The sequence below is a fragment of the Prunus avium genome, chromosome 5 (assembly GCF_965620075.1).
Source record: "Prunus avium chromosome 5, drPruAviu1.hap1.1, whole genome shotgun sequence".
NCBI lineage: Eukaryota > Viridiplantae > Streptophyta > Magnoliopsida > Rosales > Rosaceae > Prunus > Prunus avium.
The window spans coordinates 16447436-16579621 of NC_142288.1; the positions used below are offsets into that span (position 1 = coordinate 16447436).

General features: G+C 39.2%; 12 protein-coding genes, 1 long non-coding RNA gene, 1 other non-coding gene and 2 pseudogenes across 21 annotated transcripts in view; 7 read left to right on the forward strand and 9 right to left on the reverse strand.

Annotated features, from left to right (window-relative positions):
• Positions 1 to 674, forward strand: part of LOC110768023 (uncharacterized) — a 3375-nt gene extending 2701 nt beyond the window's left edge. The window contains exon 2 of the mRNA XM_021971709.2: positions 169 to 674. Coding sequence (XP_021827401.1) covers positions 169 to 402 — 234 coding nt within the window. The 3' untranslated portion in view covers positions 403 to 674. The remainder of the gene's footprint in view (positions 1 to 168) is intronic.
• Positions 675 to 6815: 6141 nt separating this feature from the next.
• On the reverse strand, positions 6816 to 9884 carry LOC110768001 (putative disease resistance protein At1g50180; annotated as a pseudogene).
• Positions 9885 to 33048: 23164 nt separating this feature from the next.
• FDC2 (2Fe-2S ferredoxin-like superfamily protein) lies at positions 33049 to 35374 on the forward strand. 2 transcript variants are annotated; one of them, XM_088253026.1, is made up of 6 exons: positions 33049 to 33420; positions 33522 to 33585; positions 33847 to 33935; positions 34522 to 34590; positions 34836 to 34880; positions 35070 to 35212. In XM_088253026.1, exons 1-6 carry the CDS (start codon positions 33154 to 33156, stop codon positions 35112 to 35114), a joined length of 579 nt encoding a protein of 192 aa, XP_088109152.1. In that variant the 5' UTR covers positions 33049 to 33153; the 3' UTR covers positions 35115 to 35212. The 2 variants fall into 2 exon arrangements, with proteins under 2 accessions (XP_088109152.1, XP_021827368.2); XM_021971676.2 differs by having other exon boundaries at positions 33119 to 33408; positions 35070 to 35374.
• A 6420-nt stretch (positions 35375 to 41794) lies between these two features.
• LOL1 (lsd one like 1) lies at positions 41795 to 44064 on the reverse strand. Of its 3 annotated transcripts, none has more exons than XM_021971693.2 (6): positions 43920 to 44064; positions 43424 to 43579; positions 42936 to 43049; positions 42675 to 42788; positions 42440 to 42549; positions 41795 to 42115 (listed from the first exon to the last, which is right to left on the reverse strand). In XM_021971693.2, the coding sequence occupies exons 2-6, from the start codon at positions 43482 to 43484 to the stop codon at positions 42077 to 42079; spliced, it is 438 nt and encodes a 145-aa protein (XP_021827385.1). In that variant the 5' UTR covers positions 43485 to 43579; positions 43920 to 44064; the 3' UTR covers positions 41795 to 42076. The 3 variants fall into 3 exon arrangements, with proteins under 3 accessions (XP_021827385.1, XP_021827383.1, XP_088109142.1); XM_021971691.2 differs by having other exon boundaries at positions 43835 to 44064; XM_088253016.1 differs by lacking the exon at positions 43920 to 44064 and adding an exon at positions 43667 to 43690.
• Positions 44065 to 52511: 8447 nt separating this feature from the next.
• On the reverse strand, positions 52512 to 55175 carry LOC110747279 (uncharacterized). Of its 2 annotated transcripts, XR_015836011.1 has the most exons (4): positions 54626 to 55175; positions 54413 to 54532; positions 53521 to 53614; positions 52512 to 52883 (listed from the first exon to the last, which is right to left on the reverse strand). It is a non-coding gene; the product is annotated as an uncharacterized LOC110747279 (long non-coding RNA). The 2 variants fall into 2 exon arrangements; XR_015836010.1 differs by having other exon boundaries at positions 52512 to 53614; positions 54626 to 55174.
• A 2405-nt stretch (positions 55176 to 57580) lies between these two features.
• LOC148294405 (TMV resistance protein N-like) lies at positions 57581 to 62127 on the reverse strand. The gene is made up of 5 exons (XM_088253536.1): positions 61347 to 62127; positions 59965 to 61069; positions 59441 to 59875; positions 58418 to 59305; positions 57581 to 58279 (listed from the first exon to the last, which is right to left on the reverse strand). The coding sequence occupies exons 1-5, from the start codon at positions 61823 to 61825 to the stop codon at positions 57656 to 57658; spliced, it is 3531 nt and encodes a 1176-aa protein (XP_088109662.1). The 5' UTR covers positions 61826 to 62127; the 3' UTR covers positions 57581 to 57655.
• A 470-nt stretch (positions 62128 to 62597) lies between these two features.
• On the forward strand, positions 62598 to 64237 carry LOC110747014 (reticulon-like protein B22; annotated as a pseudogene). The gene is made up of 4 exons (XR_015836071.1): positions 62598 to 62617; positions 62713 to 62856; positions 63620 to 63728; positions 63967 to 64237. The product of XR_015836071.1 is annotated as a reticulon-like protein B22 (transcript).
• A 4126-nt stretch (positions 64238 to 68363) lies between these two features.
• LOC110747012 (protein phosphatase EYA) lies at positions 68364 to 72920 on the reverse strand. 2 transcript variants are annotated; one of them, XM_088253538.1, is made up of 6 exons: positions 72813 to 72920; positions 72221 to 72458; positions 71938 to 72105; positions 70870 to 70963; positions 69175 to 69360; positions 68364 to 68849 (listed from the first exon to the last, which is right to left on the reverse strand). In XM_088253538.1, the coding sequence occupies exons 2-6, from the start codon at positions 72407 to 72409 to the stop codon at positions 68590 to 68592; spliced, it is 897 nt and encodes a 298-aa protein (XP_088109664.1). In that variant the 5' UTR covers positions 72410 to 72458; positions 72813 to 72920; the 3' UTR covers positions 68364 to 68589. The 2 variants fall into 2 exon arrangements, with proteins under 2 accessions (XP_088109664.1, XP_088109663.1); XM_088253537.1 differs by lacking the exon at positions 72813 to 72920 and having other exon boundaries at positions 72221 to 72753.
• Positions 72921 to 76330: 3410 nt separating this feature from the next.
• On the reverse strand, positions 76331 to 80870 carry LOC110747013 (disease resistance protein RPV1-like). The gene is made up of 5 exons (XM_088253535.1): positions 80198 to 80870; positions 78819 to 79920; positions 78295 to 78729; positions 77250 to 78137; positions 76331 to 77141 (listed from the first exon to the last, which is right to left on the reverse strand). The coding sequence occupies exons 1-5, from the start codon at positions 80674 to 80676 to the stop codon at positions 76476 to 76478; spliced, it is 3570 nt and encodes a 1189-aa protein (XP_088109661.1). The 5' UTR covers positions 80677 to 80870; the 3' UTR covers positions 76331 to 76475.
• Positions 80871 to 82424: 1554 nt separating this feature from the next.
• On the reverse strand, positions 82425 to 87444 carry LOC110767995 (protein phosphatase EYA). The gene is made up of 6 exons (XM_088252858.1): positions 87284 to 87444; positions 86660 to 86946; positions 86377 to 86544; positions 84935 to 85028; positions 83206 to 83391; positions 82425 to 82925 (listed from the first exon to the last, which is right to left on the reverse strand). The coding sequence occupies exons 2-6, from the start codon at positions 86891 to 86893 to the stop codon at positions 82666 to 82668; spliced, it is 942 nt and encodes a 313-aa protein (XP_088108984.1). The 5' UTR covers positions 86894 to 86946; positions 87284 to 87444; the 3' UTR covers positions 82425 to 82665.
• Positions 87445 to 89377: 1933 nt separating this feature from the next.
• On the forward strand, positions 89378 to 91927 carry LOC110748260 (plant intracellular Ras-group-related LRR protein 5). The gene is made up of 3 exons (XM_088252837.1): positions 89378 to 89999; positions 90573 to 91483; positions 91581 to 91927. The coding sequence occupies exons 1-3, from the start codon at positions 89471 to 89473 to the stop codon at positions 91734 to 91736; spliced, it is 1596 nt and encodes a 531-aa protein (XP_088108963.1). The 5' UTR covers positions 89378 to 89470; the 3' UTR covers positions 91737 to 91927.
• A 9630-nt stretch (positions 91928 to 101557) lies between these two features.
• Positions 101558 to 107099, forward strand: LOC110768795 (MND1-interacting protein 1). Of its 2 annotated transcripts, none has more exons than XM_021972650.2 (3): positions 101558 to 101716; positions 101829 to 103518; positions 106287 to 107099. In XM_021972650.2, exons 2-3 carry the CDS (start codon positions 101872 to 101874, stop codon positions 106803 to 106805), a joined length of 2166 nt encoding a protein of 721 aa, XP_021828342.2. In that variant the 5' UTR covers positions 101558 to 101716; positions 101829 to 101871; the 3' UTR covers positions 106806 to 107099. The 2 variants fall into 2 exon arrangements, with proteins under 2 accessions (XP_021828342.2, XP_021828343.2); XM_021972651.2 differs by having other exon boundaries at positions 101836 to 103518.
• Positions 107100 to 116504: 9405 nt separating this feature from the next.
• On the forward strand, positions 116505 to 119582 carry LOC110768793 (aluminum-activated malate transporter 12-like). Its single transcript, XM_021972648.2, has 6 exons — positions 116505 to 117137; positions 117286 to 117426; positions 117672 to 117944; positions 118060 to 118181; positions 118294 to 118437; positions 118782 to 119582. Exons 1-6 carry the CDS (start codon positions 116834 to 116836, stop codon positions 119391 to 119393), a joined length of 1596 nt encoding a protein of 531 aa, XP_021828340.1. The 5' UTR covers positions 116505 to 116833; the 3' UTR covers positions 119394 to 119582.
• A 134-nt stretch (positions 119583 to 119716) lies between these two features.
• TRNAC-GCA (transfer RNA cysteine (anticodon GCA)) lies at positions 119717 to 119788 on the reverse strand. Its single transcript has one exon. It is a non-coding gene; the product is annotated as a tRNA-Cys (tRNA).
• Positions 119789 to 120148: 360 nt separating this feature from the next.
• Positions 120149 to 121175, forward strand: LOC110768797 (TLDc domain protein). The gene is made up of 2 exons (XM_021972653.2): positions 120149 to 120409; positions 120544 to 121175. Exons 1-2 carry the CDS (start codon positions 120229 to 120231, stop codon positions 121062 to 121064), a joined length of 702 nt encoding a protein of 233 aa, XP_021828345.1. The 5' UTR covers positions 120149 to 120228; the 3' UTR covers positions 121065 to 121175.
• A 1721-nt stretch (positions 121176 to 122896) lies between these two features.
• On the reverse strand, positions 122897 to 125819 carry LOC110768802 (NAC domain-containing protein 71-like). Its single transcript, XM_021972658.2, has 5 exons — positions 124997 to 125819; positions 124310 to 124587; positions 123850 to 124176; positions 123525 to 123753; positions 122897 to 123433 (listed from the first exon to the last, which is right to left on the reverse strand). The coding sequence occupies exons 1-5, from the start codon at positions 125151 to 125153 to the stop codon at positions 123327 to 123329; spliced, it is 1098 nt and encodes a 365-aa protein (XP_021828350.1). The 5' UTR covers positions 125154 to 125819; the 3' UTR covers positions 122897 to 123326.
• Between the last annotated feature and the right edge of the window lie 6367 nt (positions 125820 to 132186).

The following is a 132186-nucleotide window of genomic DNA, read 5'->3' on the forward strand; positions in this document are numbered from 1 at the left end:
GTTTGCTGTTTTCCAAGTTCGAAAATGTTCTCCCTCTTTGTAACAATAACACTTTAGCGTTTTGTTGTTGTTGTTTTTGGTACGAGCACTTACTTTGGATCATATTTATCTCCATGGCTAGAGCAAAGCAGGTAAAATTTTTTAATCTCCTATTTGTTCTGCATCCAGGGTCTAAGATGGCATGCAAAGCGACTCAGGATAGATGAGGATGGAGATGTAGCAGATGAGTTCCTTGATGAGGTTTTTCCACAGATGTCAGTTAGTACAGAAAATAATATGGCATTGGCAAGGTTTGAAGTGAAATACAGTACCAAGCCAGCTAAAGTGAGGAGTCAGTTCTTATCGCCGGACGGGAAAATCCAACAGCGTGTGGAATACCGGGGTAGATCACAGTGGATATGAAGACACCTAGAAGAATTTAGGTTTACGTCTTGGGGTTTTTGATTTCCTTTTTGTGGTCGGTTTAACTTTTTGAGTGTTTCTCTTGTGCGAATCAGAACTGTGGAACACTAGATCCCATTGTATTAATACTTACGGTCTAGGGGTTGTCTAAATATATCAGTTCCTTCAAGGATTTGAACTGTGCTTGTGGATTTACAACTAGGAGTCGAATTTAAACGGTTTCATATAATTCAGTAATATACACAGGTAGTGGAAACACTAATTCTATGTTTTCCTGAGTTTTCTGTGATCAGATTCGATATCTTGTTTGATTGCCTCCACAGCTCATCATTCTCATTCTTTAAAACATTCTTGCTCGACATTTTTCCACATGTTCCTTGTGATTTCCACCATTATGTGCATGGGTGCGCTTTACCGGAGATGTACCGGAGATGGGTGCATTTTATCTCATCAACCGGTAAAAGCACCGCACCGGTAATGATACTTTTACTGTGCTGGAAGATTTCAGCTAGTGGGTAGTGAAACAAATATAACCCATCACTCTTTGATCTCATCCTACAAACAAAAACACAGTTTTTTTAAGTAAACATGCATGCAAAGTGTACCTTTTCTTCTACTTTGGCTTTGTAAATATTTACGTGCTCCTTGGCCGAACTGGCCATGTTGCTCAACTTCTCCTTTGCGTACAGCATTTCTCTCTTGATTTGTCCTGCACAAAGAAACCATAAAAGCAATTTCCGTTGTTTGTTATGAAACTTAAAACTTTAACAAGCCTAATTGAATCTTGATTTCCAAGAAGACAAGGACTGGTATGTAGGGAGTGAAAAGCTGAAGAAGAAGAAAAAAACTAAGGATTTGAGTTTGACGTGGATAAGAAGCTCAGAACTCTCCAACAAGGCAAATGAATTTTATACATCGGAATCCCTGGGATACGCCCAGATGACCGACATGTGGCGAGCATGCAGGTTCTTCCCTTCATATGCTGCCACGTTGGAAACAAACACATAGATCCTTAATAACTTTTTAAAGTACATATGAGCATCTTCAAATCCTCTTGGCCAAGACTGAAACGCGTGAGACGATTTGCAACTCCATTAGCAGTGCGGCGAACAAAACGAACAGAGAGGGACGACGATGAAGCAAGGAGCCGTCAGACGTCATCAACAAGAACTCATTTTGTTGCGTAGCAGGCCTCCTCTTTAAGAAGCAATTGGATAACACTCAAGGAATCAGACTCAACTAGGAGTGAAGAAAAGGAAGCATCCACCGCAAAGGATATTCCAATTTTTAGAGCATAAAATTCAGTAGCCAGTACCGATATCAGGCTGGGAGCACGCATTGCCACCGCGCCGTAGAGACGACCATAGGAGTCCCTTATCACTGCTCCAACGCTTGCATGCCATAATTCAAACTAAATGCACCGTCAACATTGAGTTTAAAAGAAACCGAAGGAGTAGGTTGCCACCGTTTCTCAGGCACTGGCAAAGAAGACCTTCAATGATGAAGAATGAAGTAGAATCTTTTGAAACTCGTCATCATAGTTCTTTGCACAAAAAACAATTTGTTCAGGGGCAAAACAATAGAATCAAATAAGACAGCATTACGAGCATTTCAGAGAGACTAAAGAACCAACGCAAACAGAGAATGTTGGGTACTAGGGAGAACATCCCAGGCCGCCAATAGCCAGCTTGAGGCATCGTGACCAGGTAATGTAGCAAGAGAGGAGGACCAACCCAAATTTTCCCATACCAAAGAACTAGCCGTGCACTCATGGAGAGCGTGGAGAGCTGTTTCAACCGACCCATGGCAGCGAAAACAAAAAGCATCTTGAGTAATCTTGTGTCGATCAAGTACATCTTGGGTAGGGATAATATTCTGGGCCAAAGGCCATAAGAAATGCTGAACTTTTGGTGGGACTTTTAATTTCCAAAGGTGCTTCCACAGTTTCTAAAAGGGAGAAGATAAAGACCCAGAGATAGCCAAAGAGGCCTCCTGTTTTTGGAATTCCAAAGCAGTCTAATAACCTCTCTTTACCGTATAGCGATCATTGCAAGTAAAATGCCAAATATGGCAATCGCCAGTCAATGGGATAGAGAGAATGAGCTCCGCTTAGGGAAAAGTAAAGAGACGATAAATTTCAGAAACATTCCAGCGTCCGCTGGCAGTAATAAGATCACTAACTCTAGAATCTATAGAGAAGTGGGGGACAGATTGAACCGTGAAATTAAGATGGTGGGGGACCCAGAGATCTCCATAAATTTTAACTAATCGTCCATCCCCAATGCACCAGTAGAGTCCACGAGAGAGTAGGTCTCGACCCCATAAAATCGATTGCCAGGTGAAGGATGGTGCCACACCAGCCTGAGCATGTAGAAAATCAGTGTCAGAGAAATAATGGGCCTTAAATCACATCGTCAGACAAAATTTAGAGAGGAATTGAACAAATATAACCCCAATCATGCTCCCTATCCACCTCTTAAAATAGGGAGACATTTAGGAGCTTCTAAATATGAGGAGAGTGTTGTGAATTAATGACTAACTCACTGCCCTTTTAAGATCTTGTTGTTGATGGACTTTAGACAAAGAACTCAATGATGGATGAGTCTTACACACACACACACAGAAATTAACCAAGCACAAATAACACAAGTGTTTATAGAGGTTCAGCAAATTGCCTACATCCTCTTTGGTGATCACCTTGAGAAATTTCACTAATGAAGATAGGTTACAATTTTGGTTTACAAAGGAAACCCCCTTAGAACACTACCCTCACAATCTGTTTCTCTCACACCCTAGCTCAACACCTTGATACACTTAGAGAACTCTCTTGCTCGCCCCTTGGCTATCTTAACAAACTGAAAAACTCTAACTCTCTCAACTCAGAATTACAGCTTCTTCCACTTACAATTATTCAACTTGTTTTCTCCTCTTGTGTTATCTTACTTCACCCCATTTCCTACACAAGCCAATAGACAAGAGATAAGATATCAGCTTGTCCTCCACGTTCTTCCTTTTAGTCACCACTTAGACTAAATGTCAGATCAAGTAGGTAAATAGAATCCAACTCAGCCACCTCCCACTTACACCAGAAAATGGAGAGTGATCTCTTTGAAATAAGATAACCAATTAGCCATGAGTGCTCTCCCAACTATCCAGTAGGTAGTCAACGTTCATTTAACTCAGAAGTGACCCACTAAGCCTCTGAAATCTTGTGGAAAGCGATAGCCATCGAAAACACAGTTGAAAACACGTAAGAAATCGTCACAGCTCGACTGGGACGACCGGTCGCCAGTTCCTGGCGACCGGTCGCTTTTGGTTTTTCCTCCAGACCTTGAATCTGCTTCTAAACGACCGGTCGCAAATGCTACGCGACCGGTCGCTTGGGCTTCCTGCGACCGGTCGCAAAGAACTAGCGACCGGTCGCTCTTCAGTTTCGCTCCAGACTTCGAATCTGCTTCAAAACGACCGGTCGCAAATGTCCAGCGACCGGTCGCTTTTAGACAGATTCAAAATCATCCTTTCAGCGCCAAAACACACTTGTATCCTTAGGTGAGCCATTTTTCCAATAGAGAGAAAAAAGAGTCCTAGTGACTCTCTATAATTAAATGATGCTTTCCTTTAATAAATATTTTAACATTTGTTTAATGAGCAAGGGGTTTGTAGCTCAAGTAGTTAAGATCATTTACCCCTGTACTTCTGATTCCCCGCTCCCCCAATATTTATAATTCCTAAACTAGGAGCTTTCTAGTGTTCTTAACTAAATTTTAACTAAAAAATAAGGAGCATGATTGTAGTACAAAGTGTAGACACATGCCCTTTGCTGGCCAAACACATATATGTCTCCAGTCAGTTTTATTTCCAAGTACAAAATATATTACTATACCTTCCTTTACGAGCTAATTGGCTTCAACTTGGAGATAAAAATACTAAATATTTCCGTACTCAAGCTCTTATACGTAGGAAAAGAAACCAAATTTTGAGAATTAGGGATTCTGGTGGTGTGTCGGTGGAAGGAGATGACATTCCTCCTACCTTCATTTGTGCTTTTAAACATAGGTTCACTGTCGAGTCCACTCCCAATCAAAGTCTTGTTGTGGACCTTGTTAAAATTATTAAGCCTTGTGTCTCTGTGGAGGATAATACTAACCTCTTAGCTCCAGTCTTTGATGTGGAGCTTGATCTAGTTATTAGGGGCATTGGAGCTCTGAAAGCTCCTGGCCCAAATGGTTTATGCATGCTATCTTTTACCATAAATTATGGGATAAAACCAAGCTGTTCCTGAAGACTTTAGTTAATGATTTCTTGGTCAATAATGTCTCTCTGCAAGATGTGAACCATACTAATTTAGCTTTGATTCCTAAGGTTAATGTTCCTGAGTCTGTTGATCAGTTTCTTCCTATTAGTTTATGTAATGTTTCTTACAAACTAATTACAAAAATCCTAATCAATAGGTTGAGACCTTTTCTCTCACAAGCATTTCTAAGAATCAAGGACCCTTTGCTCCACATAGATCAATATCTTTGACAATATTCTCATTGCTCATGAGTTTTTTCATGACTCTAAGAGGAAGAAGGGCTCTCGAGGAGCTATGGCTATTAAGCTTGATTTAGAAAAGGATTGGGGTTATAATAGATGTTGCCTTACTCATTATGATTTCAATAATGCTTGGTGTAATAGAATTATGAATTGCGTTACTAGGACTTCTTGTTGACGCACGCTGTCCTAATTAATCAAGGATTTACTTCCTTATTTTATATAGTTGACATATCCTTGTATAATTGGGAGATATTCTCCTAATTAATTAATATATCTATTTCCTTGTAAAGCACCCTTGTAAACTCCTATATATACCTTCTTATGGAGAAGAATACGATTAACCTAAAGTATTCAAACCATATTCATATTTTAGCACTTCTTTCTCGATTATGATTAATGGCACTTCTCATGGTCATTTTAAAGCTTCTCATGGTATAAGGCAAGGGGATCCTTTATTAGACACTTTAATCTCATGTCTATGTCTTCCAAGACCCATGTGGGTCTTCTTTCTTTTCCTGGTGGATTTCCAATTTCTAACCTTGTTTTTGCAGATGACTGTCTTCTGTTTGTGCGAGCTACTTCGAAGGCTTCTAATAGCATTAGCAAGCTTCTTGAAAATTTCTCTAAAGTCTCAGAGCAAAAAATCAATTTGCACAATGGAAAGTTTACTATTAAAAGTGCTTACTATGTCCAATTGCAGGATGAAATTATCCATCATAAGGCAGATCTCCTGAAGAAAATGTGGAGGATCACCATGCCTCCTAAGGTGAAGCTTTTTTACTGGTTATTTATCAGAAAGAGACTCCAAGTGAGAAGTCATTTGCACAGGTTCCTTCCTCATGTTAACCCTGAGTGTCCTTTGTACAAAAATCAAAGTGAAACTATCAATCATCTAGTTTTCAAGTGCCCTTTTGCTACAAGCATTTGGAGATGTGCCTCACTCCTCCCAATTTCTATTCCGCCTGATTTTGATGGTGTTTCTTGGTTATCTACCCTTTCTAGTCAATCCACTAATGATGGCTCGGACACTCTTACTAAAGCCTTACTAATTTGCTGGAAAATTTGGGATGCTCATAATAAATGTGTTTTCTAAGACAAACATCTCGCAAGGGTCCTAAATGTTGCTGGTCAAATTGGTATGGACTATTGGAAATTTAATTTCAGGTCCTCCTATAGTGTGCAGAATGTGAAAAATATTAAATGGGACCTGCCTCCCATGGATTGGGTCAAAATGAATTTTGATGGTTCTGTTTGCAATAATAAGGTTGCTACTGGTTTTATTATTCGGGATTGGAATGGGCATGTGTTACTGGCAGGTGCTAGAAATGTTGGTCAAGTTTCGATAACAGTTGCGGAGTGTCTTGCCTTGCTTGACAGCCTTGCCCATGCAATTCATAATGGGTGGCGAAAAATTTGTGTGGAAGGGGACTCTAAACTGGTTACTGATTGCATTAACAAGAAGGTCTGTATTCCTTGGAGTATTTTATTGGTAGTACAAGATATTTGGCTGTTGGCTTCGTCTTGCAAAGAAACTTTGTTTATTCATGTCTTTCGAGAAACCAATTTTACGGCAAATGCTATCGCTGACTTAGGCCATGACCTATTCACTTCCCGTGTGTGGGAGCATGGTCTGCCGCTGAACTGCTCTTTTCCTTTTTATTTTGATTTATTTGGGCATGCGTGCCCTCGTGGTTTCCGCTTGTGATTGTTTTTTTTTCTCCATAAAAAATAAAAAACGTATGTCTTCGATTTGACTTACAAGTAAAGCTCAAAATTACATAAGAAATTAAAAGAAGTAAAACGGGCAATACAAATAAATACTCAATCAATTAAGTTATGAAAATATAACTTTGACCAAAAAAAAGAGAGAGAGAAAGCTATGTAAATTTAACAGTAGGCACATGTTGGACTTTGTAGAAATCCACTCCTCCTTCACGAAGCCTACTACAAAATGTATCAGGCATCCATCCAATGGCTAATTCCTTAAGTGCAGTAACATATTGAAGCCCTTCTGGAATTGCCTCCAACAATGAGCAATCATCAATGTACAATCTGCATAGGCTAGGCAAGGCTCCATTCTCCACCCTCCACTCCTTCAAACCAGACAACCCACAAAGGGAAAGAAATTCGAGATAACCAAAGCCTCCTGCTGAGCAAACAAGTTTGTCTGGGAAAGTTCCCAAAGTACCAAAGTTATCAAGGAAAAGCATTCTTAAGCTTCGCAACTTCTCTAGTATTACGATATCGTCTTGCTTGAGATGAGCTCCGCGCAGCGTTATCTTGGTGAGGTTTGGATAGTTATGGAGCTTTTCTGGTAACTCAACGATTGGAGCATGCAGTTGTAGCTTGTAAATATCGCAACAACTTAACAGTATCGTTAGTGGAACCTTTGTGTCATCGTTAGAGTACACAGATAGAGACTGAAGACGGTTAAGTATGATGCTTGTGCATGTCAAGATTTCCTCCAGATTTTCTGAGTCCCGTCGTACTTTAACAAACAGTTTTCTCAGAGACGTTAAATGAGCAAGACCATTCAGATCACAATCGCCACTTGATATATTGACTAACGTCTGCAAATTTAGAAGAGTTGCCAAAGACAGTTTCACACTTAGTCTGTGTTTAGAGGGCAAATACAGATGTCTCAGTTGTCCCATATTTCGAAACACATTCGGGATTTCAACCTCTGCCCAGTGATCCCAACGCAAATCCAGAGTTTGCAAATATATCAACTTAGATACAGACGACGGCAACCTTTTCATATTGCTATTTTTTAGACTTAAAAACCTTAAGTGGAGTAGATTCCCTATAGTACTCGGTAACTCTACACCAAGTATGTCTTCCAACTTCAAAACCCTAAGCAATTTGAAGTCCTTGAACATTGATCGTATTAATTCCTTATTGCAGTGGAAAAAGTATCTTGGGACAAAGTATAAGAGAGACCTTAGGTGGTCACCTCTTTCATGCCTTCTGGGAGCTGATTCAGAAGATCCTCTGTCAACATGGATGGCGAGTCTTCTGAGGTTACCGGTTGGTGTTGTGCTGGTTGCAATGGATGTAGAAAAAGGAACGATAATAAGAAAGTTTTCCTCTTTTGCCTTTAACACACACAAGTCTCGCATAAGATCATGAAGGCGACAAGTTTTAGCCTTTTTATTAGTTGAGCCAGTTTTTCCAACTTGGACCATACACCTTTCCACCAACTCACTGAAGCAGTTATATGCTAGATCTTCCATCGTTTCCGATAAGGCTGATGATATGAAGCCTTCTGCTATCCATAACTGAGTCAATCTCTTCACTGGAATCTCGTAATCTTCAGGAAATTGGCTTAAATAGAGAAAACATGGTTTTATGCGATATGGTAAGTTATCATAACTTAATGCCAAAACCCATAATGTACCTTCGTATTTTTCACCTCTATATTCTTGGTCTGTGCCTCTCCTTATAATTACATTAACCTTATTATACACAGTCTCCCACTCACCAACTGTGCCTTTTCTAGCAAGAAGTCCTGCAAGCACAGAGATGGCTAATGGCAAACCTGCACAATGTTGAAGCATATTCCTTCCTAGTTCCTTCTTTGCATTGGTTTCAGAGTCTGTGAAACAATAGGATTAAAAAAACCTAATTAACTTCGTTTCTCATATTAGCAATTGTGCATTATAAAAACAATGCTATCGATGTCCCTTGATTGAATGATGTTTAATCCAGAACTTGAGTTTCTCATGCCTCTTATCCATGTAATTAACATTGCAAGAATCGTCACCTGTCTGCCAAATGTGATGTGATATTTCTATCATATTTAATTGAAAAGTAAGAGAAGCAAAATAGTAGAGTTGAGTGAAAATTACTTGTATGATCACTTCCAGAGATTGCTATCTTCTCAAATAGTTCCCAGCTTTCATCACTATTTAGTGGACGAGGTTGGTAGAGTAAACCATTTTCATCTGCATGTGAAGCTACTACTTTGTTGCGAGTGGTGAGTAGCATTCGACTCTTTGTTTCTTCTTTTATTGGAAATCCAACTTTTAAAGAGTTCCATGCCTCACAGGTCCAAATATCATCAAGCACCACCATACACTTCCTTTCTCGAAAGATAGTACAAAGCTTCTCTGCTATTTCATCCTTGTTCATTTGTCTAATTTCTTTCCTTTGCTCTTTGGTAGCAGAAGTTAGCTTTATTAAAATTTGTTCCAAAATATCTCTTCCTTGACATCGTTGGGATATACACACCCAAGCAAAACAATCAAAGTGACGCCTGACTTCATCATGATGATAAACTTGTTTTGCAATAGTTGTCTTCCCCGAACCGGCCATGCCCCAAATAGAGACAACTTCAAAGCATTTTTCTTCTTTCAGCAACTGCATGGCCAACATCTTTACGTCGTCCTCCAATCCAACAACATTGCGTTCAACAACATGAGGACAACAACATGAGGATAAGTTAGCCTCTGATCTTGTTGCCTTTCAAAAGAAGAAGAAGAAGTGGCACCTCCATTCCAAGTTATTGGCTGAATCTTATAATTATGCAAAGTATCCCTCAATTCAGAAATTCGTCCGGTAATCTTATCAATTTCCGAACCGATCTTGTAAAGAAAAACTCCTTCTTTCATGATGCGCCCAGAGATCCGTTTTAGAACAATCTTCATGCTTCCTCTCCTCTGGGAAGCCACCTTCAAGGCAAAAGTTTCAACGACATCCTCCAAATCATAGGCAGCATCTCTTATATTTGCGATACAAAAACGTATGACTTCGTTGTCTCCTTGTCTTTCATCTGCATCTTTCAAGTAGCACTGCATCAATTGCAGCTTAGTTTGTGCATGTTTGACTTGATCACCGACTCCCTTCAAGAAGCTTACTTGCTGAACGATGAAGTCTGCAAGCCTTTCGCTGACAAAGGCAACAACAGCTTCAGCCATAGTTTGCTTCTCCAGAAGTAAACAATTCAACCAGCTTTTTTGTCTCGTGTCTTTTTGATTGATGAGAACTTACCTGTGGAGAAGTCTCTTCCCTTTATATATATGAAGTGCCGTTTATATCAACCAAGTCTCTTGTGATTTATCTAAATCATTTGGCTTTAACCAAGAGTATATTAAATATTATAATCACAAGCTGACAATATCCCCCCTTGTTCTTCACGTTGCATCACTTTGAAATTGGTGCAATCAATTTTACCGGCTTGATTTAAATTCAATTTAAAAATTGCATGTGTAGCACTTCTCTCCTTGCCCCATACAGACAACCAAAGTGCATAGCAATTGTGTTGTCAACCCCTTATTTTATTTTTATTGCATTATCAACCCTTACAACTGGTTTTGAGTAAGTTACGCATACAACCACTGGTTTTAGATCGTTTTTCAATTGTATTTTACTTTTTTTTTATTTCTCAAAATAGGCCTTTCTTTTCAAAAGTTACAACACATGTCTACCATATTATTATTAGGATAGCTTCATTTACCGAATGTGTCCCTTATACTCTTAATTATTGATCTAATAAACTTCTATTGCCTTTTTATATTAAAAAAAATTGAACTAAGGTTTAAATGGGTTTGTTGGTGCTGCTACTCCAGTTCCTATATATAGTGGTGATAACCTATAATAATTCCTAATTATTAAATTAATTATTAATAGATTTTTATATATACTAGATTCTCATAATCGTAGATACTAAAAATGAACCCCTAAAGAGCAAAGAATTCACTAATGTAGTGATTTAGAACAATTGCTCTCCCAATAAAGATCCTGGGTTCGATTTTTAGCTACCGTGTAATGTGTAAGTTTAATATATTATCACTCCTCTCCTATTGAGGTCTTTAAAAAAATGAAACCCGAAAGAAAACTTTATTACTTGGCAATTTGATGGATATGTGGCATGTGAAGAATTGGAATTCAAATTAGAATATGAATCGTAAATATTTGCTGCATGCCTTACTTAGTGTAATTTTATAAAAAAAAAAAAAAGAAAAAAAAAAGAAAAAGAAAGGATGCAAAATAATAAATTTGAAGACCTTTTCTTCAGCTTTGGCTTTGTAAATGTTTACGTGCTCTTTGGCAGCGCAGGCCATATTGCTCAGCTTCTCCTTTGCAGATTGCATATCTACCTATCTGATTAATTCTCCTCTGTTTATCTTATGAATTATGAGTTCAATATATTTTGCAAATCATAAGATCCAGTTTTATTTATATGCCAGAGAAAGTTGAGGATTGAAACGCACCGTGCCACCGCCGACTCACCGTTGCGCCAACGATGACGTGGTGAACATGCAGGGACTTGGGCATGATAGATAGATACGCTGCCACAATTAAATCGATCGGGTGTTGTAAAGCATGCGACAAAAGTCATTTGTCCTTTTTCTTTTTTGGGGGGGGGGGGGGGGGGTAAAGTTTGTTTGATTACTTTTTTTCTTTGATAACAAACGATATTTGGGGACTAGTAACTGAATTTAGGACCTTGAGTGCATGAGCAAATGATCTTAACTATTTAAGCTACAAGTCCTTTATATTATATTAGTTCTCAGTAAAAAGAAAATTGTTTACCCTAATATATCCAAGCTTCTGAAATAAGCTTGAGATTAAATGAAATTGCGAGCGTGCCACTAGTAGCAGTTTAAAACGTTACTTGAATGAAAATAAAATAACTTGCGCTCCAAGAGACCAATGGCGTAACTACATTTGGGGTAAAGGTGAGCTGTAGCCCAGGGATTTTTTTGCATAAGAAATTAATTTATGGGCAGTATGTAGTCTAGGAAAGTTGTTGTTGTTGTTTTTTTTTTTTTTTTTCCAAATGTAGTTAAGGAAAGTTGACTGCTTTGTTTTAAATATATCATTTGGAAAAAAAAATTGATATATTATTTTCTAGGCTTATTTACACCAATGCCTCCTGAAACTATGGTCAAATCTCACATTGCCCTCCCAAACTCAAAGTGGCCCACTTACCCCTCTTGACCGTGTTTTGGTGACCCACTTTACCCCCTGATGTCAACTCCGTCCCAAGTTTCGTTATTTTTTATGACGTGGCATGGGCATAATGAGAATTTCATCCACGTGCCCTTGTTTAGCCACCGGATTTCACTCAAAACTCACCAAAGGACTCCTCCCACCCTATTATGACGTTGGTCAAGTTTTGGGCTTGACCTTATAATGACGTGGCATGGGCATACAACCGTTGCTACCTAGCAACGCGCCAGAGCACTACCTAAAAACCCACCATTAACACCATCATTTAACGGCCTTGTAGCTCAGGCCGTGAACCTGACGGCCGAGATCAGTTCCTCTCTCAGTCACAATCGCTCTGATTAGAAAGTCAAACTCAAACAGGCGCACAACTCATCTATCCACCCAATCGCATCATCCTCAAACGCACAGTAGACCGTGCTGGCACGCCCGCGCACAACCGCATCGCACCAAAGAAGGATGACCTGTGTTGACGCAGATCCCCTCGGCCCGAAGCAACAGGCTGTGAGATTTGCGGAGATCAACATCTTTGGCAAGCCCAGTGGGACTCCACTATCAAAACCTCATGGTGGAAACTAGGTCACAAGCAAAGCTCAAGAACAAGAGAATCAAAATGACTTCTGAGACTCCTGAGTCAACCTCACCAATAATGGCCGCCGAGACCGAGCAAACAGTCAGCATCTCGGCCAGCATTCCAATGACGACGGCCCGGACGACCGAATCTGTACAAGAGCGATCTCAGATGGAAGATCTGATGGCTAGGCATGCCTACAGGATAGAGACATCCTTTATGGCCGCAATGGATAAAATTTCGTCAGATCTATGAATGTTTTTTCAAGAGAGGATGCCGATTACCTCACCCACGACGCCCCCCCAGAGCTGGACAGAGAGGCCGAGATCGCGAGAGGTTTGAGCCCTACGGTAAAGGCAGCAGCCTCGGCACTGCTAGCCGCACACTAGCGTCAAGCTATGGTCAGCATTCCCAGCCACCGATGAATAGCTGGGGGCAGCCCCAGCATACATGGGCAAATCCCGGCCCGACCTATCCAGCGGAAACGCTGCACGGCCAATTCCAAAAAACTGTACTATTAGGGAAGAATAGCCCCACGCACTCCACTGTCCAGCAACTCGGCCCTATCCATACTCTGGCCGTCCAAACGCAAGCCGGCGGTGTCATCACAGCAATACGGTCAGAATGGTTTGACCGTCACGCAACCGTTACAGGCGCCGATCTTCCCGTTGGGCTCCCAGTTTTGGAGCGGTTCGATCGTCCCGACGGCGACCCAAACGCATTCAGCTTCTCAATTTCAGAGTGGTCCAACCCGACCAAATCAGATGGCCACACCACTACGACAGGTGGACCGAACACACCCTGGCCAAGCCCACAACGCTTACCAAGTGCAATTCGGCTCAGTTACCACGGCCGAACCCCTTGCTCCAATAGCCCAGCAGTTGAGACCACAAAACGATGCGCAACAGGTCCAGTAGCAGTTTGCGGCTTAGCTGGAACTGCCCCCTCAGGGGCTTCGGGTCGAAGACGTTCGGTGAATGATCAAGGACGGCCTGGCCACCCATTCGTAGGTTGCCGTTCGGCCTGAAGAACGCCGGCGCAACGTACAAACGGGCTATGAACTTTATCTTCCACGACCTCATTGGCCGAACCGTTGAAGTCTGTATCGACGATGTGGTCGTCAAATCCCCATCCAAGGCTGACCACGTAGGACATCTCCGTCAGGCATTCGACCGAATGAGAATGCACGGCTTGAAGATGAACCCTAAGAAGTGCACTTTCGGTGTCACAGCCGGGAACTTCCTCAGTTTCTTGGTCCATCAACGAGGAAGGCCACTGTCTGCCGCGCAAATCTCACGACCTGGAGTTCCGGGCAGAGGGGATGTGCGTTAACATGCCGTTTCCTGCTTTTGGGTGCTGTGCGGTTGTGCGCGGGCGTGCCAGCACGGTCTACCGTGCGTCGATGTGTTGATGAGTGTTGGATGGATAAGTGGTGCGCCTGTTTGAACTGTCTTCCTAATCAAACGATTGTAGCCGAGAGAGGAACTGGTCTCGGCTGTTAGGTTCACGGCCTGAACTACAAGGCCGTTGAGTGATGGTGTTGGTGGTGGGTTTTGGGCGGTGCTCCGGCACGCTGCTCAGGGAGCGACGGTTGTGTGATATATGGGGTGAGTGAACGAACAACAAGGATGGTGCTCCGGCGCCTTGAAAATCAAGGGTCGTATGATATATTGATGAATGGATTTTCCTTACAATCTAACACTACTCCTAGGAAAGCAAGTAAAGATATTGAAAGTGCATTACAGGAAAAAATAAGTTGCTCCGTGGGAGGCTTTGTTTTTTGTGTTGAACCCTTTGAATGTAGCTCGAGTCTTGTATTTATAGGAAGAGTCCCTGGATGAGTAATCAAGGCTGAATTTACGCATAGTGGAGTCTGATTAACGCAAGTGGGTGTCCAATCGACATTTGGGATCGTGAAGTATGGTGGTGTGACCCCAGAAATCCCGGTGAATTTCGGCCGCCGCTCCTGATCGTGGGTTCTGAGCTTCTGGCCGTGGAGACGCATTTATGGCCTGGATAGCTGGTGAACCAATATCTCAGGCTATTAGAATTCTTGTGAGAATGTCCACGTCTAATCACTCTGATCCTTATCACCAAATCCTGACTTCAGTCACTTCCCACCTTCCCTCATGCATTAAATGCTTCTTTGTGGCCAATGAGTTTGCTGCATTAAACAGGCACTACTTCATTAAATGAAGCCTGGGTCCCTGCTATCACATGATGATCTGACTTTAATATTTCCGACCGCGATTTTTTTCGGCCTCGGCCTGCGCTTGAGGCCGAGATGATCATGCCTTAGCATTTCTTCTTTTGTCTTTAGGAAGGCGAAGCACCCTGGCGAAACGCTGCGTTTCAGTTTTTACGAACAAGTGCAAGGGTCGAGAGAAGGGGCTCCTTCGGCCAGCCTATGGCCGTGATTTATCAGGCACAAACATTGCCCCCACATCCCTGGATTCTTCGGCCTCGGCATGGGTAGGGGCCGAATGGATTCCAAGGGATGGACCCTTTGCATTCCTTTCTGAAGTGATTGACAACTGGGGCATTAAATGCGCAGGCCAGTCGGCGCATTTAATGCCTCAAGCACGTCTTGTAGGCCATCATTGCCCAGGGCGTCGCTTCGTTTTGTCAGAGGAAGCGACGGCCTCTGGGCTTTTGACACGTCGTTGCGCCTGTTGAGCGTGCTGACAGAACGTTACGTCTCTCGAGAGAGACACATCCTTTCGTTTCGAATTCTAGCGCCAATATAAAAACCCAGACTTCCTTGCTTTCTCCTTACGCTTTCAGAATCCTCAGACGCCCAAGCTTTGTCAAAAACCCATTTCTTCAACCTTCAAAACCCATCAAACTTTCGCACCTCCAAGGTTACCAGAGAATCCCTCGTGAGCTCGCGATTTTCCAGAACCTATAGACCTTATTCCCCCTTTTAAACACTCATCTTAAGCCTGCTCTAATGGCCTCCAATACCCCCACATCTGTTGAAGTTCGGTCCCAAACCTTCCAAACTGAATTCGAGGCTATTTGCCGAGATATTCAGGGCTCGATCCTCCCTGACATCATCACGCCCTGGGCTGATGACGATGGTGCCCTCACTGATTCCTGCGTTCTCGGCCCCTCCATTAATGGCGGAATGCCAGAGAGGCTTGTGGCCCATCTGAAGAACAACCTAGTGGATCTTTCGGCTTTAGACGGGGGAGACTTCCAGGACTGGAATGTCCTCAGGCCGCAGCAACAGTGGCCAACCGTGACCCCAGACTGGGAAAAATGGCTGCCGAGGATGGAGCATTTCTTCGGTCAGCAATGGAAAGATCAAGGCATCTACCACTTGATCAAGTTATTCGATCGGTCGCTCGTTATAGATCGGTCGCTCTTGGCCGCAACCCTGTGCTTCTGGTCGTCGGCCACCAACACCATGAACTTTCGGTTCGGCATGATGACGCCGACCGTTCTAGACATGGCCGCCCTTTTCGGCCTGTCCCCCCTCGGCGTGGAAGTAAACGCTGCCCTTGTTGCTCCCGAGGTGGAAGGGAACTTCAAGGCTACGTGGCCTACTCTTGCGAGAGTTGCTGGGAGCAAGGTGAAGAACATGCTCAACTACTCCAGTTTCTACAGCAACTTCGACGTAGAAGACAGTGCTGAAGACGACGCCATTGCCCCTCTCGACGAGGTTGAACACGCTGATCGGTTCATAATTGTATATCATTTTGTACCCTTCTAGCTTATGATTTGGTTATGTTTTTGAGTTAAACTTGTGCTTTTAATCCTTTTTGTGTTTATCTTTCAGTTCATTGAGCTTTAGGTAATAATGATGGCTTTAGAGAGCATAATTCATGCAATTCAAGCATGTTAAGGCCTAATTTGGATGAATGGATGAAGAGCTTAAAGACAAACTCATTTTGGCTACAGCCCCCTGCCAGTCCAGTTCCGTAGGTCATATTGCAAGCTTTGTTTCAACAACCTACATAGCTCGAATGAGGCCACATTCTTCATGAAAGTTGTTCCAATTGGTGTGTACTATAACATATCCAAAATTCAGCCCCATTGGATAAATCTGGAGTCCGTTACCTAGCAAACACAGAACCATGCTCAGGATGGATCTTATCAGCGCGCAAAATGAGTTAGCAATTTGTTTTGGCCTTAACTTCCTCCTCCGACCTTGGATTGGCCCAAATGATATATGGCTGGAAAGAAGACATTCTGAACTTCAAGTTTGAGTGCTTAAAGTCTTAATTTGATTAAGATAAGCCCAAGTTGTAAGCCCTTGAAGTTGCTGGTCATGCTGACCTCAGCATGTGCTGGTTGGATGCTTGGTCATGGTGAGCTAGGTATGAGCTATCATTTCTGGTTGGAAGCTTGGTCATGGTGACATGAAGATGAGCTAGGGCTGCTGGTGGGATCTATTGGTGAAGTGCATCAACCAATTCAAGATTTTCTAATACAAGTGCATCACCCAATTTAGATTTTCTAATACAAGTGCATCAACCATTTCAGATTTTATAAAACAAGTGTTGTATGCATTAGCCATATTGAATTCAGATTTTCACTTCCCCTAGGCCTATAAATAGGGAAGTTCTCTAAGCTTGTAAACACACCCCAAGGGGGGGAGCTCTCAAACACTTCTCTAGAGCTCCCTTCCCTTCTCTCCCTCAAATTCTCTTAGTTTTGCTTTCTAGTTCTCAATTCTAGCTTTCTTTAATGTTTTCTTAGTTGTAATTTATTTTTCTTGTAATGTACATTCTTTCTTAAGTATTCAAGTTTGATTAGTTTCCAAGTTTCAATTATGGTTTTTGTTCTTATTCATTATGCTTATAAGTTAATATGCTAGTTTGAATGATTGATCACCATTTAGGCTTGCATGTTAGCTATCTTGGTTTGAATTAAGAGTAGACACCATGCTTTAATTCGAATTGAACTATGAATAGGAAGAGTATGTATGGACATTCGACAACAGGGATTAGATACATGCTTGGTTGTTTAAATTGTTCTTCTATGCTTAATGGGTTCCTAATGCTTAATTTTAGGTTAGACAACAAATGATCAAATTAGGGAATTAGGAACACAAGGTTATGACCAAACACCATGGCTTAATCATACTTTAGCTAGAATCAATCCGTTAATCTAATTGAACTTGGGAACTTATTTGCTTGAGTTATTTCTTCCTTGTTTTATTTATTTCCTTTCTTTTTCATTTCTGTTTTGTGTAGGGAAAATGAATTGAATCATTCAATCACCAATCCTCGTGGGATCGACCTCGCACTTACATATGCTATACTACCGAACGGCTCGTGCACTTGCGAGTATCACAAGTTGAGGATGCAGCTTAATCCATTTTGGTGCAGCTGAAATCTACACAACAAGTTTTTGGCGCCGTTGCCGGGGATCGGTAACATTGTTTGATTCTATTTGGCTTTCCTACTTTATTTTTTTTCTTAACTGGACAATTTCAAGTTTTAAAGTTAATGACGTTAATGGACAAGTTGTGTTTGTAGTCCAACAGAAAAGGACAATTGCCCAACAAGCAAGAGAACTGGGTTTAAGTCCCAGCTTACACAACCCATTGGTGCTTGTTGCTTTGAAGCATGGAATTGGACGTGTGTTGATTTTTCCTTTTCATTTTTAGTTTTTTTATATATTTCATAATCCTTTAATTCCGTTTCAAGTTTTTGTGTGTGTTTGTTTTAGCAATGTAAATAGCTCAATAAAAATGGAGAGAGATGGCAACTTCAAAGATAGGAAGTGTGGAGTAGTGGGAGAAGTCGCGACCTCCAAATGCATCACGCTCGACCTAATCGCTTCAAGGGGGAGCATTTCAATCCTTTCTCTTTACTTGTTATTATTTTAAATTTCTGTTTCTTTTTTTATAAAAAATTAAAAAAATGAAAAATTTAAAAATTTAAAAAGATTTTTCATATGAGCTGACTTATGGTAACTCCAGTGAGCACTTCCGTCAATACAGTGTCTAGGAGTTCTTTAGGCGACACCTTCGGTGTCTAAGAAGTTTGGGTTTTAAGCGGGACCATTGTGACCCCTCCAACCTTCCCGGATCCCCTGGCTGTGTTTTCTGAGGCCCTTAACTGGTCATCCGTGAGTTGCTTATATATTCATTTTTTTTTTCTTGCTAAACCTTCTTCTTAACTTTTCCCCTTATCATTTACATGTTCTCAATCATCTTTACTTTGCTTTAACATTGAGGACAATGCTTTATTTAAGTTTGGGGGTGCTGGAAAGTTTTTAGCTTTTGTGTTTGTGTCTGAAAACGTAGGCTTCTTCATTGCTACAATTTTTTTTTCTGCTACTGTTTTGAAAGTTTGGTCCACGTTGTGTTCTTCATTTTTTTCATGCTGAATCCAACGACGTAAAGAACGTTAAATTTGACCAAGTGGTTTGAAAGTTACATGTCAAAACAGATTATATGTTGAAATTGAGCAGAACAGCAATTTGAAACCTCACGTTTTTCTTTTATGTTTCTTTTCTTTGAGTCATTTTCAGTTTTCCTTCCCACACCAATGATAAATCTTGAGTCTAACTTCTAATATGGCTCTCAGGAATTTGATAAGCATTATGTTAGGTCTGAATCTTATTCTTTTGCTAGCTAAGTCTCACATAATTATTCTTGAGCTTTCTATGCACCTAAGCCATGACTATACACCTCTTGCATGTCTTACCCAATTGTATGCATTTTTTTTGCTTGTGTGATTCACTGGAATGTTAAGTTATAACTAAGATATGATTTAGGCCATCTTTGTTAAGCCTCTTTCTTTTTCCTCCATCAACCCATACAATACATATTCCATTGTAAACCCTTTTGTGCCCAAACACTTAGCCATTTCTTTCTATCACCTTATCATCCATTAAACATCCTATCATCTAGGGGACATGTAGGGTATGATTGTATTTGAGATTGTAATGTATTCAAGGCAATAAATGAGCTATAAAAATCAAAAGAAAAAGAGAAAAGAAGTGTGGCCAATGTAGTCACGACCCTAGGGTGATATAAGGAGAAATCAAGGTGATCTAGGGTAAAGAGCCGCAAAATTGGGCCAAATATTATACAAAGTGTGTAAATGTCAAAATCAAATTGTGAAGTGATTCAATTGCAAAATCTGGTGTTGTGAGCTTTTCAATTTATGTGCCTTACATTTCAAATGTCAATGGTCTTGTTTATATGACATGCTCTACTTTGTTCCTTAGACTTTGTATTTCAATATCCATTCCTTTTCTAACCATTACATTACATCCATGAGTAAAGTCCTATTGATTTTGGTTTAGCTTGGCAAACTTGTGTTCATTCTTGCAGGAATTCATATCGTTGTTTGAGAAGCATGAGTTGTATCTTCATGGCTATTTCACACACACACCTTGAGCATGATTTTTTGTGAGATTGTGGTAGCACTTGAATAATGTTTGGAACTTCCTTAGTGCTTGTTTTGTTCCTTGTTGAGCCATGTCTATGAAGTTTAAAATTTCTGTTCGGTTGGAAAGTTAACGTTTTTGTTTTTGTTTTGTTTTTGTTTTTTGTTTTTCTTAAGGACTAACAAATCTATTAAGTTTTCTAACCACTTTGTTTTGTAGAGTCAGTAAAACGTTTGTGGGTATCGTATCTGTTAAACCCTCAGGAGACACAACTCCTCCTACTAGGGATGCCTAGAGGTTTAAAGGCTTATTGCATACGCTCAATGCAATCGAGTTACCTACGAAAGTGGTCTAGTTAACTTCTTATTTTGTTTTATTTTTCTTCGTTTTCCTTTTGTTTTGCTTGAGGACTAGCAAAATCTAGGTTTGGGGGTATTTGATCGGTTCATAATTGTATATCATTTTGTACCCTTCTAGCTTATGATTTGGTTATGTTTTTGAGTTAAACTTGTGCTTTTAATCCTTTTTGTGTTTATCTTTCAGTTCATTGAGCTTTAGGTAATAATGATGGCTTTAGAGAGCATAATTCATGCAATTCAAGCATGTTAAGGCCTAATTTGGATGAATGGATGAAGAGCTTAAAGACAAACTCATTTTGGCTACAGCCCCCTGCCAGTCCAGTTCCGTAGGTCATATTGCAAGCTTTGTTTCAACAACCTACATAGCTCGAATGAGGCCACATTCTTCATGAAAGTTGTTCCAATTGGTGTGTACTATAACATATCCAAAATTCAGCCCCATTGGATAAATCTGGAGTCCGTTACCTAGCAAACACAGAACCATGCTCAGGATGGATCTTATCAGCGCGCAAAATGAGTTAGCAATTTGTTTTGGCCTTAACTTCCTCCTCCGACCTTGGATTGGCCCAAATGATATATGGCTGGAAAGAAGACATTCTGAACTTCAAGTTTGAGTGCTTAAAGTCTTAATTTGATTAAGATAAGCCCAAGTTGTAAGCCCTTGAAGTTGCTGGTCATGCTGACCTCAGCATGTGCTGGTTGGATGCTTGGTCATGGTGAGCTAGGTATGAGCTATCATTTCTGGTTGGAAGCTTGGTCATGGTGACATGAAGATGAGCTAGGGCTGCTGGTGGGATCTATTGGTGAAGTGCATCAACCAATTCAAGATTTTCTAATACAAGTGCATCACCCAATTTAGATTTTCTAATACAAGTGCATCAACCATTTCAGATTTTATAAAACAAGTGTTGTATGCATTAGCCATATTGAATTCAGATTTTCACTTCCCCTAGGCCTATAAATAGGGAAGTTCTCTAAGCTTGTAAACACACCCCAAGGGGGGGAGCTCTCAAACACTTCTCTAGAGCTCCCTTCCCTTCTCTCCCTCAAATTCTCTTAGTTTTGCTTTCTAGTTCTCAATTCTAGCTTTCTTTAATGTTTTCTTAGTTGTAATTTATTTTTCTTGTAATGTACATTCTTTCTTAAGTATTCAAGTTTGATTAGTTTCCAAGTTTCAATTATGGTTTTTGTTCTTATTCATTATGCTTATAAGTTAATATGCTAGTTTGAATGATTGATCACCATTTAGGCTTGCATGTTAGCTATCTTGGTTTGAATTAAGAGTAGACACCATGCTTTAATTCGAATTGAACTATGAATAGGAAGAGTATGTATGGACATTCGACAACAGGGATTAGATACATGCTTGGTTGTTTAAATTGTTCTTCTATGCTTAATGGGTTCCTAATGCTTAATTTTAGGTTAGACAACAAATGATCAAATTAGGGAATTAGCAACACAAGGTTATGACCAAACACCATGGCTTAATCATACTTTAGCTAGAATCAATCCGTTAATCTAATTGAACTTGGGAACTTATTTGCTTGAGTTATTTCTTCCTTGTTTTATTTATTTCCTTTCTTTTTCATTTCTGTTTTGTGTAGGGAAAATGAATTGAATCATTCAATCACCAATCCTCGTGGGATCGACCTCGCACTTACATATGCTATACTACCGAACGGCTCGTGCACTTGCGAGTATCACAAGTTGAGGATGCAGCTTAATCCATTTTGGTGCAGCTGAAATCTACACAACACACGCCGCGTTCTTGCTGTACTGGTTGTGCAAGTTCGTGTTTTGCACCCAGGCGAACAAGGTTACCCTGGAGTTCGCCCACTTGGCCGATTACCTAGCGCAGGGCGGTAGGTTAGCACACGGTCCGTTCTTACTCGGCCACATCTACCGCACGCTTCATGACATCGTTACTGATGGGATGAAGCCGAAGCACGGTGGTCCACTGTGGGCCTTCCAGTTCTGGCTGCAGGCCTACTTCCCAGAGCTGAGGGGGTGGCCGCTCCCCGAGACAACGAGCCGCTGGCCAACGCATTTGCTCGAGCCCCCAAGAAGCATAACGCCACTGCCTTCTGCTACAAATTCTTCTACGGCTTGGCCGAGAGAACTGGTACGCAGTTCCGAGTCTGCCTTGCTTGGCCGTTCCCTCTGTTCCTAACTCACGACCTCTCCGTCGTTCCTGATGTTGAGACGGAGAACGATCTGAAGGAGATCTGGGGCTCCTTCCTGGTTTCGCGCGACCTCCATTACGGCCTGTCCAAGGCCGGGGCCGAGGTGTATCTGCCGAACTTCGTGGCACGGCAGTTCGGCCTAATCCAAACGGCCCCACTCCTCCCCTGTCAACCAACCGGCTATCGTCCTGGAGGGCCGACGTCTCCCAGCAGCACAGTGTGGCTGAGATCACCTTCCAGCTCCAAAAGGGAATGACCTTCCTGACTCTGACGCCTTGGTTGCGCCGTAATGCGTATGACGAGGATGGAAGGGTCTGGTATGAAGAGTGCATCTCGGCCAGATTTATTCGGCCTGTTGAAGAGGCTGTGAGGGCGGCCCTGACGAATGCAGATTGGGACCCTCTCACCCCCAAGGGCAGTAAAGTGAAGAAGGTATCAGCTGGGCCGCCTCGACCAAGTGCCCCGGCCGTGGCCGCCCCCAGGGTGACGGCCCCTCCCCTGGCTAGATCAGCGGCCGTGGCCTCCACCGCGGCCCCATCTTCAACCGCGGCCCTAGCTCTCAAGGCGACGCCTGTGGTGGGGGCACGAAAGACGCTGGCGCACAGGACCGTGTCGTCCTCTCTGCCAGCTCGACCGACCACTACTGCAGGTAAGCCTCGCCTAATTTTTTTTTTTCTATTTATCATTTATTCTTCACCGGCCTTTTTAAACCAGTTCTGTCTCTGGTCATCTCACTCTTGTCTCTTTTCCTTGTATACGCAGCCTCGGGTCGCAAGAGGAGTCGAGAGACGTCGGGTACTGAGGCCGCACCGGCCCAGAGTGCCGCGGCCTAAATGGCGGCCCCGCAGCGGCCGAGGAAGAGGACCCTTTTTATCTCCTCGGAGGGCAGAGGTGAGGAGGAGACTCCGCCTGTGATCGTTAGTGAGGCCCCCCCCTGCGACCGTAAGTACCACTCCCTGGCATCCCTTTTCCGTTTTTGTGCATTCTGGTAATCTGGTTCTTTCCTCAGGACGTGGCAAGAGTTGAGGAGGAGGCTACGGTCGAGGTGCCATTTGTAAAGGAAGCGGTCGCTGCCCACATGGTGGTCGAAGGAGGTGGGAGCCACAAAGGCGATGGTTGAGGAGGCGGCCACCGCCGAAGAAGTGGCTGAGGCACTGGATGCTGAGATTGCTCCCGCAGACGTGCCACCTGCCGAGGAGACTGCAGAAGGGGCGACCGGAGAGATTGCCGAGGAAGTCGCCGAAGGGGCCACCGAGGGAGCTACCGAAGAGGTCGGCGATGAGGGCGGCGAGGAGGCCGATGAAGAGGCCGCTGAGGAAGCAACCGACGAGGCCGCCGAAGAGCCTGCTGTGGACGTGCCAAGTGGGCCTTTGCCGTCCACCCCTCGTGGCCCAAGCGGCATCTCCTTTCGCTCGGTAAGAATCCGCCTTCAATATACTTGGCTTTATTGTTCTCTTTTGATATGTTCTACACTTCTGACCGAACTTTTGTCTCTAGCCTCCCCAATCGTCGCCGCCGCTGGCCATGGTTGCCGCGACCATGCCTCCTATGCCGTCGTTCCAGGACTCAATGGTCGTGGCTGAGCCAGTGATGACTAGAGCCACGGTCATGAGTGTGCCGAGTCTCGTGCGGACTACTTCGGCGGTGATGACCGACCTTTCGCTCCCTGTGAGTATTCGACCTCCTTTTTTTGTTTATCCCTTTATGTCCTAGTTAAGTATCTCTTACCCCCTCTCCCTCTTATGTTTAGGAGGCCACCTCCTCCGATGATCTTGAGGAGCTATACGCCAGCCTCCATGAGAAAGGGGGAAGCTCGGCCTCGGCTCCCTTGGACGAGGATTCTAAAACCGTTATTGAACGGCTCTGGGAGTTCCTTCTCCTTGATGTTTGGCAAATGACCGCTGCTGGGGCGATTACAGAGTTTAGGTCCTGCTTGGATACGGCTATGGAGCTCGGTCTGCTCGACTCGGCTCAACTGGATGAACTGCAAGCCCGTCTGGCCGAAGGCGAGGAGATGATCGGTCGGTGTGCTGAAGCTGTCACGCGGATGGCCGAGGGGAGCTCACTTGAGCAGGATCTGGAGGTGATTAAACCCGACTGAAAGAAAATGACCTCGTCGTCCAACGAGAGAATGAAGAGCTTGCGCAGCTTGAGGCCCAGATTACCGAGCTCCAGGCTCACCGAGATCTCATCCTCCAACGCCGAGATGGCGCGGCCGCAGCCGGGAGCGAGCTGAAATCCTCGGCCAAGCGAATCCTCAAAGCAGCGACTAAGACGAAGAAGGCCCTGGCCGAGCGGAAGCTGATTCGAGCGAGATGGCAGGCGGACATCAACGGTGGGGACATTGCTTGGAGAAGGATCACCTGCCTGATCTGGGGAATGTTCAGCGAAGGGGTCTAGGCGGACGAAGAGCGGCCATCTCAACTATTTTTCTTTTTCTCTTTTCTGGGATGTAATAAAAATTCACATACATTATTTTATTTACACATATATATCTATATTATTTCGGCTGTGACTGGCCGTTCTTTTTCGTAAGTAATGCCCCTTTTTAACTAAATGTAAGGCAAGGGCCTTCTTTTCTGAAGAACGAAATGTATACTTTCCTTTTCTATAAGACGGCCGAGCCTTTCGCTTTAGCCCCTCCACCGACCTTCCTTTTTTCTTCTTCTTGACTTTCTTGTCGTAGGTCCTCGGCGCCATTTTCTTTTGAACTTGCGCCGAGTTATAGACGTCAAGTCTCGACTCTTTCGGATCTTCTAAATTCCCGGGCGTCATCCGCTTTAGTGGTTCATCAATGTCGTGGCCGTCGGCCAAGATATAAGGAGATGTACCCACGGCCGAGTTTTTTGAGGCGCGGCGTTCCCAAAAAACTTTGGGAAATAAATTGCGCCAAACCATGGGCTTGCTTAATAGGCACGGCTTTGTGCACCCTGGTGCCCCCGATTCCCCCCGTATTGAAACGTCTTTCAAGACAGCTCGGATGTCTTCGATCTGAGACCCTTGACATGGCTTGCTTCGCTGCGCATTGTTTCGTGGCCAATCCTGCCAGGCCGTTTGAGCAACGGGCTCGGTCGTTATGACCGAGCCGGGTAGTTTCAGTGGAACGCCGTGGGTTTGGCCGAGATAATCTCGGTCGGCTGGCCATCGAGGTATGGTCACCTGGTCCTACTGATCTGTATCATAAAGGGAACCTAGGCGCGTTTGCATTGTCGTCTGAATGGCCGAATCGTCTGAATGATAGTGCAACAGTCATGCCTTTTTGCTCGCACTGTTGTGGTAACGCTTCGGTCATACTGCTTTGGCCGGACTGTGCTTGATCGGCCAAAGTATGGGTTGGGCCGAATTTCTCGGCCGTAGACACCGTAGGACTCCTCCTGAATGCTTTGGCTAGAGCGTGGAGCGGGCTACATGCTTTCTTTGCCGGTTGGTTTGGTCCGGGACTCGCCCTTGTGGGCTGGGACTGCCCCCAGCTGTTGGTCGGCGGCAAAGAATGCTGGCCGTAGCCTAACGCTTGGGTACGAGAAAAGACGCCAAGGTTGCTGCTTTCGCCGTATGGCTCAATCCTTTCACGTTCCTGGCTTCTATGTCCGGCTCCAGGGGGTGTTGCGGGCGAAGTCACCGGCATTCTCTCCTGGAAAAGCGTTCGTAGCTCTGAAGAGAATCTGTCCATCGTGGCCATGAAGGATGTTTCCATCCTGCAAGCCTGCCTGGACATCAAATCCTTCATTATTGCTTGTTCCTGTATGGACTCGGCCGTATGATCCGTCATTACTGGAACGCTGGCCGAGATTCCGACCGTCTGTTCGGTCACGGTAATTGGTGCGCCTGTTTGAACTGTCTTCCTAATCAAACGGTTGTGCGCGGGCGTGCCAGCACGGTCTACCGTGCGTCGATGTGTTGATAAGTGTTGGATGGATAAGTGGTGCGCTTTGAACTGTCTTCCTAATCAAACGATTGTAGCCGAGAGAGGAACTGGTCTCGGCTGTTAGGTTCACGGCCTGAACTACAAGGCCGTTGAGTGATGGTGTTGGTGGTGGGTTTTGGGCGGTGCTCCGGCGCGCTGCTCAGGGAGCGACGGTCGTGTGATATATGGGGTGAGTGAACGAACAACAAGGATGGTGCTCCGGCGCCTTGAAAATCAAGGGTCGTATGATATATTGATGAATGGATTTTCCTTACAATCTAACACTACTCCTAGGAAAGCAAGTAAAGATATTGAAAGTGCATTACAGGAAAAAATAAGTTGCTCCGTGGAAGGCTTTGTTTTTTGTGTTGAACCCTTTGAATGTAGCTCGAGTCTTGTATTTATAGGAAGAGTCCCTGGATGAGTAATCGAGGCTGAATTTACGCATAGTGGAGTCTGATTAGTGCAAGTGGGTGTCCAATCGACATTTGGGATTGTGAAGTATGGTGGTGTGACCCCAGAAATCCCGGTGAATCTCGGTCACCACTCCTGATCGTGGGTTCTGAGCTTCTGGCCATGGAGACGCATTTATGGCCTGGATAGCTGGTGAACCAATATCTCAGGCTGTCAGAATTCTTGTGAGAATGTCCACGTCTAATCACTCTGATCCTTATCACCAAATCCTGACTTCAGTTACTTCCCACCTTCCCTCATGCATTAAATGCTTCTTTGTGGCCAATGGGTTTGCTGCATTAAACAGGCACTACTTCATTAAATGAAGCCTGGGTCCCTGCTATCACATGATGATCTGACTTTAATATTTCCGGCCGCGATTTTGTTCGGCCTCGGCCTCGGCCTGCGCAGGCCGAGATGATCATGCCTTAGCATTTCTTCTTTTGTCTTTAGGAAGGCGAAGCACCCTGGCGAAACGCTGCGTTTCAGTTTTTACGAACAAGTGCAAGGGCTGAGAGAAGGGGCTCCTTCGGCCAGCCTATGGCCGTGATTTATCAGGCACAAACAGCCACGGCCAACAACTCCTCCTTCGTCTTCGGTCTCTGATCAAGCTGCTCTTCAAACACATCATTGTCCAGGCCGTTGCTCTGTCCCTTGGGGCTGAAAACTCGGCAGGTAAAACCAAGTCCATGTTTATACTCATTTCACCTGGCCCTCGCAGGTTTCCTTTGCCAGCTCCCTCTTCAGCCCTTCCGCACTCTTCATCTGACGATCTCAACGCGAGTTCGTTGTCAGCCTCATTCTCAAGAAAGGGTTCACCGAAGCCGTCGATCGCAGGGTCCGTGGGCTTATCGATTTCATCCGTGCCCCCAAACGATAAAAAAACGGCCTTGTTAGTTGGACGGTGACCGTATTGGTCGGTGAACTTTTTCACGGTCGATCGAGAGGACTCGACGGCCTTCCTCTTGTTCTCCTGTGGCCTAGGTTGGTCGATCTTGTTCTGGCATCGGTCGCAAAACACCAACTTTGGCTCGGGCAACGTCTCCTTTCCTCTTGCCGGATTTGGTGTTGACGCCGAGCTTCCTACCGTGGTCTTAATAGGCTGATGAACTTCCCTATATTTGGCCCGAAACTGGGCATTGACCATGTTGATGAGGGGTGGAGGGAACGGCTCGGTGTCAACCTTCGTGGAAATCTTCTCTGAGAACTGGAGTTTCTTCTCGTCTATCAACTTCTGAATAACGTCCCGCAGGACGATACAATTGTTGGTACTGTGAGACCAAGAGCTGTGGTATTTGCAAAATGTCTTCCCTTTGCTCTCCTCAGCCTTTAGAATTTTATGACCGAAAGACAATTTGACCTTCTTTTTGGTCAATAATAGATCAAAAATAGCCTCGGCCCTTGTTAAATCAAAGGTGTAGGCCTTCATTTCTCGGGCCGCGAACTTGGCGTCAGGAATCTTTGTTCGGCTGTTGTCGGCCTTGACAAGTTCTTTGCAGACAAACGGTTTGTCTATGTTGACTTCGGCCGAGCTCACCTCGATTTCAACATTCTCGGCCTTGGCGGGGCTATCTGCTTTGGCGTAGCCGACGACAGAATTCTTGTAATAAGTCCCCTTTGTAGCCGTTTTCTTCTGCATTTCTTCTTTCAACAGGGAGACGTACCTGTCCACCTTGTTGGTTAGGTCGTGCATGTCCCGGAATTCGATCCCTTGGAACTTCTTCCGGTACTCGAATTCCAGCCCTTCTTCGGCCATTTTAACGAACTCCCTCTCCGGTAGGTTAGTCTGGCACCAATTCCTGCATGTCTAAAACCACCGCAGGTAATCGCGGGGTGTCTCGTCTGATGCCTGGCTCATCCTTGCCAACTCGGCGACTGTTACCTCTCGATTGGTTTGGTAGAAGTGTTCATGTAAAATTCTCTCCATGTCAGACCAGTCTCTTACTGAATTCGGTAAAAGGTTTATAAACCATGAGAACGCCACACCGGTCAGGGAATGAACAAACAATCGGAGTTTCTGGGCATCCGAGTTGGCCTCCTCGGATTGGGCCGTGAAACGGCCTATGTGTTCGATGGAGGAGGTATGCCCATCCCCGAAAAACAGCACGAATTCTGGCAACCGATAGTTCCGGGGAAGAGGGGTACGGTCAATCTCTGGTGGGTACGACTTGGTATACCTCGGCGCCTTCGGCCGCCTTTAAGCCAGGCCGTCCTCAATCATTTGCCGAACGTCTTCGACTCGAAGCCACTGAGGGGGCGATTCCAGCTGGGCCGCAAACGGCTGCTGGACCTGTTGCGCATCATTTTGTGGTCTCAACTGCTGGGCTATTGGAGCAAGGGGTTCGGCCGTGGTAACTGAGCCGAATTGCACTTGGTAAGCATTGTGGGCTTGGCCAGGGTGCGTTCGGTCCACCTGCCGTAGTGGTGCGGCCATCTGATTTGGTCGGGTTGGACCATTCTGAAATTGAGAAGCTGAATGCGTTAGGGTCGCCGTCGGGACGATCGAATTGCTCTGAAACTGGGAGCCCAATGGGAAGATCGGCGCCTGTAACGGTTGTGTGACGGTCAAACCATTCTAACCGTACTGCTGTGATGACACCGCGGTCGTGTTGCTTGGGCCGACCTGCGTTTGGACGACCAGAGTATAGATAGGGCCGAGTTGCTGGACAGTGGAGTGCGTGAGGTTATTCTTCCCTAATTGTATAGTTGTTTGGAGTTGGCCTTGCAGCGTTTCCGCTGGATACGTTGGGCCGGGATTTGCCCATGTTCGCTGGGGCTGCCTCAAGCTATTCGTCGGTGGCTGGGAATGTTGACCATAGCTTGACGCTAGTGTGCGGCTAGCAGCACCGAGGCTGCTGCCTTCACCATAGGGCTCAAACCTCTCGCGATCTTGGCCTCTCTGTCCAGCTCTGGGGGGCGTCGTGGATGAGGTAATCGGCATCCACTCTTGAAAGAACGTTCATAGATCTGACGAAATTTTATCCATTGCGGCCATAAAGGATGTCTCTATCCTGTAGGCCTGCCTAGCCATCAGATCTTCCATCTGAGATCGCTCTTGTACAGATTCGGCCATCCGGGCCGTCGTCATTGGAACGCTGGCCGAGATGCTGTTTGCTCGGTCTCGGCGGCCATTATTGGTGAGGTTGACTCAGGAGTCTCATAAGTCATTTTGATTCTCTAGTTCTTGAGCTTTGCTTGTGACCTAGTTTCCACCATGAGGTTTTGACAGTGAAGTCCCACTGGGCTTGCCAAAGATGTTGATCTCCGCAAATCTCTCGGCCTGTTGCTCCGGGCCGAGGGGATCTGCGTCAACACGGGTCGTCCTTCTTTGGTGCGATGCGGTTGTGCGCGGGCGTGCCAGCATGGTCTACTATGCGTTTGAGGATGATGCGATTAGGTGGATAGATGAGTTGTGCGCCTGTTTGAGTTTGACTTTCTAATCAGAGCGACTGTGACCGAGAGAGGAACTGATCTCGGCCGTCAGGTTCATGGCCTAAGCTACAAGGCCGTTAAATGATGGTGTTAATGGTGGGTTTTTAAGTGGTGCTCCGTCACGTTGCTAGGTAACAACGGTAGTATGATATATGAGATGAACGAAATAGTAACGAAGATGGTGCTCCGGCGCCTTAAGAATCAAGGGTCGTATGATATATTGATGAATGGATTTTCCTACAAGCTGTCACTACTCATAAGAAAGCAATTAAAGGTATTGAAAGTGCATTACAGGAAGATAAATGACAGAAGGTAAATGATAGGAAAATATAATCTGCTCTGTCGGAGGCTTGTGTTTGGTGTTGAACCCTTTAAACGTAGTTGGAACCTGGTATTTATAGGAGAGGTCCTGAGAGGAAAGTAAGGCTAAAAATCTGCATGATGAGGTTGATTCAGAGATAGTGGGTGGTCGAGACAACATTTGGGAACGTGAAGTATGGTGGTGTGGCCCCCATAAATCCCGGCCGCCGCCTTGATCGTGGGTTCTGCGTCTTAGGCCTTGGAGGAGCATTTAATTCTCTGATATGATGGTTGGTGACCTGGTCTTTTAAGTCAAAAGATTTTGCGCCTAATCATCCTGATTTTACTCACCATACACTGACTATTCTGACTTCAATCACTTCCTTACACATTAAATGCTCCTGCATGGGCCGTGGGCCCTCTGCTGCAATCAGGGGCGTTACTTCATTAAATGAAGCGTGGGACCTCGATGCCAGGTGGCAATGCCACTTGACTTTCCCATCTAGGCCGTGTATTTGAGGGGTTATCATTTCCTTCGTCCAAGATTACCGAGGCCGTGATGGTTTCGCCTTCACATCTCACCTCTGTCTTGTGAGAAAAATCGAGTAACAACTTGCCGCGTTCGTCTTTTGGGCAGGCGCCATGGCCGAGAAGAAGCTCCTTCGGTCGGCCTTATCGGCCGAGATTTATTAGGCACAAACACTATCTAGTTTAATTGGGTTGTGCGTCAGTTGGATGTTCAGAACGCTTTTCTCCATGGGTATCTTTCCGAAGATGTGTACATGAAGCAGCCCAATGGTTTTGTGGACCCCCAGTTTCCTACTCATGTTTGCCAGTTAAAACGTTCTCCCTATGAGCTCAAGCAAGCTCCCCGAGCCTAGTTCCACTGTTTTTCTACTCATTTGGAGCATTTGGGCTTTACACCTTCAGTTGCGGACTCCTCTTTATTCATTTTTATTGATGGCCCATTTCGTCTTTATTTATTAATCTATGTTGATGATATTTTTATTACAGGCAATGACCTGGCCGTATTACTAGGCTTATTACGGACTTGGGCCGCTTATTCTCCATGAAGGACTTAGGCGTTGTTCATTATTTTTTGGGAATGGAGGTCTCTCGCACACTTGCGGGCTTATCTCTCACCCAAATTAGGTACATCTTGGATTTGCTTTGTCGCACCAATACGCATGAGTCCAAGCCTGTTTCCACCCTAGCTGTGAGTGGTCACCGTCTAAGTTACATGAAGGAGAACCTTTGGCTGATTACACAGAATACTGTAGCATCGTTCATGCCCTCCAATACCCATTTCAATCAAAATATCGTAGCATCGTTGGTGCCCTCCAATACCAGTTTCAATAAGGTTTGTCAGTTCATGCATAAGCCCACTTCGACTCATTGGCTAGCTGTGAAGCGTATTTTGTTCTATCTCCAAGGAACCTCTACTCATGACATGTTCCATAAGTCGAGTGCTCTCACTCTTACTGCGTACGCTGACGCTAATTATACTAGGGATCCTGATGACCGTCGCTCCACTGGCAGTTATTGTCTCTATCTTGGTTCCAACTTAGTTTCTTGGAGTTCTAAGAAACAAGATGGTGTTTCCCGTTCTAGTACAGAGGCCAAATACTGTCAATTGGCCTACACCGCTGCTGCCCTCTCTTTTTCGTGATCTTCAGCTCACTTTGGCTCGTCATAAGCTCTAGTGTGACAACATTAGCACCATCTCTTTGGCATCTAATCTTGTCTTCCACACTCGAACTCGTCATGTCGAGGTGGACTATCACTACGTTTGGGAAAAGGATGTTTGTCAATAGTTGGAGGTCGGCTACCTTTCCACCCATGATCAAATTGCCGACATTTTTACCAAAGGTCTCTCCTCTCATTGTTTTCGACTGCGGGTTGACAAGCTGCATGTCCGTTACCATCGTGTCAGCTTGCGGGGGTGTGAAGGACAAACCCAATCCAAATCAAGCACTTGATTATTTGATGTAATTATCACATGTTTATTCATTGTAAATCTCTTTCACTTATTTAGATAGAGTTATACTTCTATCTAGTCTCTTTATACTGATCACAACTTGTAGTCTATTCATATAAGCAACATGCCAGCCACTGTTAAAGTGTGACTTTAGAGCATATCTTTCATGTGGCCTTATAAGATTTACAGAGATGTCTGGGATATCATCAATTGAATCCAATAATTGCCTGAATTAAGCGGTATGGTTTATTACAGTTTGTGTATGAGTTTATAAATAGTGTATAAATAATGTTTGAACTTGAAAAAAATGATTAATAGTTTTGGGTGTTTTATGTCATAACCCAAAAAATTAAAGCCTAACCAAGGTGGTTTGTATGAGTGGTTCGGCACTCTCATTTCTTAAGAGAGGTCGGGGGTTCGATCCCTGCTCTCGTACGGAGTCACCACTTTGGCAAACACTTTACCCCTTACGAACCGACCCGGTGTGAGTGGGGATTAGTCTGGATTGTGGTTAAGGCTTAAAGGTGCCACCCATAGTTGGGGTCCATCCAGGACCACCTCATGGTTCAGACCAAAAATAAAATAAAATTAAAGCCTATGAATAATTCAACGATTGGAAGCTCGTCTGCACGGTTACTTCGTACTAACGAGTGCAGTGAATAGCTACCCATTTTCATTATCCTCTTCACTGCGCATGGCGTACCCGGCAACCAGAATTACAAGGAGATAATCCGATGGACTACGCCATTCCCTGCAATCCCTGCACTTCTATCTACCGGAAACCCACACTCAACCGGCAAACCACTTGCCCAAGGAGCATCGCTCGCCGCTCTAATGTAACCAAATGGCGTATTAAAACGACGTCGGAGCTCCAAACGCCGGTGGGTGTCACCGACCGAGCCGGTAGCTACTCTCCTTCAATTCCAACTCACAAAGTCACCGTTCACGACAGGCAACGAGGTGTCGTCCACCAGTTCCTTGTCCCAGAGGTAACTGTCCAGGTCCTGACCCTCTGTTTCTTTGTTTGATTGCTGAGAAAATCACATAGAAAAGAAAATTCTACCCATTTTCCCTAGAAAATTAACGGGTGTTGAAATTTCAGGACCAGTACATTTTGCACACTGCAGAGTCACAGGACATCACTCTTCCATTCGCTTGCAGGCACGGTATGGTTCGCTTTTATCATTTTTGAGCAATAATGTGTTGTTGTGAGGATTTAAATTTATTCAATAGACTATAATGCATGGTGGGTTTTTCCAATTCATTCTATAAATTGTAATGTGAGGTGGGTTTTTTTTCCAATTTTTTCTATAGATTATAATGTGAGGTGGGTTTTTTTTTCTTTTGAATTCATTCAATGAAAGGTGGGTTTTTTCTTTTGAATTCATTCAATGATAGGGTCCAAATTGAATTTACTTGGCTGGCAGGTTGTTGTACTAGCTGTGCTGTTCGTGTGAAATCCGGACAACTTAGACAGCCTGAGGCACTAGGGATCTCTGCTGAATTGAAATCAAAGGCATGTGTTTTGAGGCTTTTTATGAAATTAATTAGCATGCACAAAGTGTCCTGGTTTGCACACTGTATTCAGCTAATCTTTTCTCAGACAGATTTATTCATGAAGTGTTGAGGGAAGTGTTGATGGGGTTGGGGTTGGTGTTGGTTTAGTAGCCAACAACAGTTTTTGAGTTTATTTAAGCCTGGGTTTGTTTCAGTGAAGAAAACTGTGTAAAAAAAATTAAGTGAATTTCTGGAATACTACTGATTTAGTGTCTGTGTAAGTTAATGTTCCTGAAAATTTTCGCAAAAATGACATTCCTTATTGTTTCATAATGGGAAATTTTTTGGTTTAGGGTACTAGCCCCTTTATCTGGAGGGGTGCTTGTGTGCGCCTAGCCACACTAGACACACAATTGGGGATACACGAGTTTTTCCTTTATGATTGGAAGGTGTCGATGCATCTTCCCCATACCAAAATCATATTAAAATGACTCCTTGTAGCCTCAACCTGATGATATTTCCAGACAATGGGGAAACTTGGAGATTGGTACTGAGAAGTTGTGTTTGAGAAAAGCCTGAGTTCTTATATTCTTGTCTGAATGCAGGGGTATGCACTTCTTTGTGTGGGATATCCATCATCTGATCTTGAAGTAGAAACACAGGACGAGGATGAGGTAATGCTCTGAGATGTACCATTAACTTTCAGGAAATGCTATGAGCCTCTAATGTGAATCTGTTGAGACATTTGTGTCATCCAAATAGCTTTAGATATAGAATTTCTTGTACCTTTAATTGATGCAATTACTCTTCAATTTTCTTTTATTGGAATTATTTGGCATATGATGGCATTTTGCAGTGCCCTTTAATTCCCTTTCCATTCATCTGATTTATAGAACTTTGAAATTCTTGGCACATGCAGGTGTATTGGCTTCAATTTGGGAGATATTTTGCACGGGGACCAATTGTGAGTTCTTAATCCTCTAAAACTCTAGAAAAATCTAATCCATAAAAATGTAGGAATGATATCATGGGGGAACTCAAACCAAGAGAAAAAGATATCTTGGGGGGAACGAAAGAAGAATGATTAAGTTATTGTTGCCAAGGAACTCCTCCTTCTATGGTATCTTACCTCTGCATTGTGTTCATGCTGCAGGAAAGAGATGATTATGCATTGGAGTTAGCGATGGGCGATGAATAAGAAATGTAGAGTATTGATTTTGGACCTAGAATTTGCCAAGTAAAATATGCAGACTATTTTTCCCTTCGGAGTACTGTGCATTTCCATCTTCACTCCCCTTGATAGTTTAGACTTTTATGCTCGTTTCTCTCCACTGAGTGTATATCCAAAGCTAAGTATGATTGTAGAGAAGCCTGGATAATGTTATTTCAACCCTCCGAGATGACCTCAATGTAATCCACTCTTATGCAATACAAACTACTTTTCTGATTAAAAAGAATGGCATGGATAACTTGTCCAACGTGTCTATCAGCACTGACCTAGCATGGAGAAAATTGAAATACCATGGCGCTAGTTTACTGATCAGCAATGAATTGATGTGAAAAATATTCACTGGCCCATTTGCTTTGTATTTTTTCTCTGTTGCTTAGTATTTGTTACTAACAGGGTAGAATATTGGGTAGGACGAAATTTTACAGATTCCAGAAGATTTGGAGGGCTTGTTAAACTCTCAAGAAAAAAAGGTGAAGAAAAGATCTAGCCAAAGAAATGCGGCATGATGCTGGGGCAGGCATCTTAAATCGGTGATAACTTGTGAATTCTAGCTTGCCTTTGATCCCAAGACATTATTTGAAGTGTTACTCTTTGAGTCATCATTAATTTTCTGTTGCACGGATGATATTCATGTTGATTGAGTAGCTTTTTAAACTAGAACTAGACTGTTGGTACTAGTGCATGTGATGCTTTGAGCAAGCATGGCTGCGTGAGGGTGTTGATGGCATTTGATTGTGATGCTAGGTATGTACTGAAGTGAGGTGACAATTTGAGAAGCAAGAAGGGAGAAGAGTGAGTCGAATTCTCAGTACAGATGTGGTTTTTGGTCAAACGAGAACGTAGTTCGATCAAAACCTAATTGGCAAAGGGGATGATAGGAGTTGGTTTTGAGTAGAAGAGTCATTCAGTTAGTGAAGAGGGCTTGGTAAGATTTTTGCCATGGCCGGTTGAAAGTTTCAAGTTTGTGAACCTTTTTTCAGTTTAACAGAAGCATTCCTTCTTTTTTCCTTTTATTCTTTTCATTGCCGTTGAATTTTAACTTCACAGTTCCTTTCAATTTTGTTATGAGTTACTAGGAATTCTTTTCTCATTTGCACTGGTGCCTGGTGGTGGTGAGCATCAACCCCCAGCTAGGGCTAGAGTTCGAATCTCCGGTCCCCCTTCGACCTCCTTTTACCTAACCATAGAAAAATAATCAGTCTTCCAATACCAAAAGAAAACCCAAGGTTGGCTGTGTTAAGATTCTGTGATCTTGGATTTTTCAAATTTCTTCATAAGGACTTCAAAATACGGCTCCAACAGTTTGTTATTGTCATTCTCCATTGTGAGTTAGCGTTTGGTGATGATGTTAATTTCATGTGTCATGTTTCTGCATTAGTACAACGGTCCTTCATTTCTTTCTTTATTACTTTTGTTTGCTGGCTTAAATGCTAACATTTAACTAATCATTACCAATTTTTGTATCTTCCATAAAGCCATATAAATGCCTCCATCAGATCATTTTGGCACAATTCAAAATATCATTATCACTCATGTGTTTGATTATCTCTATTTATTTATGTACCATGTGTAATTGAATTGCAATTGCGGTACATTGTTATTCTATTCCAAGCATGCATTATATTACAATTACTGAATGATTCCTGACCGTTGATGTATCGGGATTTGAACACATGCATGAGCGACTGACTTTAGCATTGTTGTTTTATTAGGAACATTTAACTAATCCTATTCAAGTTTTTGTTATCTTCCATAATGCCATATAAATGCCTCCATCAGATCATTTTGGCATAACTAAAAATATCATTATCACTCATGTGAGGGTACTAAAGTCAGACAATTTAATCAAGGTTAGCTTTGCTACATATCCCTTTCATGTGTTTGATTCTCCCATCTTTTTTACCATTTGGAATTGAATTGCACATTGTTATTCTTACTATCCTTGGCATGCATTGCATTATAATTACTTAGAACATCTCCAGGAGAGTCTCCAAATTTTAGCCAAATTTTAGCTAAAATAGTTAGAAAATCATTATAGCAAACTACTTAAAAGTAGTTTCCTCCAACAACGTTCTCTACTTTGGCTAATGTATAATATTTTATTATTTCTCTCTCATCCTCTCTAAATTAAAAGTTCATTAAAAAATCAGAAAGTAAGAGGTGAGAGAGGGTTGTGTGCCTAGGGAGAGAGGAGAGGAAGAAATGGAGAACCCTCAATTTCTCTCTCCTCCTCTCCAAATGTAGAGAGCTACCAAACTTAAATAGAGAATTCTCTAAAATAGAGAGTCAAATGGCAAGTCTGCTGGCAGTGCCGGTCCTGAGTTTTCAAAGGCCCAGGGCGAAATTCTAAAGTGTGCCCTACACACATTAATCACTAACACTAACACTAGTATACTTTTTTTAGACAGTATTTATTCCATTGGTTTATCAACTGTTTTATCAACTAAGCATTGGTTTTTTTGAAAAAGTATTTATTCCAAGATATTTTTAGACTTTGAGCAATGTCTTTCATATTCCTAAACAATGAAAACAAATGTCCAGCTATAGATACCAGTGAGTCAAAGAATTTCAAGAATGCAAGTCAAGCCAATATCAAAGAATTTCTTTTAAAACTCTCATCATGGATCCTTTGTTCCAAAATTTCAGATCCATTTCAATATCCTATTCCTAAATTATGGAAAACAATGTGTATTTAATTTTGATTCATCCTACAAGAAAAATCGAAAAAAAGAAAAAAAGGAAATCATCCATGTTATTTTCGCAGAAGAACAATTCCAACAGTAAAGCAAGGTTTCTATTTGAAAAGAAAATCCCAAAATAGTACATCTATTAGTGATTCAAAGAATTTGAATGAATCAATCCAAGAAAACCCCATGATTTAAATGACTTAGAAGAGGAATCGATAGAGAAAAAGAGCGATAGAAAAAAAAAGAAGCAAATCACCCATGGTTAAATTGCCCATGGTTATTTTTTGCAGAGGACGAAATTGAAGAGTGAAACATAAATGAACTTACCATCATCGGCGTCAGGGAGAAATTCGGTAAGAGTTCTTGTGAAAAATCTGATTGGGAGGAGGTAGGATAAGAGGTAGGGGGAGGAGGTCTAAGAAACGATGTGAAAAATCTACAAACAAATTATTAAAAAAAAAAAAAAAAAAAAAGCATATTTTCCTATGAGAAGAGAAGAAGAGAAGAAGAGGAAGAACAAGAACAAGAAGAAGAAAAATTTAGAATAGATAACGTTAACCTGGAGGAGTGGAACGGGTAGCGCAAAAGGGTTCTTGAGGAGCGGAAGAGATGCGCTTCTTCCAAAACGCGAACACCATCTTTTTTTTTTTCCCTAAAAAATATTAAATCATTTTATAATATATAATATAATACTTATAATAAATAAAAAAATTGGGCCCCCCTGAATAATGGGCCCAGGGCAGTCGCACTGACTGCCCCTGGTCAGGGCCGGGCCTGTCTGCTGGAGCTGCGTTTTGCCCTCATTTTAGCCAAACAATAATGTTACGGGCACCACCTTTTTTACCAACTTTAGTGATACCAACTTACATGGCAGATGACATGGCAACTCATGTCAACGACCACATCATCTTTTTTTGATTACTCATATTTTGACCTAATTATTTAGTATACAATTAAAAGTAAAAACTTCAACCATTTATAGAAAAAAGTAAAAAACCAAATAAACCCTTGCCAATCCCCAGATCTGTCATGGCCTCCATTCCCCCAAATATGCCATGACCATTGAGATTCAAACCCACATATATGTAGTGTGAAATTTTTTGGATTTGTTTTCTTTCTCAGTGAATATCATTTTCCCCAGTCTTAAAATGCCATTGGCTATAGTTCTTTGATCTTTGGTTTCTTCTCCTCTACTGTTGCCGTAATATTACTAGGGTTTTTAAGCGTGAAACTTCATCCTTTACATAGATTAGATGTCGTTTTCTGTACTCATCACTGCTTCGAATGCAACAAACTTTCGCTACAAGAAATAGAACTCTTTTGAGATTCAAGCCCTTTCAATAGCTTCCTAGCTAGTACTAGTTGTTTCAAGGAGGGCCTATAAATATCTCAACTTTTTTTGTTTACAACATTGATAAAATCTAAACTGGTTATATAGATGCAAACAAATGATAACTATATATGTTGAGTGTGAAGAATTTTGGATATGTTTTTTTTTTTTTTTTTTTTTTTTACTTTGATTAGATGGAAACCATGACATATTTGTGGAAGAACAGAGGCCATGGCAGATCTCAGGATGAAGGGAGGGTACATCAGATTTATTTTTAAAATTTTTTATAAATGTTTATTTATTTTTTGGATTAAATAATTAAGAAAAGATGACGTGGTAATGCTATGTCATTTGCCACGTAAGTTGGTATCACTAAAGTTGGTAAACAAGGTGGTGCCCGTAGAGTTATTGTTAGCCAAAATAACTAAGAATCAGAGTATAGCAACTCTACTGGACCGTTGATGTATAGGGATCCGAACATGCCCACAAGTAAGACTTATTACTCTAGCATTATTGTTTTTCTGGCTACAATGCATGCTTTTAGTGAGCCAAGACTTAGGCCTGGCCAGTGATATAGACAGTGGACACATTCATAATGAACCATGAGTGCAGCTACACAATTGGGTCCAGGGACCAATTGATTACTACGCTTTTAGTCCATATGATATCTTGTTGTCCATTGATGGTATATGGTATCAACAAAGCAGTCAGCATACACATGGAATGAGCCACTTTGGTAGTACGCTTTTGAAAAGCACTTCTGAAAATGACTTGGGATAAAAGCATAAGGAATCAAATTTTAGCGTTTTGGAATAGAAGCAATGGCTGAAAATTGGGTCCGCTACAAGTCTCTAATAGCTTATCCACACAAAGATTAACTTCCAAATTTGATTTGGTGTTTCTTAAGCATACACGTTAACTATATAATTCCTTGTTTACCAATGTTTCAAGATTGCCAACCAAAAAAAATATATTTAAAATTTACAATAAATAAATAAATCAAATCAAATCAAATAAAAACTCCTTTTATTTTGAATAGACAGGATAAAAAAGCTCTAACTTGTTTGTTTGGAATCACCTAAGCAAAACAACCAACATAAATTGACAGCTGCAGTTAATGTCAGTAACAATGGTTAAAAGTGGCCTTCCTTGTCTTTCACATGTGACACCGACACACATAAAGGAGGGAAGAGCTTAGAAAGATATTTAGAACCAATGCTTGAAAAACAAAATCAATTAGAGTTAAATTTTGGACCTTTTAAAAACTATGTGGGATGCAATTTTTTGAATTTTGAACATTCTTCCCAAAGGTTATTGGGGAGGTTCCAAGATTCTCACTTTTAAGATGAAATACAAAACGTTTGTAGGATTTATCATGTTCTTATCGTGAATTTTCACGTGTGGTCAATTTCAACTAACGTCTTTAAGTTTGAGCATTCAATACGCCGATTTGAGTCAGAAACTATAGACTCATTCTTCGCCTTACGCGGATCTCTCTCCATCATTAGAGCCCAATGCGCCGATTTCATCTGGTATTGAAAATTGCACAACGTTACAATTAGGCTTCGAAACACTATATTATATCCAACATTAGTTGGTAATGAGTGGATCCGAAGTTTTTCATGATGTAAAGTTTAGAATGACGGATGATGTTGAAGGTTCACTGGTGCTTACTTTATAAATAGAAATGGAAACAGCTTTCCATACTCTAATGCAATCATGCATTATTATTGTGATAGAAGTAGAAGGTTGATTGCATTATTATTGTGATAGAAGTAGAAGGTTCACTGGTGCTTACTTTATAAATAGTACACAAAAAGTTGCATCAAATGAGCAGGACGTGATGGGGAAAAGCGCAGCAGTGGGGGACAGCACAGAAGCTGGTCATAATCTGTAATTGAATTTTGTAACGCCTTGAGCTTCCCCACCATATGTTTGCTTGCAGGATCTCACGAGCTCAAACTCAGATTTTCGGATTATTTCCAGACACAAAATACTCACACAATTCAGGTACTCAAGTCAAGCCAAACACAAGGACAGTGGGGGCTCACCAAACCCTACATATATTAGATTAGTCCAACCTAAGTTGTACAGATTAGATTTGTTACAGCCATTGGATTCTGTTTGCATTAAATGCGAAGTCACATTCAGGTTAACCATTATTGAATACATGGTTTAAATGTCGGTTAGGTCAATTGGTTAGGGCAGTGAGTTAGGTCCTTTGTACTCAAGTCAAGTTCTAATCTACCTCTCCTTAGATTAGATTAATTTAGAGTAATTTAAACTATCGCTGGTATAAAAAATTATAAATAACAAAACACATTGTTTTGTAGCATAAGTTTATCCAAAACTGATTCAACAAGCACTCGTGTCCTATTTAATAGGTTGGTCAATCTAACAAATCTTATTGTGGGAACTTGGAAGTCAAAATCATACATTAAAAGCCATACCTAAATTGATGAATGCTCACCTCAAATTTACTCTTGAAATATCTGTTGGTCCCAAGTGGAACTTTCTTGGATCAAATTTTGGGGCATCTTCATTGACTGGTAAGCAATTATATTTCTAGATGAGAATTGACAATTCAAAACCAGAAAGGAGTTTGAGATAAAAGTTTATCATGTCAAAGCTAAGGAAAATTAAGTAAATCTTATCCAAAGACTTCCAAATTCACTCAAATTCTAGTAGTCTCTCTTCTCTTGTTCAATATTCTCATACATCCAATCTTGACATAACTACTTATTCATACAAGGATCACGCAAGAAAGAAAATAAAAAAATAACTCTATACATGTGAGAAGCAGGACATTCTGTTCTCACTGAGAGATGCAATCTTGGAGGAAAACTACTATGAGATGCAAAACCAAGGTTGTAGCATTGTAATAGCCAGCTTTATGTGGTGTATGATAATTTTTAGTTGCTGAATTTCTGTTCGGGAGTGCTCGTCGACACCTGAAAATGCCAATGAACATCACATTAACCAAAGAGGAATGCCAAATAGTCTCTAAACTTTCTATCAATGTAATGCACTATGCAGTAACTTGTATAAATTCAGAAGGAAGCTAGGATCGAAACAAGGACGCAATTTTTATGGTATCAGAAGGTGTTTAATCGAAAAGAACGTGAAATAATTGGTGTTGCAACGGAAGCCCTGAACTTCTGTCCAAATTACTTTTATCTCATTTTGAACATACTTGAATTGATGCATAAAGCAACACAACAGAAACTCAAGGCTTCAGCTAACATCCACTGAGTTAAAATGAATAATGTGCTCACCCCAACTGATGTGACAAAATTGCAAACCGCACATTTCACAGATCTTGCTCCATATTGATACATTAACAGCATCCTGCAGTTCCCACAATTGACATGCGCCACCTGATTTGCTGTCACAAATGCACATTTGATTCATATGTCCAAACTTAATTGATTTCGGTTATCTTTTAAGAAGCTTAATTGCTGTCACAAAAACACATATCATAAAGCTTTTTATCTGTCAATGATTTGATACCTTCCAAGGCTAGATTTACAGTGTGACAGCAAGAACATTGTACACTCGTTGCTCCGCGGATATACATGAGTAGGGTGTGGCATCCTCCACAAACCAGCTGTGCCATTTCTGTGCCTGCTCAGAGTTACACAAAAATGTAACACATGCAGACTTTACGGAGTCTTACAGTCGAAAATTAGATCGATTTCAAGAACTAAATGACAGCATAATCAAGCTGTATTAACATAAGCTAAGGGTATGTGTAGCAAGAAAAGAACATACCAGGAGGTGGCACAGCAGTGACTGCATTACAAACTGCACAACAGACAGAGGTGGCTCCAACCGGATAGAGTAAAAGGTTCCTACATCCAGAGCACACAAGTTGGCTCTGTGCACCTAAAGAACAAGTTACAAAATTTAATAAATTATTGATTTAGATTGATGGATTATAAATGAATAATTTCATAACAATAAAGTAGCAGATTATATTTTTCATACAATCATAATCAGAGAGTAATTTTTGTAAGATAACTTTATTTGTCTTTAGAGGAACAAAAGAAGAAGAAGAAGAAGAAGAAACAGAGGAGAAGGGAGGAAAAGAAAATTAAAACTAAAATCCTGTGACATTTGTGACATCAATGTTGGACAATGACAAGAATTCTCAACCAATCCCTCATTTTCTCAGCAATTTTCTCAGCAGGAAAAATAGAGAGAAAATTCACATTGTTTTCAAGCCAAATAAGATAAGGACAGATTTTGAGTGATGATACCATTTGCAGGTGGCGTGTATGGTGCTGGAGGAGTTGGATATGGGGCAAGTGGAACTGGCATTATAAATTAAAGCTCAAAACTCCTTCACTCTCTCTTCTTAGCTTCTAAAAGACAACTGCCTCAGATACAGGGGACATCACACATTCTTTCCATACCTGGAAAGAGGAAAAGAAAAGTCAGAAAACCCAGCTGAAAGAGTGTTTTAGCTTTAAATAGAGAACTATATATAATGAGCATAATACAAGAAGCGGGATTATGCAACTTGTCAGTGACAAATTTAGAGTGAATTGTGGGAGAACTGGAAGAAGAAAATCTCAGAAACTTGCATTACCAAAAACCCAAAAGTTTATTTCAATTAAATTGAAAGGTGCACATATATATAAATATATATGTGCCCAAAAAAGCCATACCTGAAGATGCCCAGAAAGAGAAAGTGTATGCAATAAGCTATGGAATTCAGTTGAAGAGTCTTAAGTGGGGCAAGCAAACACATACCTTTGCCACTTGCACAGAGAGAGAGAGAGAGAGAGAGAGAGAGAGAGAGAGAGAGACAGACAGACAGAGAGAGAGAGAAGAGTTGAAATACATTAGAGTAAATTAAGTAGAGTGAGAAAGGTTGTGTTAAAACCAAAACCAAATTTGTTACGTTTTCTTCCAACTCAGTTCATTTTTGAGGTGCAATGAAACTTTCATTGTCTCCTTTTTCCTATAGATAGATGGGGGGAGATTAACTTCCATTTTCTGTTGGTGGTGTATCAAGATCAACTTTGTCAGCAAACTGGGGCCCACACAGACCCTACTCTCTCTCTCTCTCTCTCTCTTCCTATTGGTGGCTCTGCATTGCATGCATGTGAGGGATGCAACTCAGCCACACGCTCTCCTTTGTTGGACGGCCTACAGTGAACCACGTCAGTCAAAGGAATAATCAGGGCCGTCTGTCAAAATCTTTTTTGTTTTTTTGAACCATGAAAATGCAATGCAAGTTCCTTTATTAGGTGGTCGTGGTGTGGTCCTGAATCTGTAGCATTATAAATTTATGAGAGCTTTTGGATATACATAGTATAGTTGAGAACTTGGATAGTAAACGTTAGGTATCTGAACTCTGCTGCTTCACCTGATACATAATATTCAGTTAACATCCATACATACACATACATATGGGGTCACTTTTTAATCAATTCATGAAGGGCCGCCAAGGAGGGTCATTTTTTCTTGAGCGGATTTATAAATTTTTATTTTTATTTTTATTTTATAAATAAATAAAAAATCTCATAAGAGGGAAAATTGTGTAAAAGATAATGGACGAGGGAGGGAGAGACAAAATGAACAGTGAAGAAGAGTCCATGAGGTATGGGCTTGCAACCAGTGTGTAAAAGCCTGAGGGAACAATACAAAAAACGATTGCGGGGTCCATAGATAAGTTTGCAAAAGAAAAAAGGACCACCATGGTTCTACTTCTATTGGCTTGTTTCTCCACACCCTAACTTTATCCCAAATGGATATTCCTACCATTAATGCTCTAGAGAAGTCCTTCAATAATTCAAATTTGACAATGAACACTCACAAGTTTGGTTTTGCTACTTAGCATGGGAGGTATATGTTGGCACTTGTGTACTCCCATTTACTTTCCTTACATATCAAGGATTCCTATATTAAATGTAATTGATTTACAATTCATGATTTCCTATTATAAATAGAATTATGAGTTATTACTTTCCTTGACCGATAAGGATTTATTGTATTATAAATATGATCTCCTACAAAGAGAAGAATACACAAAATTCCCACAAACAATATTCTCTCATAGGTTTTCATATTTTAACATGGAATCAGATAGGCGATCTTGAGAAATAAGATGAACCTGAACACACTGAATACCCCACTCTCATTCAACAGTACCAGACAACCAATCTCCTAAGAATATCCTTGAGGTAAATATCTCTACAAGTCCTGTGAATTTAGTTGATGATTATATTGGATACCAATTACCTTTCACGCAGAACCGTGGAAAATCACCAAACTGGTATTCTCCTGATATTAGGAAGACGTCAAAGTACCTAATTGCCAATAATGTGTCTACTCAAAGACTTCCTCTGAACCACTAAAGGCATTTGTGTGTCAGTTATCTGCTATTGCCATTCCTACTAAGGTGACTGGAGCATTGAAAGATCCGAAGTGGACCCAAGCAATGAAGGAAGAAATGAAGGCTCTGGAGAAAAATCAGACGTGGACACTAGAGATATTACCCCCAGGAAAAAGAACAGTTGGATGCAGATAGGTGTTTGCTGTCAAACACAATGCTGATGGGTCCATTGAACAATACAAGGCCAGACTTGTGGCAAAATGGTACACACAGACCTATGACATTGATTATGAAGAAACTTTTGCCATCGTAGCAAAGCTTAACATAGTTAGAGTGCTACTATCTCTTGCAGCTAACCTAGATTGGCCACTCCATCAGTTTGATGTAAAAAATGATTTCTTGCAGGGTGAACTCACAAAATAAGTTTACTTGGGCGTTCCATCGGGATATACAACATCTACTCATACTAGTATGGTGTGCAAGTTGCAAACAGTACTATATAGTTTGAAACAGTCTGTCACGACCCGACTCCCCTAGCACGATATTGTCCGCTTTGGGTCCCCATCTCTGCCCTCACGGTTTTGTTTCTGGGAGCTCACGAGCAACTTCCCAGTGGGTCACCCATCCTGGGATTGCTCTGGCCCCCAACTCACTTAACTTCGAAGTTCCTACGACTTCGAAGCCAGTGAGCTCCCAAAAGGCTTCGTGCTAGGAAGAGAAGTGCCCACACATTTAAGCACTTCACCTTTCCCTCCCCGAGCGATGTGGGATTGCTCATCGTTCTTGTTTCCCCAAGACACGGGTCTTACAATCCACCCCCCTTGGGGCCCAGCGTCCTCGCTGGCACACTTCCGATCGGGGTCCAGCTCTGCTACCATTCTGTCACGACCTGACTCTCCTAGCACGATATTGTCCTCTTTGGGCCCCCCTCTCTGCCCTCACGGTTTTGTTTCTGGGAGCTCACGAGCAACTTCCCAGTGGGTCACCCATCCTGGGATTGCTCTGGCCCCCAACTCGCTTAACTTCGAAGTTCCTACGACTCCGAAGCCAGTGAGCTCCCAAAAGGCCTCGTGCTAGGAAGAGAAGTGCCCACACATTTAAGAACTTCACCTTTCCCTCCCCGAGCGATGTGGGATTACTCACCGTTCTTGTTTCCCCAAGACACGGGTTTTACACAGTCACCACGTGCATGGTTCGGACGATTCACTTTGGCAATGAGGAATTATGGGTTCAAACAGAGCAATTCAGATCATACTCTATTCTTGAAACATCACAAAGGAAAGGTAATAGGTTTAATAATTTATTTTGATGATATGATTATTTCTGGGAATGATGAACATGAAATATCTCGGCTGCAAAACTATTTAGCTATTGAATTTGAGATGAAAAATCTAGGTGGACTCAAGTATTTCTTGGGATTGAGGTGACCCAATCAAAGCAAGGCATATTTCTATCTTAAAGGAAATATGTCTTGGACTTGTTAACAGACACATGAATGCTAGACTGCAAACTTGTAGACACTCTTATTGTTCTGAATCATCATTAGAGAATACCTGGATCAAGTTCCAACTAACAAGAAAAGACACCAAAGGTTAGTGGGAAGATTGATCTATTTGTCACATACTCGACCAGACATTGCTTATGCGGTGAGTGTGGTTAATTAATTTATGAATTCTCCAAGTGAAGACCACATGAATGCAGTTCTCCGAATACTTAGATATTTGAAGTCTGCACCCGGAAACGGACTAATGTTCTCAAAACATGGTCATTTGAATATTGATGGTTACACATATACAGTTTGGGCAGGAAGTATAACGGATAGGAAATCCACATTCAGTTATTTCACATTCATGGGAGATAATTTGGTTACATGGACGAGCAAAAAACAGAAGGTGGTCACCTTATTCAGTGCAGAAGCCGAGTTCAGAGGTATGACCAAAGGAATTTGCGAACTCATTTGGTTAAAGAGGTTGCTTACTGAACTTGGGCATAGACCTTCATCTGTAATGAATCTCTTTTATGACAACAAGGCTGTAATAGCTATTACGCATAATCCAGTTCAACATGATCGCTCCAAACATGTTGAGGTAGATCAACACTGTATCAAACAGAAGCTCGAAGCTAAAGTGATTCAGTTTCCTTTAATAAAGTCCGAGGATCAATTGGCAGATATTTTGACAAAAGCAATTTCAAGTAGAGCGTTCCACAATTCATTGGACTAGTTGGGCATTGGCGACATTTATGCACCAACTTGAGGGGGAGTGTTGGCATGACTTGTGGACCCACATTTACTTTCCTTACACACCAATAATTCCTATAGTAAATGTAATTGATTTACTTTAATTCATGATTTCCTACTATATATAGAATTAGGAGTTATTACTTTCCATGACTTACAAGGATTTATTGTATTATAAATATGACCTCCTACAAGGAGAAGAATACACAGAAAATTCCCACAAACAATATTCTCTCATAGGTTTTTATATTTTAGCAGTATATCAAGTCGAGAACATTTTTACTCACCACTCTTAAATGTTGGTGAGCATTAGCACCGCGCTAATTGTCATTGGATGAGTGTGATTCAATCTACATGCTATACGAATTTCAAAAATTAAACTCATCTAACGGCCATTTAGGTTGGATTGATGAATAATTGTATTTGAGTTAATTTTGAGACCTTTTAGGTTGTAAATGGTCTGCCAATGGGGTCTAGCCAGTGGAAATGAGCATTGACTTACATACCAGTGGTCTCAAGGCATGACACCGCGATAGTCTGCGTGTGTGAGAAATCTCTATCCTTTTATAATTCATACTATAGCTAGTATTAAACAAAAATAAAAGGGTTAATTGTTTTATTAGTCCTTGAACTTAGACTCGATTTGCATTTGAGTCCCTCAATTTCTAAAATTGTTCCTGTGGTTCTTCAACTTCAATTTCGTTAGGACAAATGGTCCTGCCGTCAATTTCGTTAACTTTTCTATTAAATGCAGGGGCAAAATGGTATTTTTGTATTAAATTGATTAAAATATGAATTAAAAATTAAAAAAACTAAAAGATTAAAATTAAACTCTCTCCCCCTCTATCCCGATTTCTATTCCCCCAAAACTTGATTTTTTTTTTCTTTTATTGTTATATTAACGATATGATTTTTTATTCATTTTTATTTTAATATAAAAATATTATTTTGCCCCTACAATTAACAGAAAAAGTTAACAAAATTGGCGGTATGACCATTTGTCCTAACGAAAGTGAAGTTAAAGGACCACAGGAACGATTTTGAAAATTAAGGGACTCAAATGCAAATCAGGTGTAAATTTAGGGACTAATAAAATGATTAACTCAAAATAAAAAACAAAACAAAACAAAAGGTTGGGATGGCTTTACAGCTTCATAACCACTCTCACCCCAATACCACCAACACAAAGCATTGTTCTGAAAAAGTTGTGGTACTAGTTAATTAGAACTACAATTTTCATTTGAAGGTCCACTTAATGCCTCTTTCTTTTTACTTTTGTAGCAAAGTTCAAAAAGCTTATCTTTCTGACCAATACTAAAATAATGTAAAATAATTATTAAACATTGCATGTTGCTAAAATATGAATATGGATTTTGAATATGTTAGGTTAGGTTTTATTCTTCTCCATAAGGAGGTATATATAAGAGTTTACATGAGTGCTTTACAATGAATTAGATACAGTAAATGATTAGGAAAGTATCTCCTAATTATACAATGACTTGACAACTATATAAAATAGGAAAGTAAATCCTTTAATTAATCAAGGAAATAAATCTCCTTGATTAATTAGGAGACTCACTTCAACACATGCAACTTTACATGAGAAAAACACGTTGGAGGTGCATTTTTATCAAATCCGAAGAGCACCCACCATCCAATCCAATTTCTTGGTGGCCTCAAAAGTTGACAAAAGGCTTTATCTTCGGCCTCATCCCAAAGTGAACCAGATACTCATAATTTTTGACTTTATTGAGATTCTAATCTAAATGATTTTGGCATGAAATCCAAGGAAATTTCCAAGTTTTCTCCAACTTGGCTGGTCTTTTGCGAACTGTTACCAACACAAATGGTTTAGGATAAGCTTCAAAATTAAAATTATCCTAAGCTGCAACATCAAGCAAACTGTTTACAGCATAAATCAACCACCAAAAGATGTATGGAAATGTGTCTTAACACCAGCCACTTATTAGGTTATTCATCAAAGACAAACTACTTGACTACTTTATTAAGCTAATAAGTGACAATCAAGGGTTTTTGGCATCTACCTTTGAACTAAATCTTGTGGCACTTTGGCCAACCAACCAGCGATGAATGAAGGGCCAACGTGCCAAAAACTATCCTCCAAAGACTAGATAAGGTTTGCATTTGCGGCCAAAAAAGTTTGATTTGATCCTATGAGGTTAGATTGTCAACTTCAATAAATGAAATGTTGAAGGCATGTTTGGTAAACTTTTCCGTTTTTTATTTCCATTGCGTTGGAAAGGAAAGAATGAAGATGAGTGAAGGAAGGGTGGTGAGAGGGATGAAGATGGGTGGAAGAAAGGTGGTGGGAGGGAGGCGGAAGAAATGTGTATGGAATGTTACATAAAATGAAAATAAAAAACTACATACTACAAACAATAATTTTAAGTTGTTTTTTTTTATAATTTATCCTCATTCATATGTCCTTCATCCTTTCCATCGCCTTTTCTTTGTCTTTTTCCATCTCTTTTTTCATTCGTATATTCTCTTTCTATCTCTAACCGATAAAACACTAAAAATAAAAAACGAAAAAGTTACCAAACGAGCTTCGGTTAATTTCAATGTGAACTCGCTTCATGAAATGGCCTTGGTAGCACGTTCATTGATAAGTACCCTAAACTTAGCTAGGCATCATAATTTGAAGAAAGCAACAGCCAACAAAAAAGAAGAAGAAAAAGAGTTTTATATCAACAACAACAGAGAAATCAGAACAATATATAATCAATTTTGTCGACACTTGCAACAGTATCACATCGGATGCTGACATCTTAATCAATTTGCTGCCCACAGATTAAACTCCAAACTAAAATTCTTAGCTATTCAATCAAACCTAAACTACCATTCTGAGCCTTACCATAGTCAAGGCTAGGGGAAACCCAAAATGAGGAAGAGAGAATAGGGGATAAGGGGAGGGAGGATTATTTTTCTCAATGTATATACGAAGGTTACATCATAATTACATTATATGAATACGATGGATCGATTCATTAGTTAGGATGGTGACATTTGTTAAAAAGTGACTACTAGAAGGAGGAGAGATATTATGACCCAAAAAATAAGGAGGAGAGAAACAAAAATGATGACACACTTTTAAGTCATGCTTACATATATAAAACTACCTATTTATTTATTTATTAGTACAAGCGATTGATGGTGGGAGGTTTACACAAATATTTATTAAATGATCAAATGTATAATCAACAACACTAACCATTTCTGATAACCGTTGATGCAGATTTGACTAACTAGTTCCTACAGGATTTATGTTTTGCGACTGAATCTCATTGCATCGATTGGTATCAGAGTGGGATTCAGTTGCAAAACTGAAATCCTGGGGAGGAACTAGTTAGTCAAAGCATCAGCAGTTATCAGAAATGGTTAGCGTTGTTGATTATACATTTGATCATTTATTAAATCTAGATCTCCTCTGGTATTTGATCGATGTTCATATGGTTCTTGTGAGTTTTGTTGTGATTATTCTTTTGCGGTTGAGAAAGTTTTTGACACAAAAGAGAAACATATGGAATGCATTGAAGAAGTTGTTGAAAATTATGTCAACCTTCATGATGCAATTGCCGATGATCCTATCATTTTATTCAATTCTCATGATACTTTCGAAATTATTGAATATATTGATTTCATTGGGGTTGATAACTTTAGTTATCGTAGTGTAAGCATTTTGTTTGATACCATAAATTGGATGAAGATTGATAAGCAGAATATCCAAGTTGAGAGATTGGCCGTGAAGACTTTTCGCAATTGGAGAATATTCAAATATTTAAAATATTTATTTCTTTGGAGTGGAAGGTTTCAGTTTGAAGACAAACAATCATTGTTCACGATTTTCATCCAAGAAAGCATAAATTCGAGGGTGAACTTTCTCCAACACGGAGAGAATGATGCAGATAAGGAGCCATTAAAATTTATGGAGTTGTGGGATCAAAGGGATATTAAGTTCAATGCGTGTATATTTTGTTTTAGCTCTTAATAAATTCCATGTGTGTGAAATAACTAGAGTTATTTGGCTTTTAATAAGTTCCATGTACTTGGAATAGTTAGAGTCGTCATTATTTGGATGAGGCTTAATGTATTTGGATTAATGGGATTAATTAATTTAGGTGCTAATTCAATGTATGGGACGAGAGGCATCAAAGATGAAGTCTCAATGAACTAGTTGTTGATAATTGCAATTGAAAACAAAGAGACTGTTCTCTCAACTTTGCTCATAATCTGGGTATTCTTAGAATTAACAAGTTTTGAGTATTTTATCCTATTTTTATGCCAAATTTCGAGTATTCTTAGACCAAATGGGGCTTGATGGTTCGTGTTTTTCAACGTCCTTGCTGGAGTGCCGCTGCATCAAGAGTTTTCATGCTACTCGTCTAAGATTGATTGGCACGTACCCTTTTTTGTAGGAAAACCTACGGCCGAGAATGTTTGAAGTTCATATCCCGTGCATTATCAGCACCTGTTGTGCACTCGGCCTTCGGCTGCATATTGGCACGCATGCAATCACATACACACCCAAAAACGTCTTTGTTTTCCTAGATTACAGCCTGTTGCCGAATAAGATGTAATATTTTTGGGTTAACATGTTTAACTTTTTAAAATGCCCTTGTGCTTAATATCTGCTAATAATTTCAGGACATTTTAATTTTTTTTTTTCAATTTAAATTAAAGACGCATCATTAAGAGGGAAATTTTCATCATATACCTTCGTTTATGTGTCTCTTTTGGCAATGTATAATGAAGAATGGGGAATTAAATTGATATCCTGCCATAGTGATACAATAAGTACTCTTCTTTCCTTTGCGGTTTGTTTGATAGGGAGGACTAACTGCTTGATAGTTGACAGGGATTTTGAATCTGTTCCCTTCCCATAGCATTGTTCATTCAATCAAAGCCAACACCATTACATTCCTTGGGGGTATTCTTTTCACTAGTGGATCTTATGAAAGACCAAAAATACTCTTGTTTGACTGCTCAATTCTGTACGAATTAGCAAACCATTCATGCTAACTTCCTTATTTTCTGGTAGCTCCATTCCCACCATGGTTGTATAAGTTTGTCTAGTTTAATGGATACATCTTCTCGATAATCCGTTTCGTCTGCTTTCCTAATTTTTTTTCCCATCAAAAAAGAGAAAGCATTGTTTTGGGTTCACATACCACAAAATTATTAATCAGAAAACCTTATTTCACAGTAACCAAAAAAAACCGGTCCTAAATAAAAGAAATTCATTTTGCATGTTGCACACTGTGTCTAGAAGTGGAATAACCACAAAGAGTTTAAGTTATAGGACAATGGGAGCAAAGAGTTGTAAACTATTAGTATGACTTGGTAATAGACCTTTCAATGATTGCGTTCCAACTTTTCATTCATAGAAAGTATTTCGAAATATTTTCCATGCTGATTCAGGATACCCTCAGTAAAACAAAGTTGGCGAACTTACACCAACCACCAAACATTAATCTCAGCTTGCTTAGCAATGGGTTTCCAGTATCTACTAATATAACAATGAATCAATTTTTATACAATCAGATTGCTTCCCCTTAATTGTTAATAGTATTTATTCATTTTTGCAGTTTAGAAGACTGGAAAAAAGGCCAGGACTTGTGGAATATATATATCACCAGGAAGAGGGAAGTATTCAAAGCAGTAAACCAGAAGCTTATAGGCCGATGAACAACAATCACGAAAAAAAAAGCAAAGATACCAAAATCTAGAAGCTGGGACATTATAAAACCAAATACCTGAGGAGAGCCATCTATCTGTACATTTATCAGTCATATCATACAACTCGTCCAAGTCTTTTATCATCTCTTGATTTAGGAAACTGTGCAAACCCTGAAATAACAGAAAATGTTTGAGTTTTTCTACAGATAGCTCTAACATTAAACATCCAAAATAGTTTACAGAAGCCTATGTAGCTTTCTTAATCAGAAAACAAAAGCACAGTAGTTCTTTATACAAATGAATAATAAGAACAGATGTCAAATGAACACAGGCGAGGTTCCCGGCCTGTAGACTGGAGAATTAAACAATCAGAATATACATTTTGTAACTCTGAGCCAAACTAATCAATGAACACAGTTTGCTTGATTTGCTAAAACCACACACACAAACTTCTCATTGCTTTTTAAACAACTACAAAACTAGACTTAATTTTAGTAAGCAGAAACATTAAGGGGCACAAAAAAGACTTCTGCCCAGATGGGTTGTATTAAAAGATATCTAAAAGGAAAAATGAAACAGCAACCCAGTTGTAATTGCAATCAAATACTACAGAAACATTATAGAAACATTATCAGAGAACAAAAGCTTCTGCCCAGATGGGTTGTTGATAGATTCATATTTTGCATATATAATCTATCTCTATTTGCATAGTTTTCGTGTGAAATTGGTTAGTTTAATGTGCTTGGTGAAGATTTTGTAGGAAATCATACTTAGCAAGGCTTTGGAGCAAAAACTATAATTTTGGAAGCTTAAGGGATCCAAATGGGTGGAACTATCAACTCAACAAAATATCAAGAATTCACTCTGTCATTTCATCAAACACCTGAAGTGCATCTGTGCAAGTGTCAATTTATATCCACAACTGGTCTCAGTGACCAGGGCCAGAAAGATTGAGCTAGAGAAGCTTACCATCACATTGCTGCCTTTCTCATGAAGAAGAACCCAACGTTGATTGTTGATATTGTAGAAATGGTGGGCTGCGTCATCTAAGCAATTGCTGAGACATTGGATGTCAAAATAAAGAGATGGCTGAAAGGAAAGAAAGCAACACGCATGAGAATTGCATTATTGTAATCATTAAAAGATGATTGGCTTTGCAAGTGTGAAACAATTGCGGCTTACCTTGTTGATTGAGCTGCCAGCGTCAGCTACTTTTGGAGCAAGGTGTGGATGTCGGCTGGACCTCTGAGCATGCTTTCATATTCTTCCTTTAAAACGCCGAAGCCAATTCCTTCTGTCAATTGAAGCCGCATGTTATTTCCTTCTTAAAATAGGTTTTGTTTTTTCTAATATTCCTATTTTTCCTTTCCTTCCTAAATAAATATTATCTTCCTTATTTTTAAAGGATTCCCTTGGCCTATAAATATAAACCTTTGACCTAAGAGCGTGGGGGCTTGATATCATCATCTTTTACACCATATCTTTCCACCAACTTTCATACACCTAGAGAAACATCAGAGAGAGCCGAGGATTCGCTGCTGCACTACTTGAGGAGCTTTCGAAGGTGTTCTTGTGAAGACTCCGAAGATCAAGTCCATCTGCCAAATCGGTTTTATGACAATAATTCTCTTGTTTATATTTTCTTTTGTCATGAACTAATTTCCCTTGCTAGGGCTACGATGTAGCCTAACCATGAATACTTAATTTTTATAGTTATATTAATTCCTGATTATTATCCCATGTTGAGTATTTGTTACTGTTATTAATGATTTAAATATCTAGCTAGTATTTAATTGATGATCCAAGCGGAGACCGAGAGGAGATGTTTGGTGTTTGCTTCTTGTAACAAATACCATGACTTGAATGAGTGCCCGAGAGGGACTAACATGACTCATGCAGTTTTCTTGCAGGTTCTCATAGAACTTAATGGGTTCTTGATTTTCTAAATCTGTTGCTCGAGAGAGAATGGGTTGTTAATTAAGAATACTTTTGGTTGAGCCCGAGAGGGGATATCGAATGAATTAGGAGAAACCAACTGTCAACATGGATAGTAATTAGGGTTAATTGGCTAAAAGAATTAAGTGGAATTGGTTATGGTGAAATCGGATGCTCTAGTGTCTAATCAAACTTGATTTTCCATCGTTAATTAAATTGTTATTCTTCATAATTGTTTTAGTTTACTTAAATCAATCAATCTTCTTAATCAATTGTTCAGATAAACTTTTGAATTAATCATAATTGGTAGTTAATAGGAAATTACAGTCTTCGTGGGAACGATACTCTACTTATTTCTATATTACTTATGTGAATTGTGCGCTTGCAATAATTTCACAACAGTTGTATTAAAAGATATCTAAAAAGAAAAATGAAACAGCAACCCAGTTGTAATTGCAATCAAATACTACAGAATCAAACATAACTTCAGATGAATGATGAAAAGCATTCAAAGCTTAGATTCTTACCTTGCGGTCAGCTGGGGCAGTAAAATCGTCTCGTGGCAACGCAAAACAAAAACAAAAAAACAGAGTAAATATATACAGGCGGCCCGAGCCCAGCTTTCACTTTATTTAGGCTTTTGACAGCCCACACAGGAGACCCACAACAAGGAATACATATTCAAAAGTGAGGGATTCAATTTGACCGTCCAATAATGGCTTTTTGCAATGGATCCGACGGCTAATAAAGACCTCTTCATTATAACCCCTTATTATTAATTTGGGCTCTTGACATATTAGCACAAATGAATGTCCAAGTACTGAAAAAAGTTTGAGTAAGTTTGTGTGGTTCGAAAATCACACCATCTTTTTCAAAATATCAACACACACACTCTCTCCTACGTGGCCAGCTCCACCCTAGGATCCCTTTTGGGGTCCTAATGTAATTTTTGTAAATTAGGGGTTGTTTATGCAATTGCTGAAAAATTACAGTTTTACCCAAAACTTTGTTAATTGCAGTTTTGCCCCATTTCACTAAATGACAAAGTATTTTCATTCTTTCGTGAAAATTGTTTATTTGTTTGAAATAAATGTTTCATTGAAATTAAGCCCATATTATCCAATAACAAATTTTAGAATTAGATTTTAAGTTAATTATCTAATGAGATTAAATAATTAAAGAGATGATTATGGACTTATGAACACAAATGCATGACACAATGTGATTGGCGATTATTCATTAGATGAATGGAATATGTTTGATTTATTGGTTTATAAATTAAATAGGGGCTCGCATGCAGACCTGGCAAACGAGTCGTTTTAACGGGTTTCGGGTCGTGTTCGTGTTAACCCGTTAATTTAACGGGTTGACACGACACGACCCGTTAAGTTAACGTGTGAGAAATACTAGACCCAAACACGACTCGTTACAATTCGCGAATGACCCGACACGACCCGTTAAGAATAAAGTAGAAAAGAAAAAAAAAACCTATTACCCAACCAGCTAGCAACCCCCTCTCTCAGAAGAAGAAGAAGAGAAGAAAAATGGAGAGAAAAGAATGAGATGGAGAGAAGAAGAAGAAGAAGAAAATGGAGAGATGGACAATTTCCGAAAGGGGAGAAGAAAAGGAAAAAAGTGAGAGATTGAGAGATGTAGAGATGAGAAAGTCGACGAAGAGAGGAAGTGGAATGAAGGAAAAATAATATTAAGGAGAGAGAGATAAGGAAATGAGGAAAGAATTTTTAAAAAAAATAGGCATGCATCTGTCTGGTGTTAAGGATATGAGATATTTTTTTTAAAATATATTTTGTAAAAGTACATAATTACTCTCTTTAACGGGTGGATGCGAATATTCGCGAATTGACCCGACACGACCCGTTAGCTTAACGGGTGGCCAACGGGTTCATCCGTTTTCAACCCGATCCATTAAGCTCAACCCAAATACTGATAACTTGATGCGAATTCATGTCATGTGCAATATTGCCGAGTCTACACGCATGTCTCTTCTTTCTTAATCTAAAATGTAATTCCCTTAAAGTCCATTGAGCTTTAAGTTCTTTATCTCAAATTCTCTATCCTCAAATAGTTATAGGCAATGGCGGAGCTAAGAATTCTATCAAGGAGGGTCTACTTTAAATAGCTTTATAATTACAATGAATTTAGTTTTTATAGGAAAATATATATAATAATTCATTATAATAATTAAATTTTAACATCACAAATTTAATATCTTAGGAAAATATTTTCAAAATGTTGGTCAAGTGACCATTGTAGGCCTTAATGACACCTTTCATCATGATTACAAATAAAGTATTCACCCACCTGAAATTTATTATTTTTATGAAACCTTGATGCTGACGCTGACACATCTCCAGCAACGACTTGATTCTGGCTCGAAGGGGTAGTTGTTTCACACTGGAACATTGTGGTTATATCTTCAGTTACAGTACCCTCATTATTATTCTGCTCGTACACAAGCTGGATTCCAAATTCCTTCGTCAACTTATGGAATTTATCTCTAACCAAAACAGGTAGTTCAACTCTAACTGAAACACGTATTTCATCCCCACCCTCCAATTCATCGTTTGCGAATCGCCAATGACTAAGCCATAACATATGTTCCTCCACTTTTGGAAACCCTATTGTGACTGGCCGATAGATCCACTTAAGACCCTTGGTCTCATTACTGATGTGAAGAATGGGAACGCATGTCAATCCCTCTACAGCAGCCTTATCCTGTGCATACACAACACATGCATTTAGGCCTCGGATCTTCAAATTACGATGTGGAGGTATTGTTATAGACAGCTCAGAGTCACCCATGCTCGACTTGTAGCAGAACCAATCTGGAACCTCGCTCCCAGGAAGGTATATGCTAAATATACCACATTCATCCAATCCCTGTTTCATGCATGCATGGAGAGATTTATATATGTTCAAATATTACAGGCCACAGAAAATAATCATCATAAAAAACTATACAATACATAAGAGAGAGAGAGAGAGAGAGAGAGAGAGAGAGAGAGAGAGAGAGAGAACCTGGAGAGGACCCTTCCTTGATGTAGCTGTCAAGAAGTTGTGCATTTCAACTTCAGTGCTTCCTATGGATTCCAAATTGAACAGACCGATATCTTTGATCATTCCTATGTCGACGCTTCTCAACGGTCTCGTTTTGAACACGTTTTGAATTTCAACTAAATTCGTGCATGCTATAACAGCCTGTGTAATTGTTTTTACCATGTCGGGTAAGTTTAGTAGTACTCTTTTCAATGAAGTACATAGAAATGCGCGCAAAGTCTCTACACTAGGTGGGAGCTCAGGAATCATTTCAAGGTTTCTGCAATGACTTAACAAAAGAGTCTGGAGCTTACTAAGACCAGTCATGTTTACTGATAGGCTCAAAAATGGGTTTCCACTTAGATCCAAATACTCCAATGAGGATAGGCTACTAAGATCATTGGGAATTTCTGACAGATTGCAATACGCCATATCTAAGCTTTTTAAAAATTGTGGCAAACTTGCACTGGTAAGTTGGAGATTTTTTCTTGGCAATACCCATGATCGGATTGATTGCCACAATTTAACTGCAAATAACTGACTGAGTTTCTTCATGTCACTAGGTGTAGAGTCTGACTGATTTTTAACGATCATACTGGCAGGCAGCACAAGATTTGAGCAACCAGAGAGAATAAGTTCCTGGAGAGATCGCAGCATACTAATTCTTATTGGAAGCTTCATGAGATTTTTGCAATCTTTTAGATTCAAGAAAACAAGTTTCTCCAAATCTCCAATGGATTCATCCACCTCTTTCAAATTGATGCAATCTTTAAGAATTAATCTCTCGAGGTTAGGGAATCCTGACAAGTCAGGGGTTGTCACAAGGCCATGTGAATGACTGAGATTTAAGATTTTCAGTCTTGGAAGAAACTGTTTTAAAAAAGAAGTAATTAGTTTCTATAAATATATAATCATCTTTAAATTTGTCTGTGTGTGTGTGTGTGTGTGAGTGAGAGAGAGAGAGAGAGAGAGAGAGAGAGAGCTAGAGAGAGATTAGTAGCATACCCTAGTTCCGTTCCAAACATGTTGGAGGCTGCTGTTCCGCAAGTCAAGAGCAGTTAGACTTTCCAAGTAAAAATTGGTTGGTATTGACTTTAAAGCGAATCCTCGCCAAGACAACCATATTAAATTTCTTGGGAATTCTTCAAAGCCTCCACTGATTTTTACATTATCAAGCAGCAGGAGTTCAAGATTGTGCATCCTTCTAAATGCCTCTGTTTTGAAACCTATCTCATTTGATACGGTAAATGAGTTTGTTGAAGAAGAACTAATTGTCTGCCAGGAGAAGAAACCAAGCCGACGTCGGCTGCTTGAACAGTTTCCATCATAATCTTCAACGTGGAATCTTTTTCTGTTACTTCCACTGGATATTATCTTAGAAGACTCATCTTTTATTAACATAGGAATGTTGAGCATGAGGCCCTTAATAGTTTCTGTACCCTGGTAACAAATAAGAACATTGGGTAAGTAACTTGTCACATGCACAACACAATTACGAATACATAGACATAAAAGAAGATATTTCTTACAGTTAATTTTCTCAAAACATTAGAGGCATCTTTATTCCACACTCTAGTACGTTTTCCAGGATCCTCAGGCGATTCTTCGCGAATAATTCCCCTTCCCATGTCTTGAAGTAATTGGTGCATGGTTAACTTGTTGAATCCATCAATTATCAGCAGACATCTATCAACCAGATTTTGAATTCCAATGTTTGTGGCAAACTCACATTCATCAAGGACTGTAGTTGAAAAATCCTTGTCTTTTCCTATGAAGAAACAGGCTATATGGAGGAACAGACATTTGTCATGATCTTGCAGAGAATCAAAGCTTAGTCTGAGAATCTTTTGAATTTTTCCTTCAGTAATCACATCCAAGTTCTGTAATGCATTTTTCCATACATCTGCAGCTTTTCCAAAGAGAGAAGATCCTAGAACTTGAAGAGCTAATGGAACCCCTCCACAGTGTTGCACTACAAGTCTTGAAAGATCCATGTAACCTTCGCCAGGATGGGGTTGTCTAAAGGCGTGCCAACTGAAAAGCTCAAGTGATTCATACTCATGCAACCCTTCCACCTTAAATATTGCACAATTCTCATGAGCCTTTAACAAATGTTTATGTCTAGTTGTTATGATTATTTTACTTCCTGGATGAAGCCATTCTCGCATTCCAAGAATTGCATTGAATTGTTCCAAGTTGTCCACATCATCAAGAGCAATAAGAACTCTTTTGCAACGTATCGCCCGTTTGATCTTTGTTATTCCTTCATCCAAGCTGTATATTTTCTTTGCTTTCCCCTTTTGGAGATCTGAAAGAAGGTTCCTTTGCAAGTGAACCAAACCATTGGGAAGTTTTGAAGTTGCTCTAATATCTGCAAGAAAGCTGCTACCTTGAAATTTATTGAAATTCTGGTTAAAAGCAGTCTTGGCAATGGTGGTCTTGCCAATTCCACCCATCCCACAGACTACAGCTACTCCAACATCAGTTGATCCATCTTCTAACCACATGTTTAGGCCTTTCACACGATAATCTATTCCAACTACATGGGGATCGACTCTTAATATCCTATTCCATGTGTAATCCAGTTTATTTCCAATAACTTCAACTATTTCTTGGATAAACTGCGACTCGGACCTATAAATTATTGATATCAAAATACACAAGGCAAAATAAGTTATTTCTTTTCAACAAAAAGAAACTTATTTCTTTATTATTTTTATTTTTATTTTATAAAAGAGAATTGATATTTATATTATAGGTTGAAATGAATGATATTAAGTAAATGAACTTTCAAAACAGAAGTGCTGCCATCTAACAACTCCATGAGATTAAAGAAAAAGCTTCACTATAATCTACTCTAAAAAGCATCCAAGATAGAGTGAAAACCACCATTTTGGGAATGAAAAAGTACCGATCTCCTAAAACCATCCCTCCCAAATCTGCAACATCTCTGAGAGCTTTTCTCCACTTCTCCACCTTGTCCATCTCCTTGTTGAAGCGCTGTTGGTGTCTGGCAAATGCTTCTTCAAAAGTTCCTGTCTGCTTCCTGACATGGGATGGATCCACATCATAGAAAATCGGCATAACCATGTGCTCATTAGTTTCTCTACGATCCATGATCGTCCCTAGTTCATCCAGGCACCATCTCGAGGAAGCGTAGTCCTTGGAGAAGACAATGATGGATACTCGAGACTCTTGTATTGCATTTTGAAGCTCTGCTAAAATATTTGCTCCTCTCTCGATTTCGTCATCATCTCTAAAAGTGTGGATCCCTGCCACCTCCAAAGCCCTGTAGAGGTGATCAGTAAATCCCTTGCGTGTATCTGTGCCCCTGAAGCTCAAGAATGCATCATAAGTGCACCGGTGGTTTGGGGATTTAGGGTTTGACATTTGGAAAAAAAATGAACTAAAACTGATTTGGGGGAGGGGAGGGCTGTCTGTTGTCTGTTTAAACAGAGTCTGCGCCCTTTTTTTTAATATAAAACTTGAGCCAAAACGACGTCGTTTTGTCCAGGTTTTTTTAAACACTTTGCAGGGGTCAATTTTCTCTCCTTCAATGGCAGATTTCAGAGGTTGCAGGGTTCACTTGACCACCCTTGCTCCTCTGTAGATCCGTCCCTGGATACAATCGCAGCCACACCTGTACATGTAGCTTACATTTCCGATCATTCTCGTTGAAATTTTGGAGGTTTCCCGGTGTCTACACTTGACTTGACTTGACTTGAGCAGTTGTTGACGGTTACACGCTGTACATCAGTTCGGAGAAGTTATTTGCGGTTTGGCGGTTACTACAACAGCAGATAAGTTTGACTAGTTATCATTAACATTAACTGCCTCATAGCCACATCATCCTGACTTTGGCCCATGGAATATTTTATTTTTCTTCCTTACCTGACCGGTTGTGCTTTCGGTTTTAGCCCATGTATTGGTTTTATCTGATAATGGTTGAGATTGAATGCAAATTTGTTGTGCTTTAATTGAGTTTGATTAAGAATCATTTTTGAGAAATTTGGGTTTCGTTTAGATTTTTGAATGGATGCATTGGAATTTTTATAAGGTTATAGGGCATTGAAGAAAAATTGGAGTTGCTACCACGATAGATGAACTGAAAATTTTTGGTTCTTGAAATAAAACGCCTTTGTTTCAAATTGTAATTGTGTGAATGGTATCACTTGATAAGCGGTTTCTGTGTCACATTATGAATTTACAGATTTGATACCATTGTTGTGCTGAATGGTGATCTTTGTATTGAAGTATCTAGTTTTATTGTTGACTAGGGTACCCGTCGATCCACTCCAGTGGCAGATTTCGTCGGACACTGCTAATAGCATTGTTGCCCTTTTAGCGAATATATCATAGGAGCAGCTGAGTCTGTATTGAGGGTTGCAGCCACAGGACCTGACAAGAGGTTGTTTTTCAAGGTAATAATGCTTGATGACTGCAAGAAATGTTTATTTTGGCATCAAGCTTTTGCACAGTCTATATAACTCGGTGTCTATGGATGAAGGTTTTCAATAGCTAACATCTATACGTATGCTGCTGGAAGTATTAAGGAGAGGTCTTAATACCTGTCTTAAGAATTATAAAATGGCCCAAGTCAGGACATATTTTGAACTTGGATATCGTCAAAATTTGGATTTTTTTTATGGTATTGAGTTGCATATGCAAGTTGTTATGTGTGCATGTGTGTTTTCATGCTTGCAATTGTGTTTCTCACTAGGAAGACTTGGATGCCACTTGGAGGGCACTCCATAATGTACCTTCTCTTCTACTGCATAGTATTTTAGAAGAATAGAATGGAAGCTAAAACGTACTTGTAATAACAGTTCCCAAGAGAATAAAAAATATCTTTGTGTACCAGATCTGTGGCCTTGCTATAGTAGAAAATTAATGTTTTGCACTCAGCCCTGACTGTATATTTCTAGCTATCTATTCTAACCACGAAACTTTTGTCCTGAGTAAAGGCATCTTGCGGTGGCTGGTCCCTTGGCTCACAGGCCACCATATGTTATTAAAGCAGTCCGCTTGAAGAACAAATCTTGGCTGTGCTAGTCTATCAAATTGATCTTCATTTTCCTTTCCGTTGGGATGGTTGCTGATGTGGCTTATCATTTTCGTGATAGCATGTTATCATGTAGAATAAAGTTATGCAAATTTGTCAATGATAATAAGTCATTCTTGCAGACAGCTCACCAGATAACTTCGTATTTAAATCTTCTCCAAGTGGTGTTTTGTCTTTACAAGCTTCCAGCTTTGGGACAGTTGGTGTCAGGTCTTACAGTTGCCTATGCTGGTATGTTTTTTGCTTAAATCTGTTACCTCTTCATAGCTGAATAGTTTTCGTAGTTTGGCCATTTAAGATAAAAAGCAGGGTGACAACTTACATGGTGTTTTGTCAGATTCAGTAGCCACTGTCTGATTTGCAACTTGCTTTTGTTTTTTCAATTTTTTATTGATACAAAGTCTTTCACAATTTGAATACATTCATGTAAAATTTTCTTTTTCCTTGAATCTGTCTGCTCCTGAAACAGGATTATGCTTGTTTTGCCTTTATATCTTAGCCGAGAACAGTCAGTGCATGTTTGTCTTGATTTCTGAGGAGAACGAATCATCTAGCCGAGGAAGATGCTGCAGTGCAAGATACTCTGTTGTAGCTTATGTTTTCTGTAACCTCCATGTACAATGAATCTTTGTATATTTTTGTGTACATATTGTTAACCAGGAGATACAATTTTACGATGCAAATTGTCGAATAATTGACACCATTCCTGAATAAATGTTGGTCATTAGTTTTTGCTACAACTTCTAGGGCTTACTGCAGAAAATAGTCATCAACAAAATGATGGTACAAAGCCATCACTGAGAATCTATTACAAATATCCTTACAAATATCCTTTGAGAGTTGACATTATTGATTAGAAGTTTTACTTACTGATTTAATCCAACTTGTAAACTACTAATCTTATCTATGGATCAAATGCAGTGGTTAGTGAGATTATCTACACCAGTAAAACATAACACCAACAACACAATGGGAGAACCAACAGAAAGAGATCAAAGTGGAACTGTTAGCTCTCTATTAACAATGAAACCATTACAGTCGTTGAGAGAAGAATATACATAATGTCAAGCCTTACAATCACAAACACTGAATAATGAAATATTACATCAAATTCAGGAGAAGGCTTTCAAAAAAATTAAACTAAGCTGCACCCATTATAGCAAAGGCTGATGGCTTTCTCCCATTCATACTACCAACAGCTCCATACCTACGCTTTTCCCTGGCATACCTATTGAAGGAATGAACTCTCTTGTTAAAGCTATTGATTTGGAGGAAGTTAAGGTGAGTCTTTTCAATATTGGCAGCTTGAAAGCCCCTGGAATTGATGGATTTCCTGCTTGTTTCTACCAAAACCAGTGGAAGACTTGTGACACTGATATCTTTAACTTAGTGGTGAATACCTTCCACAGCTGCCGAGTGCCAGATAACCTCAACAAGACCTTGATTACACTTGTGCCTAAAGTGGACAATCCTCAAAGCATGGTACAATTTAGACCAATTAGCCTTTGCTCTACTTTGTACAAAGTTATATCCAAAATTATTGTTGCAAGACTGAGGCCTATCCTGCCCAACTTGATCAGCCCTAACCAAGTCAGCTTTGTTCCTGGGCGACACATAACTGACAACATCCTCATTGCCCAAGAACTTATGCACAAATTCAAAGTTTCTAAAGGAAAGAAAGGTTTCATCGCCTGGAAAATTGATCTCTCAAAGGCTTACGATAGGCTGAGTTGGGATTTTATTCAGCGTGTGCTTATTGAACTGGGGCTGCCTGATACGCTCACCCAACTTATTATGAGCTGTGTTACTTCTGTCAACTACCAAATATGCATCAATGGGGAGTTAACTGATAATTTTGTTCCAAAGAATGGCATAAGACAAGGGGACCCGCTCTCTCCTTACTTATTTGTATTGTGCATTGAAAAATTATCCCACATAATTTTTGATGCTGTCCACAGAGGCTCATGGAAACCGGTTAAATCCTCTCAATCTGGGCCAACTGTGTCACATCTTTTCTTTGCTGATGATCTTATCCTCTTTGCTGAAGCCAATTCTAAACAAGCTAAGGTAATGAAAAAGTGCTTGGAGACTTTCTGTCAAATCTCATGTGAATCTGTTAATTTTGATAAATCTGTCATTTTCTGCTCTCCAAACACTCCCCAGGGCATAGCTAATGAAATCAGTGCCATATGTGGGTCTCCTTTGACTAATAATCTTGGCAAGTATCTAGGCATGCCCTTACTACATTCTAGGCCAATTAAGGCTACCTTTGATGGTCTTATTGCACGAGTTCATGCAAGACTTGCTTCTTGGAAAGGAAAACTCCTATCCCTTGCTGGAAGAGCAACCTTGATTAAAGCTGTCACTGCCTCTATCCCAGTCTACTCCATGCAAACGGTGAAACTTCCTGCAAGTGTGTGTGAGGACCTTGACAAGCTTAACCGCAATTTCTTTTGGGGAGCTAGTGAGAAGAAACGTAAAATCCATCTTTGCCAATGGGACTTAGCATGCATTCCCAAAAACAAAGGAGGGATGGGATTTAAGAAGACCACCCATATGAATCAGAGTTTATTAGCTAAAATTGGGTGGAGGATTCAAAATAAAGATGAAGGCTTGTGGGCTAAAATTTATGAGGCTAAATACCTAAAGGGAAGATCAATTATGGATCCTACTATGGTGCCTAAACCTGAGTCTTCCTCCAGTTGGAAAGGTATTCTATATGGTGCTGATCTGCTGGCAAAAGGTATGAATTGGAGAATTGGTAAGGGGGACCAAGTGAAGTTTTGGAAAGATAAATGGATTACTGATGAGGCCTTAATTCATTACACTGGAGATTCTCAAGTAACTGAGCTACACTGCCCTGTTTCTAGTTTCTTCAAGGAGGGTTGGTGGGACATTGTTAAACTTCGCTCTGTTCTTGGGGAGGAAATTGTACAAAAGATCATTAATACTCCTGTTGATTTCATAGGCAATACTCCAGATATACAAATATGGAAGCCTACTGCTAATGGGATTTTCTCTGTGAAGTCAGCCTATAATTTGTTGTTCCATCCATCTGAGTGGCCTGATGACAGATGGAAGTTCATATGGGGGCTCAAAAATCCTCCAAAAATGCAGTTCTTTGTTTGGCTTATGTCTAGAGATAAAATACTATCCAATGAGCAACGTGCAAGAAGAAGGTTAACGACTGACCCTTCCTGTAGTATTTGTGGATGGCATAATGAATCTACTTTACATATCTTGCGTGATTGTACCAAGGCCAAAAGTGTGTGGAATTTAATCCTCAATCGAAACCAAGCTCTCCATTTCTTTCAGATGGACTTTCAGCCATGGTTGAGAATTAGTTTAACAACTAATTCAAAGTGGCAGGATGAGACCCCGTGGAATGTTGCCTTTGCCTATACTTGTTGGTACATTTGGAAATGGCGAAATATAAGAGTGTTTGGCAAAGAGGAGGACCTGCCCTTTGACTCCAGGGCAGTGATTCTTAAAGCAACCCAAGAATGGTCTACAGCTAGCTCAGCCAATACAAAAACTACTAGCAACTACCAAGTTACTCTTGCTTGGGAACCTCCTCCCCCTGGCTACCTCAAGCTTAATGTTGACGGCTCGTATAAATGTACTTCTGGCTCCATTGGTGCTGGAGGAGTGATAAGAGATGAACTTGGCAACTGGACTGGGGGGTTTGCAATCAACCTTGGGAAAGGTCAGATACTAGAAGCTGAGATCTGGGGACTGTTCTTTGGCCTAAAACTCGCTGTGCAAAAGGAAATCAACAACTTGATTGTTGAAATGGATTCTGCTACAGCAGTCCTACTATTTCAGAATTCCAATATACTTGGTCTACACCCACTAGCTACTTTGCTAACCAGCTGTTGGGAGCTTATAAATCAAATTGATAATTGTGTGGTGAAGCATGTTTACAGAGAGAAGAACATGGTTGCAGACTGCTTGGCTAAGGGGAGCTTCAACTTTGATTTGGGATTTGTTTACTTTGCTGACATTCCTAGATGGATAGGGACTCACCTAGAGGAGGACCTGATGGGAGTCCATAGAACCCGCATTATTGCTGTTGTGTAGTTTTCTTGGGGCTCTTCCCCCCCATCTCACCAAAAAAAAAAAAAAGGCTGATGGCTTTTGTCACCCAGTGTTTGGGATCACAGGCCTTGAATCTCTAGGGTACATGATGGCCAAAGGAAGAATCTGTTGCTCCATCTCCTCTGCATTTTCAGAGCTCCAACTTCCAAGTGATATGAAACTACCATAATCAAGACCACAATTCGAAGAAGATGACACTGAAGAAACTTCCTTTATTGGTTCAGCTTTAACCTGTGCAATCTCATCAACTTTAGTCACAAAAGGGTGGTCCAATAGCTTAGCTGCTGTAAGCCTCTGTGAAGGGTTCCTCGCAAAGCAATTCTTCAAGAAATCTCCGGCATCTTCTGATAACCCACCAGGAACCTTAGGAACTCCAGAAGCGTTCTTTCCTCTGCGGTTTGTTTCATAGGGAGGACTGGACTAGACTGGACTAGATTAGCAAAATACCTATATTTTATTTGAATTCAATTAATTATGTAAGTTGTTTAATTTGGAGGAAAAATAAGGACTATCTATAAGAGATTGATAACTAAAACTTATCCCCATAATCCCCTTGAAAATGATGGGATTAGGAGGGATAAATTTTAGTCATCAACCTATTATGAATAGTCCTCCATCCTCCAAGTTAGAGGGCAATATCCATATTATGCCTTGATTGCACATGAAATACAGCCACTTTACTAGTCTAGTCTAGTCTAACTCTAATCCTCCCTAACAAACGAGATAATTTCTTGTCAGTTCAGTTGATATCTCGCATCACTTTGAGGGTAACAAATCCAAAACTCTGTAGATTAATATCCACGTCGAGACAGAAGTTTACAATTCCTAGCATGAAGCCAACCAATTAATCTACAAGAATAAATACAATCAATTTTGGCTAATCAGGTGGTCATCTTCATCTAACTGAGTTGATTGATACAAATTGTTTCAAGACATAATTCCTAACGTTTGTTGGATTTTATGTACAGGCAGATGTCCCAAAATCCAGTGAGTTTCACTCTTCTTCATCTTCAGCATCAGAGCTCCCATATACAACAGAAAAATAAAATCCGAGGGTCCTGGATGTGAGGCCTGGAAACCTGTGGGAGCCTCCTGGTCGCATATCAATCTTAACCAATGGCCATCGCATTGCTTGCGCAGCTTCACACTCCTCCCATCCATCCCCAATTACGCAGAAGCGGACATTTGGGTGGTCAAAACGCACCTTAATCTGCTGAAAACATTGTAGTTTTCCCACTTCCCAGGAACTATAGACTGAAGAAATTATAAAGATTTGTCAGCACACATCCTAACAACTTATGAATAAGTTGTTAAAAGCCCCACTAATGCATAAAACAAGGTCTATATGTCGATCACCAGAATCCATGAAACAAATAGAATAAAATAAAACTATGTGACGCATCAGGACTCCACTTCTTGCATATGCACTACTTCAAATCAAGTTTTCCAAAAATTTTAAACTGCATTAGGGGACATTAATTCTGATTCTTAACACTAACTACAGCGTTGTTAAAGACAAAATAATCTAGAAAGAAAAATAACAAGCTTCGCCAACATTAAAGTGATAAGGATTACTAACCATTTTCATCTGTTATCATGTTGTCGAGTCGAAAGAGCAAGCATTTTACAAGACTGGGGATCAATGATCCAGATGTCACTAAAAGATTAATATGCTGATACTTTGAAGCAGAAGATTTGATCCCATCAGCAGCCACAAGAGATGTCTTTTTGTGCCCAGCAGAACACTCTTCCAAGAAGATGCGCGCTACATTAATACAGGAGGAACATGATTCTTGAGCAACTATTGAAGAATGTTTAATAATGGAAGCGAACAAAGTAGAGGCATAATGCATTTCTGACACTACACAGAGCAAACCACTCCTTAGGATTACCAGAAGGTGTTGACAGGTGCATCCCAAACATCATAAAGGTGAAGAGAAGCAAGGTAACATAATTTTATTTGTGATGGCAGAGTATCTATTATAGGAGGTGATGTCTCCGAAAGACGGAAGATGGAGGGGTGTGGCAATTATTTTCTGGCATTGCATGGGTTTGTTACAGTTTAAAAGACGATGATGGTAGACAATTCCTAAAGGTAGAATTTTTTTTTCTGACTGTTCAAAAAAGGCACTAGCTCCATCTTCCGTATCCTCAAACCAATCATCAAAAACTTTCGCTTTTGGTGCTCATAAACCTAAATAGCAACTATAAAGTTTAGCAATCAATTACTGTCTAATAGGCATAGGATGGGTTATTAAAAGTGCTATTTCCCTACCAAACGGGTGACATCATCCTCTTGACTTTCCAAGACCCTCCAAGTATTGACATTCTTCTTTGGTTCAGATGCTTGCCACTATACCACATTAACTGCTTGATAGTTGACAGGGATTTTGAATCTGTTCCCATAGCATTGTTCATTCAATCAAAGCCAACACCATTACATTCCTTGGGGGCATTCTTTTCACTAGTGGATCTTATGAAAGACCAAAAATACTCTTGTTTGACTGCTCAATTCTGTACGAATTAGCAAACCATTCATGCTAACTTCCTTATTTTCTGGTTGCTCCATTCCCACCATGGTTGTATAAGTTTGTCTAGTTTAATGGATACATCTTCTCAATAATCCGTTTCGTCTGCTTTCCTAATTTTTTTTCCCATCAAAAAAGAGAAAGCATTGTTTTGGGTTCACATACCACAAAATTATTAATCAGAAAACCTTATTTCACAGTAACCAAAAAAAATCCAGTCCTAAATAAAAGAAATTCATTTTGCATGTTGCACACTGTGTCTAGAAGTGGAATAACCACAAAGAGTTTAAGTTATAGGACAATGGGAGCAATGAGTTGTAAACTATTAGTATGACTTGGTAATAGACCTTTCAATGATTGTGTTCCAACTTTTCATTCATAGAAAGTATTTCGATATATTTTCCATGCTGATTCAGGATACCCTCAGTAAAACAAAGTTGGCGAACTTACACCAACCCACCAAACATTAATCTCAGCTTGCTTAGCAATGGGTTTCCAGTATCTACTAATATAACAATGAATCAATTTTTATACAATCAGATTGCTTCCCCTTAATTGTTAATAGTATTTATTCATTTTTGCAGTTCAGCAGACTGGAAAAAAGGCCAGGACTTGTGGAATATATCACCAGGAAGAGGGAAGTATTCAAAGCAGTAAACCAGAAGCTTATAGGCCGATGAACAACAATCACGAAAAAAAGCAAAGATACCAAAATCTAGAAGCTGGGACATTATAAAACCAAATACCTGAGGAGAGCCATCTATCTGTATATTTATCAGTCATATCATACAACTCGTCCAAGTCTTTTATCATCTCTTGATTTAGGAAACTGTGCAAACCCTGAAATAACAAAAAATGTTTGAGTTTTTCTACAGATAGCTCTAACATTAAAACATCCAAAATAGTTTATAGAAGCCTATGCAGCTTTCTTGATCAGAAAACAAAAGCACAGTAGTTCTTTATACAAATGAATAATAAGAACAGATGTCAAATGAGTACGGTGTAAGCTCAATTTTAACTTTTTTTAACACATCAAATTTGTTAATAGGAGTGGAATTGAGATTGGTATTAATAGGTACAAGGTAGCCAGTACATTAGGAGCTAGCCCTGCAGAGCCAAAATCTGTTACACAGCCATCAAGCTAAGTCACATGGCAAGAATAATGCTTTACTCAAGCATAATATGTTCAGGATTCCAAAATGACTTGAGCTCTCTGTGGATTGTCTCCATCAAACATAAATTTCCCAGGTGACTTATGATTAAAAACAAAAAGTGAGGATTATGTTAGTTATGTGATTTATTCATCCCTTGAATCTTTGAAAGAAAATGATATTGTTACCAGAGTAAGACCATATATAGTGTTCTATACACCTATTTGATGAAGAATCATCTCTAAGCACTACCTTGATAGCACTGCATGCATGACGGTAAAGTACATATATATTTCTTCATATCTACATCGAATTTTAAGCAAGAGGAAAACATTGCATGCCTATTTTTGGAGTTTTGTAACATCTTTAGGTCAGTTCCTTCCAATTTTAAATGCATTTATGACCAATTATATTTCTATAACATATAAGAAAATGATCAATGTTGCATGTTGATCATGTGCATCAAAGAAACCAGTGCATCACTATCACTGCTAGAACAGTGCACTCTCAATAATGCAACCCTGAAACCAAAAGGCCTGTCTCAATGGTGTAGAAGAATTTAAGAAAACTTTGCATGTATACACCAATTTACAAGTAAAACTTAAAGCACGACAAAATTAAAAGAACAAAAACTTCTTCTACAAATAGGATGTGTTTGCACACCTGTTTGTATCTATGGGCTATGAATCTGTGCCTATACGCCAGTTTTATATTGTTGGAATCATCATATGGAGGACCAAACCCATCTTGGTTGAAATCATAATCAGAAAGATTCCCTCCATCATCGTACTGGCTCAGGGCATCAAGAGAGGGTTTATTGCAGTTCTCAATCTGCATCACCAATCCCAAAATTTTCAAAATTTCAAATGCCATGTAACTCAGCAAAGAATATACGTACATACATACATACGACTATCTGTATTTGTAATTGAAGGTCTAAACTTACTTGTTCATAAAAGAAATGATCGTCACACAAAGCAAGAATGTGCTTCTCCCACATCTTTCCGATTTCAACACCCTCTTGGATATTCTTCAAACCATTGAAAGCCTCCGCATACGTTCCGTTCAACAAAGACTTGAGCAGTATAAGAGTCTCATCCATGTCCCATATATAGACATTTATTTTCTGATCCATCCTGTTTTGAGAAAACCCATTTGTCACACTAGTACTTTCACCCTGGAGACTGGAGAATTAAACAATCAGAATATACATTTTGTAACTCTGAGCCAAACTAATCAATGAACACAGTTTGCTTGATTTGCTAAAACCACACACACAAACTTCTCGTTGCTTTTCAAACAACTACAAAACTAGACTTAATTTTAGTGAGCAGAAACATTAAGGGGCACAAAAAAGACTTGTCAATGGCTATATAGAAACATTCTCAGAGAACAAAAGCTTCTGCCCAGACGGGTTGTATTAAAAGATATCTAAAACGAAAATGAAACAGCAACCCAGTTGTAATTGCAATCAAAAACTACAGAATCAAACACAACTTCAGATTAATGATGAAAAGCATTCAAGCTTAGATTCTTACCTTTGAGGTCAGGTGGAACAGTAAAATCGTGGCAACGAAAAACAGATAGTAAATATATACGACTTCCTTTGGGCTCCAGAGCTTAGGCACAGCTCACTTTTTATTTTTGGCTTATTATCACAAAAGGTCCCTAAGGTTTACGAAACTATCAGATTGCATCCTTAATGTTTTTTTGTGTCACTCGTGGTCCTCAAGGTTAGTATGTATAATCACAAATGGTCCTTGCCGTTAGGTTCCGTCAAAAACTCCGTTAGTTTGCTGACGTGGCATATATACATATCACAAAACATCCCTAAGGTTTACACATCTATCACAAATGGTCCTTGCGAAATGTTTTAATTTTTTAATTTAAAATTCATAAAATTTTGGTTTTCTTTTTTATATTATTTAAAAATATATATTGTATTTTAAATACATATGACACTATATTTTTGAAGATGTGGGCTCCACATATATGCCACACCAACAAACTAATGAAGTTTTTTTAAAATAATTTAAAATTCATAAAATTTAAAAATGAAAAAATCATTTATATAAGGATTTTAACCTTAAGGACCATTTATAATCCCTAAACCCTTGGTTTTTTTCATTTTTAAATTTTATGAATTTTAAATTATTTTTTAAAAACTCCATTAGTTTGTTGATGTAGCATCTATGTGGAGCCCACATCTAAAATAATATAGTGTCATGTGTATTTAAAATACAATATATATTTTAAAATAATTTAAAATTCATAAAATTTAAAAAATAAAACCAAAATTTTATGAATTTTAAATTTAAAAAATTTAAAAAATTTGCAGGGACCATTTGTGATAGGTGTGTAAACCTCAGGGATGCTTTGTGATATATATATATGCCACATCAGCAAACTAACGGAGTTTTTGACGGAATCTAACGGCAGGGACCATTTGTGATCATACATACTAACCTTGAGGACCACTAATGACACAAAAAAACATTAAGGATGAAATCTGATAGTTTCGTAAACCTTAGGGACCTTTTGTGATAATAAGCCTTTATTTTTTATCTGAACTGTACAGGCGGCCCGAGCCCAGATTTGACTTTATTTAGGCTTTGACAGCCCACACAGGAGACCCACAACAAGGTATACATATTCAAAAGTGAGGGATTCAATCTGACCGTCCAATAATGGCTTCGCAATGGATCCGACGGCTAGTAAAGACCCTTCCGTACAATTTTGATCCTTATTAATTTGGGCTCTTGACATATTAGCACAAATGAATGTCCAAGTACTAAAAAAAGCATTCTATAGTGAGGGCCTCCCCCAACATTAGAGACAGATGTTAATGTTTTCTTTGATGAATAAAACCCTTTTTATCGTTGTTGGCAAGAAAAATAAAACAGAAAAAGGCAAAAAATTCTCAATTCTCTCTCTTTCTCTTGCAAACAAAGGCAAGTTTATAATGCAAACAAATGAAAAACAAGTCCTTTTCATGATGATAGATTAGGCCGGACGTTGGCAAGATGTTTTTTTATATTTATTTTCGGGTTTGTCAGGCCTTCTAACATGTAGCTATAAATTATGTTTATTCCAAAAATTACATAATATATTTAAACAAATTCTTCACTCTGTTTTTAAACATGTAAGTTATTGACTTGTTTATAATAAGAACAAAACATAGTAGGAATCTTTGTCAATGAAAACTTGTAGGGCTGCCAGTCATAATCCTTGAAAGGAACGAAACCTTGTATTGTATGTATGTGCATATCGTGTGTCATCGATGAGGAAAACTTTTGGCTCTCATGCATGATGTGTCTGAAAAAGGTCAAATGCGTCCTTTCCAAATAAAATCAACATCATCAACTTGAATAATTACCATATTTTAAAATCAGTTTATATTAATTAATGGAGGGCATGCATGTAAGTTGTGCAAAGAGACAAATTTTTCCCAAATAAATCCCATCCATCTTATCATGAAAGAGAAAAAAAGAATTCCGATCAAATCTTATTGATTGTTGTTATCTTGTTCTTTAAATAGAGAAGATTACTGTCCAAATTTGAACTTGTAAGGACTTGCTAATAGAAACTCTTTTTTTTTTTTTTTTTAATAAAGTCAGCTAATTTTGGATGGAATTCTAATTAAAGATTTAATTTTAAAGTATTTGAAAAGGAAATTGTTATTATCTCTTTAAAGAAAAGTAACTTAAATATAATTCAAGCAAATTAAAGATTGAAGAAGTCATTATAGTTGAAAATTGGTAGAGCATTTATCCGCTATACTCAGTATTTGAGTTTGATCTTGTTAAGCATGCTTTTTTATCTTATTTGATACTTGACATTTGTATGTTGAATGTTAGTCAAAAATATTTTATGACATCCTATGACATTTTCATATAGTATATAGTTTTTGTCCCCTAAACTTTTTTATAAAAAAAATGAAGATGGTTTTTGGGTACAAAAGATGATATCACCTTGTGGTCCGAAAATCACACCATCTTTTTCAAAATATCACCACACACTCTCTCTCCTACGTGGCCGGCCCACCCTAGGATCCCTTTTGGGGTCCTCATGCAATTTTTGTAAATTAGGGGTTGTTTATGCAATTGATGAAAAATTACAATTTTGCCCAAAACTTTAGTTAATTACAGTTTTGCCCCATTTCACTAACTGACAAAGTGTTTTTATCCTTTTGTGACAATTGTTTATTTGTTTGAAATAAATGTTTCATTGAAATTAAGCCCATATTATCCAATAACAAATTTTAGAATTAGATTCTAAGTGAATTATCTAATGAGATTAAATAATTAAAGAGATGATTGTGGACTTATGAACACAAATGCATAGGGGCTTGCATGCATCTCCTCTCTCTTAATCTCAAATGTAATTCCCTTAAAGTCCATTGGGCTTTAAGTTCTTTATCTAAAATTCTCTATTCTCAAATAGTTAAAGGCAATGGCGGAGTTAGGAATTCTATCAAGGATGGTCAACTTTAAATGGCTTTATAATTACAATGAACTTAGTTTTTATAGGAAAATATATATAAGAATTCATTATAATAATTAAATTTCAATATCACAAATTTAATATCTTAGTAAGTGTAACCCAAATTCTAGCAACCTAAAAATAATGAAAGAGTATCAAAAGTTGATTAATTTTAGATAGAATGAGAAAATCAAATAAAATTCATGACACACACATATAAATGATATACGAAGACATGAAAACAAATATAGATCATATTCATATTCATTGTAGACAATTTACATTTGTGAGAAGGGTCAATAATAAGTATAGCTATAAAACAATTTGGATAACATAGAGAAAAATATTTTCAAAATGTTGGTCAAGCCATAATTGTCTCCACAAATATGAATATTCAGTATGATTACAAATAAAGTATTCACCCACCTTATTTGTATTATTTTTATGAAACCTTGATGCTGACGCTGACACATCTCCAGCAACGACTTGATTCTGGCTCAAAGGGGTAGTTGTTTCATGCTGGAACATTGTGGTTATATCTTCAGTTACACTACCCTCATTATTATTCTGCGAGTACACAAGCTGGATTCCAAATTCCTTCGTCAACACATCGAATTCATCTCTAACCGAAACACGTATTTCATCCCCACCCTCCAATTCATCGTTTGCGAATCGCCAATGACTAAGCCATAACATATGTTCCTTCGCTTTTGGCAACCCTATTGTGACTGGCGCATAGGTCCACTTAAGACCCTTGGTCTCATTACTGATGTGAGGAATGGGAACGCCCGATGATTACAAATAAAGTATTCACCCACCTTATTTTTATGAAACCTTGATGCTGACACTGACACATCTCCAGCAACGACTTGATTCTGGCTCGAAGGGGTAGTTGTTTCATGCTGGAACATTGTGGTTATATCTTCAGTTACACTACCCTCATTATTATTCTGCTCGTACACAACCTGGATTCCAAATTCCTTCGTATCGAATTCTATTTTAACCGAACTTCTTTTATCTATCGAAACACGTATTTCATCCCCACCCTCCAATTCATCGTTTGTGAATCGCCAATGACTAAGCCATAACATATGTTCCTTCTCTTTTGGCAACCCTATTGTGACTGGCACATAGGTCCACTTAAGACCCTTTGTCTCATTACTGATGCGAAGAATGGGAACGCCCAAGTAATACAATCTCTTATTAACCTTATCTTGTGCATACACAACACATGCATTTAGGCCTCGGATCTTCAAATTACGATGTGGAGGTATAGTTATAGACAGCTCAGAGTCACCCATGCTCGACTTGTGGCAGAACCAATCTGGAACTGGAACCTCGCTCCCATGAAGGAATATGCTAAATATACCACATTCATCCAGTCCCTGTTTCATGCATGCATGGAGAGATTTATATATGTTCAAATATTACAGGCCACAGAAAATAATCATCATAAAAAACTCTACAATACATGAGAAAGAGAGAGAGAGAACCTGGAGAGGACCCTTCCTTCTTGTGTCTGTCAAGCAGTTGAGCATTTCAACTTCAGTGCTTCCTATGGATTCCAAATTGAATAGACCGATATCTTTGATCATTTCTATGTCGACGCTTCTCAACGGTCTCGTTTTGAACACGTTTTGAATTTCAACTAAATTCTCGCATAATAAAACTGCATGTATAATTGTTTTTAACATGTCGGGTAAGTTTAGTAGTACTCTTTTCAATGAAGTACATTTCCATGCGCGCAAAAGCTCTACACTTGGTGGGAGCTCGGGAATCATTTCGAGGTTTGTGCAATCATCCAACCGAAGTTCCTGGAGCTTACTAAGACCATTCATGTTTACTGATAGGCTCAAAAATGGGTTTCCACTTAGATTCAAATACTCCAATGAGGATAGGCTACTAAGATCATTGGGAATTTCTGACAGATTGCAGCATGCCATATCTAAGCTTTTTAAAAATTGTGGCAAACTTCCACTGGTAAGTTGGAGATTTTTTCTTGGCAATACCCATGATCGGATTGATTGCCACGATTTAACTGCAGATAACAGACTGAGTTTCTTCATGTCACTAGGTGTAGAGTCTGACTGATTTTTAACGATCACACTGGCAGGCAACACAAGGTTTGAGCAACCAGAGAGAATAAGTTTCTGGAGAGATCGCAGCATACTAATTCTTATTGGAAGCTTCATGAGATTTTTGCAATCTTTTAGATTCAAGAAAACAAGTTTCTCCAAATCTCCAATGGACTCATCCACCTCTTTCAAATTTATGCAATCTTTAAGAATTAATCTCTCGAGGTTAGGGAATCCTGACAAGTCAGGAGTTGTCACAAGGCCATGTGAATGACTGAGATTTAAGATTTTCAGTCTTGGAAGAAACTGTTTTAAAAAAGAAGTAATTAGTTTCTATCAATATATAATCATCTTTAAATTTGTCCCTATGTGTGTGTGTGTGTGTGTGTGTGTGAGAGAGAGAGAGAGAGAGAGAGAGAGAGAGAGAGAGAGAGAGAGAGCTAGAGAGAGATTAGTAGCATACCCTAGTTCCCTTCCAAACATGTTGGAGGCTGTTGTTCCGCAAGTCAAGAGCAATTAGATTTTCCAAGTAAAAATTGGTTGGTATTGACTTTAAAGCGAATCCTCGCCAAGACAACCATATTAAATTTTTTGGGAAATCTTCATAGCCTCCACTGATTTTTACATTTTCAAGCACCAGGAGTTCAAGATTGTGCATCCTTCTAAATGCCTCTGTTTTGAAACCTATCTCATTTGACACAGGAAATGAGTTTGTTGAAGAAGAACTAATTGACTGCCAGGAGAAGAAACCAAGCCAACTTCGGCTGCTTGAACAGTTTCCATCATAATCTTCAACGTGGAATCTTTTTCTGTTACTTCCACTGGATATTATCATAGAAGACTCATCTTTTATTAACATAGGAATGTTGAGCATGAGGCCCTTAATAGTTTCTGTACCCTGGTAACAAATAAGAACATTGGGTAAGTAACTTGTCACATGCACAACACAATTACGAATACATAGACATAAAAGAAGATATTTCTTACAGTTAATTTTCTCAAAACATTAGAGGCATCTTTATTCCACACTCTAGTACGTTTTCCAGGATCCTCAGGCGATTCTTCACGAATAATTCCCCTTCCCATGTCTTGAAGTAATTGGTGCATGGTTAACTTGTTGAATCCATCAATTATCAGCAGACATCTATCAACCAGATTTTGAATTCCAATGTTTGTGGCAAACTCACATTCATCAAGGACTGTAGTTGAAAAATCCTTGTCTTTTCCTATGAAGAAACAGGCTATATGGAGGAATAGACGTTTGCCATGATCTTGCAGAGAATCGAAGCTTATTCTGAGAATCTTTTGAATTTTTCCTTCAGTAATCACATCCAAGTTCTGTAATGCATTTTTCCATACATCTGCAGCTTTTCCAAAGAGAGAAGATCCTAGAACTTGAAGAGCTAATGGAACCCCTCCACAGTGTTGCACTACAGGTCTTGAAAGATCCATGTAACCTTCGCCAGGATGGGGTTGTCTAAAGGCATGCCAACTGAAAAGCTCAAGTGATTCAGACTCATGCAACCCTTCCACCTTAAATATTGCACAATTCTCATGAGCCTTTAACAAATGTTCATGTCTAGTTGTTATGATTATTTTACTTCCTAGATGAAGCCATTCTCGCATTCCAAGAATTGCATTGAATTGTTCCAAGTTGTCCACATCATCAAGAGCAATAAGAATTCTTTTGCAACATATTGCCCGTTTGATCTTTGTTATTCCTTCATCCAAGCTGTATATTTCCTCTGCTTTCCCCTTTTGGAGATCTGAAAGAAGGTTCCTTTGCAAGTAAACCAAACCATGACGTTCTGAAGTTTCTCTAATATCTGCAAGAAAGCTGCTACCTTGAAATTTATTGAAATTCTGGTTATAAGCAGTCTTGGCAATGGTGGTCTTGCCAATTCCACCCATCCCACAGACTACAGCTACTCCAACATCAGTTGATCCATCTTCTAACCATGTGTTTAGGCCTTTCACACGATCATCTTTTCCAACAAGATAGGAATCGACTCTTAATCTCCTATTCCATGTGTGATCCAGTTTATTTCCAATAACTTCAACTATTTCTTGAATAAACTGCGACTCGTACCTATAAATTATTGATATCAAAATACACAAGGCAAAATAAGTTATTTCTTTTCAACAAAAAGAAACTTATTTCTTTATTTATTTATTTTTTATTTTATAGAAGAGAATTGATATTTATATCATAGGTTGAAATGAATGATATTAAGTAAATGAACTTTCAAAACAGAAGAGCTGCCATCTAACAACTCCATGAGATTAAAGAAAAAGATTCACTATAATATACTTTAAAAAGCATCCAAGATAGAGTGAAAACCACCATTTTGGGAATGAAAAAGTACCGATCTCCTAAAACCATCCCTCCCAAATCTGCAACATCTCTGAGAGCTTTTCTCCACTTCTCCACCTTGTCCATCTCCTTGTTGAAGCGTTGTTGGTGTCTGGCAAATGCTTCTTCAAAAATTCCTGTCTGGTTCCTGACATGGGATGGATCCACATCATAGAAAATCGGCATAACCATGTGCTCATTAGTTTCTCTACGATCCATGATCGTCACTAGTTCATCCAGGCACCATCTCGAGGAAGCGTAGTCCTTGGAGAAGACAATGATGGATACTCGAGACTCATGTATTGCTTTTTGAAGCTCTGCTGAAATATTTGCGCCTCTCTCGATTTCGTCATCATCTCTAAAAGTGTGGATCCCTGCCTCCTCCAAAGCCCTGTAGAGGTGATCAGTAAATCCCTTGCGTGTATCTGTGCCCCTGAAGCTCAAGAATGCATCATAAGTGCACCGGTGGTTTGGGGATTTAGGGTTTGACATTTGGAAAAAATATGAGCTAAAACTGATTTGGGAGAGGTGAGGTATCGGGCTGTCTGTTTAAACAGAGTCCTTGACTAGTAAGCGCTCCATAACTTCAATTTCCACGAAATTTCATACCTACCAACTAAGATTTGACCCATCATCTTCCAGTGAAGGTTCTACTCTCTGGTCCCTTTCAACCAGCGCTTCAAGGAACCTTCATACCGTAAACTTCAACCATATCAAAAGGGCAAAAATATATTTAAAAATATTATTAGACTCTTCAAACTCTGAACTTATTATTCTATTACTCTTTTGTTAGTTAGTTTGTCTACTTGTTCATTAATGAGTCCGTTTGTTTGTTAATTAATTAATGGGGTGGGTAGAATTAGGTTAGGAGCCTACCTTAATTTGGGGAGGTTGGTTGCCTAACTTTGGTTGCGTAATTTGGGGGGCTTGTTTCTGGGGATTCAAAGGTTGGGAGCTCAAGGTATTTTGTCTTATTTGTACTTCTACTTGTATAAATATGCTTGCTTGTAATACAAAGAAATTAAGTAATGAAAATCAGAAATTAACATTTTCCATTCCATATCAGTCTCATATTCTCTTAGTTTGACATCTTTGAGGCGGAGACGTTATATAATCTGCCTTATGATAATGCATTCTGAAACTGAAATATAGGTCAGTGTACGGCAGCTCATCTTTTCTTAAGATTTTCCCACCAAATTCTTCCAATCAAGCAACAACTCAATCAGAGTGACGGCATACATGTAGTTGTTTTTTTTAAATGCCAATTTGTATAAATAAATAAGACTAAATTGTGACTTTGTCCATGTAAGCTTTTAAACCTCTCTATCTTTTGAAACATTGGTTACAATTACAATAGATTTGAGCAGAAAAAGATTTCTTTTTGGTTTCTTCTGCAATTAGATCCTATTTGAGTTGTGCCCAATTGAGCCAATACAACATTTATTTTGCCAAAAATGAGGAGTCTGTTTAAACAGAGTCTGCGCCCTTTTTTTTATTATCATAAAACCTGAGCCAAAACAACGTTGTTTTGTCCATATTTAAAAAAAAAAAAAAAAAAAAACCATTAGTAGGACGACGTCATTTTGATGTCGAAGAGCAATAGTCTGCGCCCCTTTTGCCGAATAAGATGTAATATTTTTGGGTTAACATGTTTAACTTTTTAAAATGCCCTTGTGCTTAATATCTGTTAATAATTTCAGGACATTTTTTTTTTCAATTAAAGTTAAAGAAGCATCAATAAGAGGGAAATTTTCATCATATACCTTCGTCTATGTGTTTCTTTTGGCAATGTATAATGAAGAATGGGGAATTAAATTGATATCCTGCCATAGTGAGACAATAAGTACTTTTCTTTCCTCTGCGGTTTGTTTGATAGGGAGGACTGGACTAGACTGGACTAGATTAGCAAAATACTTATATTTTATTTGCATTCGATTTATAATATGTATGTTGTTTAATTTGGAGGAAAAATAGGGACTATCTATAAGAGGTTGATAACTAAAACTTATCCCCATAATCCCCTTGAAAATGACGGGATTAGGAGGGATAAATTTTAATCATCAACCTATTATGATGAATAGTCCTCCATCCTCCAAGTTAGAGGGCAATATCCATATTATGCCTTGATTGCACATGAAATATAGCCACTTTACTAGTCAAGTCTAGTCTAACTCTAAACCTCCCTAACAAACGAGATAATTTCTTGTCAGTTCAGTTGATATCTTGCATCACTTTGAGGGTAACAAATCCAAAACTCTGTAGATTAATATCCACGTCGAGACAGAAGTTTACAATTCCTAGCATGAAGCCAACCAATTAATCTACAAGAACAAATACAATCAATTTTGGCTAATCAGGTGGTCATCTTCTTCTAACTGAGCTGATTGATACAAATTGTTTCAAGACATAATTCCTAACGTTGGTTGGATTTTATGTACAGGCAGATGTCCCAAGAACAGCTTATTGCAAATCCAGTGAGTTTCACTCTTCTTCATCTTTAGCATCAGAGCTCCCATATACAACAGAAAAATAAAATCCGAGGGTCCTGGATGTGAGGCCTGGAAACCTGTGAGAGCCTCCTGGTCGCATATCAATCTTAACCAATGGCCATCGCATTGCTTGCGCAGCTTCACACTCCTCCCATCCATCCCCAATTACACAGAAGCGGACATTTGGGTGGTTAAAACGCACCTTGATCTGCTGAAAACATTGTAGTTTTCCCACTTCCCAGGAACTATAGACTGAAGAAATTATGAAGATTTGACAGTACCCATGTTAAGAGCCCCACTAATGCATAAAACAAGGTCTATATGTCGATCACCAGAATCCATGAAACAAATAGAATAAAATAAAACTATGTGACGCATCAGGACTCCACTTCTTGCATATGCACTATTTTAAACTGCATTAGGGGACATTAATTCTGATTCTTAACACTAACTACAGTGTCGTTAAAGACAAAATAATCTAGAAAGAAAAATAACAAGCTTCGCAAACATTAAAGTGATAAGGATTACTAACCATTTTCATCTGTTATCATGTTGTCGAGTCGAAAGAGCAAGCATTTTACAAGACTGGGGATCAATGATCCAGATGTCACTAAAAGATTAACATGCTGATACTTTGAAGCAGAAGATTTGATCCCATCAGCAGCCACAAGAGATGTATTTTTGTGCCCAGCAGAACACTCTTCCAAGAAGATGCGCGCTACATTAATACAGGAGGAACATGATTCTTGAGCAACTATTGAAGAATGTTTAATAATGGAAGAGAACAAAGTCGAGGCATAATGCATTTCTGACACTACACAGAGCAAACTGCTCATTAGGATTACCAGAAGGTGTTGACAGGTGCATCCCAAACATCATAAAGGTAAAGAGAAGCAAGGTAACATAATTTTATTTGTGATGGCAGAGTATCTATTATAGGAGGTGATCTCTCCGAAAGACGGAAGATGGAGGGGTGTGGCAATTATTTTCTGGCATTGCATGGGTTTGTTACAGTTTAAAAGATGATGATGGTAGACAATTCCTAAAGGTGGAATTTTTTTTTTCTGACAGTGTTCAAAACAGGCACTAGCTCCATCTTACGTATCCTCAACCAATCATCAAAAACTTTCGTTTTTGTGCTCATAAACCTAAATAGCAACTATAAAATTTAGCAATCAATTATTGTCTAATAGGCATAGGATGGGATATTAAAAGTGCTATTTCCCTACCAAACAGGTGACATCATCCTCTTGACTTTCCTAGACCCTCCAAATATCGACATTCTTCTTTGGTTCAGATGCATGCCACTATACCACATTAACTGCTTGATAGTTGACAGGGATTTTGAATCTGTTCCCATAGCATTGTTCATTCAATCAAAGCCAACACCATTACATTCCTTGGGGGCATTCCTTTCACTAGTGGATCTTATGAAAGATCAAAAATACTCTTGTTTGACTGCTCAATTCTGTACGAATTAGCAAACCATTCATGCTAACTTCCTTATTTTCTGGTAGCTCCATTCCCACCATGGTTGTATAAGTTTGTCTAGTTTAATGGATTTTTTTTTTGGACGAAAGTCTAGTTTAATGGATACATCTTCTCGATAATCCGTTTTGTCTACTTTCCTAATTTTTTTTCCCATCAAAAAAGAGAAATCATTGTTTTGGGTTCACACACCACAAAATTATTAATCAGAAAACCTTATTTCACAGTAACCAAAAAAAAAACAGTCCTCAATAAAAGAAATTCATTTTGCATGTTGCACACCGTGTCTTGAAGTGGAATAACCACAAAGAGTTCAAGTTATAGGACAATGGGAGCAATGAGTTGTAAACTATTAGCATGACTTGGTAATAGACCTTTCAATAATTGTGTTCCAACTTTTCATTCATAGAAAGTATTTCGAAATATTTTCCATGCTGATTCAGGATACCCTCAGTAAAACAAAGTTGGAGAACTTACACCAACCCACCAAACATTAATCTCAGCTTGCTTAGCAATGGGTTTCCAGTATCTACTAATATAACAATGAATCAGTTTTTATACAATCAGATTGCTTCCCCTTAATTGTTAATAGTATTTATTCATTTTTGCAGTTTAGAAGACTGGAAAAAAGGCCAGGACTTGTGGAATATATCACCAGGAAGAGGGAAGTATTCAAAGCACTAAACCAGAAGCTTATAGGCTGATGAACAACAATCACGAAAAAAAGCAAAGATACCAAAATCTAGAAGCTGGGACATTATAAAACCAAATACCTGAGGAGAGCCATCTATCTGTATATTTATCAGTCATATCATACAACTCGTCCAAGTCTTTTATCATCTCTTGATTTAGGAAACTGTGCAAACCCTGAAATAACAGAAAATATTTGAGTTTTTCTACAGATAGCTCTAACATTAAAACATCCAAAATAGTTTATAGAAGCCTATGCAGCTTTCTTAATCAGAAAACAAAAGCACAGTAGTTCTTTATACAAATGAATAATAAGAACAGATGTCAAATGAGTACAGTGTAAGCTCAATTTTAACTTTTTTTAACACATCAAATTTGTTAATAGGAGTGGAATTGAGATTGGTATTAATAGGTGCAAGGTAGCTAGTCCATCAGGAGCTAGCCCTGCAGAGCCAAATTCTGTTACACAGCCATCAAGCTAAGTCACATGGCAAGAATAATTCTTTCCTCAAGCATAATATGTATAGTATTCCAAAATGACATGAGCTCTCTGTGGATTGTCTCCATCAAACATAAATTTCCTAGGTGACTTATGATTAAAAAAAAAGTGAGGATTATGTTAGTTATGTGATTTATTCATCCCTTGAATCTTTGAAATAAAATGACATTTTTACCAGAGTAAGACCACATATAGTGTTCTATACACCTATTTGATGAAGAATCTGTTGATATTTTGGATTGAATGAGGGAGCTAATGAAAGAAGAGTGAGGAGAAAAACTTGAACAAGAAGCTGAAAATGGAATAAGCACACTCACTCTGCAAATCGTTGCAGCAGAGCTGAATTTCATTCATTACCAAAAAGAATATTACAGCTGCCAATACAATCTAACTGTTGCAAAGACTAACCAATGTGAATGTGACACATGGCATTACAAAGGCAATAGATACTGTTAGGAGGAAAGGCAATCTGAACCTTACACTTGGCATATGAGCACAAGTAACTTACCTAACGAGACTTAATGCAGCTGAATATAAACCAACTAATTAATCTACTAACTAATCAGAAATTTAGCTAAGCAGTTTACAGTTTAACAGAATCATCCCTAAGCACTACCTTGATAGCATTGCATGCATGACGGTAAAGTACATATATATTTCTTCCTATCTACATCGAATTTTAAGCAAGAGGAAAACATTGCATGCCTATTTTTGGAGTTTTGTAACATCTTTAGGTCAGTTCCTTCCAATTTTAAATGCATTTATGACCAATTATATTTCATAACATATAAGAAAATGATAAATGTTGCATGTTGATCATGTGCATCAAAGAAACCAGTGCATCACTATCACTGCTAGAACAGTGCATTCTCAATAATGCAACCCTGAAACCAAAAGGCCTGTCTCAATGGTGTAGAAGAATTTAAGAAAACTTTGCATGTATACACCAAATTACAAGTAAAACTTAAAGCATGACAAAATTAAAAGAACAAAAACTTCTTCTACAAATAGGATGCGTTTGCACACCTGTTTGTATCTATGGGCTATGAATCTGTGCCTATACGCCAGTTTTCTATTGTTGGAATCATCATATGGAGGACCAAACCCATCTTGGTTGAAATTATAATCAGAAAGATTCCGCCCATCATCATACTGGCTCAGGGCATCAAGAGAGGGTTTATTGCAGTTCTCAATCTGCATCACCAATCCCAAAATTTTCAAAATTTCAAATGCCATGTAACTCAGCAAAGAATATACGTACATACATACATACGACTATCTGTATTTGTAATTGAAGGTCTAAACTTACTTGTTCATAAAAGAAATGATCGTCACACAAAGCAAGAATGTGCTTCTCCCACATCTTTCCGATTTCAACACCCTCTTGGATATTCTTCAAACCATTGAAAGCCTCCGCATACGTTCCGTTCAACAAAGACTTGAGCAGTATAAGAGTCTCATCCATGTCCCATATATAGACATTTATTTTCTGATCCATCCTGCTTTGAGAAAACCCATTTGTCACACTAGTACTTTCACCCATTATCTTCTTCAATTTTGGTGTCAATTCTAAGGAGCTAGTTCCCAGCCTGGAGACTGGAGAATTAAACAATCTTCTCATTGTAACTCTGAGCCAAACTAATCAATGAACACAGTTTGCTTGATTTGCTAAAACCACACACACAATCTTCTCATTGCTTTCAAACAACTACAAAACTAGACTTAATTTTACTGAGCAGAAACATTAAGGGGCACAAAAAAGACTATATAGAAACATTATCAGCAAACAAAAGCTTCTGCCCAGATGGGTTGTATTAAAAGATATCTAAAAAGAAAAATGAAACAGCAACCCAGTTGTAATTGCAATCAAATACTACAGAATCAAACACAACTTCAGATTAATGATGAAAAGCATTCAAGCTTAGATTCTTACCTTGAGGTCAGCTGGGGCAGTAAAATCGTGGCAACGCAAAACAAAAACCAAAAACATAGAGTAAATATATACGACTTCCTTTGGGCTCCAGAGCTCAGGCACAGCTCTCTTTTTGTTCTTTTATCTGAACTGTACAGGCGGCCCGAGCCCAGCTTTCACTTTATTTAGGCTTTGACAGCCCACACAGGAGACCCACACTAGAGACAGATGTTAATGTTTTCTTTTATCAATAAAACCCACTTTATCGTTGTTGGCAAGAAAAAGAAAATAGAAAAAGGAAAAAAATTCTCAATTCTCTCTCTTTCTCTTGCAAACAAAAGCAAGTTTATAATGCAAATAAATGAAAAACAAGTCCTTTCGATGATCATAGATTAGGCCGGACGTTGGCACGAAGTTTTTTATTATTTATTTTCGGGTTTGTCAGGCCTTCTAACATGTAGCTATAAATTATGTTTATTCCAAAAATTACATAATATATTTAAACAAATTCTTCACTCTTTTTTTAAACATGCAAGTTCTTGACTTGTTTATAATAAGAACAAAACATAGTAGGAATCTTTGTCAATGAAAAATTGTAGGGCTGCCAGTCAATAATCCTTGAAGGCAACGAAACCTTGTATTGTATATATGTGCATATCGTGTGTCATGCATGATGTGTCTGAAAAAGGTCAAATGCGTCCTTTCCAAGTAAAATCAACATCATCAATTTGAATAATTACCATCTTTTATAATCAGTTTATATTAATTAATAGAGGCCATGTAAGTTGTACAAAGTGACAAAATTTTCCCAAATAAATCCCATCCGTCTTATCATGAAAGAGAAAAAAATAATCCCATAAATCTTATTGATTGTTAATTTGCTATTTAGAAACTCTTTTTTTTTACAAAAGTCAGCGAATTTTGGATGGAATTCTAATTAAAGATTTAATTTTAAAGTATTTGACAAGGAAATTGATATTATCTCTTGAAAAAACAGTGATTTACATATAATTCAAGCAAATTAAAGACTGAAGAAGTCATTATCGTTGAAATTTGGTAGAGTATTTATCCGCTATACTCAATATTAGATTTTGAGTTGTGATAATCACACTATCACATGATATTACAACTTCGCATGTTATAATATGAGTGGATAATGTATTTATATTTTGTAGTATATTATTAATAAATAAAACATGTGCTACAACAAGTATGAATAGTTTATTGAAAAAAACATGGTGGAAGGATTGGTAACACCACATGATGGTGTTATGGTCAAATCGAAGAATCGCTAGGTTCTAGACGAGTTTCACCTCTTTGTTGCAAAAAAAAAAAAAAAAAAAGGAAAAAAAAACTGAAAAACTTGTAAGGAAAAAAAAAAGTCATCTTAATAATTATTTTGAATTTAGAAAAAGTTTATTTTGATCAATAATAATTCCAAGAAGTTCAAGTAATGTTTTGGAAAATTAAAAGCTTTACTAAAACCAACATATCTTTGAAAAAGAAAAAAGAAAATAATGAAAATTATATTACATTAAGGCTCCGTTTGGTTCATGAGAAAGGAGGCTTGGGAATGGGAATTCAATTGCTTTCCCATGTTTGGTAAGTCCGGGCATGGGAAATGGATGCCTTGCACATGGGAAGTAGTAGGGGGGAAAGTGATGCCCTCCTCTTAACTTGGGTTTTGTTTTCCCTCCTTATGGGAAAGTTTGGGGAAATAAGCCAACATTCAATGCACAATTTTCATGACTATTTTGTCCCTATGAACAATTTATAATTACAACGTATCATTAAATGCATTCTTTTTTTATTTGATTTAATATGGATATAATTGAAAAATTATACAAACTTTGTTTTCCATTCCTACTCAAAACAAACATGGGAAAGGAAACAAAGTGAAATCTCCCGGTTACTTTCCCAACATTACCAAACGTGGGAAAGGAATCTTTCATCCCATTCTTTGGGAAATGACATGGAAATTGATTTCCCCTCAAATCCATTCCGTGAACCAAATGGAGCCTAAGAAGAAAAAAATGGAAAAAGACAATATGAGAAAGTTCTGAAAGGGTTACGGGTACAAGAAAATGGTTCCCCTGTTTTATATATTAGAGAGGATTAGCAGCCCACAGAATCAAATAGAAATTCAAAATTCCCAATTAGCCTTTTCTTGCTTGGCACTCTCCAAACTCTCTCCACAGCACCAAAGCCATGGGTGTGAAGCGCAAGCAAGAAGACCCTCCACAATCCTCTGCCTTTGTAGAAACAGTAGAAGAAATAATGAAACTCTACAAGTCCCTGCCACCAAGACCCTCCATTGAAGAGGTTGAAGCAGCCCAGTCTGTGCTCAAAACAGTCAACGGTGAGGAGGAAAAGAAGCTTGAGGAGATATCAAAGCAAGAGAAGCCCGAAAATGTCCCTGAAGAGCTCTTCTCTGTGTTTCAGGAGGTGAAGAAAACCATGGTTTTGTTTCAGAGCCAGGACCAGAGGAAAGAGGCTGCTCATGTGGTTGAGATGGAGGGTTTGTTTCAGACCTTTGATGATCTTATCCAGACAGCTTCTGGGTTGGTTTCTGGTGATACCCAGGTTCAGAAACATGTTAATTTAGAGAACCCAGGTGAGAAAATTGGGAGAGAAACTGTGATCAGTGATGAAAGTTTGACGATGAAGAAGGAAGATAAGGAATCAGAGAGAGATGGGTTTAAGAGTGTGGTGAGAAGTGCTTCCACTTTGTCTTCAGGTTAGCATAAAATTTTTTAATTTAATTTGAGAATTGAAGTCTATGAAAACCATGAATTTATATAAGAATTATGTGTAAGAGAAATATTTGATGTGATGATTATACTTTGGATTTGAAAGACTACTAATTATGTACTTAGGTGGTATGATTTTTTTTCTGCTTTTTTTTTTTTTGGTTCTTCTGTGAGGAATGATAACTTTTTTTCCTTTCCTAAATCTTTATCCGCTATCACTTGGAGAAGAAGAATGTTGAAATTTTATTCATGAGGGTATAAAACCTTTGAATCAATACGATGTTCATGTTTTGATGAACCTCAAATAAATAAATAAAAGGTCTTATATTAGTCTTTTCTTGTTCTGTCTTCAAAGTCTCTATCCTATGAGAACTATTGAATGTTTTTATGAGCTATGTTTTCTGTTCTTCATTTTGTTTTCTTTTTCAACTATCATATTATGGCTGCTTAGATATTTGTATAGATTGTAAGGGCAAAAAGTTGTGTATCTTAAAAAAAGGAGATGGGTTTTATGGCTAGCTGAAAATTTCTTCAATGTTTTGATATTGTTATATGTGCAGTCGACTCTGAGAAAATGAGTCTAATGAAGGTGGCAGCTGTCATTGAAAACACTGCTAAAAGTGGTGCAGTAGTTCTTGATCTTAAAGGGAAGTTGGAAGATAGAGTGGAGTGGCTTCCTATATCGCTTGGGAAATTATCAGAAGTCACTGAACTGGACTTCTCTGAAAACCGGATCATGGCCCTTCCGCCCACGATGGGTGGCCTTAAAGGCTTAACAAAGCTTGACATTCACTCAAACCAGCTTATAAACCTTCCAGAGTCATTTGGTGAGTTGAGCAATCTCACTGATCTTGATCTCCATGCAAACCTGTTGAAGTCTCTGCCAGCTTCATTTAGGAACTTGATTAACCTCATTACCCTTGATTTGAGTTCAAATCAGTTCACCCATTTGCCTAATGTAATTGGGAAATTGGCCAGTTTGAAGATATTGAATGCTGAAACAAATGAGCTTGAGGAATTGCCTTACACGATTGGATCCTGCACATCACTTGTGGAGCTACATTTGGATTTCAATCAGCTAAGAGCTCTGCCAGAGGCAATTGGAAAGCTCAAAAGCTTAGAGGTTCTTGCACTTCACTACAACAGAATTAAACGGTTGCCAACAACTGTTGGGAATCTTAACAATCTGAAGGAGCTTGATGTCAGCTTCAACGAAATAGAATCCATACCCGAAAACTTGTGCTTTGCAGTGAGCATAAAAAAACTGAATCTGGCAAACAATTTTGCAGACTTAAGAGCCTTGCCACGATCAATCGGAAATCTTGAGATGCTTGAAGAGTTGGATATAAGTGATGATCAGATTAGAACTTTACCACACTCCTTCAGACTTTTGTCAAAACTGAGAGTTTTTCGTGCCGAGGAGACACCTTTGGAAGTTCCACCAAAAGAAGTTATAAAAATGGGTGCCCAGGTAATGCAAAATATATATGCTACTAGGGTTTTTAGTCTGTGTATGTCTAGCTTTGATATATAAAAAACTCATATTCAACTTGTTTGTTGATCACCAGGCAGTTGTACTGTACATGGCAGATTATGTTGCCAAGATAGAGAATGCTACATTTCAACTATTGAAGAAGAAGAAGAAGGGATTTTGGTTCTGGTTTTGCTCAAAACTTTGCTCCATTGGTAGAAATTCAACCAAGAACAAGCCTGTACTAGTTTGAAACCTTGCTTACAATTTTTTCCTCTGAAGAAATTGTGCCACAGTAATGGCCTATTGCCCATATTTATTCGAGTGAGACCGAAAACTTTTCTACTTGTATAGTGGTTTTGCTTGGGCCTAGTGGGTTGAGAGAGAAAATGTAACAAAACATCATACCCTATTATATTATGTGTGCAGATAATAAGTTAATAACTCTTACTCTTTGAGATAATTTTTGTTGATACAATTATGAAACTGTCTTCAGTTGGTTGAAATGTATGGATAAACAAAAAATATCAGTATCCATAATCCTTATTACCACCACCTTTATATTTTTCTTATGCTGGAATTCGAGAGAGAAATTATTGTATGGTGTCGGAATATTATTGTATAATTAACAGGTGCAATGATGAATTTATGTTTTAAGGTATAATATAATTACTCTTGAAATCCAATTGTTAGCCTTAGAGCATGTCCAGCAACTCGGCCTGGACAGAGGCTAGGGCAGGTTTGGGTAAAAAAGGCCCTCCAGCAGCAGGGTTTGGCCCGAGATGGCTGTGGGGTCCACGAAGTTGGGCTGGCTCGAGGGCAGGTCCAGCCCCAGGTCCAAAACTCGGGGGAGCTGACGTCATCGATGACGTCAGCAATAAAATTTTTTTAAAAAAATAAAAATAAAATCGAAAACAAAACAAAAAAATTTAGTTTTTTAAAAAATAAATACTTAGTCATATTTTTCACTTCCCACACCAAAAATCTTTAAAAAAAATATTGTCCAAATTAATTGTTTAGATAAACAAATAAGTGAAAAAAAACAAAAAAATAAATAGTATTTGCCCTAAACTAGGGCAACTGCTGGAAACCAACATTGCTTTTTGCAAGGGCAGTCGCTATTCACATGAATAGTGGCTGCCCTAGCCCCCCCTTACCATGGCTAAGGACAACTGGTGGAATTGCTCTTACTAACACTGTTTTCCAAGATAACGGTCCAATAAACTAATGCATTTTGTTTTATTGAAAAAACAAAAGAAGGCTCTTGTGAGTTTCATATGGCAAAATAGTAGCTGACTTTTGCCAAAAAAGTTTTACAATGACATGACTTGCCATAAAATTATCCGGCTCAGTCAATAGTCTCTAACTTTGTTTTGTAAGTAGTGCCAAGTTGAAATCATGCATTTTACGGAAGCCCAATCCCCCTTCTTTTTTCGATAGCCCCAACTCCGCCTAACTTAGCCAATGTATCTTGCTTTTTTCTTTACTTCATTCCCACCAAAACTTTGCCATAAACCCTTCCAGCTCTTTGCAAAAACCCCCAGGGAATTTACACACAGTCATTGGATATATGAGGATGGTCTAGGCTATAGTCTTAATTAGAACTTCTCTCCCCGCTTGAGTTAACAGCTTCTGCTTCCAACCCCTCATCTTACTGAGAACATTCTCTTTAACAAAACTTAGTGCTTCCCTTTTGAATCTGCCCCACATAGACGGAAACCCCAAATATAATAGGGGATCATCCATGATGTTAACACCCAATATGCTACGAAGCTACTCCCTAATATCCCACGGGGTATTTGGGCTAAAACATATGCTAGATTTCTCAAAATTTACCTTTTGCCAATATGCTTGACAGTAATACCTCAAATTGCGCTCCACTGCAATACAATTTGACTCTGTCGCCTTCAAGAAAGGAATGGAATCCTCTACAAAGAACATGTGAGATAATGTAGGGCCATCACCACTAAATTTTATACTCTTCACAATCCCCCTCTCCACAGTCTTATTGAGCATGACAGACAAAACATTACTTACAAGGAGGAAAAGGTATGGGGAGAAAGGGTCATCTTGTCTCAAACCCCTACAAGGTTTAAAGCTCGTGTATGCTATACCATTTAGAATGACATGAAACTCAACAGAAGTGATACACTCTATAATAAGACGCACCCATCGGAGGCCAAACCCCATTTTGCACAACACATCATGAAGAAAGTCCCACTCAATCCTGTCGTAAGTCTTGTTCATATCCAATTTGAGGCCCATCTCAAAAAATTTTGATTTCTTCCTGAGCTTAAGAGCATGAAAAATTTCATGAGCAATGACAATGTTATCTTGGATCTGTCTCCCAGGGATAAAAGCACTCTATTGTGGAGAAATAATTCCTCCAAGAAGAGGTTTAAAGCAATTTTCCAGAATCTTCGAAATGATCTTATAGGAGAAGTTGCACAAAGCAATAGGACGTAATTGGTTAACCATCTCATGATGGGGAACCTTCGGAATCAAAGAAATTTCAATGTTGTTGGGATTGATGATATTGGAATTGGCATAAATAAAAAATTCTGAACCACCCTGCATAAATCCTCATAAATAATATTCCAATATTTGTGGTAAAAAAATACCCGAGAAGTTGTCTGGTCCAGGCGCTTTGAGAGCTCCCATTTGGAAAGCAGCCTCCCTTATCTCCTTATTCGAAATTGGCTTACACATGTCATCATTCATTGAGATCGTAATCACTGGAGAGACAAAAGTAAGGACATCACCCCAATTTCTACTCCCCCGGAAGTAAATAAACCTTGATAATAGTCTTAACCCTCGCCATACTCCCCATTTAAGTTTTTTTAATCCCGAGGACCCTATTTCGTCTACGGCATTGTATGGTACTTTGATGGAAGAAAGCAGTATTTAAATCACGTGCCTTGAGCTATTGGATTCTCAATCTTTATTTCCAAAAAAGCTCATCCCAGGACCAAACTACATTGAGTTCATCTTTCACTTGAGCATAGCCAAGGTTGCTCAGTTGGAGAGACACTATGTCCAAGCCAATCCCAAAACTCAAGCTTCTCCTTCCGATACGAAGTGCCGTAAACCTAAGAGAGACATAACTTCCTACCCAAGGTAATCATCGTAACCTTAGTATGGATAAGGTTTTTTGAAAACTCCAAGACCTATACATCTACACTACTATCCCACCACAAGCCTTAGTCCCTAGCTTGACCAACTCGTTCAACACAAAAATCAGTGGCATATCCCAATTCCTGACTGGTTCATTTCAGTTTATTGTGTTTCATTTTTATCTCCATTAAAAACACAAAAAAAGGCCCATTTGTTTTGATGATCTCACGCAGAGATCGAATTGTCAGGGTCGGCCCGAGTCCCTGACAATTCCAAGAGAGATAACTCATGGCGACCGTGCGACTGATTCTAGCCAGCCGTCACCGCCATCTCCAATGTTCTGACTTATATGATAACCATAAACATAATGTTCCTCTCCCAACCTGTTCAAATCAGCCGTAACTCCAACTTGTATCTCAATTAACCCTAACTCAGAAAAATCTTCCCAATTGGCACTCCCTCCTTCTATAGCTGCCTTTATATTTTTCCTGGGCCGCGTGAAAGATCGGTGAGCTCTACCCTTGCCATTAGGGATTCTAGCAATCTCCCTTTCTCCTTGCTGATTTTTGAAATGTTTATTCACTTATGGTTTTTACTTCCATTTGGGATCAGCCTATCTTTTTAGGCCCATCCTTTCAAAAGCCTGGTCTATATTTTGTTGGGGGATATGATAAGCAGCTGCTGAGATTGTGGTAGAAGGGCTATTGAAGATAGGTTCAATAGTTGGCTTAGAATTAGAGAGGCCCAAATCCTTAGCACCAAATTGACTTCCCACAAGCCCTGATAAAGCCCAGTTTGTAACATAGTGTTTCCCAAAAGAAATTTGTGATTGAGCCCCAATTCACCCTGTGGGCCATGGCCAATGAGATGGGACATGTTCTTCCACAAGTATCATGCCACCTTCAGCGGCAGCATTAACTCTTGAACTGACAACCCTGCATTTCAGTTGAAAATTTGCAGTTCTGTATTAAGGTATGAAGGAAAAGCTGGGGCTTTACCTTTTCTTTCTGGCATATTGCTTCCCTAACTGGTATTGGAAGGGGGAGGGTCCATTGTGCCTTATGTTAAAAAACATGTATCTTCCTAAGATTATGTCTGCATAGAGACCAATGTAGTAGGATTCGCAATCTCCAATCTTTCATTAGTATGTGGATTACTACTCTCCTCCTCCCTTCCAACTTGGGCCACATGCGCCACCAACACTCCTAGAGTAACCACCATTGTTTGCCCAGCTCTTCCACGAATTCCTCTTAGATCGTTTAAGTAGGTTGACCCACGATTCTCGCTAATAACACGTGTCTTCAACCAATCCTTATAGGTATGTTTCCCTTTTTTCGGCCAAGGTGGCCAATGGAAAGAACTTTTGGTTATTCTTCTTTTGGATTGCGTAAGCGTGCCACCACCAAGCCACTAATTGGCTTGAATAGAAAAAGTTGGATTGTTGTGTTCGCGCTTCTGACTTCTAACCAACCGATTGATCGGCCAAGCAAGGAACCTCCTCTTGGCCTAGGTTCTTTCACTTCTTTGGGGTCGAGGATGGTTAGGCTTCATATGGGTATTTTAGTATTTTTTGATTAATGATAATGATGCAAATTAAATTAAAAGATGCGATTAAACTTAAAGACAAGAATTAAAGTGCGATAAAGTAAATCAAAGTGATAGATAAACGTAAATTAAACAAAGAACAAAATAAGAATGACATGAAAGATAAAGGCAATAAAATAAAGCAATATGAAATTAAATTAAACTTAAAGCAAATTCGATAACAATTTAAAAGTAAGGCAATAAACTTAAATCTTAAAACAACGTAACGGAAAATGCAAGAAATTAAACTTACACTAACAAAAGTGAAGAACAGATCTAGTCTACTTGCTTGGAAAATAAAAGCCTAGTCTAGGGATAGAAAAATGAAAGAACAAAAGTAGGTTTTTGTGTCTAATTACGGGGTCCTTTTGCTCTTTGTATGATGTAGTTTATATAGGGGCATTCATTAGCCCATGGGTTGGCCATTAAATGGCCAAAGGTCAACAAAATCTTTCCTTGTGTGGCTTCCTAAATTTGCGGAATTGATTCGAATGAGATCATCGGATTGCAAATCTGATCACTTGATTCTCTCCTCCTTAGGAATGTTCCAGATTGACATCACTCTCTTAGATAGAGAAAGGGAGTTCGTAGGCCACTTAGTTGGCCTTTCATCCTTGTCTCCAATCTCCTAGGCCACAGGCCTTTAATTTATTATATTATTACATACATATACAAAGTATAATATGCAACATATATATTGCTCACAGCTTTTCAACACCCATGCCAATTTGACCCAAGTTTGGGAATACCAAGGTAAACTCATGTGGGTCCTCTCATGTCCAAAACCATATCTTCAGCCAAGACTTCCATCCAGCCAACTCATCGACATGGGAAGCCAAGACCTTGACTTGGTTTCAGCCAACTATTTGGCCATCCTCACAGCTAACTTTTTAAAAGCCAATCTTTATATATATATATGGTTATTCATAATCTGATCAGCATAAAAGTTGGCTATTTGAATAGCCAACTATTCAACTAAAAAACCAAGCATCAGCGTGTGGGCCAACCTTGGCCTCCTTGATATCACACAAGGATTGGAAACTCAACCATTAAGCACTACAACAGTGAGTGGGTTAGCCAAGCACCAGCTTCTTACGGGATGACCAACAAACCCAGCGAAAAGGTAACCCGCATTTTTTTAAGAACAAAAACGATTTTGATAAAAAGCTCAGCTCAGATAACCCATTTTCCTTTCATTATTCCAATTGCCATTGTTATTGAAGGAAACCTTTTGACTGTTGCATCTGCTGCCTCAAAATTCTTTTGGAGTCAAACCTTAAACCGCTCAAGGAAGACCTCCGATCTTGCTCGAGAAACTCCGGCTGATTTTTTTGGTGGTGAGAATCCTACATTCTCTTAAACCCCTTGGCCGACCCCAAGCCAAGCTTGTGGGTTTTGCCATTCAATTTATTTATTATTTGGTTATTGCTATTATAAATAACAATATCTTTGTTTTGGCTAGGCCTTTGGGTTTCCACTTGACTTGGTTTGAGATTTGGTCTCCTTGACTTGGCTTGGAATTGAGACCACTTGACTTGGCTTGGAATTGGAGGCCACTTGACTTGGCTTGGATTTGGAGACCACATCCAAACAAGGTCGCACCCTCTTGATTTTTCGATTGAGTTGTATTAGCTTGGCAGCAGCTTTGAACATGACCAAGCCTACTGTAAGACCCTTAGTAAGTGGCATAGGCCATGACATAGTTTTGGTGTTTTGCACTATGCCAAGGCAAGAGAAATGTGCAGCGGTGGTGCACATTGGAAGCAAGACAAGGTCAGAGGAATGTATGGAATCTGCTAGTAAAGCCTTTGGAAGCTCTCGGCAGTGCATGGCAAGCAAATACGCAACGCACGACGAGTAGATGTGTGCAGCACCTCTCGAGCAGATAGGCCCAGCCCATGTGGAGCAAAGGCATACAGAATAGCATGCGCCCAGCGTGTGCATGCCGCATGGGACAGAACTGGAGCCAGATGTGGGAAGTGCAGGCAAACGTCCTAGGCAAGTACTCTAACATGGCCAAAGTAGTTTTGAGCGGTTTCAAGAGTGTTGGAACGTGACTGGGATGCTGGGGTTTGAAATTTAAAACATGTATAAGTGATGGAGTGGTTGTAGGCAGTTTACATGGATGTAGCTGTGTGCTCCAAGTAATGGGGAGATTTTTAAGGAGTGAAAATCGGCATCAAGGCATAGTGGGTTGTTGAGGAGGCGCCAAGGGGGAGGCCCCAAGAGGGGGCTATGCAGTTTTGTGGGAAAACTAAATAACTAGGTGGCGAACCTAGGGGCAGCTACTAATGCCTAGTAGAATAAGGTGTCTTCTACACGTTTTATGCTTATAAATAGACCTTGAGAAAGTTGATTTGAGATACCAAGTGATGCGGTAGTCTAACAAAAGTAAGAAGCTTGTAATACTTTGCTATTTGAGAGAAAGAAGTAGAAGGTTAGGAACTTTGCCCGTATATTATGTATGAGTTTTCCTTTTTAGACAAGTCTTCATTAGGTGTGTTGGCATTCACTAGTTCCACTGTGTGAAATCTGAAGCCTCACGAGTAGGAGGTGCGAGAAGGTTGACTTAGGAGGAGTCTAAGTGCCGAGCAAGGGTCGAAAAATTAAAGGCGTTTTTCACCCCTGTTACAGTTAGTATCTAAGCGTGCTTTAGTCACATTTCTAGTGAAATTTGAGTGGAGTTCGAGTACGGATTGTCCATTGGGATATGTGGAAGAGTGGCATTTTCAAGCAAGAAACATTCTTGGAATTGCAAAGCGAGAAATGAATGGCTGGATAGAAAATTTCCTTGGTACTGTGAGTAGGGATGAGACCGAATGTGTGGTCAACCATGCCAAGGCAAGCCAAATATGCAGCGTGGAGCAAAACTGGCGCCAGACGTGGCAAGTGCAGGCAGATGACAGGGTAATATTTGTGAGAAGTTATGTAGAATTTTTGGAATATCGAACGTGGATGATCTTGGGGAATATTTGGGGCCGCCAACTATTTAGGGCCTTACTAAATGGGAGGCTTTGAGGTATAGCAAGGAGAGAATTCTCGCTAAGGTCAAAGGTTGGAAACAACAACTTCTATCACAAGTTGCCTGAGAAGTTTTAATTAAGGCAATAACACAAGATGTGCTTATATATCTCATGCATATCTTCCTCTTTTCGATCTTGGTTTGCACTAGCTTGATTATATTTTATCAAAATTCTGGTGGGGTCAAACCAATGATGAAAGAAGAGTTAGCTGGATCAGTTGGGAGGCATTAGGACAATCAAAGCAGACAGAGGGAATGAGTTTTAGAAATCTTCATGAGTTCAATATTTAGCCTTATTGCCAACTAATGTTGGCGTTTGATCAATGAACTAGAATTTCTTTGGATGCCTTAATTACAGATTCCTCCAAGGCAGCGAGATTCTCCTCCATGGCGCTCATTAGCAAATCTTAGATGTTTGGCAGGTCAGACTATGGGTCGACAAATGGTTATCAGGCTTCTCGTTTTGTGAGTAAATTCCAAAACTTTTGTTCTTTGGTTCTAGACGTTGTTTTCTAGGCCTGATTCTTCTATTCTCATTTCGAATAGCAGCAATCTTTGTAATGGCCACTAACTTTCAATTGCTTTGTCTCATCTTCACCATCTCGATTTCAGTATTACTTGGACCAAATTTTACAGAAGGTTCTTCAATTGGAGTATGCTATGGAATGGTGGCCAATGACTTGCCACCACCAAGAGAAGTTATTGACATGTACAAATCGAATCATATAGGATGAATGAGACTATATAATCCAAACCTGGAAGCACTAGAGACCCTTCACGATTCTGGCATCGAAATCCTAGTTGGAGTCAAGAATGAGGATCTTCAACAACTTGCAAGCTCGTACTCTACTGCTGAGAACTGGGTAGCAACATACAATTTGCCTTATTCGCCGCAAATCCAATTTCAATACATAGTTGTTGGCAATGAGGTCTTCCCAGGAGACTTTGCCAGTATGTCCTCCCAGCAATGCGAAACTTACAGAATGCATTGGGCTCTGGTGACATCAAGGTCAGCACTTCAATTGCAACATCAATCTTGGGTGTATCTTACCCTCCCTTTTCTCAAGACAAGAGCCAAGTTTATCCCATCAATTTCTTGGGAAAAAGATTAAAGCACAAAACTTGGTTTCATAAACTTATTCGATAGATTATACAATCAACTCAAAGCGCATTTGGGAAGCGTACTTCTGGTCATAATTAGAATGTGATTTATCTCCAAATAATGTTAGATTTTTTTATTATTATAAAAGTACTAGTCACTAGTCTGAGTTAATACAGGGCACATTCGCAGTCCTCATAACCCCGATGTGGTGGTTGATATGGATTAACAAGTCAAAACTATTATCGATCTCACTCATCAATCTTGGGATTTAACTCCAATCTAGCACTTGATTAATGACCAAACTACAGTGGCAATTGAGAAACTCAACCTTATTAATTATGGGCTACGAGATAGATTGATTTGGCTGAAATAAATGGGGGCTACACTGTCAGGTCTGGGTATCATCTGATCCATTGTTCCACAAGCTTTCACAAGTTGTTGCTTATACTCTCTCACACATTTGGAAGGCTCGCTGCAAAGTAGTCATTGAGTTTCAGCCCCATTGTCCTGAAGCTTTTATCAGAGCTATCCAATACTCTTGCTCTAAATTTGGGATGGCGCTGCAATGTTAGAATTACCTTAAAAGACCCCATAGCCAACATTATAGCCCGCTTGCCGTGTGATCCACCCCGCTCTCAAATCTTATAAAAGTTAATGTTGATGCATCTTGGAGAAATGGGGAGCTAGAGCCAGTGTTGGTGTGATTTTGCGTGATGAGATGGGAGATTTCATTGCGAGCTTGGTTAGACTTATATGCACTAATTCCTTTGTTCTGGCATAGGCCTTGGCTGTGACTTAAGGGTGCAAGTTCGCCTTTTTAGCTAGGACAACTTTGGGATATTGAACAAGGATGGTCTGCCTTGTCCTAACCAGTAGCACGCCTCTTCTCTTTTGAGATGGATATTGACGTTTCCTTGCTATGTCTAGCGTTGTCACTTTATCTGATTTGAGTGTTGTGTTTCGCTAGTTTGGTGTTCTTCTATTTTTTTTATTTTTTTTTGTTACATTGGGAGAAAAGAAACCCCTTCGGGTTTCGAACTTGGGTGTCAAGCAGGGGGAGGGGGGAGGCCACCACTGTGGTACCTGCTCTCGATGTTGTTCTTCTATTTCATTTGCTTGTAGTTTGCTGTTGGAGTAATTTTTGTATGTTTTTGGTGATTTACCATACAATACACACGGTACATGTGGCTGGTTAATGCATTTACCAATTTGCCCCCAAAAAACAAAAAGAAAATAACACCAGCGGTCAGTTTTCCAAATTTCCCGTTCCACACGCTCAACTCAACACCTAACCAAAAAGAAATATAAAGCTCCTCCTGTTTTGCATGCCCTCCTCTTATTCTCGCTTCTCTTTCTCTCTCAGTTTCGGCAACTGAGACAACAGCCAGACGCCGATCGTCCCCAATTCCATGTGAGTTTCTTGAAATTTTCATTCTGGTTAATATCATATTTCGATGCACTTTCTTTGTAACTCTCCTGCTTTTATTTTAACGATTTTTTTTTTATAATTTTTTTTTTCTAAGCCTATAGATACAGCTAGATATATAATTATATATACTACACACAATGGGTTGCACTGTGAGAGAGAAGCATATCCGTACAAATCGTAGGCCCCGATCTGCAAAACCCGATTTCGATTATTGTTGCCACATTGATAGAGCATCAATCTCTAAATCCATACTCGAATCGGGTCTCAAACCATTCAATCACCATCTGGGTTCCAACAACGATTCCACCCAGAACCCTAAATCGAGCCCAAGCCCCAACTCCAATTTCGATGAGGGTGGGTGGGGTTACTGCACTGAGGAACAATTAGAAGAAATTCTTTTGAAGAATTTAGAATTTTTGTACAATGAGGCTATTTCTAAGCTAGTTGCATTGGGTTATGATGAGGATGCTGCGCTTAAAGCGATATTGAGAAATGGGCACTGCTATGGTGGCATGGATGTGCTGACCAACATTTTGCATAACTCATTGGCTTATTTGAATAGTAATTGTGGTAGCAGTAATGGGAAGTCGGATGAGGCTGAGCCCGTTTTTGCTGATTTGAGGCAGTTAGAGGAGTACTCGCTTGCTGGTATGGTGTGTATGTTGCAGCAAGTTAGACCACATTTGAGCAAAGGTGATGCCATGTGGTGTTTGCTTATGAGTGATCTTCATGTGGGTCGAGCAAGTACTATGGAAATTCCTGTGCTTCCCGGAGGAGTTAATGAAAATAGTGGTTCGATATCTAGTAATGTTGAGTCTGGTAGTAATGGTAACCATTCGGTTGGTGTTATGGCTCCGGCTCTTTGTAGGTTTCATGGTGGTTGGGGGTTTGGAAATGGGGGAGGTTCAGAGTTTCCTGTTCATGGGTTTTTCTCTTATGGTGCTGAGTTGACTTTGCAAAGGGATATTGAGTGTCCCAAGAGGTTTAACCTTTCTCCTTCAATGAAGTCATTGTTGAAAAGGAATGTTGCAATATTTGCAGCTGGTTTTCGAGCAAACTCAAAACAGTTAAATGCACAACCACAGGCTTGCCTGAGTAATTTGGCGAGTGGGGATACCCCGGTTGCACTAGGGTCTGAAGTTCCGGTTCAGCAGTCTGAGAAAACACGAAATTCGAAGAACCAGGAGGTGGTTAACTCAGTGTTGAGTAAGTTTCGTGATTTGAATCTTGATGAGAATTTAGAGTTTGTGGGGGAAGATCAAAAGAATGAGGTGATAGTAAATCTTCTTCATCAGGTTGAAGAGCTTGAGAAGCAAGTTAAGGACCGGAAGGAGTGGGCCCACCAAAAGGCTATGCAAGCTGCAACAAAGCTCAGCCATGACCTGGCAGAGCTTAAAATGCTGAGGCTCGAAAGGGAGGAGACTCAAAGGTTGAAGAAAGGGAAACAAACTCTTGAGGACACAACTATGAAGAGACTATCGGAGATGGAGAATGCATTAAGAAAGGCCAGTGGTCAAGTGGACAGGGCAAATGCAGCTGTGAGACGGCTTGAGACTGAGAATGCAGAAATCAGAGCAGAGATGGAGGCTTCTAAACTGAGTGCATCAGAGTCAGTCATAACCTGTTTGGAGGTGGCAAAGAGGGAGAAAAAGTGCCTGAAGAGGATGTTAGCATGGGAGAAACAAAAAATTAAACTGCAGGAAGAGATTGCAGAGGAGAAAGAAAAGATTTCAGAATTGCAACAACATTTGGCTCGGATGAAGCATGATCAGAAAGAAGCTGAGGTTTGTTGATTTCATATATTTTATCTTTGCACATGGATACCCACCGCAGGTGTCTCTTTACATAATGCATGTTCATGTTATTTGAATTTACAAGTTGTTAATATGTCTGGTTACATAGGGCCATGTTTTTTGATTCATAGAAAGTCAAGCAAACCCTTGATTAGAACCAAATGTTTAGTTTTGAACAACAAACTTAAGTGAAGCAATCACTTGAGTAACCATTCAAAACTTAAGGTCTCACAGTATAATGGAAGAGGGATCATTGAGTGGAGGAATAGTTTAGATACTACAATATGCAAGCTCAGGCTCCTTGCCATCTAAAAGCATGGGATTCTAGAGTTTGGTTTAGAGTAATGAAGAAGTCAAGGATCATAGGCTGGTATTCTTTGGTCTATTATCTATCTGATTTCATTCTGTTGTACTTCGGATATGCTTATGATATGATGGGGAGTTTAGAGTTTCCAACCTTTTCTTGCTGTTTTATAATCTTTCTCCACCTAAGACGCCACTTGTGAAGTACCGAAGTGTATTGTTGTAATTCCATGAAGTTTGGAATACTTCATTTATCATGTAATTGGTCCTATATCACTTGGGTTCTGGGTAAAGTTTTCTTGACTTAAAATGTTTTCATAGCAAATCCAGTACTATGTCCTAGCTAGATGCTCCTTTCGCTTTAAACTGTTAATATCTTCAGGTTGGTTCTGGGGTTTTAATTTTTTCTAAATTCTATTTTACCAGTTTTTTGTATCACTGGAACTGCTATTGTTGGCTATAGGTTTTGTAGTTGATTGGATTTTTATTTTTAATTTTTTACTTTCACTTCTTTTTATAAGAGCATCCGCAATGGTTGTTCAATAGTTCAAGGATGAAAGAATGCTGACATTATTGCATAGAACAACCATTGCGGATGTCTTACTGAGTTGACCATGTTTGAGAAATGTAGTAAGCTATATATATATATATTGTAATGGGTATTTATATCATACTTTTAACAATTGTATCTGAAATGTTGCAAATATGCACAAAGAAACTAGTCATCCTATTTAGCTGCCTATTTTTGTGTATCATAAATGATAAACCAAAAGGTGGTTCTGTTTGAACCCCAAATTTGCTAACTTGAACCCCTCAATTTTTTTTTGGTAATTGAAAATATAGTTTTATGCTGGTCATTTCTCAGGCAAAATTAGCTTCCCATCCTTGGTCAGCTTAAGTTGTTGACTGAAACTTTGTGACATTTTCAGTTGTGTGAGTATAATCTTTAGATTTTTGTTGGCATCGGCATTGCTTTATTAAACAACTCAGCTTCTGTTTCTCTCCCTAGTTCGGGAGTTTTAGGGGTAGGTTTTATATTTTGGGTTAAAGGGCCCGCAGTTTTCAAGGTGATGGGTGGATTTGTTGTTTTTAATGGTTGTTTTGGTGGGGATTTTGATGGGTTTTGAAGTTGAATTTTAGTGTTAAAGGCTGAGATGGTGACAATGGGCTGCTTACCAATATATTTTATTTTATTTTTTGTTCTTTTTGTGTACTCATATTTACATTGGTACTTATTTTTTGGCAATTATGTATGAATATGTATATGGTTTTTTCTAATTGTTCTAAAGTTCTGTTCGGTTTTGCTGTGGCTATTTTGTGTAGCCGTATAAATATGGGGAACTTCAACAACCACCAAGTCAATATTGACATTGATGAAGTTGGTACATTGGCTATGTTGTTTAACCCCTTATTTATAGGGAGTGTAGCCACCAAATTGGGACTCACATCCATTTTTCTTGAAGTTTTTGTTTTGTTGTTAGGTAAAGTTCTCCTTACATTATGAATGGAGTAAACTGGTTGGTAAAAGTGGCAGGAGGGTTTGTGTAAGGGACAGATTAGAAATCCTTTTTTTCTATTCCAAAGTTTGTCTTTTAATTTTTTAAACTTAGTAAAAACCTTAGATGCTAGATTCTGGCACCTCTTGGATGGGGGTGTGAAGGGGATGAAAGGTCTTTTTCCCCCAAATTTTATCTTTGATTTATTTTTCTTTTTCTTCAATGGGTTTATAAATTTACAAATAAGTGAGTGCATCAATTGAGGAATTTGGGGGGTTCAAATTAGAACCACCCACTTCTATATGGAATGTGTTACCAAACCCCCCAGTGAAGGATGCAAGTTAAAACAATTTTTATTTTGGCCATAAGCCCAAACCTAGAAATTAGGTTGATTTAATCATTATTTTTTATGAAGTTTAGAATTTAAGATATTTATTTTATATATTCAGCTTTTGCTTATTATAGTTTAGGTATTAATTATCAGGGTTTATTTGTAAGGTGTTTTTTTACTTGATCATTTTGGGATTGCCATGTAAAAGAGTCATAATTGTCATAGGGTTTCAGACTGTTGTCATATTGATTCTCTCTCTCTCTCTCTCTCTCTCTCTCTTTCTCCCCTTTAGGATTCCCTTTATTCTTCCTCCCTTTCACTTTTTTGTTCTACAAAATTTATATGATAAGATTAAAAGTACCAATCACCGAAGCGCTCACATAATCCATCACCACTCTCAAAATATCTCTAAACCAAAGCCCACCTGTTTTTTTGGGTCAACTTTCAATGGCAGCAGCGCTCCCTGGCTGGGGCCTGTGGGGTTGAGCATTTGGTTGGTGGTAAAAAATCTCTCCATTGATGTGCTTCTGTAATGTGCTTTGGAGTTTCATATTAATATTTATTGATCTTTGGATTCTACATAGCCCATACCAGTGCACTAATTCTGCTGTGCTATTTTCTTGTTACAGGTGAAATGGGGGCAGGAGCTGAAGGCTAAGGAGGAAGCCTTAGCACAAGTGGAAGAGGAACGACGTGCTAAGGAAGCAGCTGAGGCTAGTAATAAACGAAAGCTTGAGGCTTTGCGCCTAAAGATAGAAATAGATTTCCAGCGTCACAAGGATGACCTCCAAAGACTCGAGCAGGAACTCTCACGCCTAAAAATATCTGCCCAGTCTACCGAATTGCTTCATCCATCAAATGCTTTGCCAAAAGCAATTTCTGAGGGCACAAAACCCCAAGGAGAAACTATTGCTAAGCTGCTTCGTGAATTAGATAACCTGGAGAATTCATCAGAGAAAGAAGTCAGCTGTGATAGGGAATGCATGATTTGTATGAAAGACGAAGTCTCCGTTGTTTTCCTGCCATGTGCGCATCAAGTTCTTTGTGCCAGTTGCAATGAAGATTATGGGAAAAAAGGTAAAGCCACCTGCCCATGTTGCCGGGCTCCCATTGAACATAGGATTCGTGTTTTTGGTGCAAGTTCTTAGTTCTACCAGAGAAGGATTCTGTCTTCTTCCCGAGTATGACTATTTCAGGTATACCAAATAATATACATTTCTTATTTCCTTGGTCATTCAGGCTACATGCCGAGCACATCAGCAAAATAGATATGTACTTAAATAAAAAGAAAGCTCTTTTTCCAGCTTGTGTTTTTACAATTTGGAGTGACAAGAACATCTGTTTCTCGGTTGTTACCATCCCGGTTTCATTAGTGAAATCGGCTAATGCTTTTTATATAGTAACATACATTTGCAGCTCAACAAGGAAATAATTGATTGTTATGATTGCTGTAAAATGTGGCCGAAATTTTTTTTGGAGCATGTTATAGGGCAGTAGTATATGGACTGGAAATTTGAAACAGTGAAATTAGATATGAGCTATCTGAGTTTTTCTGTTCCTATTTCCTCCATGGAGATGTGCTGATTACAAGTGCATAATGGTCTCTTCGTTGCCTGGTGTGTAAATTGTTTTTTTCTTTCTCCATTTTTTGATTGTTTGTTTAATGCTGGATTTTTTTCCACCATTGTCCCACAATGTGTTTCCCTACCATACATCTTCTCCATAATGTACGGTAGGCAAACAAAAAAAAAATCATGGAAGTGCCCTAATTAGCAACAAAAAATTATGACTTGCTACAATGCCATGTTGAGAGGAATTGGGAACTAAATACTCTCTAATGTCTAACCATCCTGCTGGCTTCGTTTTCTAAGGGTATACACATAATACGCAACCATGAAGATGACAAAGAGCAGCGGCACTAAACCAACAAGCACCTTTTGCCTTGCATCAATACCTCCTGCATCTCTCTTATCTGAAATGACGAAAACAACAAGCATCTATAATGAATTCACGTAACAACTTTCTAGACGTAAAAACTCAAATTATATAAACAACGCATACATTGCATTAACAACTTGGACTTCTCTGAAAAGAGAGAAAAAGAAAACAAATTGGTGAAGATGTATGGTAGGCAAATCACAGCTCGACACCCATCTATTTATACATGAGAATGACTCGTCATGGAAAAATTAGCGTCATGTGTCAAATTGTGATTTGCCCGCCTCAGCTCGTAAGGAAAAAATTACTCTTTACGCTTGCACAAGGAGCTAAGCAATGAGTTAATGGTACTAGGTCTTTGATTCAAATCATTCCAAGCAGATTATGTAAGAAATGAAAATAAAAGATATATAGGTATTCGAACCTTGAAACAAATGTTAGTAAAGTAGTAAAATAGGTAAAGCAACCACACGTAGAGAAACAAATGTTAGTAAAAACCCTAGCATCTTGATCAAAAGTAAAGAACTAAACAAGCGACATATGGAATTACTATAAAAGAAGCTAGAAGATTTGTAATTACCTTCCATAATGAAATCGATCTCTAATATATTGATGGTGGTTTTCTGGATGAAAAGTTTATAATTATTCACTGGAAGGGGTTGAGAAATTGTTGTCCAAAAGCTAGCACAGAAGACAAAGATGTGGCTCCAATTTCATGCTACTTATTGATCTTCTGTATATAGGGTTTGAGATCTTTGTGCATTTCCATTGTTCCTTGGCATGCAATATGAGAATCGTAGTGGATATGGGGATCTATTGAAATCTTTCTGCATGTCATTATTTGGTAATGAGAGTATCCGAGTGCTTGCATTGAGAATTAATGCAAATCTAGGTGGTGGTTTATGAAAAATCAATTGCCCTAAATGCATTGCCCATATCATAATTATCATATCTCAAGGTGAATGAATATTGCACGCAGCCAAATATGGTTTGGTTTGATACAATTTTTCTAAGAGGGTTGTCAAGCGTTATTAATTTAAAGTAGGGATAACAATTCGTGTTCGCGTGTTGTGTCGACAATACTTTAACAACAGTTACACAACCAGAATTAACACAAACACGATTCAATTATCTTGTCAACTATTTTGCACCCGCGCACATGAAATTTTTATACACACATAAGTCCAGTTCTGTTACATCTAGGTTCACACGATTAACCCGTTTATTAGCATGTACATAAGTTAACAACATTGAAGTTTTAACTAATTTTTACTAAAACACAACATTACAAAGGAAACCAACAATAAAACATCTAACATAACACAAGAACCGCGTCCAGACAACCAAGGCACACAACATTAGGCACTTGTTGGAGGGCAAGGGAGATGTCCGTCGTGTTGAGCAAATTTAGAGTACACAACTCTAATGTAGAGACTTGTTGGAGACAAAACAAGTAAACAATTTACTTGTATTAGACTCACAAAATATTACAACAAGACAACTCTCAAAAGAAAGACAAATTCTTACAAGGACTCTTTCTCACTTCACTCACACTTCTCACAAGAGCTACTAACTCTCTAGCTCACTCTACTTATTCACACTCTTCTTGTTGACACACTTCTTCTTGATTCTATACAATGCATGGCTTCATGCCTATTTATAGTTATGTGTTGCCGACTTTGCTCTCCATTCCACCGCCTTGTTTTACCTTCTAGACAATTCTCCATGCTTCAACTTGGTTGCCAACTTGCTTTGCTTTCCATAGTTTATGCATCTTTCTAGAATAAACTATATTATTCTAATACATCCACTAGTTACAAAGTCGGTGAAGCTTTCTCCAGTTTTCCAGATTTTTCTATAGTTATCTAGCTCAAATGTTGACTTCCTTTTCTAGGCTTTATTTCCTTTTATACTTCTAGAACTTTGTAGAGATTGCTCCTCAAAATAGGTTGAGCTGGGGTTGATACTTTAACACTCCCCCTCAACACCAGCTCACATCCTTCGCGTCACATTGAGCTGATGACGAAATCTTTCCAACTTGCTGGTACTCAGACCTTTTGTGAACAAGTCCGCAATTTGATCATCTGTATTGATATGTCTCATCTCAATCTCTTCTTGCAGAACCTTCTCTCTGATAAAATGGTAGTGTATCTCCACATGTTTGGTTCTTGCGTGAAAGACTGGATTTTCCGCCAAACGAACTGCCGATTGATTATCGCAATATAACGGCACTGAATAATCTACCAATTGATGTAGATCATTCATCAGCTGTGTTAGCCACGTGATCTCTTGAGCTGCCATTGCTGCTGCTCTGTACTCTGCTTCAGTGGTTGACAAAGATACTGTCGGCTGTCTCTTACTGCACCAAGAAATTGTTCCTGAACCAAGCTTAAATACATACCCGGTAGTTGATCGACGAGTGTCATGATCTCCCGCATAGTCAGCATCACAATAACCAACTAGCTTGCAATCTTTACCTTTCTTGTACAACAGACCATAGTCAATTGTACTTTTCACATACCTCAGTATTCGTCGTACTGCGTCCAAATGAGACTTCTTTGGATTTTGCATGTATCGACTCATCACACCAACTGCATACGAAATGTCAGGCCGAGTCAATGTCAAGTAGATTAGACTACCCACCAATTGTCGATACATCGTTGTGTCTTCCAAGTCTTTGCCTTCATATGCGCACAGCTTGACATTGGGCTCCATTGGCGTTGAGATTGGCTTGCATTCAAGCATCCCAAACTTTTGCAACAAATCTTTTGCATATTTCTGTTGACACAGAAATATCCCTTCTTGTGTGCGATCGACCTCTAGCCCAAGAAAGTGCTTGAGTTGTCCCAGTTCTTTCATCTGAAAACGAACTGACAAATTCTCCTTCGTCCGGTGAATTTCTTCCTCATCATCACCAGTGATGATTAGATCATCCACATATACCAGCACGATAGCTAATTTTCCTCCGTTAGCTTTGACAAATAAACTAGGATCTGCATAGGTCACTGAATAACCACTTCGAGAGAGAAATTCTGCAATCTTACCGTACCATGCTCTTGGTGCTTGCTTCAATCCGTAAAGTGCCTTTTTCAGCTTGCACACATACTCGGGATGGACTTCGTTCTCAAATCCCATTGGTTGAGTCATGTAGATTTCCCGATCTAACTCCCCATGCAGAAATGCATTCTTCACATCCATCTGGTACAGGTTCCAATCTTTGTTGGCCGCAAGTGCAAGTAGGACTCGTACGGTCACAAGCTTTGCCACTGGACTAAACGTTTCATCATAATCTAGTCCGTATTGCTGAGAGAAACCTCGAGCCACCAACCGAGCCTTGTACCTCTCGACCGACCCATCAGGACGACGCTTTATCTTATACACCCATTTGCAGGATATGGGTTTCACATCTCTTGGTTTTGGCACTAGATCCCAAGTCTGATTTTGCTCAAGTGCAGTGATTTCTTCTCCCATAGCTTTAACCCATTCGGAACTCTGTGATGCTTCTTCAAATGTTTCAGGTTCAACTATGTCTTCTGCTATGGCTGCGTTGGCGTATTTTGGATTTTGCTTCCGTACTCTTGTTGACCTTCTGGGTTGTGACTGTGGAGTCGGTATTTCTACTTCACTGGGTCTAACTTCTTCTAGTGCTTGTTGATGTACACCAGTTTGCCAAGGATTCTGAGTAACCTCTTGCTCGTCATCGTCACCGTCAAGCGAATCTTCATGCTCATTTGGACTCGGTCGGATTGGAACAATTTGCTCCCCCAACTTTTGTTGCAGCTTATCTTCAATTTCTCTCGAGTCTGGTAACACCTCCTTTTCTGGGGACCACCAAGATGATGCTTCATCGAACACCACATCTCGTGATGTGTAGCACCTTCCATTTGTAGGGTCACAACACTTCCACCCTTTTCTCTGGTTGTCGTATCCCACAAAGATACATCTGATTGCCTTCTTGTCAAACTTGCTACGTAGATGACTTGGAACAAATACGTAGCACACACAACCGAATACTCGAAAGTAACTGACTGTAGGTTTCATATCCCACAGTTTCTCGAATGGTGAAATAAATTCTAACCTTGGTTGAGGAAGTTTGTTGATCACATGGGCTGCAGTTCTCATGGCTTCAGCCCAAAACCTTCCAGGCACATTCTTGGCATGCAGCATGCTTCGACATATCTCTGCAAGATGCCGGTTCTTTCTCTCTGCTACTCCATTCTGTTGTGGCGTGTTGGCACATGTGAATTGATGACGTATGCGAGTCTCTCGTAGATACTGGCAGAATTCATTCGAGGTATATTCTCCTCCATTATCTGTGCGTAGACAAATAATCTTCTTTCCCACTTCTCCTTCAACTATCTCTCTAAACTCTTTAAACTTTGAAAATATGTCGGATTTTTCTTTCATAAAGAAAACCCACACATACCTGGAGAAGTCATCAATGAACGTCACCATGTATCGCATCCCGCTAATCGATGGTTGCTTAACAGGCCCAAACACATCAGAATGGATTAACTCTAGCGGTGCTTTTGCTTTGAACTTGGATTCCTCATATGGTAGTTAATGCGCTTTACCATATTGACATCCTGCACAGACCGTATCTGTTCTCACATCAAGCTGAGGTAGACCCTTGAGCATTGACTTCTTCATCATCACGCTTAGCTTGTGGTAGCTAACGTGGCCCAATCTCATGTGCCATAAATCTGCTGTCTCGTTCTTTCTTGTCTTGTCTACATATGCAGACTCTGCTGACATTACGTAGACTGACTCTAGTCGTCGTCCCTCCATTGTCGGCATCCCTGAGATCTTGAGGTCTCGATACACCTTCACATCTCTTGGACTGAATAGGACATAGTGGCCTGATGATGTCAGTTGTGCTACTGAAAGCATATTCTTCTTCATGCCTGGAACATGGTAGACATCTTGAAGTGGCACCTGGTTAGAATTGTATCGTGGTGCTACTATTGTCTTACCGATGTGGGTTATCGGTAACCTTGAGTTGTTGGCAGTCACCACCACACGATTGCCTTTGTACTCAGTCAGGTTCTGCAGCTTCTCCTTATCACCTGTCATGTGATTTGAGCAGCCTGAGTCGATAATCCAATCATTCTTGTAGTCAATCCGTTCAGGTGACATCACAGTGAGAGCTATCTCCTCTTCCTCTATAGCAAGAGATGCTTCCGCGTCCCAAACATCCTCACTTTTCTCCTTTGAGTTGGAAGTAGCAGTATTACTCTCAGCGGGCCTTTTGTTGGACCAACAATCTTTCGCCATGTGGCCCTTCTTTCCGCAGTTGTAGCATTTACCTTCGAATCTTTTAGTATTCTTGGATTGACCACGGTTGCCGTGAAACCTTGAAGCTCCCCCTGGCCGAGAACTTCCTTCTCCTTGATGACCTTTCGCCTTGTCACCATCTCTTTTAGATCCACTACCAAAGTGCTGCTTGAAGTTGCCTTTACTTTTGTTGGTGTAGAGCGCTTCCTCCTCACCTTCTAACGAGACACCTCCCATTTGCTTAGCCATAGCTTCTTGATCGGCAAGCAAATTTTCAAACTCAACAAGTGATGGTTGAGTAGGCCACCCTTGTACAGCGGCAACGAAGCCTCGGTATTCGGGTCTCAGACCATGGATAATTATCCTTTTTATCCTAGACTCCACAATAGCAGCAGTAGGATCTAAATCAGAAATTTCACGGCATATGGACTTTACCTTGTGGAAGTACTGAGCAATCGTCATGTCACGTTGTGAAACGGATAGCAACTCGTTCTCAAGAAGTTGTAGTCTTGTGTCATTCCTTTTTGAAAAGAGTGTTGCAAAGGTGTCCCATGCTTCCTTTGGTGTTTTGGCTTTCCTTATGTGCTCCAACATTTCTTCTTCAATTGTTGTCTTCAGGGCAAACATGGCTTTACCTGCTTTGATCTTCCACTTACGCAAAGCGTCGCTATTGTCTTCTCGTGGTTGTGCAACATCGTTTCCCCCGACGACATCCCAAAGATCTTGACCTTGCAGATAAGACTCCATGCATGTCGCCCACGTGTTGTAATTTTTGTTGTTGAGCTTCGTGATTCCTCCAACTACGTGAAGATCACCCATCGTTTCGGCAGAATTCCGGCAGTACCGAACAAGCTTGAACTAAATATGCAAACTTGTAGAGACAAACTCTTCACGACTCAAAGAAGCTCCCGCAGAATCAGTCACTGACCGTCCCGCTCTGATACCAATTGTTGAGCAAATTTAGAGTACACAACTCTAATGTAGAGACTTGTTGGAGACAAAACAAGTAAACAATTTACTTGTATTAGACTCACAAAATATTACAACAAGACAACTCTCAAAAGAAAGACAAATTCTTACAAGGACTCTTTCTCACTTCACTCACACTTCTCACAAGAGCTACTAACTCTCTAGCTCACTCTACTTATTCACACTCTTCTTGTTGACACACTTCTTCTTGATTCTATACAATGCATGGCTTCATGCCTATTTATAGTTATGTGTTGCCGACTTTGCTCTCCATTCCACCGCCTTGTTTTACCTTCTAGACAATTCTCCATGCTTCAACTTGGTTGCCAACTTGCTTTGCTTTCCATAGTTTATGCATCTTTCTAGAATAAACTATATTATTCTAATACATCCACTAGTTACAAAGTCGGTGAAGCTTTCTCCAGTTTTCCAGATTTTTCTATAGTTATCTAGCTCAAATGTTGACTTCCTTTTCTAGGCTTTATTTCCTTTTATACTTCTAGAACTTTGTAGAGATTGCTCCTCAAAATAGGTTGAGCTGGGGTTGATACTTTAACACGTCGTTGTAGAGAACGTGCACAAGTGAGGTGGGGGGTCTGGATATCCAGACTTCCAGGCTCGACCTCCATAGTGCGGCAGCTGCCAAACGATCTGCAGCTTAGTTTCCAGACCGGCATGTCCAAGTCTAGGTGCAGTGATTGAAGTTGTGGTGATACTCGCAAATCCTGGTGAGAATGGGGTACGTACATTGATGTCACGACTAGTTAACACAATACGATGTGATTGTTAAACATGTTAATTAGTGGCATTTTCGGGTTATGGCATGAGTGCGATTATTTTGTGTCATTTTTGTGTTATTGTTTTGTGTCCAAATTTGCCACCTCTAATTTAAAGCTTTTCTATGAGGCGAGGGTTTTTATTCATTTTCTGGTGACATGATTGATAATATTATATGAAAATACAAACGTATCATCAATATACAAGAAGTGTTGGATATATGTGTCTATGAAGAAAGTAACGTTTCAAGAAACCCTTAACGCAAACGTTATAGAAATGCTTTCTTTCAGACTTTATTTGCCTCAAGCACACCAAATAGATAAACAACAACGTTCAAGACTAACTAGGAACAATGCTCTGCAGAAATTAGTTTCCGATGACTTTGTTTTCTAGAAAGCAATGGAGCAATTAATAAGTGATCAAAAGAGATGTTCAGTCAGATCAATTCCCTTGAATAGTATTGCTTCACTATCACAACGAATAATAGGAGGCACTAGCTTAGGAAAAGTTGGAATCTTTTTCAACAGATTTCTTAGACGTTCTGCTTCTTTTAAAAGAAAGCAACATTTGAGCCTTTACTTTGCAAGATTTTGCTTAATCATATCAATTTTTGCTACAATATGGTGGTGCTAATTGTACTGCTTGCTCAGTAATTCTCACCTCATTATTAGTTCAAACTAAGCAAATATAAATTACAGAGGGAGAAAATAAAAATCAGCCACGAGCCCTCATAGGCCGGTGGCATGAAGCAGGTCAGATGGAGGAGAAGGAGCTAGAAGATGCCAAGTGGTGAAACCTAAGCTTCACATTGAGAAGTTGAGAGTGCACGAGAGATGTTTCCACAACCAAAAAAATCAAACGCACACAGCTGTTTGAGAACAACAGCTATGCCTCTCTATGCCTCTCTATGCCTACATGCAACAAAGTGGTTCAAGAAAATCATAATGTTAGGTTTAACAATAAGCTTACCTTTCCTTCCTTTTCTGGCTAGTCTTGGCTGTGTGATAACTTGTTACCCGTGAGCCTGAAGACTGCTGCTAGCTGCACTTTTTAATGCTGCGTGCATTATTTGTTTTCCACACCAACTTTGTGTCACTGGTCAACGCTTCACCGTTGACCAAACTCAAAACTTCAACATTTGAAGAATCCACAAGCGAATATTCTCCCGAGAGGATTTTTGCACAAACAATCGGTACAGAACATCAGATCTTGTACTAACACCCCTTGTTTTGATGAAGACAAAGTAATTAACTTTAGTTTTGATATTTGTTTTCTTTGCTAATAAAGCAGATGCTGATAATTAATAAACAAGTTTAGATTCTGCTAAACAATTTTGGGGTTTCATTTGGATGACATCTTTATGCAGAGAAAAAGTTCAAGGTTAATCTTATTAATCTTAATTTATATGCGTATGAGATTATAATTTGACAGTTGAGATATGGACATGATGGACAATGGGTTTAAGTCTAAGAAGGTATATGCTCAATACAAATTTTAAACTTTGTTGAGTGGTAAATGTGTCAGTCAGTCAACCCCCATGCCCAAAAAGTGAAAATGAATTTTCTTTTCTTATGCAACAAAAAAGAGTGAATATGAGAAAGGGCTTGTAGCTCAAGTGGTTAAGAGCATTTATCCCTGCACTTCGATTTCTCCCTCCCTCAATTTCGCCTCAATTTCGCCTGTATAAAAGAAAAAAAAAAAGTGAATTATAGGAACCTCTAATCAGGGTTGACAGTCAGTGGGGAAATCGGTTTTCTATTGTGTATTGACTCTTACCACATGTGAAAGCAACCCACAATTAATATGAGCACACTTTTGTGCTAGGCATGTGAATTGTAGCAAAAGTCACCAATCTCACCTTCACACCCCATATAAAGCAACACTAAGATGTATCAGAGAAAGTTGGGGTTCTCTGCATGGTACAACAAAAACTCCCAGCCAGCCAGCCAACCGGCCAGCCAAAGCATATACTTGCCATTATTTTAATACTTCCCAAATTATGACTGCATGGTCTTGTTCCTTAAACTGAATTTTTATATATATACACATACACACACATATGCACATATACATATGTATGTATGTATGTGTGTATCAAAATATAGTTATCAGAATCATCTGATCACTCTATTGCATTAGAATTGCCAATTTCTCCACAACAATTCCCTCCACCATTTTCAGTTTGTGTGTCCTCTAATTTTTTTGGGGGATTTCCTATATGTTTCCCAAAGTTCATGCAGGCATGGAAATGGATGACACTAATTCTGGCAAAAGTAAAGGGAATGCAGAAAAGAGTTTGAAAATTCTTTTTGATAAGATGAGGCGATTTCCGGGTTTGGTTTGGCAGACAGTGTGGAAGGTGGGACGAGAGGACCCGAGAAGGGTGATCCATGCTTTGAAAGTTGGCTTGTCTTTGACACTGGTTTCCTTGTTGTACCTGATACAGCCGCTGTTTGTTGGGATTGGCCAGAATGCCATTTGGGCTGTGATGACTGTGGTTGTTGTGCTAGAGTTCACTGCAGGTTATTAGTTTGCTCAACTTTTTTTGAATCTTATTTATTAGACTTAGAGCTGTCAGGTACAAATTAGTCTATGCTTGGTTTAATTAAGATACATATGTGATGAACAAAAGTACATATGTCTGATGTTTTTGTTGCTCTTTGAAAATAGGGGCAACTTTATGCAAAGGACTCAACAGAGGATTGGGAACACTGATAGCTGGATCATTGGCATTTTTCATTGAGTATGTTGCAACTAAATCTGGTCGGACTTCTCGAGCAGTTTTCATCGGAGCTGCAGTTTTTCTGATAGGTAAGCTCATCTTTATTAGCTAACCAACGTTTAGACATTTTCTAGAGAGCTAAAAAAGTGGACCTTGGCGTTTATGTTAATCTATCGTAGTTCTTTTAGCATAATTTTTCAATCTAAATTTTACTCATTCGTTAAATTTTCAGTTCCTCATGCTATTATGTATTCCCTCTGACATTAGAGAGAAAAAATCACTAGTTTAATACCATCTTTTCCTTTTGTTTTTTTTTTCTTCTTCGATTTGGCAGGATCTGCAGCTACATACATGAGGTTCTTTCCTTATATTAGGAAGAACTATGACTATGGAATTGTGATATTTCTCTTGACCTTCAACCTGATAACCGTGTCAAGCTACCGCGTCGACAATGTCCTGAAGATTGCACATGAGCGCTTCTTCACCATTGCCATAGGCTGTGGTGTCTGCCTGCTAATGAGTCTACTGGTATTTCCAAATTGGTCTGGAGAAGAGCTCCATAAGTCTACAGTGTTCAAGCTTGAAGGCCTAGCTAGAGCTATTGAAGGTATGCAAAGCTGCTTATTAGTATGTCTTTACTTTCTAATCCTAACCTAAATAACTTCTCAAATTAATATGATTATGCCAATGATACAAGTAATGAGTAGCTTCTGATTTTGCAGCTTGTGTCAACGAATACTTCAGCGATGCAGAAAAAGAAGTATCCGGAGACCAATCGACGGAGGATCCCATATATGACGGTTATAAGGCTGTTTTGGACTCAAAATCTATGGACGAAACAATGGTAGGTCCTTTGAAATCTTTTTGGTTTAATTTATTTATTAAATTCGATGTCTTGGATAGACACCGAGTCTTTCTCTACCTCTTGAATGTTTTTGTTGTTGCAATATGAGCAGGCGCTACATGCAAGTTGGGAACCAAGGCACTCAAGACACTGCTACAGATTTCCATGGCAGCGGTACGTGAAGTTGGGAAACGTTCTTCGCCATTTTGGCTACACAGTTGTTGCTCTACATGGATGCTTGCGAACCGAAATTCAGGTAAAACTTGAATGGATCTATTCAGCTAAAACAGACAATATGGTATGCATGCCCCAAAAAAAATTTCTAATAATACATATGATACGTAATATATTCATTCCAAGAGACCAATAAAAAAACAAAATTCTAAAGGATGATGATGGTTATGAATTATGATTATGAGTCAGAGAACCTCATAATTAGTTCATACTGAATAAGAAAATCTGTCACATGCTTCTTGTTTGTTATGACAGATCACAGATTTGGAAAATAGTTTCACATGCTTCAGCCAAAAAGGGAATCTCATTTTTGCTGTGTTTTTCTTAATTATTGATGAGGTTTTTTTTGGGGAATTTCTCTTGCAGACACCAAGATCTGTTAGAGGTCTATTCAAGGACCCCTGCATTCGACTTGCGGGAGAAGTATCGAAAGGGCTAAGGGAACTTGCCAGCAGTATTAGAAATCGTCGCCATTGCTCCCCCGAGATACTCTCCGATCATCTCCATGAAGCTTTGCAAGACCTTAACACTGCCATAAAATCACAACCAAGACTGTTCCTAGGCAACAACAGCAACCAGGCCACCAACATGCTTGCTCTAGCAGCTGCTCACGCCACCCAAAAGCAAGGAGTCTCACTATCGAGAGTGAAAACCGACAGCTCAGCATTGCGCGACTGGAAAAACAAGAGGGCAACCGAGCAGTCAAAGGAGCCGGAGAGGAAATTCTTGAGGCCCCAGGTGAGCAAAATTGATATCACTGGCCTTGAGTTCTCAGAAGCACTTCCTTTTGCAGCTTTTGCTTCCTTGCTGGTGGAGACTGTGGCAAAGCTTGACAATGTTATTGCTGAAGTTGAAGAACTGGGAAGGATTGCATGCTTCAAAGAGTATCAACATGGAGATGAGGATATTGTTGTGACTTGTGAGAAGCCACCAGTGAATCCTGCTCAAAATCAACTGCCTTCTCATGGTGCAGACTGATAGTAAAAGTTGTAGAAGTATTTTGCTATGTCTTGTTTATTGGCAGTGTCTGGCTTATTGTCAAATGAAACTATTTGACATATTTTTACCTGTCTTCTTTACGGACAAATGTTCATTCATAACTTCATACCAGATAATAATAATTTAGTTCAAATAACAGAAGCCAAAGGCATCAAATCTTATTGTTTTGATCAGATTATTCATTTTCCAGGTTCTGTTGTGGTTATTGTAAAAAATAATTTGCACTTCAATTATTCAGTTTAAAATCTGGTGCAGCTAAATGACTTGGAAGAATTAAGCATAAAAAAAAAAACAGGTTTTTAAGGGCCCAACCGGGTTCGAACCGGTGACCTCTTGATCTGCAGTCAAATGCTCTACCACTGAGCTATGGACCCATTTGTTATACCATAACTATTTTTATTTACAATTATGGACCCATTTGTTATACCATCGTACAAACTAACTGTAAATATGGCTTTTGCTTCTTTGCTTCATGGGCTTCAATAATATTATAGGCCCATCAAGAATTTTAATAACTATTTTTATTTACAATTCGAATTACATAAATTATAATTCTGGATGAGCTTGAATATGATGCACAATAATGATATAGCCAAACTGGGTTTCCACATATAAGTATGATGATTTGTCAAAAAAAAAAAAAAAAAAGAGTTGACTCTAAAAAAATAAAACCAATAGTTGACAAATATCAATTGTGGGGTAGAGAAAATATAAGGATAAGATACTTGAGCTCTTGACAATATTTGTGAGGATGTCAAGTGAATGAGTGTTTGTTGGGTGTGGATTAGTTAGTAATTAGCCATTTCATCCGAGCATGGCTTCTTGCTTCTCAAACCACACTGTATGTTATGGGTGGAAGAGAAGAAGCAGCCCATGTAGCTTGTTTGGGTGGAACATAGGCAAGAGAAAACAAGATGAATTGCCACAGACCAACAAGTACCATGAAACTGATCTTCCATTCTCTCCTTCTCTGCTTGGCAAAACTTTCTTAAGTGGTATATTTACTCTCTCTCTCTCTCTCTCTCTCTCAATTGCATTTCACATGCATCACTAATCATTAATCAAAAGTATGAAAACAGATCCAATCATAGGGTCCTTACGCTTCAAGACTTGAAATGATTTTGAGCAGGTAGGGAATTGAAGTGTTGCTATAAGGCCACCATTGATGGATTTAGTGCAGCTAATTTCCACAACTGCTGTGACTTCAAGGGGCCATGCGCCATAATTGGCTACACAAACAAGTCCTTCAAGTTTGGGGCATTCAACCCTGAAGGCTACAGAAGCACAGATGATTACTATGACACTTTTGATGCATTCCTCTTCTACTGGACAGATAATGAAATAGCTGACCCAATTGTTCTACCCAAAGTAGGAGGCAGTGGGGCAGCCCTTTTCGATTATGCTCGGGGCGGGCCACAATTTGGGGCCGATGGTCTGCTTATCGGGCCACCTCTAGCTCCGGTTATGGGTGGGTTTGCAGGTCCGGATACTAATTCGGGTATTGGTGATTTAAGGCAAGCCAAATCTAGATTAGGATTGTCATATGCAAAGAGGGAAGATGGGAAGGAGTCTCTTTTTGGGGATGAGTCTAGAGCAACCCTTGAAGAAGTAGAAGTTTATTGTAGCCCTCAAATTGCAAGTTTGTACTAAACATAATAAAATGGTGTGCTCATTGCTCAAGTTCAATAAACAACCCCCTTCTCACAATAATTGGTCACGTACTAGTCCTCGACTAGGTTACATGTAAGATTTTCGCCTATACATGTTTCGTGGCATTAGAAGTCATTGTTTTAGGCACTCTTCAAACGTCTCAAATTTTGCAGAAGGAGACTTGCAAAGAAAGGAACCTGCCTCATTTGCATTGGTCATTTGACTTTGCTGATGCAGCTGCTGCCTCATTTCATTTCGTTTTCAACCAAAACAAGTGGAGAATACTCGTTTATTTGTTTCCACTACAAGGGAAAAGTAGCAGGGCGTGCTTATTCGATACTTTAGGCTCCAAGCAGTAGGTGCTGAGAGTGAAAGATTAGGGGGCGGTCGATTCTGTTTTAGAAAATAATGGTGGGTCTTGGATAGAAAAAGAGTAAATTATAGGCCTTTTAAGATGGCATTCCTAAAGTCACAATAGTATAGTCTCTTTTTTATCAAGATGCTTAAGAAAGTGATGAAGGGGGAGGCAGGGAACAATTGGAAGACTTGAGCTGAGAGAAATGTACATTTATTTGATACTCATTGGGTCTGGAATGACACCTTTTGTGGCCTTTCCAAGGCATCCTGCCCTTATTAAATCTGTTGTCACAAAACTAAAGTTATAATTTCTTTACTTTGGTGGAATGTTCACACCATAAAGAGCTGCACTTTTCAATAAGAAAATCTTCAGTTTGGGGTTTCCTAAAGCACCTCAGAGGCAGAAGAATGGCTGAAATTCTGATGGGTGGCTGCTGCCCCAAAATCAAACCACACCAACTACTAAATTAGGTAACAAAACTGGAAGCTCCAATTTGAGCACAGCTCTTAGCCTGTCTTAGCTTTCATCAGCAGCACCCTCATACCACTTCTGTCCAAGTGTGGTATATAAAAGCACTTCCCTTCCCACTATTATTTATTTCCACATTAAACTGCAGATTCCAGCTTAAATTCACATCCAAACACAGAACTCTTACAAAGGTTTGCTTTCAGAAGTCACAACCAAAAAAGATGTGATCCTGTTAGAGCATGAGATTTCAAGTTTGAACCCCTGCAATCTGTAAATTCATAAACTCAAACTTTTTAGAACAGTGATCAACTTAAATTTTTTAAGAGATCCCTTAACTCCATTTTCCTTTTGAAGAACAAAGGCCCTGTTCTTTGTAGACAACCATTGTTTGATTGCTAACCATTAAAAGAAAAAAGCTTTAGAAGAGATAAGGTGGTGGCAATGTATCATGGGCCCCTGAGTCCCTTACCCTTTGAGTTTTCCATTTACTATAAGACATGCTGTAAGATCTGAAAGTTATAAAGTAATTCTGATTGGAAGCAGCCAAAAACAAGAGATCAAGTGCAATAGGAAGTGAATCTTAATTTGGTGATGAAATTCTAGGAGTGAAGCTCTTTTAGCTATCCACCAAAACCCAGGTGACCCCCACCAATTACATTGATTACAAACCAACCAAAAAGTTTAAAAGGGTGTGTCTGGATGTAACTTCCTAATGGGATGGCTTATCAACCCTTTTAAAATGCACTTTCTCACTAGCTTTAAATCTCAAGAGAATATTAAGTTTGGAAAACTCCAATAATTTGAAGAGCATTATGATTGAAGATGATAACTTTGTTGGTTGAAAGTTGAGACACAAGTACTATTTTTCAGTTCACATGAATCCACTTTTCTCTTTGTTCCTCTGACTATCTTTAGTCTTTACCTTGAATACTTACAAACCTATAGTTCTTTGCCTTATGAAAAGTGGAAATAGTTAAAAGAGATCAACCATTTAGAAAGCAAGAAGTAAGACAAGTTAATAATTTCTAGTTTCATAGAAAAGGAATCAAATACATAAAGATGGTTCCACATGCTCATGGCATGGAAAATTACACTATATATTGTAACCACAGCAAGGTAGTAAAAACCAACTCCGAGTGCAATCGAAAAAAGTGATCGTCACCCAGAGATACTAATACACTCCATAGTAAATAAAAATAAAAATAAAAATAAAAAAGTGGGAAGATTACAAGTAGCTTCTGAAACAACTCCAAACAACAGATAAAGTCCACACAGTACTTCTGCAGAGAACACAAACCACCCATTATATGTAAAAGACGAGTGATGATTATTTTTAACCGCCAAGAAACAACGTTAAAAGGCGTTGTCTTGGATATCCCCTCTGTATGACACAATACATTGTACTCTAGTTGATTAATCCGGCACCGGGCAGACCCCTACATCACAATGACCATGTTGTCTTCCTGCGACCAAAGTTCTCCAAGTTCCCCCAAACTCCCATCTATGCTAACTTGCATACAAATTGGAGTTTGGTTTTCAGAACCTGCATTGAAAAGAAAGAGTGACAATGCTCTTTCCTTTCTTTTCTTTTCAGAAGGGTGTTGGATTTCTCAGTGAACTAGGCTGGTCAAAACCTTCAAATTGCATTTCCTCATTCCCATAATAGCCCGTGTAGTCTGTGTGTCCAGAGAAAGGTGACATGTCGCTTACTTGATTCGCATTATCGGCCATTGTTACGCCCCCTGTGAAATTTGAGTATGAGGAATAAGGTGATTCTGTGTTTTCATATGACTGCCATGATGCCATTGCACTCTTGTACTGTGGAAAGTAATTAGGCATAGCTGCTTGTAACTGTGGGTAGTCCTGCAGTAAAGCCAAGGAAAAATGTTTGAGAAATTTATAAGAATATGAGCATTAGTCTTTCAAAATTTCTTCGTTTTCTTTTTCTCGCGTTAATACCTTTGAAGAATCAAGAATAAAATCAGGCGAGACCCAGAAGTCTGCAGGGTTGGTCTCTCTTGAAGTTGGCTCAAACTCTGCCATTGGATTAACTTCATATGGAGAAGTAACATGGCTTGAATAATGACTCTCGTTATGCTGGTAACTCGCTTGAGAGGCTAAATCATCAGAAATGTTCAAGGGCTCGTTTGAGATTCTTGTTGAGCTCAAATCCTCCCCAGTGTTCGAAGCACTTCCAACCCTCTTGGCCTTGGGCTCTCCATGAGAATCATTTGTCTTCTGTGGATTCTCATTCTTTTTAATAACACGGCACAAAGCAAAAACTCCCTGCGGAGATTATCAAAATGCCAAGTATAACTTCAGTTTTTTGAACTAATAGGTATCTAAAGCTCTCTAAAACGAAAATTGTAGTATTCAGCTACGGAACTGTCTAACAAACATAATAACATTGCAGATGTACCTGATGACCTGATGGCCCCTGAGCAAGATCATCACTGAGACGGTATTCATGCATGATCCAATCTGTTCTATCTCCTAAAGGAGCACGTCCACGATAGAAAACAAGGGTCTTGCGGTACCCAGTGACAGTGGATTGACAGACAACCTTCCGGTCTTTTCCAGTGGCCTTCCAGTAGCCAGCTTTAGTAGCCCTGTTTGTTCTTGAGCCATTTGGATACTTTCGATCACGTGCACAGAAGAAGAACCATTCCATGTCACATCTTGGAAGGAATGATTTTTCTGCAATAAAAACACAGGTATATATCAGATTGCCAGAATTACTAAGACCAACATTGAATTCATGGATATTATTGAAGAAAACCAATTGGAATTTGGAAAGGAAACAAGTTTCACTGTGCTTGTACTTTATTTAATTTGAATTGTGACAGAAGAATATCTAAAGCCAATTAGCTTGGCTTTTTGGAAATAAAGAAGCCCACATGCCCAATCAGAAAAGGGAGATGCTGGCACAGGTTTAGTTCATAAAGAAGAAGAAAAGAAGTTCAAATAAACAAAAAAGAATTAAAAAAACTATCTTTATGGCATCCTCTGTTCAGACTAGTAAGCAGACACACACTAACATGCATACTCAATCTCTGAGAAAGCAAAACACTAGACAAAAATGTAATGAAGTTGTTTAAATGGTTACCTGGTAACTCCCAGGGATCAAATTTGTACAAATCGATCACAGGGATAACCTCCAGCTCAAATTCAAGCCCTTCCACTTTCCTTTTAAGATAATATCCCACTAGTTCCTCATCAGTTGGGTGGAACCTAAAACCTGGTGGTAGTGATGCTCCACCCATAACTCCACTCTCCTCCTAACTAATCCAAATTCTTAAAAGTATCCCAATTTGAAAGAAAAAAAATATATGAAAATTATAACAGCAGAGAGCTAGGAAGGTAATGAGGAATGATATGGAAGTTGTAGCTATGAGCCCAAACTGTACGTATTAAAGATCTGGAAAATCCAGAAATAAAAGCTTTTATCAAAAATTAATTTCTTATCAAGACTTGAGTAAAACTTCCACAGGTTGAACCCGTTGAAGAGCAGAATCATTGTCTTTGAAAATGTTCTTCTTATGATCGATTTGTCACCCCCCACCAACCCCCCTCACAAATTTTCTTTAAATTCCCAAAACAAGATGAGAAGGAACAAAATTGAAGGCTTTGAAGCAATACCCTGAAGCTGATATTGCTCAAATTTCACTATAAGAGTGTCAAATCTTTGTATTCAAACAGAAAATGCACAAGGACTTCAACTACAATAACTAGTTAGAACTTCCAAAACTGGAACCTATCACAATACCCAGAAGTTAAAACCATTCAAAATTTGCTAGAATTTGAAAAAAAAAAAAATTAATGTGGGGGCTGTGGCAGTTGGGAAAATGTGACCAACAAAGAGATGTTGTTAGAACAAGATGCCAGTGTCAAGAAAACAAAATAGAAGAGGAGGAAGAAAGGTAGAGTAAAAGGAGTGGGAAACGGGGTGTGCTTATATATAGGTATTTGGGGGAACAAACAGTCCAAAAATGCACACATACACCGAAAGTTTCAAAAGATTGCTTGTCTGACGCGTACACAAAATTCCAAACGGGACTGGCCCACGTCCACATAACTTGAACTCAGTTCACACACTGTAGTAACTCTGTAGAGATTATGTGTTTATCTCTCTCATCACGTAATAATCAGAAATATATGAGCAATTCTTAAGTACATAATTTATGATTGTTAGGGTCATCGGCTGTGTATTTCTCTCATTATGCGAGGAGACAGATAAACATACAATTGTATACAACTTGAATTATTTTATGATACTAGAATGCAGTTACAAGGTATAACCAGACTATATATTATAGTCAAGTAAAGTAACCCGACAACATGTTTTCTATTGTACCCCTCATCATATGGTACATGACCGCGGTTAAATTAGGTTGTAGAACTTTTTGTATGTGTTTACTTTATCATCCAATGTGTTTCTATAAGGAAACATTCAAAATTAAGATCCATAATCTAAACCTCCTTGCATATTATTTCGTTTTTTATTACTACTTGTGTGCTACTTTGCATTTTGTGTTAGTTTATGTGCAGCATTGTACATATGGATCGTTATTTATACATGTTAATTGGTGAGATAGTTTTCAATCCACATTTCTTGACATTGGTGAAATAAACTACTAAAAGATATATAGAATTAGAATGTGACAAATATTATCGCATTTCAACTTTTTCTTGTTAGGCATATAATCATTTGAATAAATTTTTAGTAGTGTTAGTTATTCATGGATACGTAGATGAATCTACAAGCACAAACGAATATGAGGATGAGAATTGAAAGTGCTTAAACTCAAGCCAGCAGTGATTTTGGGGAATATGGGTTTCCATGTAGAGCTGCAGTAGTCACCAAGCTCCTTCCACATCATTCTGCGTCGGACAAAAGCACTTTTTTACTTATGTTATTGAGGTGATGGTGTCATCCTCTTTCTTGGGCCCCACACTGCCCAAAAGGAAAGTAGCAAAAGTGCTTACTCAGTTTTCCAACTTTTTGGAATTAAGCAAACAGGCCCTAGTGGGAAGATGAAGACTCTTGTTGAATCCACTTAATTCACAGTCTGGAGATGTAATGTTTACTTGATCAATGATCTGCGTGGTCTTTAAGTGGGACCAACTGACGCAGTTTTATACATCTATTAGTGCTTTTACACTAGTAAAACCTATGGAATTAAATTCTTGCTTTTCTCTTTTGGTAAGTTCAATTCTTGCTTTTGGACCAGGCTAAGCTAAGGTGTGCTTAGCTTGTTGATACTCTTAAACAGTGCTTGATTTCAAGTCTATCAGAAACACTGAATTTTATATTTTTCTTCTGTTTTTTGGTGAGAGAACTATATATGGGTGATTGAGAACATATGGCACACATGGAACAATACATGGGCATTTCACACTAGGAAAAGGACAAAATTAAAGATATCAAAATCTCTTTTGGCCACAACAGTGATCAAATTTATAGTTTACACTTTCTTTTTTTCACAGTTTGTACTTGGTCTTCTTTTGTCCATTTGACTTCACAAATTAAGGCATTTGGAAAAATGGTGCAGGGAGAGTTTTTGACATAAACAAACGGTAATGTATGATATATCTTATCTAATTACACTTACACACCTCCCTAATAATAAGAATACGTTCTAATATATAACTTCTAATTTTATTCAATCATATCGAATGCACTTGACAGTTTGAAACCGATTATACTACTTCGTCTTCTTGACGTTGGTTTGAGCATATAATCCCATCGCACGATGGCTATTTCCACCACAATGCATAGCAGAATACAAGGATGGAATTATGAATTTTTTTAGGGGTGGACTAATTTTATATATATATATATAATGAGATATCTATTATAAGCTTACTTTTCTTTTAAAAAAATTATATAAATAAACATTAAATTAAACACATATTGTCAAACATCAAACAAATATTACATTGAAAAAAAATTAAAAATGAGATGGCCTAGTGAAGTTGAACCCTGCGCTCCTTGAGTGAATTAAAGTCATTGATTATTGAATTTGAATTAATATTCACATAAAGTTCTTTCTCAATATAGACAATAAGGGAATCTGCAAGATACTTATCCTCCATCTTATTGCGAAGTACAGTCTTAACAAGTTTCATTGCTGAAAATGCTCGTTCTGTAGTTGCTGTAGAAACCGGAAGAGTTAACATTAAACGCACCAACCTATCAATCAAATAATATGCCTTGGCTCTGTTTGTTTTATTTAATACTTGACATAGTTCAAAAAGAGTAGACATATTTTGAAAGATATCAAGATCTTGTTGATGTACTTCAAACTCAAAAAGTTCTAGCTGACACCTCAACAAACGCAAGTCTTTAACAGTGAAATCAGCAAGATAAAATTTCTCTGCAAGCTTGCAAATATCATCAATCTTAAATGCTTTAAAATCATTGGTAGGGTCCAAAGCAAAACTAAGAATAAGAAGTTCCATTATTCCTTCACGGAATCTATTGTTTAACTATTCCAATTGATAATCTATTGTATCATTGAATAAATCAACCATGTAATGATGCTCCATGGTAATATCATCACGTTGTTGACAAGAATGACGTGTATCAACTTTATAACGAGCATTCATATCTGGCATATCGATGTCATGCTTTTTGCAATATGATTCCACATTTTCTAGGAAAATATCCCATCCATCCAATCAAAATTTCTTAAGAATATCTTTTGTATTACGTACTAAATTCATAGCTGTATATTTTATCAATTCAATAAAATTACCACGATTCATCATTACCTCTAAGAGCATATGCTTGAAATGTAAGCCATCGAACACTCTCATTTGTTGCTTTGAGCCGTAATCGATTCTTCAAAATTTGCTCTTTCGGTTGTTTATGAATAACTTTCTCAATATGTTGAGAAGATTTCATTAAGTCCTCAGCACATCTTACACATTTGGTATGTGGTGAAGATGGACTTCCAACATGAAGCAAAAATGCACATCATTAACTCTTTTCCAATTGTTGAACCCATCAGTAATTTGTGCAGACCCACTTATTGCATTTTTTTCAAAAACAAAGCATGGTAAACAACATGCCTTATGTGACGAAGGAGAATACTCTAACCATGGAAATTGTGAGAACCAAGAATATTGAAATCGATGTCTCTGTTTCCAAAAAGTTTAGGTTGATATACGCCCTTCAAATCTCATCATGTTGATTAATGGGGTATTCACAAATTGCAATGCGTTTCCCTAAATCCCGTTCTAAAGAAGTAGCATCAAATTCTTTAGGTCCAACTATTTGAGGTTCGAGATGCATAGGTTCTTCCAGAATTGAAATATCATTACCATTTTTTTTTAAGAATGAATCAATTGTTTTTCCCCTCTTTGTCGGTCTATTATCATCAACATGTGACATTATGTCCAAACAAGAATACTATAAAGCTAGAAGCAATGCAAATGCAATCCAACTGCAGCCATGGAACATAAAGCCAATATTTAAAAATAACATTCATTGTACCTACTATCAAGATTTATTGTACAAAAATCCATAAGAAAAAAAAAACAATAAGATTTATTGTACCTGAACCTGAGCGAATTGCAGCGTTGATGGAGTTTCAACTCACCTTAATTTGTCAATGCCTGTAGTAGAAATACATATAATATAAACCCAAATATTTAGAATAGAATTATTTAGTAAATACACAACATAAGCAAATATATTGAAAACTAAAATCAAGTTTACCTTGAGAGGAAATAAAGTAAAAACACCTATGATCCTATTCCCTCTTGATCAAAGTTCAAAGAGATATGAGATACTTTGTCATGGCTGAGAGAAAAGAAAACAGAGGATTATTTTGTTAGGCCAAACAAAAGCCAAAGAATAGGGTTTAAGGTAAATTGGTAAAATTCGACAATAAAAAAAAAAAGGATAAGTAGGCAAAGAGAATGCAAGTGGGATGAAGATATATTATTAAATAACAATATGAATTTTTTTTATTAGCTTATTATATTGGAGTCAACCCAAAAAGGTTGAACTAATATTAAATAAAGGCAAGTTACAATGTTTGGCAAAAAAAAAAAAATTAAACAAAGGCAAATGGGGTAGGCTAAAATTTTTGGGGAGTAGAAATAGCTTATAAAATTTGGACCCCCTTTAGTTTTCTATAGATTTTGTACTGGGCTACAGCCCACTTAAACCTATGAACAATACCGTCCTTGGCAGCATAGATCATATAAATAAGAATGTGAAGGTGTTTTGTAGGATTGATATAAGCAATTATCTAGGAGCCAAAAATAGTACAAGTAAAACAAATGAGTCTAGAACCAAGTAACTTTCTTGCTTTAGAGTTTAGGTCACAAGACCTTAACCAAAGAGTGGACAAGGTGTTCATGATCAAAATGAGGTTGAGAAAGTAAATGAGAAACGATTAGGGTTTTGTCACGACCTAAGTCTGGCGACTAGGGTTTGCGTTGTCTAGTGCTCACGTCCTACTGTGGAGAGCTCTTTCCCTACTCATAGGGCTTCCCTGTCTGTTTAGAAGTGATGACGATGACAGGCTCATGACTCTCTAGGGTTTGGCATCACATTTTATGAAGGGTTTTGGGCGAGGTTTAGAGTGGACTATGGAGGCTTTGGAGGATATCGTTCAAGGATTTACCACTAACCTGGCAATCTAAGAAGCAGAGGCTTTCGAGATTGTAGGCATGGAGAAGCTAAGTAAATTGAAGTCTGGTCGTTTCCTTTTGGTTGGGCGCTTAGTCATAGCCAAGCATTTCCATAAGGAGGCGTTGTTTGGTACTATGAAGAATATTCGGCGTACACAGGAGGATGTCATTGCTGTCCCCTTGAATGCACCCGAGAGGTTTTCGTTCTCCTTCAAGTCTGATCTTGATCGTAGAATAGTGTTGAGGAGTTCTCCTTGGACTTTTGTTCCCGACTCCGGCAATGGGCGAAACATTGAGCAACTACCTTGGATCTTTTGTCATGGTGGATCGCGGATTGACTGGGGATTGTTTGGGCAGTTTCTTGCGCATCAGGGTAGGGTTGAAGATATCAGAGCCCTTGAAACATTGTGTTACGCTTTGCTTAGCACTTGATGAACTGGTAAAGCAGTACAAGATCGAGTATGAACGGCTGCCTTATTTTTGTCTGTGTTGTAGTAGATTAGACCATGTAGGTTCAAACTGTGAGTTGAAACAAAAAAGGGATATTACTACGGAACAATATGGGCGGTGGAAGACTATGCTCAAAGATGTTTTTAGTATCGGGTTGGTGAACGGTTTGACAAGGAACCAAGTTGGACTGGGGGTAGACGAGACACAGTTGGACAATTGTGCTTCACCTCCAAAGGTGGTGGGCGTTGTTTGCCTACACGAAGTGATGGGAAATGGGCGGGGAGAGATAACCATGGAGGAAGATGGTTTGGGAAGTGATCATGTGCTACGTCTATTCAAAAAAGGGCGATTTTCTACTGAAGGTGAAGGTCATACCACTACAGCACCGATGGGGGAGGGGCCGCGTGAAATTCATAAGTGTTTATCGATGAGCGTCGGGGGTTCAGGAACCCATGAGGTACTGACATAATTTCCAAAGACTATGACTATGGAGAAGATGTTGGTAGACTGCGTCGCTGTCGAACAACAACTGGGATTATAATTGTTCTCTAAGGGTAAATAGTAGATAGGCAGCAGGGGGCTTTACAGTGGGAGGTGATTGACCGAAAAACAGGCCAAAAAAAGGATACATGCCATATAGAGGTGGTGGACGAGGGAAAAAAGAATTGCATTTACAAAAGCAAAAGATGAGCCAAGATGGTCAATCCGTGATAGGTCCCTGGAATTGGGCCCATCACAAGTAATGATGTTCTTATGCTGGAATGTTCGTGGTTTGGGCAATCTATGAACATTTCAATCTTTGAGATTCCTCCTCACAGAAAAAAAGCCTCGGGTAGTTTTCCTGTCAAAAACGAAAAAAACTACTCGTCAAATGGAATACGTTCAATGACTGCTAGGTTGGGTTGGCTGCTTTAGTGTGGGCAAATTTGGCTTGTCCGGGGGCTTGCCCTCCTTTGGCAACATGGGGTGGATATAACGATTCTTTCTTCATATGAGGCTACGCATTTAGGTTTATTAGTTTTTATGGAAAGCCAGATATGAGGCTACGCAAGCATTCGTGGGATTTGTTACAACGGATTGCAGGTGATGTGACTGGCCCATGGCTGGTAGATGGTGATTTTAATGAAATCGTTGCGAAGGCCATCGATTTCCGAGTATGTCACAAATGAGGAATTTTGGCTCAGCTCTTGAGGATTGTGG

Coding starts and splice junctions, on each gene's coding strand:
- FDC2 (XM_088253026.1), top strand. CDS start 33,154: ATGGACTACGCCATTCCCTGCAATCCCTGCACTTCTATCTACCGGAAA. Junction 33,421..33,521: donor TCCCAGAGGTAACTGTCCAG/GTCCTGACCCTC, acceptor TTGAAATTTCAG/GACCAGTACATTTTGCACAC. Junction 33,586..33,846: donor TCCATTCGCTTGCAGGCACG/GTATGGTTCGCT, acceptor CTTGGCTGGCAG/GTTGTTGTACTAGCTGTGCT.
- LOL1 (XM_021971693.2), bottom strand. CDS start 43,484: ATGCCAGTTCCACTTGCCCCATATCCAACTCCTCCAGCACCATACACG. Junction 42,789..42,935: donor CACTGCTGTGCCACCTCCTG/GTATGTTCTTTT, acceptor AACTCTGAGCAG/GCACAGAAATGGCACAGCTG. Junction 42,116..42,439: donor ATTTTGTCACATCAGTTGGG/GTGAGCACATTA, acceptor TGGCATTTTCAG/GTGTCGACGAGCACTCCCGA.
- LOC148294405 (XM_088253536.1), bottom strand. CDS start 61,825: ATGTCAAACCCTAAATCCCCAAACCACCGGTGCACTTATGATGCATTC. Junction 59,876..59,964: donor ATGTTTTGAGAAAATTAACT/GTAAGAAATATC, acceptor ATTTGTTACCAG/GGTACAGAAACTATTAAGGG. Junction 59,306..59,440: donor ATGTTTGGAACGGAACTAGG/GTATGCTACTAA, acceptor TTTTTAAAACAG/TTTCTTCCAAGACTGAAAAT.
- LOC110747012 (XM_088253538.1), bottom strand. CDS start 72,409: ATGGATCAGAAAATAAATGTCTATATATGGGACATGGATGAGACTCTT. Junction 70,964..71,937: donor TAGCCCATAGATACAAACAG/GTGTGCAAACAC, acceptor TTGTTATTTCAG/GGTTTGCACAGTTTCCTAAA. Junction 68,850..69,174: donor CATGATAACAGATGAAAATG/GTTAGTAATCCT, acceptor TAATTTCTTCAG/TCTATAGTTCCTGGGAAGTG.
- LOC110747013 (XM_088253535.1), bottom strand. CDS start 80,676: ATGTCAAACCCTAAATCCCCAAACCACCGGTGCACTTATGATGCATTC. Junction 78,730..78,818: donor ATGTTTTGAGAAAATTAACT/GTAAGAAATATC, acceptor ATTTGTTACCAG/GGTACAGAAACTATTAAGGG. Junction 77,142..77,249: donor GAAGGAAGGGTCCTCTCCAG/GTTCTCTCTCTC, acceptor TGCATGAAACAG/GGACTGGATGAATGTGGTAT.
- LOC110767995 (XM_088252858.1), bottom strand. CDS start 86,893: ATGGGTGAAAGTACTAGTGTGACAAATGGGTTTTCTCAAAGCAGGATG. Junction 85,029..86,376: donor TAGCCCATAGATACAAACAG/GTGTGCAAACGC, acceptor CTGTTATTTCAG/GGTTTGCACAGTTTCCTAAA. Junction 82,926..83,205: donor CATGATAACAGATGAAAATG/GTTAGTAATCCT, acceptor TAATTTCTTCAG/TCTATAGTTCCTGGGAAGTG.
- LOC110748260 (XM_088252837.1), top strand. CDS start 89,471: ATGGGTGTGAAGCGCAAGCAAGAAGACCCTCCACAATCCTCTGCCTTT. Junction 90,000..90,572: donor TGCTTCCACTTTGTCTTCAG/GTTAGCATAAAA, acceptor TTATATGTGCAG/TCGACTCTGAGAAAATGAGT. Junction 91,484..91,580: donor TTATAAAAATGGGTGCCCAG/GTAATGCAAAAT, acceptor GTTGATCACCAG/GCAGTTGTACTGTACATGGC.
- LOC110768795 (XM_021972650.2), top strand. CDS start 101,872: ATGGGTTGCACTGTGAGAGAGAAGCATATCCGTACAAATCGTAGGCCC. Junction 103,519..106,286: donor ATGATCAGAAAGAAGCTGAG/GTTTGTTGATTT, acceptor TTCTTGTTACAG/GTGAAATGGGGGCAGGAGCT.
- LOC110768793 (XM_021972648.2), top strand. CDS start 116,834: ATGTTTCCCAAAGTTCATGCAGGCATGGAAATGGATGACACTAATTCT. Junction 117,945..118,059: donor CCTAGCTAGAGCTATTGAAG/GTATGCAAAGCT, acceptor CTGATTTTGCAG/CTTGTGTCAACGAATACTTC. Junction 118,438..118,781: donor GCTTGCGAACCGAAATTCAG/GTAAAACTTGAA, acceptor TTTCTCTTGCAG/ACACCAAGATCTGTTAGAGG.
- LOC110768797 (XM_021972653.2), top strand. CDS start 120,229: ATGGCTTCTTGCTTCTCAAACCACACTGTATGTTATGGGTGGAAGAGA. Junction 120,410..120,543: donor TGGCAAAACTTTCTTAAGTG/GTATATTTACTC, acceptor GATTTTGAGCAG/GTAGGGAATTGAAGTGTTGC.
- LOC110768802 (XM_021972658.2), bottom strand. CDS start 125,153: ATGGGTGGAGCATCACTACCACCAGGTTTTAGGTTCCACCCAACTGAT. Junction 124,177..124,309: donor AGGGGCCATCAGGTCATCAG/GTACATCTGCAA, acceptor TAATCTCCGCAG/GGAGTTTTTGCTTTGTGCCG. Junction 123,434..123,524: donor TGAGGAAATGCAATTTGAAG/GTTTTGACCAGC, acceptor TTTTCAATGCAG/GTTCTGAAAACCAAACTCCA.